This window comes from Dreissena polymorpha, chromosome 5 (assembly GCF_020536995.1).
Source record: "Dreissena polymorpha isolate Duluth1 chromosome 5, UMN_Dpol_1.0, whole genome shotgun sequence".
In the NCBI taxonomy this organism is placed as follows: domain Eukaryota; kingdom Metazoa; phylum Mollusca; class Bivalvia; order Myida; family Dreissenidae; genus Dreissena; species Dreissena polymorpha.
In genome coordinates this window covers 67,294,111-67,438,289 of record NC_068359.1, presented here as the reverse complement: position 1 = coordinate 67,438,289, position 144,179 = coordinate 67,294,111, and the positions used below count along the sequence as shown (strand labels likewise).

The window sequence follows — 144,179 nt, the reverse complement described above, 5'->3', positions numbered from 1 at the left end:
ACTATTTAAGTTTTTTAACATGAAACTTTATAGGTGTCTATATATATCAATGAGGAGAAGGGGGATATCAATTCAACGAATTTGCTTGTTGTTAAGGAATTACAAGTATGAAACTGGTGAAACCAATGTTGTAACGTTAGTTTGGCTAAAAAACCACACCAGTGCATTTGACCGTCAGTAAATTGTATGGTAAAACTTGAGATCCTTTGTTTAAAAAGTCAGCATGGGGATCCAGATTTGTTTGAATGAGGAGTCACTTTAAAGATATCACAGTAAGATTTAAGCATGCACTTTTACAACGGAAATACCTTGAATCAGAAAGATCGTGTGACGAAAGTAAAAACACTTGAGTAATGTAGTACTGGCAGAGAGCGAGACAAGGGCAGCAATTTGGAGTAGATTTTCGTATTCTTATCCGTTTATATGTGTAAATATTCTTTAAAGCTTGAATAATTTCTTTTCAAATAGATTAAATTGCATTTTCATGAAATGCATTTTAATGTCAAATATTGCTCATATGTATGATTTATAGGGAATCCTATGCGCATGTGACATGGCACAATTGTTATTGACAAAGGTTTTAAACTTGGAAAAATTATATGGCTTACATTTCTCACACGAGAACTAAAATTCAATGTATAACTAATGTGTCTAGCCACACAACAGAAATCACATAGACAAACATTTTAATGTTTGTCAAAAGTATTGACTATGGATCATTGAAGATACAGTTAAACCTGTCAGAATTTAGTTGCTCATATGATGTATAATTTTATTTTTCGAAAGCAAAAGTGTCCAGCCAATGAAAATATTTTACAATACCTATGCATAAAAATCATCATTTTACAATTTCTACAAGTATGTGAATATTGTTGGTAAAATTTTGAGGAGTTTGTGACTAAATTTCTCACAATTTTGAAATTTGTGGGATTTTTTTTCAAATAAATTGAGCGTCTTACTTTTACTTCACAAAAAAGGAAAGAGATCACTCTGTTGTCATGGTAATTCAAGAAATTCCCAGATGTTCAGTTCAGTAAAATGTGCCTCCTTAAATGTGTGATATAGGAGACGTTTGACAAACATATCATTTCTGCATTCGGCCCAGTGAAACCACATTTAAGTAGTACAATTTTCATATATAAGTTACCAAACCTGTTTACTTGGTATACATTTTGCATGATTAGCTTAATATTTTTATTTAATGTAATTTCCTCAAATAATCTTAATGAACCTGACAAAAGTTATTATAATTTAAGTGTGTTGTCGTCATGAAAACCCATGTATGTATTTTTTTGTGGAAAAAGGGCATATTATGTATAAACAATCATGTAAGATTTAAAATTATATATAGCTTACGTTGTTTGTTAAGGTAATAACCAACGGTTTGCTATTCTGATGCTTGTTATTAATTCCTATTCATCAGAACTCCAAACCGTTGGTGATTACCTCACGAAGACAATTATTAATTCGCTTCTAATTAACTCATGTCCATTTTGTCTGGGTAAATCAACAAAACATGCAAAGTTTAATACTTTCATGCCATCAAAGTCGGGACCTACAAGGATTTCATTACAGTTCGTGACACCGACAGCAAAGTAGAGCAAAGTTACAATACAGATCTAATAAAGCAAACTCCGATTTTCGGTTAAGGCCAAATAAAATATAAAAATAAAAAATGTTTATCTCGACAATATTTAAATCAAAGTAAAATTTGGGCCAATTGATATCAAAAACCTGGTCAACAGGTTAAAGGTTACGCTAAAGTTGTAACAACTGTAGAAGCTACCCTAATGACTAAATGTTGATCACATTTGGTAAGAATTTGTATCATCACAATATCACAACAAAGATGAAATCTAAGTAAAGTGTATTCAAAACTTAGGTTACCATGTCAAATATAAGAAAAAGCTTATGAACACTATAAATGCTTTGATTGTTTTAAATTAGTCAAATGAAATATAGCCTGAATGGTTTAGGGTCGCATGGGTTATTTAGATTTTATAAATATCAACATAATATTCAACATCAGCGCATTCAAAATGCAATGCCAATAGGTTTCATATTATATATATTGACTAACAATCTTGTTTATTATGATCCTGGAGTCTTTACATTCCGCACTCCAGGGACAACATCCTTTTAAACACATCGATAGACCAAAAACTACTTATAACTTATTATATTCTGAACCGCCTTGTCACTTAGGTTATGTAAATTGATGCCTATGTTGTAAATGCATAGTGATTCTCTACAGCAGTTGTTTAAATGTGAATGCAGTGGTAAAAGCTGGTCACAAAACGAGGTTCACATAATTTGTATAACAAAATTAAGAGATTTACCGAGACTTACCAAAGTTGAAGGTTGATCACAATTTTATCGACTGCATACTGTTAAATCTTCTGTGCTTTAGTATTTGCCTTGCATCTTTTATTTTGGTCCTCTACTGAGAGTTAGCTAACGTGGTTATTGGCTTCTCTTTGTGTTGTCTACAATCAGCTTTAAATCTCCACTTCAACCACTGGAAAGATTCGAACAAACCTTCACATAAATGATCAATGGGCGATCCTCTATCAAAGTTGTTCAAAACGTTCCAGTAAGATGCATGTATTGATCATCAGTAGTACGGTGGCATATAGGTGACATTCACTCCTTTTTGTTAATCACTCCTCTTGTTTTACATTGCACTCCTCTTTTTTCTATCTCGTTCCAACGACATATTTACTTGAGAGAACGACCTACTAACTCGAACTCGAGGGAACAGTCAGCTAAGTCGAGTGAACGATATAGAAAAAAACAGGAGTGCACAACTAAATGAAAGAGGCGTGCAATCAAAAAAAAGCGGTGCAGTAAATATATGAGGGGTGCATTAAACAAAAGAAGAGAGCATTTTAACTATCTCAAGGGAACGACTTACTAACTCGTAGGAACGAGTAAGCTATGTTGTGGGACAACTTACTAAGTAAAGGGAACGATCGAGATAGAAAAAAAGAGTGCAAAACTAAATAAAAGAGGAGTGCAACGAAACAAAGAGCGGTGCAGTAAAGTGTTTAATGCACTTCTCCTTTATTTAATGCACTGCTCTTTTTTCATTGCACTCTTCATTTATTTAGTTTTGCACTACTCTTTTTTGTATCTCGTTCTCTCGACTTAATAAATCATTCCCACGACATAGTTAACTCGTTCCCTCTAGTTAGTATGTCGTGGGAACGAAATAGAAAAAAGAGGAGTGCAGTTTATAAAAAAGAGGAGTAAATGTCATCTCTATGCCACTGTACATCTAAATATGAATGCAAACATGTCTGTATAAATTAAGTTTATTCTCAATCATTTAATATTAACTAGTTATATTTGTTTCAAAATACATTAAAGCATATTGATATATTTAACTTTGCTTTGAATAATTGTTTATTTCATTCTGCCTCTTCTAACCATGTTAAGGATGGCCCCCACCTTGCCCCTGTACTGACCTGTGGGTCATTTTTATTGTCATATGGGCTGGGATGGCCATGGAAGGAAGAAAGTGTAAGATTTTGAAGGGACTTGTTCACATATTTTGTGAGAAGGTTGACTGACATAAGTCAGTGATATAACTAAAAGAAATTAATACAGCAACAAATTTAAATTAAACAAAAACAGACATATACCGGTAACTACAAATTATACATATATATAGCAGTACATATTGCATGGTATAGTAATATGCTTTTACTGTTTTTTTAATCTATATATTATTTTAAGTAGGCATGTTTTAATAGACATGCGTATCTTTGTTTAATATTTATTTTATGTCATTTCATAAACTGTATTATTTCCGTTTTAAACCGAGACTGTACGATTTTGTCAAATATTTATGAATTTATATAAAACGTGTAAAAACTTATTAAACATATATTTCAATATAAATTAAAATAAAAGTTAAATAGGACATGTGTCGAAAAATGCGAAATAAGCCTGATATTTCATTCTGAAATTGACAATGTCTGTACAGTCGAATTCGCCAGCATGTATATCATGCATGTACGATGTGAATCTAAATTTTGTTTTACGGATCATTTTAATTTACTGCAACCATATCTATGTATACAACACACGAACACTAACTCCGAACCTAATAAAAAGATGAATGCTTCGGTTATTGTAGGAAAATATGTATGAAATATATTCGTCACAATCGGCTCGAGGCGCTGATTTGGCTTTGCTGCATTTTATGAAATTCGTCTTCAATGTATATTTTTTCTTGCCTATTTTGCGTTATTGTAACATATTTTAATCAATATATTACAATTTAACACATACAAAAATCGTATAGTCTCGCTTTAATAATATTTGTTAAAATAAATTGCGAACTTTTTAACCAATTTATGTAATATTGTTCCATCTTAATCTGTAAAGAAAATGACACTAACACAGGGCATCAACAAGAACGATCAAGAACGTGTCCTTTAAATATTGCTCAATCTGTGTCAGTTTGCAACATGTATGGGGTAAAAATTGTTGCCTTGTTTTACTGATAATGGATTTGATTACAGAACATGAATATATCTTCAAACATTTTCTATTAAATATGTGTTCGTCATTTTCAGTAAACAAATTGACTGAATAATGTTACATCAAATACTGCCAGGAGAAAAAAGTCAGTTGAGGAAGCCAAGAAATCACGCGAGAATTTCTAGCTGCTTACCTACTCTGGAATGTATGGGTTTAGTTTTAACCTACGCCTTATATATTTTAATTTGAGTAAAGATTTATGTTATTCAAATAAAATTTGGTTTGCTATATTCTCAAATCTTTTTTCTAAAAATAAGGGATGTAGCTGACACTTGTTCGTAATTTCATTTCATCGTTCCTCAAAAGGTTGTAACTCTGTTGCTCTGGTCTCTTCTCTACCATTGAGTAATTAAATGGTAATTAAAATGAATGCGTTTTGGTTTCCTTTTATTATTGTTTAATTTGAGTTGCAATGCTATGAGGTTAAATTTTATTCACACTTATATGTATCATGAATATTGCTGGGCCAAGTGTGAGGTTTACCGTTCCAAGGCGGTGACCCAAGCTTTATTCTTATATATGTTTCTGTTGTTTTGTATTGTGCTGTGTTGTACTATTTGGCAATTGGTCACTTGCCTTAAATTAATGACCAACTAATTGCATGTCACTAACATGCAATACTGCTCCAGCACCTGGAGTTTCACTTCTTTATTTTCAATGAAACATTTAAAGATATTATGTTATTCACTACAGTAAACATATAAGAACAATGATTAAAATATTCTATGTCTTCAGAATATCCACAAAACATGTGTTTATCATAAATCATTAGAAATAATTTTTTTTATAACGATGCGCACACTATGACAAGTTTTTTCCACCAGTTTATACTTTTAAACATAAAGATTGACGTTTTTAAACGCACATTCCAATGACGTCATACTGTGGATTCACTTATTTTAAGGAGGTCTCATTTTCGCACACCTACCATTTTTCCAATTTATGATCACTGGAATATTTACCAATTAGGTTTTCCGCATTCTTCACGTTAAAAGTGAAACGTCGAATCAGATCAGTCGTAACACCCTATGCCGTTATGTTTGAACATAAGACGTTCATTTGACGTTGATATGAACTCTTTGTAAAAATATAAGCACAACTTTGACATGTTAAACTTTTATTTGAAAATGAGTTAATAGATGCACAGCTTTTAAGATGCTTTTTCAAACTTTCAATGTGTAATGAACTGCTTGAATGCTGTAACCATAAAAGTATACATCTGCAATAAAGCCTGTCTATAGTGAACATATCAATGGCACTGAAGTCTAAAATTAATTACTGCAAAATCTAAAAAAGATAAGCATTAATTTCTTCCTGCCTTTCAAGTCCAAATTTGAAACATTTTAGTATTTTAATTATAATAGACATCTTTTTACACACAAATATAATACCTAAAAATCTTACCCTTTACTGTAAATGTAGTTTTCTTTGAAAACATCTTCTTTCTATAAGAAAGAACTTTTAATGAGAAAGGTGTTGAAACAATTATATTATTTTACCATCTTAGTGGGAGAACAGTGTCTTTTATCAACATAAACACCGATAAAGTCATATTTCTCCCTATCTAATTACCCATTAGCACAATAGTTTGTGTTTCCTGTTGATATAAACCAGATACAGTAATTCCTTACAAGGTAAGGGCTTCATATTTTATTTTTAACCTTGAATAAGGGGCACAACTGGCTTATTTTAAAATGATTTAAGTGCACTTAAATCCTTTTTGCACATGTATTACCTCTCAATATGTATGAAAACATATTGTGCCAAAAAGACTTAAGTGCTATTAAAGCTTTCTTGCAGTCATAAAAAGGATATAAAGCATTCTGGCATACAAGGGATTTGTCGATAAGCACTTAGTGCACCTTGGTTCTGTCGGATATACTATGTTGTATACAAGATATGATTCCAGGGAATAGTGCAAATTGAAGAGTATTGGAATAGCTTTCTAAACGTGCAAAAAAGTGATTTTTGATAAAAAGTGCACTTACCACGTTCTGGCTCTAACCCCTCGATATTATAACGAAAAATTAAATTTTATGAAAAAAAAAATCACTATCAAATATATATATAACAAGGTATGCAACTCAAAATCACCCCAAAACGGGGTGCATCGCTTTGAACAGCCATATCTTCATCAATTGTGCAGCGATTTTCACGATCTCGGTCTTATTCAACGCAGAAATGAATTTCCTTTCTGGAAATGTATATGTCTTGCAATTTTTACAAATGCTGTGTCAACTTTTAAGAAATAACACGATACACAACTCGCATGACCCAGTTGACAATGATCATGCAGTCTTTATGAATGAAATCTCCAGTTGTAAAGACACACCTCCGCATTGAACCAATGAAATCACTCGTGTGTTTAAAATGTCAGTTAGTTGAAATGTATGCATACAAAGGTTTCAAACGGCGCTGGACAGTTAGTCTTGTTGCATAATGTAACGACAAGAACGGTAATAATGTTTTTTTCATATATATATATATATATATATATATATATATATATTTATATATATATATATATATATATATATATATATATATATATATATATATATTTGATAGTGATTTTTTTTCATAAAAGTTAATTGTTCGTTATAATATGATTATTTATCATTCAAAATGATGTTTTCACTAATTAATATCATAGCAACACGCTAACCACCTGTGTTCTTAATCAATATTCAAATTTCTGTATTTAGAATACTTTTTCACATCGTAGTATTGTTTTGTTGATTGTGAAAAGTCTCCCTTTTCGTAATTATTTCAGTAAAATAACGGCGGTCGGTAAACATACTCTCGAGTTTCAATTGTTTTCAGTGTTTTACCAATATTTTAAATACTTATGCGAGTTATACATGTAGATACCGGCATGAGTTGACTCAATGTAATGGAAGACTGGCCTGAAAAGAAATAACTTCTAGGCATAACACCACAATTACGTTGCGTGGACTTAAAATCGAACTCGCGATTCTCGGATGTTGAGGCTAATCGGGGATGGGGTAGAAATCTGTTTAGAGAAAGAGGTCAAGTATTTCTTTAAATTTTCCAAAATAGTGTTTGTAAAGAGAAATAAAACACGAGAATGTTGAAAAGGCAATATTGATAATACAAAAGGCATTTAAAAGTACATTTGTATGCATATATGCCGACATACAATTACTCTATGCCTCTATAAAGCAAAGAAATTGCAACAAAATGGCTCGAAATAGGGGTTTTTTGTCACCAAAATAATTATAAAGTCACTGCTCAAATAAGGTTTCCTGGTATTCTCCATATGGTATCCATCTATCCCAACGTGGTCATTTAAACGCAAAATTCTCTATAAGAAATAGTTTTCTGGAGAGACCCTGCTAAGAGGTTATGGCAGACATGTGTAAGTTTGTATAAATCCTTTAATTATTGTAGTGGCTTGCAAATTAAAGTAGTTGTTCTCCCCTAAAAGCCTGAACATGGCCCATTTGCCCGATCTTCTAGTTCAGGTAGCCATATTTCGCTATTTTTTTAAGAAAAAGTGTCAGGATTTTGTCTACATGTAGGCCAATACCTTTGTTATCAATGTTAATACACAGTTGTTCAAATTGAACTTTGAAATTTTTAATTTTTCCAATTTACTTACCAAATATTAGTTCATGCTAAAATAACAAGCACTGCTCCAATGGTATTACACTGCTCACAATGTATCGGGTTTCCTGGGGTGCAAAGGGTGATGTAATCTTGTGAAGATCTAAACAACATTGACAATTGTTTTTAGAAAGATAAAAATACATTTAACAATTGTTGTATTTCAAATTTAAACACAATACACTTAAGTCATTAAGTTGTATAACTATCGGACAAAAACTTAAATCTGAAATTTATATAAATTGACTTGTCATTGGGATTTAACTAGCTTGCGCTTGAAATAGTGACATTAATTATCCTTGATAATATTGAAGTGATTTAAAAAAAAATGAAGCCAAATCGTGTCCTAAGATTTAATATGCAAGTTTCACGTGTATTTAAAATAAATGGAGTTTTAATCAAGTTCCTGATCATTTCGCGCGCGTATTTGTTTTTCAAATAATTTATATGCATGTTTGTTTTACTGTAACGTTTTTTGTGTTCAGATCGTCAATCATTACGATGCAGAACCTGTATCTGATTCAGAAAAATGTTGATTTTTCTCGTTTCAAGAAATCATTTTGACATTGTATAAGTTTAAATACGTGCCCATGGTCTTTATAACAGTCACTGACAAAGACTTTAAATTTTAACAAGCCTTTCAGAAGAACTATGCCATTTTGTGCTTAGAACAGTCAGATAAAGGTTGCTAATTCAAATTCATGTTGATATATGAAACACGTACATATCTCCGTGTAACTAAAAGGTAAATTCAAAGTATTCAAACTGTATAAATGCTTTTGAGATTATCATGCAAGGTCACTGAGCAAAGTCCACAAATCTGATTTGCAATTTCGTTTATAATTATACCCCATTTGCACTTGGAAAATCCAGACTAACGCTTTTGCGCAATATCTTAAGAGATGTATATCTACGACTTATTTTCAATGAATATGAATGTATGTCTTCGGAAATATGAATGTATGTCTTCGTGGCCATTGTATAAGATTCATTTTCACCATTTTGGGAATTGAGCCGGGTCCCTTTGATTGGGAAAATTTGCGGCGTTTTAACTAAAATTGGGAAATAAGTGTTGTTGCAATTTTGCTTTAAAAAAGCTTCAAGTTGAGAAAAGAAGTGTTTTCGGTATTATTTTACTAAGGTTGAAATTATATATGGCTGGATGGGAAATGAACAAAATATTGAAATATTTAAAAAAATATTACTTTTTTTTCGAAAACCTTCTATTGGAAATTTTCAGATCCCATTTGGAAAAAATAAATATATTTTCAATTGGGAATGGGATTGACTACCGAACCCGATTAAAAAAACAATGATTATACGGTCATTGGTCACGGGCCACAACTTACCTCCAACTTATAAAAAATAATGTCCTGTGTACTACTACTTTGAAGGTTTTGTGTTAGCTAATTGGTATACATTGACCAACCTTTATGAAAATCTGGATGTAGCAAGACTGCATGGAGACTCTGGATTTGGGATCTATCGAGTCACGGTCTTCGTTGGTAAATTAAAATAAATAAAATAAGGATGGCGATATCCTAATAAAGGTTTGTATAAAAGAAGCGTACATGCTGATCTAGAGTGGGATTGCATCTGGGCTCGGTGATGTGCAGGTCACTATTACTTAAATATAAAAATGAATCCCTTTAAATATATTTAGTTCGGATGATGTTTTTTGCGGTAATTTTAAAGCAGGTAGCATACATAAGACATAGCCGGGGATTGCATTTGAGATCTTTCGGATCAAGGTCACTGCTTCATAAAATAAAATAAAAATGTTTCCACTTAATTACACGACTTTGATATATGATGCGTTGCCATACATTTTGTTGTAGCTAGCATAAATGCAAACGTAGCCTGGAATTGCAATTTGGGCAAGTCACGTCAGAGAGAATATCACTGTAACAAAAACACAGTTTGCGCTCATAACGTATAGTTTTGATGTAGGTTTCACGTTGAAGTTTCCATGTACGTATCGTTAATGCAGACCGTGCTAGTGATTTCATTGTTATTTAAATAAAAATAAATGTATATGTAAAACGTTGAATATCTAGTTATGTGGCACATTCTGTAAAAATTACTGATTTTTGCCATTAACTATGTATTCATTCTTGAAGCTATCGTATCTCATATACAACACATGAAATGCTTATAGGTTTTATATTGCCATATAGACATTTTTAATTATTGGCGTTTGCAAAAATCAGTTTTGCAGCACAGACATTGTAATATTTTTAATGTAGTCGGGATACACAAGGTCGGTGTGCTATTAGAATTTTGAAAAATCGACCCTTAAAACCCGGATAAGCTTTCGACAATCGACCGTTAAATATTACGGAAAAGTATTGTCTTTAGACTTTTAATTTTAAAAACGCAATCTGTGTAAATGCGTGATTTGAGTATTCGGAATGATATGTGAAAAAAGGGCTCAATGATGCATTACCCTATATTTTGAACTATACGCATTGGAATGCAAACTAAAGGTTTTTCATTGATTTAGTTAAAACATATTAATTCTAGCTCGATTGCATCACGCTCTAAGCTTACTGAGACGCTCTCAAATCCGTTTCGTGGGTAGAACCAGTAATTGACGTCGTTTTAAGGCTATAAATATTGCTACCACCGGTTGGATCGAACGTGTAACCAGCACTTAAAGCTACCCGTATTTGTTTCAACAATGGTTTCGAGTCCGTTTTCGTGTGAGCCCCAAATCCCTTACATCATTGGAAGAGTTTTTATGACACACGGATTGAATGCTTACCATAGTAAGCCAGTCAAGCCAACTCAAGCTTAACGTATATTTCAAGATGTGAATGTTGAGCGTTTCATGTCCGTTCTTTATCCCTTGTGCAAGAACAAGGATTAATATGAACCTTGTCTGAACTGTTTATCAAATTGCGGCACTGTGCCGTCACGCAACCTCAGTTTCAATACCATTCTTAAATGACAAACGGATAACGACCAAAAATATAGCCTGCTTCGAATTGCCTTACATTTGAATCATTAATACTGCAATAAAACTCATAAAAAGCACAATATACCCAATATTTAGTATACAAAAGTTTAGACCGGTAATAATGTAGTTCATTGACTTCATTGTATGCAAATAAACTGAATATGATATGTTACGACGAAATACATTGACATGTACATTATTTTACAATAATTAACAAGAAAATAAATATGATAAAATCCTCTTTTGCCCATTAAGATTGTCCAGGAATAGTAATCTATGTGCATTGCATAACAAAATTACCTATAAACAGCTTAGATAGAAATTAGATCTAGCCATGCATTATATATTTATATAATAGGTATCCATTCTTTAATTCAGCTTACGCCAATATGTACTTATGCAAGATATAAACACGTGTGTCCGCCGATTTTCCTATTTTTACCCCCGTATAATTCGAGCACTCTAAATAGTAGATAAATATAATTGCGTTAAACAATTTGAAAAGAAAAAACGGCAAAAATGTATTAAAAAAAGGCTAAATAGCGTCAGTGGATCTATGGGTATCGAACCCACGTAAACTGTTTAGAAGACAGGTTTGTATTTCACGAAGTAACCACTCGACTACGCCAGCCCATAATCATTGGGGGAGAAAATAAGTTTATATTCAATCTGAGTAAACATTTATTAATAAATCGTGTATTGGTTAAATAAAGAACCGCGATATTGAAATATATGGCACGCCTGAACCACAAAAATGAGAAAAACTAAGTTTAAGTTACTTAAACTAGGTTTTTCTCTACTTAAATTCAATTTAAGTTACTTAATTCGAATTAACGCTGCTTAAAATGAATTTAAGTAGTTTTTGTGGTTCCCGCGGCGTTAACGCTAATTAAAACACCGAAAATGCATTAACGGTGCTTAATGGTAATTTTCTTACTTAAGTTGAATTAATTCAACTTAACAAGGATTTTCTCTATCAATTGTACTATTTTCAATTAAGTTGCGTTAAAATAGGTTTTTCTACTTAAAATATGTTTTTAGTTACACGAATTCAACTTTAGTAAGGAATTTTACTTAAGTTGTAAAGTCGAATTGTTTTGATTGGTCAGTTAATGATCCGGAAGACCTAAGCCAATCAGAAACGTCGTAACAAACGTAAACAGGAAAGGATTTTCTTCTACCGCCATTTACAATTTTGCAATGGATCGGTTACAACGCACGATTTTACCTACAGCTTAAAATTATTTTAAAAGACAATAGTGCACTCAGACTTAAAATATCACCTGGGTAATTTCTGATATGTGTACTTTTTGGGATTGTTTACTTATAAGTTCACTGCCAATACTGAGATACTGGAGACTGTTTTTTTTCCATTTAAATACTAAAATCAAAGCCAAAATTTACATGTATAGAATATAATTAAGTTGGATTCGGTGACACGATATAATCTTTAATTTCTACCTGGGACATATAATATAGTCCCAGTTTCTACATACAAGCTGGTATGACTACTCGTATACAAGACAAGTTATTACTACAGGTAAATGCGATATGACCCGGAAATATATAGACGGGCGGATCGTTTTTGATGTTTATTGCATAGTTACTGACTGTCAGCAAAATTTGATGATGAAAGGGTGTTTTGAATGTTATTCCAGACTAAAACAGATTTTAGCTGACTTAAGATTCTAATCCAAATTTTTTTGGATTTTTTGTATTTTTTGCTCGTACCACATGGCAATCTTTTTCTTCCGACCTCGGGCATGAATTTATTAACAAACCTGACAACCAATCAAAACGCTTGTTTCATATGCTTATTTTCGGACGCGAGTTTTGACTTAACGATAATTAATAATTCAACTTAAGTAAAAATTTTATAACTTAAGTAATAATTAAATACAATTAACGATGCGAAAGCACTTAAATTAATTTTAAGCAGCGTTAAATGCAATTTAAGTAACTTAACGGTAATAAAAATCAATTTTTGTTGTTCGGGCGCACTTAACGAGTTAAACTAAGTTTTTCTCTGCTTAATTCATTTTTCTCACATAAATAGAAAATAACTCTTCTTAACTACTTAATGCATTTAGTAGCGTTAATTCGAATTAAGTTACTTAAATTGAGTTTAAGTAGTGAAAAACTAAGTTTAAGTTACTTAAACTTAGTTTTTCTCTTTTTTGTGGTTCAGGCGTGCCATAGAAATAGCTCATGTGAGCCAACCTTTATTGTTGCGGTAAACAATGAAGTATATTTTTCGTTTTACCATAGACATGAAGGGTTATTCTTCATGTATGTTATGTGTTTGGATAATTTGCTTATTTTTTCAATGTTGTAAATTATAAACTTGGATATGCCTAGTAACTTTGTTTTTCAAGCGTCTGCTATATTTGCTATATTTGTTACTAACTGGGTTTCCCGTGTTTTAAAATAGACTTCTAAATATAGTTTAAGATAAGATCGACCCAACGCATGAATGTACTTATTATCGGTGTATGATTAAATAAAGTTGTTATACAGGTTTTGAAGGTGCGCATGTTCAATGATGCGGAAATCAAGATTTCCTCGTGCATAGATTTGTAGGTTTGTTCATTCGACAGGCAAGCAGGGTAGAGCGTTTACGTGCTTTAAATCGTTTTATTTTTCTTCTCAACCACATTTAATTGTGAAAGTTATTTTATTTTTGCACCATATTTGCATTGGCAATTTGTTAAATATGGACAGTCAAGACGAGAGGCGTGATAGCACAGTCGGCGAAGATAGAGCTGACAATGGAAATGGACACACGGAGCGACCACGTGGTAGCAGTCACGAAGGTAGGCCCTCGGGGGATAGGGAAGAATTGTTTGACGTGTTTGGTCTATTTAGAAGCTACTTTGATTCACAGTTGTCATCGTTAAAAAGGGATATTACAAGCCATAAAAATGTTGATAAAATTGATGTGCCTGCTTTCAAGAGTGCCTCGTGTAAACATCAATTCGTATTCAATACTGAAATCTGCTCTTTGCTTCAATGTATATTGGACAGCGATAGTCTTGGCTTTGCTAAAGAAAAGGCAAAAGAAGGTTTAAAAAAACTAACTTACAGAAATAAACTTGTCAGGTTAGCCGATTCTTCCCCCGGGGGCTGGGCCACTGTTGCTGAATATGAAAAACCAGTAATAGGGTCGGATAGTGATGATGAAAAGAAAATAAACAAAGCCGAGGCTAGAGCTGTAAAAAAAAAACTGAAATCAAATCCTTCTAATTCGTTGAATGTACGTTCTGTTTTCCAATCGTTTGGCTGATCGACCATCTGCTTCCGCTTCCCCGGCTCCACCAGCGCACGATCCTTTTGTTGGTCCTCTTTTCCCATCTCGTCCGATGGCTATTGAGATCGAGCGCCAACAGTTTTTTCGGCCCTATCCAGCCAGAGCCGGCGCCAACACCACGTGCTTCGCTTGTGGACGACAGGGCCATTTCCGGCGCGAGTGCGAGTGGGTTAACCGTTTCCAGGGAAACATCGTGCCTAGACGTGAGACCGGAAATCCAGATAGAAAACCTATCATATGATAAGTATATTGCTGGTTTAGACATTTCTGACATTGATGCGCATTGTGAAGAAAAGTATCAGTTATCACATTCTTCCAACTGTAAAAGGCAGTTTAAAGAGACATGTTCGTTTTTGGAAAAGCATCGGTGCCAGCCCTGATATAATTGACTGTATTGTAGGCGGTTACAAATTACCATTAATAGAATTACCTGAAAAATGTGCATCTGCAAATAACCAATCAGCTTTAAAGCATATAGATTTTGTAAACGAGTCCGTGCAGGGTATGTTAAATAATGGCTTTATTGTAGAATCAATTTAAAGCCCTCATGTTGTAAGTCCATTAAGTGTAGCCGTAAATGCAGCCGGCAAGAAAAGTTGATTTTAGATTTGCGATTTGTAAATAAATACATATGGAAAGAAAAAAATGACTTTCGAAGACTGGAAAACGGGGATTGAATATTTTGATCCGAATTGTTTTTGCTTCAAGTTTGATTTGTCAAAAGGTTATTATCATTTGGACATTTTCTGAACAACTGAAATATTTGGGATGTTTTTTAATGGTTAATACTATGTTTATACAGTGGTTCCTTTTGGTTTGTCGTGCGCACCTTTTTGTTTTGTTAAGTGCCTTAGGGAGATCATTAAATACTGGTGTTTTAATGGCATAAAAATTGTTATGTTTTTAGATGACGGTTGGGGTACTAATTCTTATATCGAAAATGCAACACAAGATGCAAATTTTGTTCGAAATACATTAAACGAAGCTGGACTTGTAATCAATAAGGAAAAGTCAATATAGATACCAGTTCAGAGGCTAGAATGGGTAGGATTAATCTGGGATAGCCAAATGTTTTTTATCGAAATTCCCGATAGAAGAACGCTTGATTTAAAAAATACTCTTAAAGGTATTTTCTTCCATGCCAATGGTTTCGGCTAGGGATTTAGCTAGATGTACGGGGAATTTTTTTTCTATGATGCCTGTTATAGGTAGTCTAGCAAGATTAATGATTAGATTTTTTTATTCCGTAATCCCCTCTAGACACTTATGGGATAGAGTTATAGCCCTTGATCCAGATAGCTTTTGTATTTCAGAATTAAGATTTTGGTTAGATCGCATAGATGGCATACAATCAAGACCTCTAAGTAAATGTACATGTGTCGAAGTTTTGAAAGTGTACAGTGATGCAAGTGGGTTTGCCTGCGGGGCTTACATTGTTGATAGGCCAGATTTCATTTTTCATGATATATGGTCTAATGATGATTGCAATAAAAGTTCTACTTATAAAGAAATTAAAGCAGTTTTTCTAGCTTTACGGGCTTACGGTAATTTTTTAAGGGGGAAAACTGTAAAGTGGTTTTCTGACTCTCAATCATGTGTACAAGTGTTGAAGGTAGGAAGTTCTAATCTCGAGTTACATGATCTAGCTCTGAGCATTTTTAGTATTTGTTTGAAGATGAACATAGGACTAGAAATACAATGGGTTCCTAGAGAATTAAACTCCGTTGCCGACAGTATTAGTAACATTAATAATACAGATGAATGGGAAGTTTCACGAGATTTTCTTTGAGTATTTGAATAGCATTTGGGGTCCATTTTCGATTGATCGCTTTGCTACTTTTAAAAATAAAAAGACTTTGAGATATAATTCAAAATTCTATGAATTTCAAACGGAAGCAGTTTATTGTTTTAACCAGTTTTGGGGTGCCGATTTGATTTGGTTGGTACCACCTATTTATCTGGTAGGAAAAACAATTATGCACCTTCTAGAATGCAACGCGCATGGCGTTTTGGTGGTATCCAGATGGCTTAGTGCAGCCTTTTGGCCGTTCTTATTTGAGGCCGGCAATGTACAAAAGCATTTTATAAAGGATATTATTGTGTTCGACAGAGGTCAGAATATTTTTGTGAACAACAATCACTCTGTATTTAGCTCAAGACGTTTTTCTAGTAAAGTACTTGCTATTCGAATATAACTACACTATATGTGCGTTGTTATGTGAATGTGATATGAATGTTTTCGACTGTTTTGCTATACTTATGGTATAGTTTGGATACGTCGTGTTTTTATTTGTATTTATGATTTAATGGATATTGTTTTGCATGTATGGCTATGAAGAATGTATAGAAACCATGTTTGGTGAATGTTTTGTTCGACTGGTACCGTTTGCACCTGGTGCTTACGAAGTCGTGTACAGTACACAAGGAATGGAATATTTGCAAAAAAGAAAGCAAATGATATGTTTTTAAAAGGATAATACTTGCAAAAAAGAAAGCAAGGGTTAAAATTAACACTTTTTAAATTATAATACTTGCAAAAAAGAGAGCAAGGGTAATGTAAAATTCAAATTGGAGATTACTTGCAAAAAAGAGAGCAAGGAAATTATTAAAGTAAGTAAATTTACAGTATTAATGTATGCTTTTATTGGAAATGATTTATACATTTGACAGATGCCTTTAAGATGGGTCGCTGGATCAGCAGAGAATGTCTTCCATCAGAATTGCAAAAGTCTCAAGAAATTCTGAAGGATTTGGTCAAAACATCAAAGTCAGATAACACCTACAAACAGTATAATACTTATTTTAAAGCATATAGTGCATGGTGTAAAAAGTACGACTTTAATCCTTTGCCATCGACGGATTATCATGTCAGTCTGTTCTTGGGTACCCTTAAAAATTCTTGTCCGTCTGCCTCAAAAATTAACGCGATTGTATATGGTATTTCATCGGCTCATAAAATTGCGGGATTTTGTGATCTTTGTGAGTCTGATCTGGTTACTTTTGCTAAAAATGGATTAATAAGGTCAAATTCAAAACCACCAGTTCAGAAATGCCCGATAACTGTAGAGGATATGATAAAGATTGTTAAACATTTTGGGACACTTTGATTCCTTATTAGATTTGAGATTCGTCACAATGTGTTTGGTATTTTTTTCAGGTTTTTTGAGATTTAGCGAATTGGTTTCTTTAAAAAGATGCGATGTATCATTTTTAGCTCATCTATTTTTTTTTAAATTATGAGCTATTGTCATCACCTTGGCGTCGGCGTCGGCTTCCGATTAATTTTTGCGTTTAGGTCCACTTTTCTCAGAAAGTATCAATGCTATTGCATTCAAACTTGGAACACTTACTTACTATCATGATGGGACTGGGCGGGCAAAGTTAGATAAATCTGGTGTGCATTTTGACAGAATTATGTGCCCTTTTGTGTTTAGGTCTATTTTATTCCTTTAGTATCAAAGCTATTGCTTTCATACTTGCAACATTTACTAACTATCATAAGGGGACTGTGCAGGCAAAGTTGTGTAACTCTGACTGGCATTTTGACAGAATTATGTGCTCTTTTTATACTTAGAAAATTGAAAATTTGGTTAAGTTTTGTGCTTAGGTCCACTTTATTCCTACAGTATCAAAGCTATTGCTTTCATACTTGCAACACTTATTAACTATCATAAGGGGACTGTGCAGGCAAATTTATGTAACTCTGACTGGCATTTAGACGGAATTATGGGCCCTTTATACTTAGAAAATTGAAAATTTGGTTACCAGTAAGTTTTGTGTTTTGGTCCACTTTAACCCTAAAGTATCATAGATATTGCTTTCATACTTGGAACACTCGCAAACTATCATAAGGGTACAGTAAAAGGACAAGTTGCATATCTCTGGTTGTCATTTTTACGGAATTATGGCCCTTTTTTTACTTAGTAACTTTGAATATATTGTTAAATTTTGTGTTTCGATCCACTTTACTTCTAAAGTATCAAGGCTATTGCTTTCAAACTTCAAATACTTTCATGCTATCATGAGGTTACTGTACCTGGAAAGTTGAATTTTACCTTGACCTTTGAATGACCTTGACTCTCGAGGTCAAATTATTAAATTTTGCTAAAATTGCCATAACATCTTTATTTGTGATTAGATTTGATTGATACTTTGACAAAACTACTCTTACCTGACATACCACAATAGACTCCACCCAAGCCATCCCCCGTGCCCTCCCCCTTCCCCCCCTCCCCCCTTCATTTTTTTTAAGATCATCTCACAAATGACCTCCACACCCTCACACTATACCCCCCACCCCACCCCCACCCCCCAATTTTTTTTTTGAAACGGTTAAAAACACAAATATTTATTTTTATTATTTTGAAATACCGTCCAACCATCGCACCCAAGAATCCCCTCCCCCCCCCCACCGCCCAAATTTTTTTTGCATTTTTTTTCCGCATTTTTGGAAGATAATGTAATAAATGTCCACACCCCACACTATACACCCCTCTTCACTCCACCCCTCCCTCCTTTGTGATTGAAATTGAGAGTCCCTTCACCTTTAAAAAGAAAATAGATGAGCGGTCTGCACCCGCAAGGCGGTGCTCTTGTTTGAGGATTGTGCTAAAATTAACATTTGTAAGAGTAAAACGGATCAATTGTGCAAGGGCGAACAGGTGACTATTTGTAAAACAAATTCAGATTTATGCCCTGTATATTACTTAAATAAATATATCTTTGAAGCAGCTATGCCAGATACTTCAAAAGATTTTTTGTTTATGTGAACATAAAACATTGTAAGAAAATGCATAAAGACGTGTTAGTTTGCTCAAAGCAGATGAGTACAGTAGAGCACGAGAAATCTTACACGACAAACTTAGTGCTATTGGACTTAATCCTAATGTTTACGGTTTGCATTCATTTCGGTCAGGGGGAGCAACTGCTGCTGCAAATAGCGGTGTGGCTGATAGATTGTTAAATCAAAGTACTGACAGTACTGGTGTGACGATGCTTTTGAAAAGGATTGATATAAAAGCATCAATTTAATTTTATCTACATCGCCACAATTGTATATGAAGGTACGAACTTTTTGGGTAGGAAAAAAATGGTTACGAACATTTTGGGTACACAAATTATGCACACAAAAAATGGGTGCGAAAAAAGATTTGGTTACGAAAAAAAAATTGGGTAGCAAAAAAAAATTGGGTAGGAAAACAAAATTGGGTACGACAAAAATTGGGTACGTGCAAAAATTGGGTACGAAAAATGTAGGGTACGAAAAAAAAAGGGGGGTACAGGGAAGTAGTATCCGTGGGGAACTTGATCCATTCAGTGAAACTGGGAGGCGGGTTACATTCTCGATCAAATATATAACAAGAAATATCTTTTAAGATATTCGACGTGTATTTTCTGTACCACTTATCTTAAAAAACGTTATGTTACAGTAAAATGTTTGTGGGTTATAACATAACGCTTCGGCATATAAATACAAAACTTGACATGCTCTTTAATTTCACCATGCTCTTTAATTTCACATGTTGATCATACCAAACTTTATATTTCGTTGTTTCCTTTCCTAAGTTAATGATGCTGTACGGACGTTATTTCACATGTCCATGTGCACGAACATATATTTTTTATCTTTTGATTATTTTGTTTCTTTAATTCAATAAGCTTAGACATGTTTGTTCGTTAAGTACAGCAATAATTTCATGATGATTCCGGAAAGTAGGTATGAGCACATAGTCGTAAGAGCACTTGAATACGTGAGTTCGCCTATGAACACATGGTAAGGTTAACTAAATCTCCGCGATATGACCTAATATGTGTTTAAAACAGCAAACAATATCCAACAAACGAATGAATAATCAAACGTAGTATGTGTACTGATGTGGCTCTGTAATTTCTGTTTGAAAAGTTTATTAAATATGCAAAATGAGAAAACACGCATAAGAGCGAGTTTCTCAGATGTCACATGGCTATTATGCTGTTTATACACCAAAGTCGCTACAACGTTTACAATTGGCAGGTTCGAAATAATTCGTTTTCTTTACACTCATGATCGCGTTGAAAGTTAATTATACACGTTTTATTTCGCAATTTATTTACTGAATCACGACAAATGTCAAATACAATACAGAAAATGCATAGTTGTTTCATTGATCTACAAACATATAATGATATGAATATAACTGATTAAAAATTAACGTTTTCAAACTATTATAAAATCTTTTTCCCAGAAGATGCTGTCCTATTTAAAGCTGAGCTTCCTATACCTTTATCAATGATAATAAGCGAGGTATGCCGATTAGAAAAATCGAGCTATCTCAATCTTGGTCTTTTACATAGGTCGCCATTGTGAAGAATTTAGTCATGGTATGATACCTTAGACGAGCTGCTTCGCAGCATCGTCAAAAAGCATGGGCGGTGGAAAACAGATAATGCTAAGGATCGATACGTGAGAGATTCGGAAGAAACACAAAAGATTGTTTCTTCTCATTTGGGTTTGTAAATATATATGGTACTTGATATTGGAAATTAAACATTTTACATCATATTTTTCCCCGTTCTTTTTCTGTCGATAATTTACTCTGCTTGTCATGACACCTAAACAAATGTGTTTATTTTTTATTATAAACAGTTAGATGATAAATAATTTATGTTTGGCATAAAATGAAATGGAATATAAAACATAAATGTATTTATTATCGGTGTATGATTGAATAAAGTTGTTATACAGGTTTTGAAGGTGCGCATGTTCAATGATGCGGAAATCAAGATTTCTTCGGGCATAGATTTGTAGGTTTATTCATTCGACAGGCAAGCAGGGTAGAGCGTTGACGTGCTTTAAATCGTTTTATTTTTATTTGTTAATGCTATGTTTTGTTTAAAGGCTAATATTATGCTTTATGTGTTTCAGTGAGTGTTAAGAGAGTAGAAGGATGACTTAAGATAGACAGGGGCATTGGTTCCGGACATTAACGAGTATACTTGTTATACTCCATTTTTCACAGTTCTATGTATAATGACACTTATTTGCCATTCATACTTTATGGCAATGTTGTTGTTTTTTGGAACCAGTGTTTGTGCGTGTGTTTTCAAGAAATAAATTACCCTGCTTGTCATGACACCTAAACAAATGTGTTTGTTTTTATTATAAATGGTTAGATGATAAATAATTTGTTTGGCATAAAACGAAATGGAATATAAAACATAAAGAAAAATAACTAGTCGGATTATTCGTCTCACAAGCTTCTTTCAAATAAAAATCCTAATTTATAAATTTATTATTTATGGGTCGAAATTAACCGACAACATTTTAATTTTATCTAGTAATTTAAAACAATCTTTCTTTTATCCATTAGACATAACCAGAAATATCTTTAAAAAACATTTAATTTCAAATATGAGAGTTCAAACTTTGCAACTTAAAATACACGGCCTTCAATCACGCGCGCCACCTTTTTTTTGAGGTACATTAATAAATGAGTCCATACTACTTCCAAGGTGGCGCTCAGGCCCGGATGTTTTGAAATTTAACGGATAATTTTGCAAGGTGATTACACTGATTAGGTTTTATGCGTTTTTTTTAGCATGATTTTTGCAAATCGGCCAAATTAGTGCGATACAGCGATTCTAAATTCATCCAGGAAGTGCAGAAACATACAATCACAACCCATTTGGAATGATGAGGCCCTTTATAAGTTGCGGCATGGTATATTTCGTAAAGCAAATCGATGTTTTTTACCTGTGTGACGAGAAAATTCCCAGTCAATTTAATCGCTCATTAATAAAACGATTGCTTTGAAACTGTAAAAGTTAATGCGTGCACAAAAACATCTGCTTCAAGCCGATCTAATTAATTCATTTGCATTTTTCAAAAAGAGATGGAGAAAATGCCAAGGAGGTGTCGCTCAGATTAGGAGTTGGCGCCAATGCACATTTACAGATTTTTTACAGTGAAATATTTTATGTTATGATTTCTATAATGTCTACAGGACATTATTTTTTGTAAGTTGACTACTTCAGCACATTTGAGTCGCGGGCGATTTTAATTAGAACAAAAAGTAGTTTTCTTATAATGTCTTGATGGATTTTAACGTTCGTCTTTGTAAGATAACAACATTTAACATGTATTATACAAAAAAGGAAAAAGAACGAGCTATCTTCATTTTTAGTGTTGAAAGTGGAAAAACAACATATATGACTCTAATTAAGATCCGTTGACCTTGGCCTTTTAGTAAATTAAGCATTTGCATTAAGGGACACAAATCATCATTCAAGAAGAAGTATTATCTTATATTTATTTCGTGAATTATCATACTGTATACACATATTGTTGTCGATGAATTATTTTGATAATGTTGAACATTACGTTATTGGTTTTATTGAGTATTACAAATCTTTGGAATTTATCGTACAGTATGTTTCATTCATGTTGGTGACTTCTTAATTGAGTTGATCACTTATATATTTAAAACACTACATCTTATTTATTATAGAAATGTTTATGTTCTGTAAAGGTTTGGGCCTTCGTATGTACTTTGAAAAATAAATTAAAAATAGAATAAAAATAGTATCAATTGTACTTCATGTGATAATGCCATTGCGATACGACTGTTAATTGATACATCCTGCATTGGCGCCACCTCCTAGCATTAGCGCCATCTCCTAAGCATTACCTCCATCTCTTTTGGAAAAATGCAATATTACCTACTACGTCGGCAAGAAGGTAATATTTTTGTGCATGGCAGCATCTAATTTATGTTGAACGCAATTGTTTGATACCATTAGCGATTAAATTGGGTGGACAATTTCTCGTCATACAGGAAACACTCATCGAAATGATTTTAAAAACTCCACCATTCCACAGCTTATAAAGGTTCTCACGTTTTTAAATAAGTTGAGAATGTATGTTTCTGTACATTGTTGAATTAATTAATCTTCCCTGAATTGCACTACATTGCCCGATTTTAAAGATTTTAAAAATAATGCGCTTTGTGTTGAAGAAAACATATAAAAATAATCCTCCTGTAAAATTATCCATGAAATTTCAAAACAACTGGGCCTGAGCGCTACCTCGGAAGTTGCATTGACTCGTTTATTAATGAATCTCAAAAACGAGGTGGAGCGTGTGATAAACGGCCGTGTATATAATTGCATGAAGTTTCATCATTTAGACTAAATAATGCTCAACTTACATTACGTAATTGTCTTTTATCCGTCGTTAATGACTTGTTTATTAAACTTTAAAAGTTTATTGCGTGCACTGTTAATAAAGTTTATACGATTCGGTATGGTATATCTCGGATGTGTTCACGTATATATTGAATAATATAATTTATGTACGTATACCGTCCCTTTGTGTATCTACTTAGTAAAGAAAATAGAAGAAGAGTATCAAACACAAATAAAATCAGTTGTAGAACTTAACAAAAATAGTCATCCAAAAACATTATGGGAGCTGATAAAAGGGACTGTGAGAAACGTTAGTGTAAAATTTTCATCTGTGACAAAAAAAAGAAACCAGGAGAAAGAACATCAAATTATCGAAAAATTAGAGACATTAGAAAAAAATTAAACAATAGCACTGCTGATGATGAAAACATTATAAAATCAATTAGAGAAACAAAATTATAATATGAACATATTATAGAAGAGAAAAATAAATGGCATGTTGAATCGAGCAAGGGCTATACACATTGAACAAAATGAAAAAAAATCTAAGTACTTTGCAAATTTAGAGAACGACATGAAAGTAAAACCATACATAAACTGAAAATAAACAACACAGAAACTTTATCAGAGACACAAAAACTATATTAGACGAACCGAGTAAATTTTACTCAAACCTTTACAGTAAAAAACACATTTAAAGTACAACAATAGTAATGCATCAACTTTTTTTGAAACACACATACAACAACTCACAGACGCTGAGAAACAATCATGTGAAGGCCGTATAAATTAATACGAGTGTCCTACTGCTTTAAAAGAAATGGGTAATATCAAAAGTCCTGGTTCAGATGGATTATCAGCAGAATTCTACAAAGTTTTTTGGGATAAAATATATTATCTGAATTATATTAACCACTCATATGTAACTGGAAACTTAACCCAACTTCAAAGACAAAGCATCCTCACACTCATTTTCATTCCAAAGCCAGGTAAAGATTTAGAGTCACTAAACAATTGGAGACTTTAAGCTTATTAAATACTGATTATAAAATAGCAACAAAAGCAATAGCTAACAGAACCTCAAAAGTTATATCGTCAATAATAGCGCCAAGACAAACTGGATTTATGAAAGGTCTTTATATAGGTGAAAACAAAAGGACCATTTTTGAAACAATTCATTTCTTTAATAATAAAAACAAGCCAGGCTTGCTCCTTTTTGCAGACTATGAAAAGCTTTTGGCAGTTTAGACCACGACTTTATGGTTCAATGTCTTGTAAAATATAACTTTGGGCCAGAGCTGATACAATGGATAAAGCTTTTCTACAACGACATAAATACAATTATAATCAATAATGGTCACTTTTCTGAGCCAATAGCCATACAACGAGGTGTAAAACAAGGTTGTCCTTTGTCAATCACGCTTTTTATTCTCGGCATCGTAATACTGTCAAATTATATCGAGAAAAATGAAAATATTAAAGGAATAAAAGTATACGACTTTGACATAAAACAAACCCTTTTTGCAGATGACACAACATACTTCATTGATGGAACAATTAACTCATTCACTGCTTTAATAAACGCAATACAAGACTTTAGTGATATATCCGGCTTAAAAACTAAATATCCCAAAATCAACCGTAATGCGTGTTGGTTCACTTAAACATTCACTAATCAAATTTAAAGAGTACAAAAACTTTATCTGGACCTCTAATGGGGCTAAAACGCTTGGTTTCTATTTCACAAATGACGAAAATCTCGACATGGCAAAATACATTCCACCCAAATTACAAGAATCTACAAAATGCTTAAAACAATGGGAACATTATCATTAATGGTAAAAATCACTGTTGTCAAAACATTTACGCTGCCCAAAATAATGTACTATCTGACCATGCTTCCCACCCCCAAAACGATACAATACAAACAAATATTTAACATATTTTCCAATTTATGTGGAATGGCAAACCTGAAAATAATCAAAAGAACAACATTAAACCTATTGAACAGGGTGGACTCAATTTAACAGATATACATGCTTTTATACATTCCAATAAGGCTAGTTGGGTCAAAAGATTGACAGACACAAATATTAAAGGCCAGTGAAAGATCTTTTACCAAAAAGAATTAAATAAATATGGTGGCGATCTGGTGTTTTAGTGTCCTTTAGAAGAAAAACATATTATCACCAATTTTAAAAACAAATTTCTTATAGATATTCTCTTATCATGGAACAAAGTAAAATCATATGATAAAGCAGGACACATCAATAAAACAATATAATGGAATAATTTAACAATAGAACAGAATAATCAGCATACATTTTTTCTACAGTAATTGGTATAACAGAGGCATGAAATTCTTAGAACACATATTTGACTTCAGGTCGAAAACCTTTTACAATTTTGACACATTTAAAAGTGTGTACGATATTCCTACAAATGATTACCTCAAATATTACACACTCATCAAAAGTATTCCAAAAAGCTACAAACAAAAACTAAGTGAAGAAGATTTTTTTAACTGTAACCATGACACATTTCTTAAAAAGGTGCTAGGTACAAAGAAAGCATGCAGATATTTATATAACCTACAACAAACCTTTGATGAAAATAAAACTAAACAGCAGCAAACATGGGAACGTATCATGATATCGTATAACTATAATATTGATTGGAAAAACACATATCAAATACCATTTAAAGCCACAATTGACAATAACTTCCGCAACTTTCAATACAAAATTCTCCAACGTGCATTACCTACTAATGCATACCTGTATACATTTAAATTAACACCTTCAAATCTATGCTCATTCATATTTTGTATGAATGTAATATTGTACAGCCAATGTGGAGAGATCTTGAATACTATTTAGCAAGTAAAGATATACACAATGACCTTAACGTGCTTGACATTGGGACAAAAAAGGTGGTGCAAATAATATGGTAATAAACTACATACTCATTCTTATGAAAGCATATGTATTCAGTGTTAAAAAAGACACGAATCTCTTAATATTGGGTTTTTCAAAAAAGATTTCACAATGAAAATAAAATTGGAAGAAACAATAGTGTTTGAAAGAAATAAAATACATTTACAGACAAACAAATGGCATAAATTTGTCACACTCTAACATGAGCTTGCCTATATCGTAGTATTCCTTTCCGTCTAACCTTTTCCATGTTTTTCCCTACTGAAACTCCTTAAGGAAATTTCTATCGTCCTTCTGTTTTTCTTTTTTTTTTAATAATATTTTAGCATTATCTCTAAAATTGACTTCAACTTTTATGCAGAAATTGCATATAATATGAACACACTTTAATAACAATAATTGATATGTTGATGTTGTCAATGTATAACCTTGTTTTTCATATGTATACGAGATGTATGTTTAAATTGAATTAAACAAAACGTAAATTACTTAAACGGAAAAAAAAGTAAAGAAAATATTCGTCACAAACTCGGAGAATCAGAAATGAATGTCACACGGTTTGATAATTCAACTATTTTCCTCTGATCATGAAACTATGATATGTCGGTAGTTTTTTTTCACAATGCAAATGAATGGCATTTACCGATACTTTCCCAGTCATTTATTTCCCTATAATTCGTATTTATTTAATATATTGAAAGCAATACTGTATTGTCATCATTATGCGTTTATCGATAGACCATTCTGTATTCAGCTGACGATTAACTAACCGAGCACTGACCCTGAAATTCTGAGATGTAATTGAATGCGTAATTGTAACTGGTCCAAAATGTGTGTCTGTGTGTCGTATGAACATGTAGAGAGTAGTCCGGACATGCAAAAGGACGCAGTGATGTGACCAATGTTGTGGGGGATTTCTCTCAAATCAGTTAATGAAATATTCGAATTTATATTCGCGAAATGTTCTCAACAGTTTATAAGCTGTTGATTAATGTCATTAAAAACTAGAAATGGCGCGGCAGAGGCCGGCGCGTATCCCCACGCCGCATGTTTGACCCAGGGGCGCCCCATGGTTGGTAATGGGGTCCATGCATAGTTTAGATTGACCGTATTGTCATAAGAGAAGTTCAGTATCAATTGGAAGTGAATCGGTGTAGAAATGAAGAAATTTTAGCAAAAGACAATTTTGGGTGGATGTGGCCTATTATGGGCGGGGCGCCCCAGGTTTGGTAAAGGGGTCATACATAGTTGAGATTGACCGTATTGTCATAAGAGATGTTCAATATCAATTTGAAGTAAATCGGTGTAGAAATGAAGAAATTATAGTAAAAGGCAATTTTGGGTGGGCGTGACCTATGTGGGCGGGGCGCCCCAGGGTTGGTAAAGGCGCCATGCATAGTTGACATTGACTGTATTGTCATAAAAGAGGTTCAGTATCAATTTGAAGTGAATCGGTGTAGAAATGAGGATATTATAGTAAAAGGCAATTTTGGGTGGGCGTGGCCTATGTGGGCGGGCGCCCCAGGGTTGGTAATGGGGCCATGCATAGTTGAGATATACTGTATTGTCATAAGAGAGGTGCAGTATCAATTTGAAGTGAATCGGTGTAGAAATGAAGAAATTATAGTAAAAGGCAATTTTGGCTGGGTGTTGCCTATTATGGGCGGGGCGCCCCAGGGTTGGTAATGGGGCCTTACATAGTTGAGATTGACCGTATTTTCATAAGAGATGCTCAGTATCAATTTGAAGTAAATCGGTGTAGAAATGAAGAAATTATAGTAAAGGCAATTTTGGGTAGGCGTGTCCTATGTGGGCGGGGTGCCCCAGGGTTGGTATTGGCGCCATGCATAGTTTAGATTGACCGTATTGTCATAAAAGAGGTTCAGTATCAATTTGAAGTGAATCGGTGTAGAAATGAAGAAATTATAGTAAAAGGCAATTTTGGGTGGGCGTGGCCTATGTGGGCGGGGCGCCCCAGGGTTGGTTATGGGGCCATGCATAGTTGAGATCAACTGTATTGTCATAAGAGAGGTTCAGTATCAATTTGAAGTGAATCGGTGTAGAAATGAAGAAATTATATTAAACGGCAATTTTTTGGTGGGCGTGGCCTATGTGGGCGGGGCGCCCCAGGGTTGGTAATGGGGCCATGCATAGCTGAGATTGACCGTATTGTCATAAGAGAGGTTCAGTATCAATTTGAAGTGAATCGGTGTAGAAATGAAGAAATTATAGTAAAAGGCAATTTTGGGTGGCCGTGGCCTATGTGGGCGGGTTGCCCTAGGTTGGTAATGGGGCCATGCATACCTGAGACTGACCGTATTGTCATAAGAGAGGTTGAGTATCGATTTGAAGTGAATCGGTGTAGAAATGAAGAAATTATAGTAAAAGGCAATTTTGGGTGGGCGTGGACTATGTGGCCGGGGCGCCCCAGGGTTGGTAATGGGGCCATGCATAGTTGAGATTGACCTTATTGTCATAAGAGAGGCTCAGTATCAATTTGAAGTAAATCGGTGCAGAAATGAAGAAGTTAATGTAAAATAACATAAAAAAAAATAAGTGAAAATCTCTGACCCGGCCCCGCCCCAACCCCCATAACTTTTGACCAAGGGGTCAGATCAAAATTCCGTCACTGTCACCGTCGCACATATGCTCATAGCTACCATGTATGTAAGTTTCAAGGTTCTAGTGCTAATAGTGTAGGAAGAGAAGGTGGCCAGGACGGACGGACGGACAGACGCACATCAATACAATATCCCCACTTTTTCTCCGAAAGACGTGGGGATAATTTACAGCTGGTTATAGGTCTACACGGAAAATGCACCGGAAATGTTGTAAGTACAAAGTCGCAGTCTTGATTCCATTGTGAAAATAAAATAATCTGTTATGTTGTTTTATGAAGTCCCATTCTTGATTTAATGGTGATAAAACAAAAATCTCTGTATTTTATGTATGCACAGTACTTTATGTATTGGATAAAAATAACAATATCATGTAAACAACTTAATCAATATTAAAATTTCTGTATAAATATACTTGTTTTACACATGTTTTTTTGTTTTGTTGATTTTGATTGTCGCCTTGTTCATATTTTTTTCAGTCACTTAACGGCGGTCAGAAAACATTATCACGCGTTCCGATTAGTCTATTTACCTATACTTGCGTCAGTTACAGATAACTGCATGAGTTGACTCAACGTAAGGGGAGACTTGCCTGAAAAGAAAAAAAAATCATGACCAATTCCAACACATAATGTGCATGGACTTTGAATCGTACTCGCGATTCTCGGATGTGTAGGCTAATCGGGAATGGAGTGGAAATATGTTTAGAAGACACATAAAGGTAATTCACTGGATATAATGGAAACTTAAGGATCATCGTGAATCTTTTCTAATTTTGTTTTATCTTATTACGACACTGTGCAGTCAGACCACCGCAATATCAAGGCCATTCTTACAGGAAAAACGGCGGTTAATTGTCTGCTTTGGACTTCATTTTACATTTGAATCAATTATGCATAAAACTCCTCAATTTTATATCGGTAATTAGGTGGTTGATTCAATGAAAATGAACTAAAGATGCTACACTGTGAAAATGTACATGTTTATTTTTTTCCAGTATAGTATAATAATACAATTAATAAAATACATCTCTCTTTTGTACATTATAACGTGCACAGAAATGGTCCTGTCGTGTGCATTACTCGTGTGCATTACATAACAACATTGCATAGAAATACCTGATTAGAAATAACCTGATATATAAATGCACATTATTACGTGAGTTGTATACTAGGAATCAATAAAAATAATAACGCTAATATGCCCGAAAAACAAGATAAGAATGCATGTGCCCGCCGATGTTTGAGTCCGCCTTTAAAATATAATACTTTTAGTGTTGCTCCTTACAATCCATTGAAAATATTTAGGAAAAATGAAGTCCGCAGACTCCAACAGGAGACAAACGCGTGACACCATTCGTTAGTCTTTTATAGAAAATAAGAGCATATTTTGTATATTGGGCAATACATGGCAATACAGGGCAATACAAACAACGAAACGTTACTCAACGTACACATGTGATTGCAAACAATTAAAAGTTCGACAACATTAAGGAAACCTTTTCAATTATAACAATTTAATACACAACTACCGGTATATTCTATGGAAATATGTTCAAAATCTGTTAAATTGTAGTCATAACATATTAAAATGTAAAATATGCGTCACAAACAAACGTCAGTTTTAATGTCTTTTTGACTTAATACTAACTTTTTTAACATTCCTAATTAAAATTGTTTTACTCTTTGTACAACCAATTATTACGCCCGTATAATGTGCACACTTTTTATAGTAATAGATATAAATATAAATGCGTTAGACATTTTGAAAACAAGGACAAAAGCGAACAAATCCAAAAAGAGCTGAATGGCGTCAGTGAATCTATGGGGATCGAACCCACGAGAACTTTTTTTTACTTTTATTTTAACAAACTTGTTTTCGAAGTAACCACTCGACTATGCCAGCCCAACTATGGTAAAGGCGTAAATACGATATTATTCAATCGGAGTAAATATTGGTTATATATAGCGCCGCAAGGCTGAGATATTTATAGATTTATGTGATAATGCCGTGTCGTGTTTATTTTAAGACTATATATGACAGCACTTCAGAAAATAAAAAGAGTTAAGTTATCTTTTAGTTCAATATTTTGCCAAAATATGAATATTAAACTATATTTTATTAATCCAACGTGTTAGGCTTGTTCAGAAAACTGTGTAGTCAGATTCTATGGGTTTTGGTGGTGGAGATAAACACCCAAGAGGATCCCTTTACATTTCCTTTGCATGGAGAAACCATATCCATGACACCAAAGTCACAACAGAATGATTCATTATCTTAACAAACAAGTTTTACCTTACAATAACAACAAACACTCAAAATCGGAATTATACAGGTGGAAACAACTGTTAACGTGTCTTCACAGTTAACTTAATTGAGTAAATATGTCAATTATGTGTAACAGTGAACTAATCTTTCGAAACATGAGGTTCACAAATGTATTTCCCTAGACATCTTTACAAAAAAAGCGTTCCTGTAAATTATGTATAGCACTTCTAATCAGATTTTTTTAATCGTTGTGCTGTACCTATGGTAATAGTGTACAACACGGTATTTGGTGTAAGCTTATTTGTTATAAACCGATATGCTTGTGTGTGTGTGTGTGTGTGTGTGTGTGTGTGTGTGTGTGTGTGTGTGTGTGTGTGTGTGTGTGTGTGTGTGTGTGTGTGTGTGTGTGTGTGTGTGTGTGTGTGTGTGTGTGTGCGTGCGTGCGTGCGTGCGTGCGTGCGTGCGTGCGTGCGTGCGTGCGTGCGTGCGTGCGTGCGTGCGTGTGTGTGTTTGCATATTTAAGTTAATTTGTTTTGCAGGATTTCGTTGTTTTGATTACTCTATGCTAGATGTAATTGAACATTTTGTTTGATGTATATAGCATGCTGAATTTTACAAGTGTTGCGTTGTTCATTTGTTACTATTGACGCAAAGAAACAGATTTATCCCTTCTTGAGTTTTGTACCAGCCCAAATTGTGAAGCCGTGCGATTTTGGTTAACAAAATAAGCGTAAATATGCTCTCGATCACGCACTAACACATAGCCTGTTCCCAAAGACTCTCCACACTATAAAACATGCACTACGTCTGGTTAATAACTTTTAAAATCAATTATCATTTAGGCATATAATCATACCCAATGCATAGTCGGTCTCTTTGTACAATATCGCTCTCACCTGGTTCCCTCTCGTTACTTACTGTAAAATTAACGACAAACACTGATTGCCGTGTAACCTTGGTAGGAAGTGACGTGCACTTTGATTGGCTATTGTTGATACTCTTCAACTCAAAAAGATCTGCGGGAAAAAATGAATACAGCTGGTTCGGTTTCAAAGGTTATTTTGGCGAATTATTTCATTTTTTATGAAAGAATTATACCTGAAAATATAAAAATATTTTATGACGTTCACATGACGTAGTCTAATGAGGTATAAGCATGTTTCATACCCCTTTTCTTATACCATGATGAATGTCATGACTTTCGGATATTCAACATTTCGGAAATTATGCTACAACAACATTATGTTTACAAGTAGAATTATCATTATGCATTAATACATTTCCTTCATCATCAACATCTAATCTGCACATAGAATAGGCAGTAAGTAGAGAGTAACTATTCTGGTTAAAAAATATTGTCACAGTTTCCCACGTTTGTTCATTAATTCTATACATCGTGTATTGGGGACATTGGATTTTTCTTAGTTCTGGCTACCATAACTTTAAAATGTCCCTTTTTATGATTATTGAATGGCGCGACTTTATAGTTATGGACCAAACCCATTAGAGAAAGTCAACCAGAAATTCCCGAAAAGTTGACAGTCAACAAAGACCGGTCCAAATCAGCTTTTAAATGCAGTTATTGGCCCAAATCAACTACTTGATCGGAAAGATTGAAATTTTTTACATTAAACTGATATTCTTTCACAAAATATTATCTTAAACATTTAAAATTTATCTATTCTCCTCCTACATCAGGGTTTTTTTTCACTAAGAAAGTGACGCCGATAATCGGCGTCTTCCCCTACCAGAATTTTTCCCCTAAAACTACCATTTCCCCTCCAAAAATATAATTTTTCACTAAAATATAATATTTTACCCTCAAAGAAATGTTTTTTTCTTTCTTTTGGGAAGTCGACACTTATCCTATTTGTACCATGTACAACGATCTCGCTCTCTCTCTCTCTCTCTCTCCCGACGAACACTCAAATCTGGGAATCCCAGTGATTCTATATATAGCTCTTAAATTACATCATGGAAACCGGGCAACTAATCGTATTAATCATGTGACTATTTTACTGGATTCCGGTCTTGCGCGAGAAGGGTGATTCGTCAATTAATTACCGGAAACCAGTCGAGTTTTCATCGGGGTTATGTGAAAGCCAAGATGGGTATAAACGTTAAAACAGAAAAAAGTCTCACAATTGGCGTTCATACACGAACAAAATAAAACGTTCAGACTCAGAAAATATTAATTGCGTTGACGCATTTTTTAAGAATGAATCATCAAAAACCGTTGAAACCCAGCAGGATTCGGAGGTACATGTAATCAACATCGATTAATACTGTCGGATTATTGTGAAAGTAGACAATCGGCAGCTGCCGCACCTTTCCCTTCCAATACTGTAGCAGATCTAGATCGTCAACCCATTCATCATGAAATTGAAATCACAATATTGAAATCGTTCCCCGGCCCCAGTTGAAAACATTTCCCATTATTAGATCTAACCCTGCAACTTTATTTAGGACTTTGACTTTAATACCATACTTGTTCATGTGTTTAAGAACAAAAAGGTCAGAGACATGCCTCTTTTTCTAAAAAAAACCCTGAAGTCTTTAGGCGAGTTATAGACATTGAAATGATCAGTTTTTATTTTTTCCCCAAATATGTCTCTTTCGCGCTCGATTTTCCCCTTTTACCCAGCGTCTTCCCCTTTTTCTAAAAAAAAACCCTGTACATATAAAAAAAAACAGCGATGTGACAGACTTTCTTGAAATGCGAATCTCCCGAGATTTCACGGTCATATGACGTTATTTATATTTTTAGTAACATACCATGTGCTCAAGTGTTTTCAAATTCAGAATGACATTTCCCAGTATTTTAGATTATTCTGGCTCATTTTTTAACAAATTGTAGTGTAAACACAAACTCAAAGTAAATATTATTTAAAACTACCTGATTCACACTGAAATCAGTCTTATAATCCACCAGACGTAAGTTGTTAATCACAAAATCATAGATTTCAGAAAATGAAAGTAATGTTTACAAATTTCAGCATAAAATGTCAAGGTTCATCTGAAAGTATCCAAATGAAAACTCGTCACGTGACAAAGCGACAATGGTGTCAAAATTGTGAATTTCAGACTTATTTTATCTATTGTAAGATGCATTTGAAACATTTGAACCTTAAAATATTCTCCGATGCAGTAATTTATATTCATTCACCAATATATGTAGAAATGTATCCAAGAAAATGAACTGTTTTTGATTTATAGCGTGACATAAATATGTTACGACTCTGGTTGACTTTCGATATGGGGTTGGCTTCAGCGTACAGGTATGTCAATACTATATAAACTGTACGCTGAAGTTTCTTAAGCTAGATTTTTCTCAGAAAATCCAATTGCACATTTACCATTAGATTGTCATCTCCTGCTTATTTATTTCCCTGTTTAGTTTTCGGGGTTGTATGCATTAATATTAAAAATGACATACATAATTTTCAGGGCTGCTTTGCATTTAAAGGCAAGAAAAAACAGGCAAATGTTGGTGAGTATAACAATAATTAATTTATACTACCAGTCTGCCCCAAAACATGTCCAAGCCCAAGGTTATACGATTTCCCATCAGACTATACATGCTTCCCCCTGGTCAAAGTCTATTTTGGTTAAACAATATTTTTCTCCCCATTAATTTCCAAGTCCACCATATAAAAACTTTACAATAAATGCCAGAAAGAAACCAAGAGAGCTATGCAGAAAGCTGAATGGACTCATATTAACAAAATAATAGAAGAGAGCCTCAAAAACAACAACTCAAAACCATTCCGGAACTACATAAAGTTTAGGAAAGCGGACAATATAGGAACAGTTCTCCTACTAGAGCACGGACATCTCTGACTAAGGGTATCACCTTTAAATGTTTAAACCGTCGCGTTTCGTGTTTTGGTCAAAAACGTTTACAAAAACTGTAAATGTTTAAACGACAGTCAATATCAATATAAATCAGTTTAGTTCATTACGTTACGACATTGCAAAGCTTGTTAACAGCTGCTGAAAAAGACTCGTATTAAAAACTATTTGTATCACGTGCACCACATGCCCCTTATTCACAATACCGTAAACATAACAATACACCATGTACGGACTAGATGTCTTGAATATTTAACGCGCGTCATCACGAAATTCCCGCCTTTTGTTGCATGAGCATGACCCAAATTGTCTTGACCATTCGACGCGCGTCGGCACGAAGTGCATGAGGAAATTTTTCCGACGTTTCTTCATCGGCATTCATTTCAAGATATATGGCGAACGATCTCCGTATAGGAATATTTTTACATAAATTGAAGTATGCATCTTTTGATGTACATCGTGTTAAGTAAAACATTGACAATTTTAAAACCGGTTTACTCTTATTTAAGGAATGTTTTTTCGATATTAATTCGTCTTTGTTACAAAATATTACGGCATGTAAGTAGATAAAGTGTAACCCAATGGTTCGACAACGACGAGAACAGTTGGTTTTAATATGACGTCATTGCGCGAAGGGGATATGCACTAAATATAACTTCCGGAAATAATTGCTACTTTCAGTTTGGAGATGCGATGGCACTGATGCTTTTAAAATGGACATAGGGATACTGTTTAAACGGTATATATACGGTAACGTTTCGTTTATTTAATTTCGTTTAAACGTTTAGAAAAATCTGTAAAAGTGAGACCCTTACCTCTGACATCACAGACAGCAAAGGCAAGGCAGAAATACTAGTAAATCAGTTCCAGTTCTGTTTTCACCAAGGACGACATAAACCAGCAAATTCTGCAACTAACAAGCAGGGTAAATGACAACATCCCTCCACTTCAAATAAGTGAGGATGCAGGGCTATAGATAACTTTTGGGGTATATTGGGTAATTCACCCCCTGTTTTTGACAACAATTGGGGTTTTGTAAATTCAATAGAGTTTTAGCAAAAAATTTCACCCCCTACTTTAAAGCTTAATTGGGTTTTTCAACCCCGTTTTTTTTAACTCAATTGGTTAATTTAGGGAATGACATATATCATGTATATAATATAAAAAAAATCTACTAAGGTTACTATATTATTTATACAAATGGAATTCAAAAAGGTACCTGTACATAACAAACAATTACTGAATTTCTGATCATGGAATTCAAAAAGGTACCTGTACATAACAAAAAACAATTACTGAATTTCTGATCAAAGTTCATTCATTTTTGCGTTGAATGAGACCGAGTTCGTGAAAATCGCTGCACAATTGATGAAGTTATGGCTGTTCAAAGCGATGCACCTCGTTTTCGGGTCATTTTGAGTTGAATACCTTGAAAATGAAAGTAGAAATCGGACGGATCTACGAATAATAACAATAATACCCCAAAGATTGATAACCGCTGGAAAGACTGCCTTCTTTTCTTCATTGGACGGCAAATAAACTATCCGATACATTTTTGTACCGAAAATAACCAGTCTAAAAAATACACCCGGTGTTTGTAAGAATTGCGTTTCGCGACGCAAGTTTTTTACTGGAATTACGTTATTAAATTTGTATTTGCGTTTTTGTACGCTTTATTTTGAATTTAATTACGTTTTTGGTTATTTTAATTGCGTTATAACGCAAGTACGCTTGTTATCTATCGCCCTGGAGGATGGTGTACACATGCTGCTGAATAACATCAAAGTCCGTAAAGCAGCTGGTTCTGATGAACTCCCTAACAGAGTACTGCAAGCCTGTTTTATGGCCATCTCCCAGAGGTCAATAGACACAGGCAAGCTTCCAAAGGATTGGAGAGACGCAAACATTGCCCCAGTCTTTAAAAATGGAGATCGCCACTCCCCAGAGAACAACAGACCAGTATCATTCACCTGTGTGCTCTCCAAGCTTCTAGAGCATAATTATCATCTGTCGCCATATACTAAACCATTTGGACAAGTACAATGTATTAACAAACCTTCATCATGGCTTCTGCTCAGGATAATCTTGTGAAACTCAACTTGTTGTCAAAGCCCATGACCTGCTCGGATACATGTACCATGACCGAAGCAAACAGGATGACACCATTATCCTCGATTTCAGTACGCCTACTGCTGAAGCTTTATAACTAGGGCATCCACAGTCCACTACTTAACTGGATATCACACTGCCTCACACAACATGAAATGTGCGTGGTGGTTGATGGTGAGAAATCCCGTCACATTGCTGTAGGATCACAAGGCACAGTGTTAGGGCCCCTGCTGCTTCTCTTTCATATTAATGATCTACCAGAAAGAGTGAAATTCCATATTCGGCTATTTGCAGATGACTGCCTACTGTATAGAGCCATCAACTCAATTAAAGACCACCAAATTCTGCAAGAAGACCTTGACAGTCTACAAAAATGGGCGCAGGATTGGGGAATGTGGTTTTACTCCAAGAAATGCTCCTCAGTTCAAAATTAAAAGCTCCCTTCTTCTACACCATTTACATCACAATTCTCAAAAAACGTCCAAGAGAATCCATATTTAGGTATTACTTTCTCCAATGACTTGAAATGGAAAACCCAGATCTCAAACATAACAAAACAGGCCAACTCTACACTAGGCTTCCTGAGACGTAACCTCAGATACTGCCCCCAAAGCTGCCAGCAAACCGCAATGCAAGCGCTGATCCATTCCAAACTGGAGTATGAGAGTGAAGTACCAGCAAGGCGACATAGACAAGCTAGAGCGAAGCCAGCAATCTGCGACACGCTTTATTACCAAGGATTACAAAACAGACAAGATGGATGTGTATCAGCCATGCTGGACCAACTAAGCATTGATTAAGACCAAAACACACTATTAGGGTTAAGAAGTTTAAAGACTACATCCATCAAAATATAGTGTTTAATTCAGTGATTAATAACCCTAAGTGCTTCCAGCCACTACACACTAACAGTGATAATTTTACATTTTTGGTCTTTCCGCTACCCATTCTTGACTGGAATTTACTCAGTGAAAGTGCTGTGAACTCAACATCTATTGAGTGTTTGAGTGCCGCAATATCGACAAAACTGGGACATTTGCCTAGCTCATATTAACTCCATGCACACTCCCCGTTAAATAAAAGCCAATCTTGATCGCTTCAACATATTCATTCAGATTCAGATCCTCAACACTTATTGCAGACCAAATGTTGCCTATGTAGTCTTCAAGCTACTTAACTTCTGCCACTTATTCTTTTTTGTTTTTGATAACTTTTGAAATATCTTGATATTAGAAATAAATTATAAGATTGAGAATTAAAGAGAAACTTTATATGCAGTTTATTCTGTACATAATCTACATAACTAGTCTTTTTATTACTTTTTTGATTACATATCTGTAACTTTGCCATAAATTGGTGGATTTTATAATATCAATTTACAAATGTAAACCATCATAAAGACTAGAAATGGCGCGGCAGAGGCCGACGCGTATCCCCACGCCGAATGTTTGACCTAGGTGTGCCCCAGGGTTGGTAATGGGGCCATGCATAGCTGAGATTGACCGTATTGTCATAAGAGAAGTTCATCATCAATTAGAAGTGAATTGGTGTAGAAATGAAGAAGTTATAGTAAAAGGCAATTTTGGGTGGGTGTGACATATGTGGGCAGGGCGCCCCAGGGTTGGTAATTGTGCCATGCATAGTTGAGATTGACCGTATTGTCATAAGAGAGGTTCAGTATCAATTTGAAGTGAATCGGTGTAGAAATGAAGAAATTATAGTAAAAGGCAATTTTGGGTGGGTGTGGTCTATGTGGGCGGGGCGCCCCAGGGTTGGTAATGGGGCCATGCATAGTTGAGATTGACTGTATTGTCATAAGAGAAGTTCAATATCAATTTGAAGTGAATCGGTGTAGAAATGAAGAAATTATAGTAAAGGCAATTTTGGGTGGGTGTGGTCTATGTGGGCGGGGCCCCAGGGTTGGTTATGGGGCCATGCATAGTTGAGATTGACCCTAATGTCATAAGAGAAGTTCAGTATCAATTTGAAGTGAATCCGTGTAGAAATGAAAAAATTATAGTAAATGGAATTTTTTGGTGGGTGTGGCCTATGTGGGCGGGCGCCCCAGGGTTGGGATTGGGGCCATGCATAGTTGAGATTGACCCTAATGTCATAACAAAAGTTCAGTATCAATTTGAAGTGAATCGGTGTAGAAATAAAGAAGTAAATGTAAAATAACCTAAAAAAATGAGTGATAATTTCTGACGCGGCCCCACCCCAACCCCTATAACTTTTGACCCAGGGGTCAGATCAAAATTCCAAATAGTGCAGGGTCGCACATATGCTCATAGCTACCATGTGTGTAAATTTCAAGGTTCTAGTGCTTTTAGTGTAGGAGGAGATAGTGGCCAGGACGGACGGACGGACGGACGGCGGAGATCACCACAATATCCCCACCTTTTTTTCAAAAAGCGTGGGGATAAAGACATATCACATGTAACATCTCGAGGATGTTTCAGGCCAATTTTGAAATCAAATGTAGAATTTGGGGTCATCTTTGTAGTATCAGCAGATGTCTTGTTTTCTTTACAAATGCATGCTTTCAGATTGGTTGTACAGATGAATGGAGATGAATGCAGCTCAAAAAAAGAAACTAAAAATAATTGTTATTTTTATAAACATGAATTTTGTGTTGTTTTGCAGATGAATATTTGCCAGACAGCAAAAATATTGCTGTAAAGAAATGTCATCAACGGTTCAACCAGATGTGGGAAGAGGTGTATACACAAGTACAGGTAGGTGAATGCACTCATGACCATAAATCACATAAAACCAGTCAAGCTTCTTTTGGTCATGTTTCTTCCAAGAATAATTAGATCCTCATGCTAGGCATAAAACTCAACTCAATTCTATCTTGGAACAATCTTTATCTAATGTTGCAGGAAACAATATAAACCTACATTGTATTATTATGCTCCCCGAAAATTTTCAGGGAGCATATAGTTGCCAGTTTGTCCTTCCTTCCTTCCTTACTTCCTTACTTTTCACACTTTTGTTACAGTTGCTCATAGCACCTTCAATACTTTAACGATCTCTTTCATATTTGGCATGTAGGTACCTTGCATGGACCTCTACCTTTTGATGAGGTTTGAGGTCAAGGGGTCAAGGTCACCGAAGCTAATAATAGATTTTTCCATCACACTTTTGTTACAGTTTCTCATACCACCTTCAATACTTTACCAATCTCTTTAATTTTTGGCATGTATGTACCTTGCATGGACCTCTACTTTTTGATGAGGTTTGAGGTCACAGGGGTCAAGGTCACAGAGGCTAATAAAAGATTTTTCCGTCACACTTTTGTTACAGTTTCTCATAGCACCTTCAATACTTTACTGATCTCTTTCATATTTGGCATGTAGGTACCTTGCATGGACCTCTACCTTTTGATGAGGTTTGGGGTCACTGGGGTCAAGGTCACTGAGGCTGAAAATAGATTTTTCCGTCACACTTTTGTTACAGTTTCTCATAGCATCTTTAATACTTTACCGATCTCTTTCATATTTTCAACTTCAATACTTAACTGATCTCTTTCATATTTGGCATGTAGTACCTTGCATGGACCTCTACCTTTTGATGAGGTTTGAGGTCACTGGGGTCAAGGTCAAGGTCACTGAAGCTAATAATAGATTTTACCATCACACTTTTGTTACAGTTTCTCATACCACCTTCAATACTTTACTAATCTCTTTCATTTTTGACATGTAGGTACCTTGCATGGACCTCTACATTTTGATGAGGTTTGAGGTCACTGGGGTCAAGGTCACTGAGGCTAATAATAGATATTTCCGTCACACTTTTGTTACAGTTTCTCATAGCACCTTCAATACTTTACTGATCTCTTTCATATTTGGCATGTAGGTACCTTGCATGGACCTCTACCTTTTGATGAGGTTTGAGGTCACTGGGGTCAAGGTCATCGAGGCTAATAATAGATTTTTCCGTCACACTTTTGTTACAGTTTCTCATAGCATCTTCAATACTTTACCGATCTCTTTCATATTTTTCATATTTGGCATGTAGGTACCTTGCATGGACCTCTTTATTTTGATGAGGTAACTGGGGTCAAGGTCAAGGTCACTGAGGCTAATAATAGATTTTTCCGTCATGCTTTTGTTACAGTTTCGCATAGCACCTTCAATACTTTACCGATCTCTTTCATATTTGGCATGTAGGTACCTTGCATGGACCTCTACCTTTTGATGAGGTTTGGGGTCACTGGGGTCAAGGTCACCGAGGCTAATAATAGATTTTCCGTCATGCTTTTTTACTTTACCGATCTCTTTCATATTAGGCATGTAGGTACCTTCCATGGACCTCTACCTTTTGATGAGGTTTGAGGTCACTGGGCTCAAGGTCACCAAGGCTAATAATAGATTTTCTGTCACACTTTTCTTACAGTTTCTCATAGGGCCTTCAATACTTTTCCGATCTTTTACATATTTGCCATGTAGGTACCTTGCATGGACCTCTTTTTTTTGATGAGGTTTGAGGTCACTGGGCTCAAGGTCACCGAGGCTATTAATATATTTTCCGTCAGGCTTTTGTAACAGTTTCTCATAGCACCTTCAATACTTTACCGATCTCTTTCATATTTGGCATGTAGGTACCTTGCATGGGCCTCTACCATTTGATGAGGTTTGAGGTCACTGGGGTCAAGGTCACCGAGGCTAATAAAAGATTTTTTTAAGGTGGTTATTAACACATAGATTGACAAAGTGCATCATCGGGGAGCATCCATCAGTTTCACTGATATTCTTGTTATTTTTGTCCCTATAAATCTACATATTTTTCTGATAGCAAAAAAATATTATATTTGTTAATCTGTTGCTTGAATGAATAGTAAAATTTAGAATAAAAAATAAATTCCCAAACTTTAATAACAATTCCATTTTTAAAGTTTTTGTGCTTTTACAGCAAATGTATTATGTTTCACGCCTCCATTATATTGCAGATTCTGCAGTCAGACTTCAACAGCAATATTTTTGATGAGCTGTTGAAATTTGCAGAGAATTCCCACACTGGGTTTAGTCTCGAAGGACGTGATACAAAAAAACTCCTGGTTGAAATACCAGCTGCGGCCTTAGTTACGGGTACCTTAGTTGTCCTATTTAAAAATCTGTGAAGATCTATTCTTTATTTCAAGAGGCCCTAAGTTTCATGTTTGTTATAGACAGCCGTACCAATACATGATTTTTATACAACAAAAGTTCAAATATCTAGCAGTTTAAAAAAAAAAAGAAAAATAAATGGTGTCAATGTGAAAATAGTTTAGTTAGGCCTAAACAAAAAAGTTAGTTTCCAATTACCAACTGACTATATTTTAACCTTTTATCTGAGTAATAGCCATGTTGCTAATTGTCCACTGTTGAATATACATATATTAGTAGATTTTTCTGTGTTCTTATGTGTCTTGGCTTTTGTCCTTCTTAGAAAATGGCAGTTTTTCACAAATTTGAGAAGTTTGCAACTAAAATTTTCACAATTTATAGAAATTTGCGACTCATTAAAAAAACAATTAACAGTTTGTGACTTGTTGTTTTTTTTAAAGAATATTAGGGGGACGAAGACCGCTTCTCCGTTTTAGCAGTTATAATTCTATGGTGTAAAATTTGCAATTTAATGACGCTTACTATCTCAATGAAACTTCTTCTTGTAAAATTGACAAAGTATTCAGGAAAAGTGCTGCTATTTTTTGTGTGTATTTTTGTTTTGACTTATTTAATTTATTTTTATGCCCCCACATCGAATGATCGGGGGCATATTGTTTTTGGCCTGTCTGTCTATCATTCTGTCCCAAAACTTTAACCTTGGTTAAAGTTTAATAACTTTTGCAATATTGTAGAAAGCAACTTTATATTTGGCATGCATGTGTATCTCATGGAGCTGCACATTTTGAGTGGTGAAAGGTCAAGGGTCAAATATCATTGTATTTTTCTTTCCTAAAACTTTAACCTTCGTTAAAGTTTGGTCATAACTTTTTGAATATTGATTATAGCAACTTGATATTTGGCATGCATGTGTATCTCATGAAGCTGCACATTTTGAGTGGTGAAAGGTCAAGGTCATCCTTCAAGGTCAAAAGTCAAAAAATACAATCCAAGGGAAGTAATAATCTTTAAAAGGGAGATAATTTCTAAACCTGCCAAATGATATATTGAAATTTTATTTCAAAGCTTAAGTAAAGCGGGCAATAGGGGGCATTGTGTTTCTGACAAACACATCTCTTGTTTAACTTGGAAGTTGTTTTCATAGAATTGAATTTTCAAATCATATTTAGTAATTGTTAAGCAGATTGTTGTATATGTATACATTTCACTCCATGAGCAGTGTTTAATTGCAGTATATCAAATGTTTTTTAGTATGGCATGTATCTTTTTCTTTTCAGGGGTGAATACCCCAGACCACAGCACTATGTTTGCAAACCTTGTGTCCATGCTGCGGGAAAGAGTTACTCCCCTTGTCACTATCCTGAAATCAAAGGACTGTCAGAATGTGAAGAGTATCCTCAGTAGAACTTTAACTCAGCTTATGGACAGCCATTGTGTTGTAAGTCATTAGTTGTAATTACATTCCCCCGGTCACTATCCTTGAACTCAAAGACTGTCAGAATATAAAGGGTAATAAGGGTATGGTCAGTAGAACTTTTTGTGAGCTTATGAACAGCAATTATTTAGTGTGTCCCTTTATTGTAGTTTTCTTCACTCTTGGAATGATCCTGAAATCAAAACGTGAACAAATCATTTGTACTTTAAATACTCTCATAAACAATCCTTGTTTGCAAAGATAATTAGTATTGTTATACTACTTAAAATCTGGATTGTATAGAACATAGTGTCATAATACTTAATAAAAAGTTAATGATGTTTTTGACAAATATTTTTTCTGAATTTCCATGTTGGAAGGTACATTGATTCATTTTGTCATTCTCCTCAAACTTGAGAGAAAGCCAGTGTTTAGGGATATTTCTCTAAAATTAACCAAATCAATGTAAGGATTTATAATTTGAGCATACTGGTGTGAAATGTATCCAACATTCAGGTCTTTTTAGCTCACCTGAGCATTGCTGTAGACATCACCCTGTATCTGGGTTGTGCAATGTTTGTCATGCCGTGTGTTTTGATAAGCTTATTGCCTCTCTAGTGTCCACATTTTCATGAATCTTGAAGAAACTTGGTCAGAATGTGTATCTGGACAATATCTGAGTTAGCATTGGGTCACATTCATTTAAAAAACTAGGCAGCCAGTTGAAATCTTAGAACAACTCTGTTACTTTTCTAGAGGTCGTGTATATGACTCAGTCTGGATAAAAAAAAAAAATAACTTTGTTTTTATTTAAGGTATGAAAAATATTCCAAGGTAAATTAAAAATTTGGCAAAAAATTGCGTAAGGGGCCTTTCTCTTAAGGGAATGGGCCTATAAAAAGGCCACTCCTAAAAAAAGGGAAAAAGCCCTGATATTGAGAACTTTCAAAGCCCGGGTAACAAGGCTGTGCTAAGAAATATGTTATCTGTATTTATTAACTGCTGTATTTGCATCTTTTTAGGCAGACTTTGACGATGAGGATGAAGATGGCACAGCTGTAAATACCGTTAATACCAAATCTCTACCCTTGACTCTGTCTTCACTTGCAAAATGGTATCGAAACAAATTCTTGGTAAGTAGTTTATAACACCCTGCCTTTCCATAGGCACAAACTTGTCCACTGGCTTACTCCTACTCCTTAAACTTTGTCACTATTGAGACAAATTCTTGTTTCAAACTATTATCAACATCATTTATTTCATGAATAATAACTGAATAGTTTAGAAATAGTAAAGTGCGTACAGTATAAGGCAATGTTAAGAGCAAAAATATTAAAGGTTTTAAGGGATATATTTTAGTACCATATTTTAAATGCTGGTTGATCAGTAGACTATATTTATGTTTTTGTGAGCCTCTATGTTAACATTGTTCATAACTGGTATTTATTATTGTTCTGTTCAAAGAAGTGGGAGGATAAAGCTTTGTACCTGTCCCTCTGTCAACTGGTCGGTCAATCAACCATTTGTTTCCATACGATAATCATAAAAATTAACTAGAGAATGCTTTGAAATTGTCTATTTAATTTGGGGTAAACATGTCAAATGTCAAAGTCACGGAGGCTAGCATAGTGTCATTAATACTTTTTTGTTTCCTCTCAATATTAAAATGACACATTTATATAGGATCTTTACTCGCCAATCGGTTTTGATGGTTACTTGGGATCACTGGAAAACACCTATCACTGTTGAGGTCAACAAGTCAATTATTTAGATCACAGGGGCTTATAACATGAAATTTAGACCTTTTCTTGTCTGCATCGTATCTAGGGAAATTTTTTAACAATGATCATGCAAATGGGTGTTATGGAAACTTGATTTTGAGGTCAAGAGGTAACAAGGTCTTGTCACAGACAATTACTTTCAACATTATGTGTAGAAACACCTTTTCCTTCCATAGTCTTAAATTTTCTGCTGGTAACTTGGGCGGAAACGAAAACAAACTATTGATTTTGGGGTCAAAAGGTCAAAGATACATATCATCAAGGCTTGTGACATAAAATACATTTCTGAATAATATACATTGTATAGATAAAGTTTACACTTACCATAACTTAAATAAGTTTGAAGTTACTTGAAATGGAACATGCTTATTGATTTTGAGGTTAACAGGTAAAAGGTCAAAGTCACAAGGACATACAATATTTAAACACTTCTTACCATTTGCACATACTTGATACTTAGCTGCACATAGGGGTATACATTTTTTTTAAACATCTTGTGTTGTTATCAAATTAAATGAAGATTCTTATTGGCTTATTTTCAATCAGATTAAAAACAGTAAACGACCAGATTGCCTCTGGAACTAAAGAGTATCAGGACTTCAAATATCTAAAATTCATTTGTTCATCCTACCTCAACCCAGATTTTTATTTTCTTTCTTGTTGCCTAGAGAAAGCATGCCTTTTCCATAAGCTGCTCTAGTTTGTATAAATAAATTATAAGATTCTGGTTCTTTTTATGTCCCCCACTATAGTAGTGGGGGACATATTGTTTTTGCCCTGTCTGTTGGTTGGTCTGTTGGTTGGTTGGTTGGTTGGTTTGCGCCAACTTTAACATTTGCAATAACTTTTTGCAATATTGAAGATAGCAACTTGATATTTGGCATGCATATCGATCTCATGGAGCTGCACATTTTGAGTGGTGAAAGGTCAAGGTCATCCTTCAAGGTCAAAGGTCAAATATATGGGTCAAAATCGCTCATTTAATGTACACTTTTGCAGTATTTCAATATTCAAGATAGCAACTTGATATTTGGCATGCATGTGTATCTCATGGAGCTGCACATTTTGAGTGGTGAAAGGTCAAGGTCATCCTTCAAGGTCAGAGGTCAAAATTATGTGGACAAAATCGCTCATTTTATGAGTACTTTTGCAATATTGAAGATAGCAACTTGATATTTGGCATGCATGTGTATCTCATGGAGCTGCACATTTTGAGTGGTGAAAGGTCAAGGTCATCCTTTAAGTTCAGAGGTCAAATATATGTGGCCCAAATCGCTTATTTTATGAATACTTTTGCAATATTGAAGATAGCAACTTGATATTTGGCATGCATGTGTATCTCATGGAGCTGCACATTTTGAGTGGTGAAAGGTCAAGGTCATCCTTCAAGGTCAAATTTATGCGTCAAAATTGCTCATGTAATGTCACTTCTGCAATATTGAAGCTAGCAATTCTGTATTTGAAATGCATGTGTATCTCATGGAGCTGCACATTTTGAGTGGTGAAGGGTCAAGATCAAGGTCATCCTTTAAGGTCAAACGTCATATAGGGGGACATTGTGTTTCTCAAACACATCTTGTTTAATTATATATTTTCGAGAAAACACACAGAATTCATATTAAATGTCAATCAAACTGGCAAATGTGAAAATACAGACCTAAGCAAGAGTAATGGCCTTGCATCAAAGCCAGATCAGCCAGTTCTTGATTTTGTAGGACCAGCCCTCATCTCCCAAAAAGCGCAAGTCTGTTGATGGGAAGTGTTTTGAACACAAAGCACTGCCTCCAGTTGTAATAGTGATGGAGGACTTTGAAAACTTCTTGCCCAAGGTCGTCCAGGACTTCCTGCTTATTTCAAGGTGAGATTCACACAGGGTATCTTCTAAATGTCAGAGTGAAGATAGGCTGAATTTCCTCCAGAGGTGAGAAATGTAATTATATACAATGTAGTACCAAATTTCAAAGTATTATTTACAAGATACCCTTCGGTATTCAAGGCATTGTTATTTATGTAATGTCAAATTTTTTATGTTACAAGAAAATGTACTTGTTTAAGGTGTAAATAAGCACTAAATTGCATCAATTTGAAGAAGTGACTTTTCAGGTAAAACATGTGATCACACTGAAAGCGAAATATCTGTTTTACAGTAACTACATATCTCACCTGCCCCTGGTGTTTATATTTGGCATCGCCACGTCTGTGTCAGCGATACACCGCCTCCTGCCCAATGAAGTATCCTCCCTGCTGTGCATGGAAAAGTTTCAGGCCCCTCCCTCCACTGAATACCTCACCCTAGTAATCAACCAGGTAGGTTACATACCAGTAATATTATAACAACCGTGAACAATTGATCTTTCAAAACAGCTCCACTGAATAACTCGACCTTTAGATCAAACAGCTGGATTGCATAGCAGTAATATTATATCAGAAATGAACAATTTAATTTTCAAAATAGTTCCATGGAATTCCATTTCGAGTCATAAAGAATATGGCTTACATACCATTAATTTTTTTAAATGTCTGTAAAAATAATATTCTCATCCTTAAAATTACTATCTAACTTTTAATGTAAATCTCAATTGATATTAGACCATTATTGCACAGCTGTTTGTCAACTGCGTAATGATTGTTTGCCATGTATACATAACTCATAGACGACACATGTCTTTCAGTTCACAAAACATATTAACTGACCATTTGCTGGCCCATAACTCTTAACTTGAATTTTAGCAAAATTATGCCACTGTTTGTAAATTCATATTAGTGTTTGCATGCACCAAATACATATTGACAGCTACAGTTGAAACTCTGCACAGGTATGTCTACAGGGTCATAATTTTAAGTCACTAATTCAGACTCTGTCTTGCAAATTAGCAGAATTACACCCATTTTTGTATGTAGAAAAAGTTTAAACTGAAAAATCAAGTATCAAATGGTTTTTAAGATTTATAAAGACAATTAAGACTAGTTCTTGGAAACTTGACTTATTGCATGTGTATAAAGTGTCATCCCAGATTAGCATGTGAAGTTTGCACAGGCTTGTAAGGTTTGACACTTTCCGTCTTAAGTGGATTTACCTTTAGAAGATATTTCCTGTCAATAATTAAATTCCATAAAAGTGGAAAGTGTTGTCGAGGATTAGCCTCTGCGGACTGCATTTTCCAGAATGCGGCCCAAATTATGCTTGTATCTGCCATGTGTGTTTGTTTTGTAGATTTTGATGACTGCGAGGTACCCTTTCAAGCTGGGGAGAGGGGTGTTCCAGCTGCTGCTGGACATATTTCTCTACTACGACTTCTCCGTGCTCAACTTCATTCAGGCCCTAAGAGTAGGCTGCATTCAATTTCAGTTTTTATCATGCTATTATGGCTTCGCAATTTCTTAAACAATTCAATGTTTTTTTCATCTTTGAAAAAAAGGGGCTTGACCTTATTCATAGGGAATGGGGTTGAATTTAGGCCAAAAATAGTCAATGACACTGAACAGACTAGCTATTTACAAGCTTTTTTTTCATTGTTTTGTTAAATATTGTATTTCAATTTATATATACAGTAGACTCTGCCAATACCGGACTCTCTGAATACAGGAACTCTCCCGATTCCGAATGGTCGGGCAAGTCCCTTATTTTCTCCTTCTATTTTTTTGTTAAAAAAATGTTCAATAAACCGAACTCTCTCAAAACCGGAAACCGAACGCGTGAATTTGGTCATGTTCAACGTAAAATACATTGAGTACACCGGACGGTCCAAATTCTCAAGATGCCTGAGGCGTGAAAATTACAATACCTAGTCAGCACAGCGCGTGCCGTGTAACATATTTTGCTCGCTCAATCATCGATAATCGGATTAAACATACCATAAAAGTGTCAAGTCATTACCGCGCTTAAGAAGTCCAATTAAATAATGTAAAACAAACTGTGAATGTCTATAATAGACGTGCGGTAACACAAAAAAGTGATTGACTCAATGGTTTTATTAAGCTTATGATAAACAATTTAATTACAAAATTAATGCATGCCGTTGCGACGATCACTTTCTTGTGATATTCTTAGGTAGTTTAAAAGATCTTATAGCCATGTTTTTAACGCTTAAATGGTTGTTTGTTTGTTTGTCAGATAAAACTGTGAGAAATATGACCGTTAAATATCCATTCATCTGTCTGCAAAGTCATTCATTGCCTTTTCTTAATTTCAAACGCATCTTCAGCATTAATAGTCTCAAATCTACAAGAATTCTCAAATCGTTATTCGTCAAAATTGTCTTTGAGGTTTAATTAATTCAGAGCTATTTATAGCGAACTCGAACACGACTCACTTGCCTTTATGACAAATGTCACGTATGTACATGTATAAATCACCACACTCACTTTGGGATTAATTAAAACAAGTCGGTATGGAATGTTTTTTGCTATTAATCGAATAAAAACACATTTTTTGAAGAATACTTTAAACATAAACCTTACATGAGTACAGTTATCACATGGTACATGTAAATTATATGGTTTGTTTTATTATTATATGATTTTGTACACAATGCATACAATGTATATTTTGGCAATATGCATACTCTTGGTAAACCGAAACTCTCTGAAAACCAGACGATCAGGCCGGTCCCCAGACTGTCCGGTTTACAGAGGGTCTACTGTATATATCTTGTGAAGATATGTTCTATATATCATGTTTAGCTTACATAAAACATGACCATTAATGATATTTTGTTATTATCATTGTTATATCTAATCTCCTTAGCCTATAATTACATTTTTTTTTTTAATAAAACTGTTGTACCGAAAACATCTTTTTTTTTAAATAAAGTGCCGTTTAGAGGTAGCATTGTATTTGCTAGTTAAGTACATTTTACCTATTTTAAAGATAAGGCCCGTGTCCATCAACTAACATACAAATTGCAATGAAATTGGTAAAATCATAATGATTTGGTTATTGTAAGTAGTATGATCTGTATGTGAGAGCTTATGTTTTCTCTGCAGCAAATCAAGTAAGTCCAAATACATTAGGTTGTACCAAGTGTCCAGTAAATATACTAATCTTTCACACACACACATTATTATTATATGTATTTCTTATAAACAAAATAGTTTTCAGTTAAATGAATATCATAGTCTTTCATTAACATGTATAAATGTTGCAATGAGTTATGTTTGTTTGACAGGTGCTTTACAAACTCCCTATCATTATTGTCCCCTACCTGTTTCACCGGAGGGGACTTACGGTTTTCGCTCTGTGTGTCTGTCTGTCTGTGAGTCTGTCACACATTTCTGGATCCTGGGATAACTATAAAAGTTCTTAATACTTTTTCATGAAACTTGAAACATAGATAGATGCCAATATGGACATTATGCACGTCATTTCATTTTGTTCCTACACCAAAAATTATGGTTGCTATGGCAACAAATAGACTAGAAATACTGCTGAGAATGGTGGTTTTCTGGATCCTGCGATAACTTTAAAAGCTCTTCATATTTTTTCATGAAACTTGAAACATGGATAGATGGCAATATGGACATTATGCACGCCATTTCATTTTGTTCCTACAACAAAAATTCTGGTTGCTATGGCAACAACAAAAAAATTCTGACAATGGTGGAGCCGGTAGGGGACATATATTGCTTGGCAATAGTCTTGTTATTTACTGGTGTTTAAAGTTTAAAGAACTGATAGTAAAACAATTACTCTCAGACCCCATGATTGTTTCAGTTTACAATGTTGGAGCACTACAGCAGTCAGCCCCTGAGTTACCTGTGCTGTAACCATGACGACGTGCAGGATGCCGTAAAGCAGACAGACGCTGATAGCTTGGAGAGATTACGTCAGTTGCCGTCATTCATGAGGTAAGTTTATTTCATGCTTTCCAATGGTTTATGGGGAAATATATGTACTGGGTAATTTTAAATGTGCTATTCCCTCAAAACCATGGAATATTACCTTGAAATTCATTATCGTTCCCAAAGCAAAAAATATCCTCCTTATCAACTCAGTCTAAGAATCATTTAATGAGAGGCCGTGGTTTTGAAATTTCAGTTTTAGTCTTGAAATGATCGCCCATGGGGTTCAAAGATATATACAAGTCCTTCTCATAGGTTGATATTTCAAATTGATATGATATCTGTCGTTTCACAGACACTAACTTTTGAAACACATACTATCTTACTTTTCAATGTACCATTTTTAGCTCGACTATTATATATGAAATATATATAGTGGAGCTATCCTACTCACCCCGGCGTCGGCGTTAGCGTGAGCGTGCAAATGTTAAAGTTTGCGTACCACCCCAAATATTTTCAATGTCCCTTGGCATATTGCTTTCATATTTTGCATACTTCTTTACCAACATGACCCCAATCTATAAACAAGAGCAGACAACTGTATGAAGCATTTTGACAGAATTATGAACCCTTTTATACTTAGATAATTGAACATTTGGTTAAGTTTTGTGTTTTGGTCCATTTGACTCCTAAAGTATCAAAGCTATTGCTTTCAGACTTGGAAAACTCGCTTACTATCGTATGGAGACTGTACAGGGCAAGTTGCATAACTCTGGTTGGCTTTTTAACGGAATTATAGCCCTTTTTGTCTTAGTAACTTTGAATATTTTCTTAAATTTTGTGTTTATATCCACTTTACTTCTAAAGTATCAAGGCTATTGCTTTCAAACTTCAAATACTTTCTTACTATCATGATGGTACTGTACCTGGCAAGTTGAATCTGACCTTGACCTTTGAATGGCCTTGACTTTCAAGGTCAAATTAATAAATTTTGCTTAAATTGCCATAACTTCTTTATTTATGATCAGATTTGATTCATACTTTGACAAAACAACACTTGCCTGACATACCACAATGGACTTCACCAAAACCATCCCCCCCCCCCGCCCCACCCCAGAATCCCTCCCCCCCCCCCCCCCCCCCCCCAAAAAAAAAAAAAAACTTTTGTTTTTTCCTTATTTTTGAAAGATCATCTAGTAAATGACCACACACCCACATTATACCCCCCTCTCCATGATGGCTTACGTTATACTGTCAAGCACTCGAATAGTCGAGCGCGCTGTCCTCTGACAGCTCTTGTCATATTTGGATGCAATATTTTGTATGAGATGTTTGGGCAAACAGGCAGTGGTGGCGGTGGTTTGAAACAGGTTGGTTCCAGTCAATAACTTTGCATGTATTTTAGGAAAATTAATGGTGCCGAAAATAATAAATTAATTTTAAAATAATTTTTAATGAACATAAATTAGTTTACATCACACATTATTCATATGATAAAAGTGTTCCTTTCTTTTTTTACCCTTTAGATATGTAGAAGGGTGTTCAACCAAGGAACAACCTGACTTGCTATTGAATGAAAAGTTCACTAAGGTAATATACGCTTAAATATTTCAAATTGTGTGCAACTGGTGTTGTCTGCCATTGCAAAATAATACTCCAACTTAAACATGGTACAAGTTCAGATATCTCTATTATCAAATACGATTAGTTCCTTTCATTTTTATGCCTCCCTTCGAAGAAGAGGGGGTATATTGCTTTGCACATGTCGGTCGGTTGGTCGGTCTGTCGGTCGGTCCGTCCACCAGGTGGTTTCCGGATGATAACTCAAGAACGCTTGGGGCTAATCATGAAACTTCATAGGTACATTGATCATGACTTGCAGATGACCCCTATTGATTTTAAGGTCACTAGGTCAAAGGTCAAGGTCACGGTGACCCGAAATAGTAAAATGGTTTCCAGATGATAACTCAAGAATGCATATGCCTAGGATCATGAAACTTCATGGGTAGATTGATCATGACTCTCAGATGACCCCTATTGATTTTGAGGTCACTAGGTCAAGGTCATGGTGACCCGAAATAGTAAAATGGTTTCCGGATGATAACTCAAGAACGCATACGCCTAGGATCATGAAACTTCATGGGTAGATTAATCATGACTGGCAGATGACCCCTATTGATTTTGAGGTCACTAGGTTAAAGGTCAAGGTCACGGTGACCCGAAATAGTAAAATGGTTTTGGGATGATAACTCAAGAACGCATACGCCTAGGATCATGAAATTTCATAGGTAGATTGATCATGACTCGCAGATGACCCCTATTGATTTTCAGGTCACTAGGTCAAAGGTCAAGGTCACAGTGACCAAAATCGTATTCACACAATGGCTCCACTACAACGGACAGCCCATATGGGGGGGCATGCATGTTTTACAAACAGCCCTTGTTTATATATATTAGACTTAGTACAAGTAATGTTTAACATTTATGTTTTGTATTTTACTTTAGTCAAATAGATTTCGCGCATTAGAAACTTATAATTAGGACCAGTTCTGTAAAATGGTATTAAATTAAATGTAATCATTATTGGTAGGAGCGTGTTGTCCGCCTGATAGAAGACATTAACGAGTACCACACCAACTTTTTCCCGATTCTCAGCTGCCTACATGTCCTGGTTGGCAAGCTGCCAGGATATCCCCTTGGCAAACAGGTTCGTAAAAAGCAGCTTGTTTTTATATCCCCACAAACACAGTTTGAATTGTAGTCACTCTTTTTGTTCAGTCAGCCCATATAAAATGTTACAAGTTTGTGTAGCAAACTTATTCAACATCGCTCAAGCAATTTAAGTTAAACTTTAGGTATGTCAGAAATGATTGTAGATGCTCAATACCTTTTAAAATGCCAAATGAACCAAACATTCCTAAATTATATGCCCATTAAAACAGCTAACAAAACAGTTTGAATGTGATAGTGATATTTGGAACAAAGATCTTGCAGTGGTTTCACTGGGTAAAAAAAAGTTGTCGACACTAAATTGTGTTGCTTGAAATAATTTTGAGCCGATGTTTTTCCATAATAATTTAATTACAAAAAGCAATAATTTTATATTAACACATTTAACACATTTCAATTGTCAAAATAAACATGTCAACATAAAGTAGCATAAACTTCATAATCATTATTAAAATGTAACATTATTTTTTACTTCAATCAAATTTGTTTGTGCCTAATCAAGCATGAAACAGATGCTGTTACATCTAGATTGTTGTTCACATCATGATACTCTAGTCTGCAACAAACGGCTTATTAGCTATCTGATCTTGACTAAATGTGTTCTAGTTTTGTACCAAATGAGATTCTTTGTAATACAGTTAAGCCAAGTCCACAATTATGTTTTCTGCGATAAAATAAGCCATTTTGAAAAAATGTCGCCATTTTTATGATTAGATTTTATTTAGATTTTATTTACATCATTTCCAGAAGGCCAATGGCCCATGTGGACACATTTTAGTACAAACAATATAATATTTACAGTAATAAACATATACACATAATTAATTCAAGCACATGAAATTATAATAATTTCATAAGTAGTGTCAATAAGTATTTTACAGCAAGAAATACATATTAACCGTAATAATAATGTTTAAGAGGAGTACTTATACTTATCAATACATATTGCATTAATGTTATCGAAGAAGAGGGGGTATATTGTTTTGCACATGTCGGTAGGTCGGTCCGTCCACCAGATGGTTTCCGGATGATAACTCAAGAACGCTTAGGCCTAGGATCATGAAACTTCATAGGTACATTGATCATGACTGGCAGATGACCCCTATTGATTTTCAGGTCACTAGGTCAAAGGTCAAGGTCACAGTGACTCGAAATAGTAAAATGGTTTCCGGATGATAACTCAAGAGTGCTTATGCTTAGGATCATGAAACTTCATAGGTACATTGATCATGACTCGCAGATGACCCCTATTGATTTTGAGGTCACTAGGTCAAAGGTCAAGGTCACGGTGACCCGAAATAATAAAATGATTTCCGGATGATAACTCAAGAACGCTTATGCCTAGGATCATGAAACTTCATAGGTACATTGATCATGACTAGCAGATGACCCCTATTGATTGTCAGGTCACTAGGTCAAAGGTCAAGGTCACAGTTACCCGACATATTAAAATGGTTTCCGGATGATAACTCAAGAACGCTTATGCTTAGGATCATGAAACTTTATAGGTACATTGATCATGACACGCAGATGACCCCTATTGATTTTCAGGTCACTAGGTCTAAGGTCAAGGTCACGGTGACCCGAAATAGTAAAATGGTTTTTGGATGATAACTCAAGAACGCTTATGCCTAGGATCATGAAACTTCATGGGTACATTGATCATGACTCGCAGATGACTTCTATTGATTTTCAGGTCACTAGGTCAAAGGTCAAGGTCACGGTGACTCAACTTAGAAAAATGGTGTCCGGATGATAACTCAAGAACGCTTACGCCTAGGATCATGAAACTTCATAGTTACATTGATCATGACTCGCAGATTACCCCTATTGACTTTCAGGTCACTAGGTCAAAGGTCAAGGTCACGGTGACTTGACACAGTAAAATGGTTTCCGGATGATAACTCAAGAAAGCTTACGCCTAGGATCATGAAACTTCATAGGTACATTTATCATGACTCGCAGATGACCGCTATTGATTTTCAGGTCACTAGGTCAAAGGTCAAGGTCACAGTGCCAAAAAACGTATTCACACAATGGCTGCCACTACAACTGACAGCCCATATGGGGGGCATGCATGTTTTACAAACAGCCCTTGTTGCAAATTTGTGGCATTTGGCTACAATTTCGAACAACATCTAAACACTTACTAGTTCAAACTAAACTGAATGCTCAATAAGAAGCTGTGTGATAAAAATTTAAATCCAATAAAACCCTTTGCTCCCATTATTTCTCGAAACTTCCATTTCTGTCTTGAGCATACATGGGGGCACTCATTAAGCTGATTGCATAATTGCTCTATTATAATCAATTAGAGACTAGCAATTGCTGGGACAATTAAGTGTGATGCAAATAAACGTGTGAAAAATAGCATGTGTTTATCTGTGTTTCACTCAATAATTCTGTTACTATTTATGTGCTAGCTATCTTTTGAGTTATTGATCTTTTTTCCATCTTTGATTTTCTTGGCTATGCAATCATTTTCACATGTATTGTGCTATTCCATTTTAAATGGGTATGGATCATTACTTACCTTTAATAATTTTTTTAAGTCACACCCACAGAAAGGTTTATGTCAGAAAAGTATACCTTTACATAAGAATGGTCATAATAATATTTAAAAGTACCTCACCCTAGTGATCGGTAAGATTTTATTTAGACAGTTATGGTAATTTTCTATATACTTTAATCCTTTACCACTTAGAAACGTATTTTTATGCATGTGAAAGTTAAATTTAATTAAATACCTTTCTTACTAGATTCAAGTTTTAATGGTTTCGTTTCCAACCCATAGATACTGATGAGCAACAACCAGCATAAAACCTGAACAGACTGCGAGTTACTTGCAGGCTGTTCTGGTTGTATGCTGTTCACTTTGCTTTTAAGTGGGAAGGGATTCATTAAGATGAGTTAGATATAATATAGTGCACACCCAGCATTCAATTGAAACAAGTTTGATTTAATTTAGAATAAATTATTTGTATGCCCTCTTTTGAAGAAAAAGGGGCATATAGTGATCAGACTGTCCGTCTGTGTGTCTGTCCGTCTTGTCTGTCTGTCCGTCTTTCCGTCACACTTTGTGTTTAGGTTTCAAAAAATGCTCATAACTTCTATGTCCCTTGAGATATAACCTTCATATTTGGTATGCATGTGTATATGGACAAGGCCTTTCCATACGCACACATTTTTTTACCCATGTGACCTTTACCTAGAAGTAAGGGTCCGCGTTTAGGTTTCGAAATCTGCATTTAGGTTTCGAAAAATGATCATAACTTCTATGTCCCTTGAGATAAAGCCTTCATATTTGGTATGCATGTGTTTATGGACAAGGCCTTCCAAACGCACAAAAATTTTGACCCCTGCGACCTTGACCTTGAACTTAGGGTCCACGTTTAGGTTTCAAAATCTGTGTTTAGGTTTCGAAAAATGCTCATAACTTCTATGTCCCTTGAGATGTAATCTTCATATTTGGTATGCATGTTTATATGGACAAAACCTTTCCAAACGCACAAAAATATTGACCCCTGTGACCTTGACCTTGAACTTAGGGTCCGCGTTTAGGTTTCGAAATCTGCGTTTAGGTTTCGAAAAATGCTATAACTTCTATCAAAGCGTTTATAGGGGGCATATGTCATCCTATGGTGACAGCTCTTGTTGATATTGTAATGAGGCACATTTAGCATGGAGTTGCTACCAATTTTGTTTATGCTTTCCGGTGGTTTATACTAGAGAAATATCAGTGAATTAAAACTGATAATTCACTGTTTCAAACTGTGAAATGACATCTTTTTCATGACATAACAACCATTATTTCAGCAAAAATAAAAAATAATCATTTGTAAGCATAAAATTAAAAGAAAATGTGTTGGATTTGGTGGAATTTCTATTTTAATTTTTCACTTGCGATCATAGAAAAAATATGTTTTCTATGATTACGTGTGAATTAAAATTGATATTCCTGCAAATCGAACAAAAAAAAATAATCCTAGATATATTAATGGTTAATTGTACTGAATCTGTTTCAGTTACGAGAGGTATACTCATTGTGTTTGGATGTAAATCTACAAGAGAATGAAGACTTTAAGCACGCCAGGGATCTCCTAAGGTATGATTGGCAAGAGCTGTTCACATTGTCAAAGCCTTATATTACATGTATGTGGATAAGTGTTGTTGTAGTTAAGCTCTTAAAATAATACTTTCAGAAACATGTTTTTGTAGCTAAAATCTTCAAACATTAAATGTTGGTAAGTTTGTTTTTTTTGTTTTTTCAGAACAATATTAAAACAATAAATTGTAGGTGATTTATATGATTTTTGGTTTAATCATTCATCGAATGATAATAAGATTTTGTATTATTTGTTATCTTAAAAGCTTTACCATGATATACGCCTTGAGTTCACAAGACGTTAGGCTTTTTTAATGGAAGCTAATGCACACCACCAAATAATTTATTTGTCCCTGGAAAAAATTCAAACTTAGGAGAATTTGCGACACCTGGATGTGAATTTAGTCTAAACATAATGAAAATTATGAAAATAAGCAGTGCTCTGTGAAAAGCTTGCTCAATGCCTGTTTGTAAAGACTGCATAGGCTAATCAGGGATGACACTTTCCGCTTTCAGTGAATTGTTCTTTTAAATGAAGTCACTTCTTAACGAAAAAACCAGTCCATGCGGAAAGTGTCGTCCCTGATTAGCTTGTGCCGACTGCGCAAACTGCACAGGCTAATCTGTGACGATACTTAAAGCACATGAGTTAAGCCTGGTTTTCCCATAGCGTGGCACAAATATATTTTAGGATGCTTTCAAAAGATGAGTGGAAGAACTTACTGGTGCAGTGTATTGAGAAGCTTCAAAATGAATCTCAGCTCAAAGATGTGATGACAGAGCTAGAAAAGTTTGTCAACAGAATAGACCATATTGATGGTAAGATTGCTGAAATTTATTCAGTTAGTTAGATGTAGGCATTAATTGCTGTGGTATTGATGTTTGTTAATTGCCTTTCAAAAAAAAAGGAAAAATACCTGGCTTTTTGATATATTTTTTAATGTAATGTTAAATTTTCTGAACTCCTAAGTTATGTTCGTAAGATTTTTAAGAAACATCACCTGATTTATCAGTGACTAGTCTGTTTAATTGTATTGTTACTTAAAGGAGATTGAAACGTGCTTACAGATTAATATTTGTACTAGTGACATAATGGCGGTATGCTCTCCAAACAGTCTTAAACATAGAAATCATGCAGCTTCATTTGAACAAAAAACAACAAACACATTTGATCTGCGCTCTGTGAAAAGAGCTTAAATGCATGTGTGTAAAGTGTTGTCCCAGATTAGCCTGTACATACAGCTTAGGCTCATCCAGGACAAAACTTTTTGCCTAAAGGGGGTATATAGTTTTAGCACTGTCAGTTGGTCAGTCCATCAGTCTGTCACACTTTTCTTTCCGCTCTCTAATTCAAATAGTTCAGGGTTCTCAATAACTTTTGAGCCAACAGGCGAAAATGTGAAACGAACAGGCCTTCTAGGGGGGTCTGGGGGCATGCTTCCCCGTAAAAAAATTAAATTGAGCACTTGATTTCCTGCATTTTGGGCCATTTTATGGCTATTTTAATGGTCAACCAGGCACTTAAATTTGAGCATTTTTGTGCATTTTATGAATTTTAGCTTTCGGATACATAATTGCACTCAATTTTTAGGGACAATTTTTACGATTTTGACGGTTTTTTTTCACAAGGATCCAATTGGGACATTTTATTCGGATAAAGAAAAAACTTTGATTATGGATTGGGAGTGGGGCCGAAATTCGGCCCTACAGGAATGGGCAGAAAAGGCCTGATCGTCCATCTACCTTGCACATTTTGCGTGACACTTCTAGTTTGAAACGTAACTGAATTAAAACAAACTTTCACATCAACAAAAACTTTGCATTAACACAAAAACACAAGCAATCAGGAACAAAAACTCACCATGTGATGAAAAGAACGTCAAAATATTTGACTGCTTTTTGACCAATTTCAATTTGTACCTTTTTAGTGTTGTTGTTGTTGTAATGCGTTAAGGGAGATAATCAAGCGACGTCTTTGCTTAATGGCAAAATGGAGCAAATTTCGAAAAGTCAATTGCCGATTTTCCGATTTTTAGCGATTTTCATTCGGCCATAATCTGATTTCAAACGGCCAATTTGGCGGGCGGCCGGCTCTTATTGAGAACCTTGTAGTTTTCATCCGATCTTTACCAAACTTGGTCAGAAGTTTTATCTAGACAATATCTAGGTCAAGTTCAAATATGGGTCATGCCGGTTCAAAAACTTGGTCACGGGGTCACTTAGTGCATTTCAAGCATTTGGCATGGTGTCCGCCCTCTATTTGAAGTAGTTTTCATCTGATCTTCACCAAATTTGGTCAGAAGTTGTAACTAGACAATATCTAGGTCAATTTTAAATATGGGTCATGCCGTGTCAAAAACTAGGTCAAGTGGTCACTTAGTGCATTTCAAGGATTTAGCATGGTGTCCGCTCTCTAATTGAAGAAGTTTTCATCCGATCTTCACCAAATTTAGTCAAAAGTTGTGTCTAAATGATATCTAGGTCAAGTTCAAATATGGGTCATGCTGGGTCAAAACTAGGTCAGGAGATGACTAAGTGCATTTCAAGTATTCAGCATGGTGTCCAAAACCTTCAAACAGGCGTATCTTGTGACAGTTTGGCACTCTTGTTGTGTTTTAGTTAGATTTTCAATGTTTACCAATACCCTCCCCCCACTTAATTTTTTAAAGGTTTCTAGGATACCTTACTTACATTTTCAGAAGGGTACAGAAAACCAGGCTTAATTTATATACGGAAAGTCTAAAACTAGCCTGTGAATTTAGTACAGGCTAAGCTGGGCCAATACTTTCCACCTTGGCTTTTTATGCTCCCTGAAAATTTCAGTTTGTAGTTCCTTCTTTACTTCCTTCCTTAATTCCTTCCTTCCGTCACACTTTTCTTACAGTTTCTCAATGGGCCTACAATATTTTACCGATCTCTTACATATTTGGCATGTAGGTACCTTCCATGGACCTATACCTTTTCATGAGGTTTGTGGTCGCTGGGGTCAAGGTCACCGAGGCTGATAATAGATTTTTCCGTCACACTTTTTTTACAGTTTCTCATAGCACCTTCAATATTTTTCCAATCTCTTACATATTTGGCATGTAGGTGCCTTGCATGGACCTCAACCTTTCGATGAGGTTTGAGGTCACTGGGGTCAAGGTCAAGGTCACCGAGGCTAATAATAGATTTTTCCGTCACAATTTTGTTACAGTTTCTCATAGCACCTTCAATATTTTTCAAATCTATTACGTATTTGGCATGTAGGTACCTTGCATGGACCTCTACCTTTCGATGAGGTTTGAGGTCACTGGGGTCAAGGTCACCGAGGCTAATAATAGATTTTTCCGTCACAATTTTGTTACAGTTTCTCATAGCACCTTCAATATTTTTCCGATCTCTTACATATTTGGCATGTAGGTACCTTGCATGGACCTCTACCTTTTAATGAGGTTTGAGGTCACTGGGGTCAAGGTCAACAATGCTAAAAATAGATTTTTCCGTCACAATTTTGTTACAGTTTCTCATAGCGCCTTCAATATTTTACAGTTCTCTTACATATTTGGCATGTAGGTACCTTGAATGGACCTCTTCCTTTTGATGAGGTTTGAGGTTACTGAGGTCAAGGTCATCGAGGCTAATAATAGATTTTTTTAAGGTGGTTATTAACACATAGATTGACAAAGCGCATCATTGTGGAGCATCCATCAGTTTCACTGATATTCTTGTTTTATTTAGAAGAGACTTCCTTTTGCATGGACCTCTACCTTTCGATGAGGTTTGAGGTCACTGGGGTCAAGGTCACCGAGGCTAATAATAGATTTTCCATCATGCTTTTGTTACTTTACCGATATCTTTCATATTTGGCATGTAGGTACCTTCCATGGACCTCTACCTTTAGATGAGGTTTGAGGTCACTGGGCTCAAGGTCACCAAGGCTAATAATAGATTTTCTGTCACGCTTTTCTTACAGTTTCTCATAGGGCCTTCAATACTTTACCAATCTTTTACATATTTGCCATGTAGGTACCTTGCATGGACCTCTTCTTTTTGATGAGGTTTGAGGTCACTGGGCTCAAGGTCACCGAGGCTATTAATATATTTTCCGTCAGGCTTTTGTAACAGTTTCTCATAGCACCTTCAATATTTTTCCGATGTCTTACATATTTGGCATGTAGGTACCTTGCATGGACCTCTACCTTTTGATGAGGTTTGAGGTCACTGGGGTCAAGGTCAAGGTTACAGAGGCTAATAATAGATTTTTCCGTAACACTTTTTTTACAGTTTCTCATTGCACCTTCAATATTTTTCAAATCTATTACGTATTTGGCATGTAGGTACCTTGCATGGACCTCTACCTTTCGATGAGGTTTGAGGTCACTGGGGTCAAGGTCACCGAGGCTAATAATAGATTTTTCCGTCACAATTTTGTTACAGTTTCTCATAGCACCTTCAATATTTTTCCGATCTCTTACATATTTGGCATGTAGGTACCTTGCATGGACCTCTACCTTTTAATGAGGTTTGAGGTCACTGGGGTCAAGGTCAACAATGCTTATAATAGATTTTTCCGTCACAATTTTGTTACAGTCTCTCATAGCGCCTTCAATATTTTACAGTTCTCTTACATATTTGGCATGTAGGTTCCTTGAATGGACCTCTTCCTTTTGATGAGGTTTGAGGTTACTGAGGTCAAGGTCATCGAGGCTAATAATAGATTTTTTTAAGGTGGTTAATTGCACATAGATTGACAAAGCGCATCATTGTGGAGCATCCATCAGTTTCACTGATATTCTTGTTTTATTTAGAAGAGACTTCCTTTTGCATGGACCTCTACCTTTCGATGAGGTTTGAGGTCACTGGGGTCAAGGTCACCGAGGCTAATAATAGATTTTCCATCATGCTTTTGTTACTTTACCGATATCTTTCATATTTGGCATGTAGGTACCTTCCATGGACCTCTACCTTTAGATGAGGTTTGAGGTCACTGGGCTCAAGGTCACCAAGGCTAATAATAGATTTTCTGTCACGCTTTTCTTACAGTTTCTCATAGGGCCTTCAATACTTTACCGATCTTTTACATATTTGCCATGTAGGTACCTTCCATGGACCTCTACCTTTAGATGAGGTTTGAGGTCACTGGGCTCAAGGTCACCAAGGCTAATAATAGATTTTCTGTCACGCTTTTTTTACAGTTTCTCATTGGGCCTTCAATACTTTACCGATCTTTTACATATTTGCCATGTAGGTACCTTGCATGGACCTCTTCTTTTTGATGAGGTTTGAGGTCACTGGGCTCAAGGTCACCGAGGCTATTAATATATTTTCCGTCAGGCTTTTGTAACAGTTTCTCATAGCACCTTCAATATTTTTCCGATGTCTTACATATTTGGCATGTAGGTACCTTGCATGGACCTCTACCTTTTGATGAGGTTTGAGGTCACTGGGGTCAAGGTCAAGGTTACAGAGGCTAATAATAGATTTTTCCGTAACACTTTTTTTACAGTTTCTCATTGCACCTTCAATATTTTTCAAATCTATTACGTATTTGGCATGTAGGTACCTTGCATGGACCTCTACCTTTCGATGAGGTTTGAGGTCACTGGGGTCAAGGTCACCGAGGCTAATAATAGATTTTTCCGTCACAATTTTGTTACAGTTTCTCATAGCACCTTCAATATTTTTCCGATCTCTTACATATTTGGCATGTAGGTACCTTGCATGGACCTCTACCTTTTAATGAGGTTTGAGGTCACTGGGGTCAAGGTCAACAATGCTAATAATAGATTTTTCCGTCACAATTTTGTTACAGTTTCTCATAGCGCCTTCAATATTTTACAGTTCTCTTACATATTTGGCATGTAGGTACCTTGAATGGACCTCTTTCTTTTGATGAGGTTTGAGGTCACTGAGGTCAAGGTCATCGAGGCTAATAATAGATTTTTTTAAGGTGGTTATTAACACATTATTATGTCATAGATTGACAAAGCGCATCATTGTGGAGCATCCATCAGTTTCACTGATATTCTTGTTTTATTTAGAAGAGACTTCCTTTAAACAAAAACTTCCATATAAGTGAAAAGTGTAATCCCTGATTAACCTGGACTGACTTCACCGGCCAATCTGGGATGATACTTAACTCTTTCAGTGCGGGAACCGAATTTTGAAGGCCTTTGCAAACAGTTTGGATCCAGATGAGACGCCACAGAACGTGGCGTCTCATCTGGATCCAAACTGTTTGCTATTCTGATAGTATTCTTTGAAAAAAAATTGAAGAAAATGCTAATTTTAGAAATTCAGCAGACGTCATTTTAGCAGACGACAAATATCCCAGCATGCAAAGGGTTAACGCACATGCATTAAGCCTGGTTTTTTGCTCATTTATGAATAAAGGAACATTTAGTCATTAGGTTTTGTTGTTCTTTAGAAGTGGTAGAGGAAGAGGAGGAATCAGAACAGCCTGCTAATGATGATGCTCTGCCCTATAGAACATCATTGCATCAGTTACGGCAGGTTAGTTGCACTTGTTTGTTTTTATTTTTTTTCCAGTTTAACAGTACTTAGGCAATTCCAAGGTGGTCAGTTAATCAGCAGTAGTGTCAAGCTTATCAGTTAAGCATTAAACTTAACTGCATATCTGTAAGGCTTAAACTGACACTGGTCCTATTTGAATAAGAGGTATGGGAAGAATGGACATATAATATAAATTCATGACCATTCCTCTTTCACTTGCTTGGCTAAGGAATGAACTTTGGCATGTATTGCAGTTATGCATTAAAATGATTTATATTAACTTTGGAACTAAATTGCTCCAGTAAAAAAGAAGAATAAAAGTCTGTGAAAGGTGAGGACTGAGCATTTAATGTGTTTCTTAGAAACTTCAAGACATGAGTAAGAAGCAGAAGAAATTGAGTCCATACGAAAAACTTCGTGATGAAATTGTGGGCTTCTATGATGACCTGTTTGCGTGAGTTCAGACATTTTACATCATAATTCATTGTGCATCACAGCAGAAGATGGCAAGTTTAGCTCTTTTTTTAAACTGCAAGTGCTAAATGTGAATTTATAGTGTTTAGCCAATTCTCTAACATTGTTTTAATGCATTTATCATCGTATGGCAATGAGTTCATTATGAACAGCAAACTAGTTTACAGCAAGCATAATTATGATAAGACATTTTAAGTGTTAAACTTTTTTCTAAACGGTTCACTCCGGCTCACGCAAAGAACAGTAAATAAGTGGGCCCTTTCTTCCTTTCATTTTTTTATCTCTTTATACATATGAAACTTTCATGAACTTTTTTTCATTGTGTGCAAATAAGCATAGTGAATGTTTAAATATAAAAACTAACTTATCCGTACAAAATCATTACTTTTGTTTAAAAAAATTTAATCCTTAACATGTTTCGGCCATTGCCTTCATCAGTGGTATGAATGAAAAAATGAAAAGGAAGTTTTTTTCTTGTTTTTTTTCATATTGAATGTTATCAATTTGTTCCTTTTTAGAGATATACAGTTTTCAGTTTGTACACATTAACAAATACCCTCCTAATTCCAGAAAGCATCTGGTATGCCCGACAAAGCTGCCACTGCACGAGATATTCTACTACAATGCCACCCGACACCTGAAGCAACGTCTGAATGCCTCCCCTCGCTCTGCCCTTCAGATGGCCCTTAGCAATCCCCACTACTATCTACAGGTATATGGATTGATTTAACTTGACTTATAGGGATTTATAGTGTAGTGCAACCTCTGCTTTATTTGCAGGGGTGCCTCAGTAGAAACATTTTGGTCACCCAAATTGGACTGTAAAATATCTTTGTTTGTCAGTTTTTATTTTTAGTTGTGAGCACTATCTTCTCTGAAGCTGCATGGACCAGAGGCTTATTATTTGTCATGTAATGTCTTATAGTGGTTCTCTTCTAAATTTGTTCTACTCATGCCACAAGAATAATCAAAGCGCTGAAGGCACTGAAGTTGTTCGCTATTGCATAATTTAAGACGCAATTCATTTTTCAAAATATATCGCAAGTTTGAAATGAACACACGCCATTCACATTTATGAAGAGTGTGTCATAAAGCACGGATCGAGCTTTGTGTGCACTTTTTATCATCCTATTTATTTCATAGAGATAACTTGGACAAAATAAAAACAACATGGCCTTTTAAAAAGTATGATGAAAATGGCAGTGAGAACTGAATATTAAGACAATTTGTGCATTCACTATCATATTAAATGAATATTGTTGGAATATAGAATACCTATCTCACTAAGAATATAATTTCATGATGAAAATTCACTTTACAAAACTTTTGACTTTTGACACCATATACAAATTCAAAATATACAAGAAGATCATTGATGAAAATAAATAAATAATAAATCTGCGAGCAATACTTTTTACTCACAAATTAGGTAGTCATCAAGACCCGCACATTGTTGTTTATGCATTACTTGTAACCATAGCAGTTCACACGGTGTCAACAACTCTTACCTTAACAAAGGTATAGAGCAATTATGCGCTTTTTCGGCGTAGCTGTTTTACTCAGCTTTTCATCTTAAGGGGTGTTGCTGCAGTTTTGCTGATTTTTTTCCACCAAATAAATTTTGTTCAAAATTTATATTCAAGTACTATATACAAATACTATATGAAAAATGAAATAAAAATATAGGGTCACCGGCCTTGTTTTGATTTTATTCACCATTTTTAGCTCATCTATTTTTGAAAAAAAAAAAAGAGCTATTGTCATCACCTTGGCGTCTGCGTCGGCGTCTGCGTCGGCGTCGGCGTCCGGTTAAGTTTTGCGTTTAGGTCCACTTTTCTCAGAAAGTATCAATGCTATTGCATTCAAACTTGGTACACTTACTTACTATCATGAGGGGACTGGGCAGGCAAAGTTAGATAACTCTGGCGTGCATTTTGACTGAATTATGTGCCCTTTTTATACTTAGAAAATTGAAAATGTTGGTGAAGTTTTGCGTTTAGGTCCACTTTTTTTAGAATGTATCAATGCTATTGCATTCAAACTTGGTACACTTACTAACTATCATAAGGAGACTGTGCAGGCAAAGTAATGTAACTCTGACTGGCATTTTGACAGAATTATGTGCCCTTTTTATACTTAGAAAATTGAAAATTTTGGTTAAGTTTTGTGTTTAGGTCCATTTTATTCCTAAGTATCAAAGCTATTGCTTTCATACTTGCAACACTTACTAACTATCATAAGGAGACTGTGCAGGCAAAGTAATGTAACTCTGACTGGCATTTTGACAGAATTATGTGCCCTTTTTATACTTAGAAAATTGAAAATTTGGTTAAGTTTTGTGTTTAGGTCCACTTTATTCCTACAGTATCAAAGCTATTGCTTTCATACTTGCAACACTTATTAACTATCATAAGGGGACTGTGCAGGCAAAGTTATGTAACTCTGACTGGCATTTGGACGGAATTATGGGCCCTTTATACTTAAAAAATTTGGTTAAGTTTTGTGTTTTGGTCCACTTTACCCCTAAATTATCATAGATATTGCTTTCATACTTGGAACACTCGCAAACTATCATAAGGGTACAGTAAAAGGACAAGTTGCATAACTCTGGATGTCATTTTTATGGAATTATGGCCCTTTTTTGACTTAGTAACTTTGAATATATGGTTAAATTTTGTGTTTCGATCCACTTTACTTCTTAAGTATCAAGGCTATTGCTTTCAAACTTCAAATACTTTCATGCTATCATGAGGTTACTGTACCTGGCAAGTTGAATTTTACCTTGACCTTTGAATGACCTTGACTCTCAAGGTCAAATTATTAAATTTTGCTAAAATTGCCATAACTTCTTTATTTATGATTAGATTTGATTGATACTTTGACACAACTACTCTTACCTGACATACCACAATAGACTCCACCCAAACCATCCCCCGTGCCCCCCCCCCCCCCCGAATCCCCCCCCCCCCCCCCTATTTTTTTTTTTTTTTTTTTTTAAGATCATCAGATCATCTCACAAATGACCACCACACCCTCACACTATACCCCCCCCCACCCCCCCCCATTTTTTTTTTTTTTAAACGGTTAAAAAACAACTATTTATTTTTATTATTTTATGCTTGAAATACCCTACAACCATCGCATCCAAGAATCCCCCCACCCCCCTATCCCCATCCGAATCCCCCCCCCTGAATCCCCCCCCCTAATTTTTTTTTTTTAAGATCATCTCACAAATTAACACCACACCCTCACACTATACCCCCCCCCCAACTCCCCCCCCCCCCCCAATTTTTTTTTTTTTAAGATCATCTCACAAATTACCACCACACCCTCACACTATACTCCCCCACCTCCCCTCCCCCCCGCCCCAATTTTTTTTTTTTTAAGATCATCTCGCAAATTACCACCACACCCTCACACTATACCCCCCCACTTCCCCTCCCCCCCCCCCCCCCCCCCCCCCAATTTTTTTTTTTTAAACGGTTAAAAACCACATATTTATTTTTATTAGTTTATGTTTGAAATACCGTCCAACCATCGCACCAAAGAATCCCCCCCCCCCCCCCAGAATTTTTTTTTTTGCATTTTTTTTGCATTTTGAAAATAATGTAATAAATGTCCACACCCCCCACACTATACACCCCTCTTCACTCCACCCCTTCCTCCTTTGTGATTGAAAATGAGAGTCCCTTCACCTTTAAAAAGAAAATAGATGAGCGGTCTGCACCCGCAAGGCGGTGCTCTTGTATAACATGTACTTTTGCATTTAAACTGGAAAATCTCTAATTGCCTCAAACCGATTTATAACCTATGAAATAGACAACATATAGATATTATATTAGCTGAGATACATAAAATACCATTAAATTAAACAACACAATGCCAATAAATGGAGAACACAAGTAAAATTTAAAAAAAATATTTATTTTTTTATTTTTATGTCACCCCAAAAAACATCAATCTTTTACTATTTTTAACACCAAAATGTCAAATAGAATTCTGCAAAACTGCTCAAATATGTTCATCTACGTGTTGTTATCATAAAACACAAATAAAAAAAGGGGGTCACCGCACTTTTAACCAAGATTTTTTGTTTTAACTATCCCTACCGTCTAGGTCAAATTTTATAAAAATACATCAATAGGCAAAACCCAAGTACGGGTACATTGATTGTAAGAAATATGCATAAACATTAGAAATTGTTTACAATCTTAACTGGGATCACAACAGCTTACCAAAAGACATTAATAAACATCAATATTTAAAAACAAACATAATACCATACAGTATCAACCTGGACCTTAATCATTAATAACTTACATGTACTTGTTCACAGATTTCGGCTTGTTTTGGAGTTTGTGATTAATTGCTTTAAATGGATAAATTTAAACGACATGACTAAAAAGCTCCAGTATAAAGTACAAGACTGAAATTAAAGAAATAAAAAAAAAGTAAAAAAAATAAGTTAACCCCATCTGGGATCGAACCACTGACAATTGAATTATGAACCAACTCAGTCATTTCTGATGATACTGATAACAAAAATATTGAGTTGTGATAATAGCATCATGGGTGTTGCTATAAATATATTCTCGGTTAAATAAACTGCCTTAATGACTTTTACACAACGCCAGCAGACACGCATGAATATTTTCGAATATTTCATAGGCTGATTCGAGATAAAACCTCTGAAATTTGACTACATCACTGTGTCTGTGCTCAGCGCAAAGGATGTAGCACTGTTCAGTGTAAGGAATTCCGGACTACTCTCTGAATGTTCAAACGACACAAATTGTGGCCCAGTTACAATTACGTGTTAAAATCTATTTTGCAGAATTTCAGTTTTGCTTTCAAGATGAGAAAACAATCATTACCAAAATAGTATAATGTCACAACAAGAAGAAAATTGCTTAATTATCCAACCACAATGTTTGCCGTACTCCTTCAGCACGTCTGGAAATCGTTCCTGAACCTTATTTACAAGTTTGCTATTTTGAATTCAATTTTGTATCGAAAAGTATTGTGATAAAATGTGCCATTTACAATTCGTAATTAGATTTTTAATGACCCTCGTCATGCAAAAGTGGGTTTTATTCCATCATATATATATCATCTCTCAGTCTGGTCAGAAGATACATAATGAGACCATAACATATTGAGTGATTTAATTGCGAACAGCATAGCCTCTGACCAGACTGCGCAAATGCACATGTTGAGTTTAACAAACGCTGGTCGAATTGCATAAGACCCATTTTCACATGACGCAACTATGAAAGTGTGATTTAAATGTGTCGAAAGAAAACTGCGTTTAAATCAAACATTAACATACGATATATTTCTATAGTGAAGAAATATACTTGTAATAAGGCATGTGAAGACACATATTATGTGCACTCCCGTAGTATATTTTTTATCTTCTTACACTTATGTGTGGTTTGACACTGACAACACACATTTCATGTGGTGAATATGCAACTTATAAGTGAAAAAAAACACACAATAGTTAAACTTTTGTTTTCATTTTATTTATTTATTTAGAAAAGTCAATTGCAAACTTTATTTCAAAGTCAGCGTTTATGCCGACTACATTTTTAGCTCACCTGATTGCTCAGGTGAGCTTTTGTGACCGGTCTTTGTCCGTCGTCTGTCCATCCACGTTTGTTCGTAAACACTTTAGAGGCCACATTTATTGTCCGATCTTCATGAAACTTGGTCAGAAGATTTGTCACAATGATAGCTCGATCGAGTTCGAAACTGGGTCATGCTGGGTCAAAAACTAGGTCACTAGGTCAAAAAAAAGAAAAACCTTGTAAACACTGTAGAAGTCACATTTCATGCCCAATCTTCATGTAAATGTGTCAAAATTTTTGCCTTAATGGTTTGTCGAGTTTAAAAGTGGTTTCGGTCTGTTGAAAAACATGGCCGACAGTGGGCGGGGCAGTTTTCCTGATTTGGCTATAGAGAAACCTTGTAAACACTCTAGAAGTCACAATTTTTTGTCCAATCATCATGAAAGTTGGTCAAAACATTGGTTTTATTGATATCTCAGACTAGTTCAAAATTGGTCCAGATCGGTGAAAAAACATGGCCTCCAGTGGACGGGCTTTTTTCTCTATATGTATATAGTGAAAACATGTGAACACTCTAGAAGTCACATTTTTGGCCCAATTTTAATGAAATTAGGTCAAAATGTTTGCCTTAATGATATGTTGGTTGAGTTCAAAAGTGGTTTCGGTCCGATGAAAACATGGCCGCCAGTGGGCGGGGCAGTTTACCTTATTTGGCTATAGAGAAACCTTGTAAACGCTCTAGAAGTCACAATTTTTCCCAATCATAATGAAAGTAGGTCAAAACATTGGTTTTATTGATATCTCGAATGAGTTTGAAAATGGTCCAGATAGGTGAAAAAACATGGCCGCCAGTGGGCGGGGCATTTTTCTCTATATGTATATAGTGAAAACATGTAAAAACTCTAGAAGTCACATTTTTGGCCCAATTTTCATGAAATTTGGTCAGAACATTTGTTTTGTTGATACAAGAGTTGAGTTCGAAAATGGTTCCGGTCAGTTGTATAACATGGCTGCCGGGGGGGTGGCAGTTTTCTTATATTTATATAGTAAAAATAGCTTATGAACACTCTAGAACTCACATTATTTGCCCAATGAAACTCATCATGAAACTTGGTGAAAAGATTGGTTTTATATTTATCTCTGATGAGTTCGCAAATGGTCATGATCGGTAAAAAAACATGGCCACCAGGGGGGTGGGGCAGTTTTCCTTATGTGACTTGAGAGAAACCTTGTGAACGCACACTTTAGAAGTCACATTTTTTGCCAAATCATCGTGAAACTTATTCAATACATTGGTTTTATTGATTTCTCTGACAAGTTTGAAAATGACTCAGATAGGTGAAACACACTTTTTGGCTCACCTGATTGCTGAGGTGAGGTTTTAGGATTGGTCTTTGTCTGCCGTCCGTAAACACTCTAGCATTCACATTTCTCAAGCATTCTTTATCAAAGTTGATAAAAGATCTCTGTCAAGTTTGATAGAAAATCAATGCCATAATTATTGCCCTTAGATTGTTCAAATTTTCATTATATTATACAAAATCCTTATAAACACACTAGAGGTCACAATTTTGTTTCAGATTATATGAATCTTGGTCATAATATTTATTTTTGTAAGCAAATTTTGATGTTCGTTAAGGGGGTCAACTCAAAATATAGGTAAACAGGTCAAATCTTACAAAAATAAAAACACTCCATACGCCAGTGTTTTGGTTCAATAATGATGAAACTTGACCAGGATGTATGTCAAGACAATATCTAAGTTTGACATTTGGTAAAGATTGAATAAACCGACTCCTCTCAGGTGAGCGAACTAGGGCCATCTTGGCCCTCTTGTAAAAAGACATTTCTTGTTCTATTTAGTTGTTTTCGGTTTTAGCGATTATAAAGCATTTTTGAGGTTGTCTATAGTATACCTGTAGTAATTGGTGAACTCATGTCCAACGTTTTATAAATTGAGAACTGTGAATATAAACAAGCTTAACCTTATACTATTGCGTTGTAAGCACCCGTAAATACAAAAGATCGCCGCTATCTGTTGAGAACAAAAGAACGTTTCCCAGAAATCCCCGCTGTAGAAGCATGAACAAGTACAAAACAGATAATTCGTGTTATATTTAATTGTTTGTTATTTTCGGTTTTAGCGATTATGAAGAATTTTTGTTGTTGTCTATTGTATCCCTGATATTATTGTTGAGCTCATGTTCAATGTTTTATAAATCGAGAATATAAACAAGCGTAATCTTATACAATTGCGTTGTTTTCCCGAATCTATTAATAGCCTCAGATTAACAAGCGTAACCTTATACTATTACGTTGTTATCACCCATTCAATTGGACTCTCCCTTGCTTATCAGCAGTCGCATCTATTAATAGCCTCAGATTATGAATGGGCTGAGCAAAAGTACTACGTCATGAAGACGTAGCAGATAATGGACTATTTTAATCATTCATAAACAATCTTAATCATTCATAAACAATCTCTTCCGCGACATGTATAATACAATCATTGTTTATTGATTATTTTCTATATAAGCTCCGTTCAAAACTTTTACATTTAGCACAATATTCATATAATGTTTCCATTTGTGAATGAATATAGTTGGAGAACTCAAAGCTATTGCATAAATTATAAAACTCTTTCTCGCACGGATGTGGCAGGTAGTAGGCTCTCAGTAGACAAGCCGAACCGACTTGAAATTTTGAGTAACAACATTAGCTGGTTGCGTAAAATTTGACCGGCCCCAGGGCACAAATTATTTGCATAGACTTGTTTAGTAAAAACTGATTAACTAGTAAACTCTAGTGCATGTTTGTTAAGAGTTCAGCCTGTGCAGTCTGCATGGGCTATTAAGGACAACACTTAACATACATGCATTAACCCCAGGTTTTCCCAAAAGACTGCATTACTATTTTCAGTGCCAGTGTTGTTCTCTTGAGAAGAGTGCCCTGTCAGGTACCATGCCAGACACCTGCATTGTCTACAAGCTGCACCTGGAGTGTGGCCAGCTCATCAACCTGTATGACTGGATGCAGGTATTTATCAAGCTGTATGACTGGATGCAGGTATTTATCAACCTGTATGACTGGATGCAGGTATTTATCAAGCTGTATGACTGGATGCAGGTATTTATCAACCTGTATTACTGGATGCAGGTATTTATCAAGCTGTATGACTGGATGCAGGTATTTATCAAGCTGTATGACTGGATGCAGGTATTTATCAAGCTGTATGACTGGATGCAGGTATTTATCAAGCTGTATGACTGGATGCAGGTATTTATCAACCTGAATGACTGGATGCAGGTATTTATCAACCTGTATGACTGGATGCAGGTATTTATCAACCTGTATGACTGGATGCAGGTATTTATCAACCTGTATGACTGGATGCAGGTATTTATCAACTTGTATGACTGGATGCAGGTATTTATCAACCTGTATGACTGGATGCAGGTATTTATCAACCTGTATGACTGGATGCAGGTATTTATCAACCTGTATGACTGGATGCAGGTATTTATCAACCTGTATGACTGGATGCAGGTATTTATCAACTTGTATGACTGGATGCAGGTATTTATCAACCTGTATGACTGGATGCAGGTATTTATCAACTTGTATGACTGGATGCAGGTATTTATAAACCTGTACGACTGGATGCAGGTATTTATAAACCTGTACGACTGGATGCAGGTATTTATCAACCTGTACGACTGGAGGCAGGTATTTATCAACCTGTTCGACTGGAGGCAGGTATTTATCACTGTGTATTACTGGATGCAGGTATTTGTAAACTTGTATGACTGAATGCAGGTATTTATAAACCTGTACGACTGGATGCAGGTATGTACGATATGTATGTATTGTATGTATGCAGATTTTTATCAACCGGTATGACTGGATGCAGGTATCTATCAACCTATTTGACTGGATGCATTTATTGTCCCCTACCAGTGAAACCGGAGGGGACTTATGGATTGCACTCCGTCTGTCAGTCTGTCTGTGTCAGTCAGTCAGTCCGTCATGAAACTTAAAACATAGATATATGGCAATATGTAGATTATGCACGTCATTTCATCTTGTGCCTAAGTCAAAATTTCTGGTTGCTATGGCAACAACAACAAAAAATATACTCACAATGGTGGAGTTTCACCAGTAGGGGACCATATTGCTTGGCAATCTCTTGTTAATCAACCTGTGTTATTGGATGCAGGTATTAATCAATCTGTAAGACTGGATGCAGGTAATTACCAGCTTGTATGATTGAATGCAGGTAAATATGATTTTATCCTATTACCAGATGAAAATCGATATTAAAACAATGATCGTATAAACTTGTATGACTTGATGCAGGTATTTATGAATATGTATGGACGGACGCAGATTTGTATCAATCTGTATGACTTGATGCAGGTATTTATCAACCTTTATGACTGATTGATGGTACCTGTTCACAAAGAGGGTATTCACAAAACATTCAAAAAGAATTGTTGTAATTAGCTTCACTCTGGGAAAACTGGGCTTAATGCACGTGCGGAAGTGGGCACAGGCTTATCAGATACAATACTTTCTGCCTACACTGAATTTTCGTTTAGAGGAGACTCTTTATACGAAAAACTACTGTGAAAGGAGAAAGTGTGGTCCCTATGCAGACTGCACAGGCTGATCTGGGACAACTCTTTGCATATACACTAAGCCCAGTTTTCCCGCAATGAGGCTCTTATTATTTTCACTTATGTGTATAGATTGTAATATGTTGTGTTTATTTGCTTGTTTTTCTTATTTTTCTGTGTGTGATATTAAGCAATAAATATGTAACATTTAAGGGATTTCAAAATATTGTTTTGTTTTTAAATGCTAAGTAGTAATTTCTGAAATTCAAAATATTGATAGTACATGTATTCATAATACAGTTTTTTGTCAATCAAATGTGTGCATGTACAGTTTAATTGGTTGATAGTTAATATTATTGTTTTTTCATCATAGATGTAGCTATTTTACTAACGCATTTAATCAAGTTATGCCAAACCTTTGCCTTTATACAGTTTCGATTTACTCACATGCAAAAATTTTCCTTATATGACTTTTGATTGAGTAATCATTGTTTGCAGGCCTTTCTCACAGTTGTTCAACCAGAGGAGCAGGTGGATGTAAAAGAGCCCAACCACAAAATGCAGTATCCTTGACTTCCTCTCGGAAAAGATTTTTATGCTTTCACGAAATCAAGCTTTCATGGTTGCTATAGTCTTAAACCACTATTACCGTGGTGCACATATCTAGTCAATGTGGCTCTTATATTTACTAGTTTGGCTCAAATGTACAGTAGCTTTGATTGAATGAGGTAATGTTGCCTGACTATAGAATAAACATGTGTGTATAAGCTCATTTAATATCACATAGTTTTTTGTTTCTACATAATCACATTCATATCCTCACAAAAGACCCAACAATTTAAATTATAAAATAGATTATACAATTATATAAGTATTATGAAATATATTATTTGTTTACATATATTTATTATAAATGACTTCAAGGTTGAAAGATGTTTGTGTACAGCTTCATTCAATCTGCATTTGAAAACTCAACTATTATGCTTAAACAGTTACTACATCTAAACCAATGGTTGAACAATTCTTGATTCTTTGCAAAGCATTGAACTAGTCTTTACTATTGATAAACCTATGTTTTGACAATCATTGTCTCTTAATAACCTATGGTTGGGTAATTCTTTACTCTTAACACATGTATGGGCATTCTTTACTCCTAACCAATGCTTTGAGAGTTCTTTACCTGCCCTTTCATAATTCTATTTTTTTAACATTGCATTGACAAGTCTATACATTTTACCTTTGCTTTTACAGTTCTTTGCTCCTAAACTATGCTTTTACAATTCTCTACTCTTTACCTATGCTTGAAAAATTCTTGACTCTGCAGTCTTAAACTGTACTTGGACAAGTCTTTACTATTAGCCTATGCTTTGTCAATTCTTGTCTCCAAACCTATCCATAAACACTTCTTGACTATTTACTAATTGATGGACAATGCTTGAGTCTTAATATATGCAAGGACAATATTGCTATTTACAAATATTTAGACAATTCTTTACTCTACCTGTGCTTAGACTCCAAATCTATGCTTGCATAAGGCTTGACTGGTAACAGTTAGATACTCTTAACCTTTGCTTCAACGGTTAGATACTCTTGAACTTTACTACGACAGTTATTTGCCCTTAAACAATTCTCAGAGCTCGGTTCATTCAAGCAGTATCACAGCTTCAGTTTCTTGGTTTTGTGAAACCAACCAAGCGGAAAACTGACCATGTAGCAAGACTGACGTGGGGGGGTTGCTAGGACTGTTGAACTGTTGCTAAGGAGGGATGGGGATGCTAGAGAAAGAATGAAATATTGACACCAGCTGACAAGAATTTGACCTTATAACAAGGCTTAAGCTTAGATGGTTGCTTAAAATATTGGGGTTGCTAGAGACATTGAACAAAACAGAAATCAGCAAACAGAACTTAGACTGTATACACAAAGAAGCTATTAAATGGTTGCTGTGAATGATTGAGCTAGCCTGCTAGAGAAAATTAGGTTCAGCTAAAGTTGGTAACAATATCCCATTGGAAAACAGATCAGAGAACAATCCTGTTAGATATGGATAAGAATAGTGCTTATTTTGCCATGTGCTTGCAATTAATCTGATTTTCCTTAGTATGACAGTGTTTAATGCATTTTGCTAAACTTGTATAATTAAACTTTGTGAACCTGACTTAATTATAGACATTAATTTATTGTTTAAAAAAAGCTTCATTACAAACAATACCTAATATGCACTTTTGTTAAATGAATTTACCTGTAAATAGACAATATGAAAAATTAATGTTTTAATCATCACTATCAAGTTGTTTTGTACATATTTACAAATATGTTTTGACTGCAGAAAGTACAATTAGGTACTGGTAATGGGTATTTTATTAAAGAAACAAATAAAATAAAAAGTTTTATTTATGCAAATGGATTTATTTGTAAACAATTCTTATGGTTTAAACTGGAAATCAATTGATGGCCAGTAATCATTTCAAAATACAAGGAGAAAATAATCAGCATAAAAACTGTGTCAACGTTTAAATAACATCATAATTATCTAGCTTCATAAAGTACAGGCAGGTGGGACAGTGTAAATAGATAAGTTCAAGAGCACTAGATATTGAAAAGTATTTGCTATTTGAACTTATATCACCATAGTAACAACTAATGATATCAGCTGTGCTGTTAGTTGTATCATGTGTTCCAAATTCTTCACAAAATGAAACTGACTTCGAACAAAAATGTGTAAAATATGTACAAATAAACTTCAAAAAAGTTTTATTCAAGATAATAAATAAATCACAGAAAATAATTGTCAGAAAGTCTGTTTTCAGTGTTCTGAGTCTGAATTCTGGATGATCCTGCTAATAATAACGCTTTCAAATCCACACAATGAATTGTGAATACTCTTTCTACATGTGTATATCTTACTACATCTATTTTCAGTCTTAGAAGAGTGCACAAATTTCTTAGCATCTTTCAGAAGTTAAACACTCATTATTCTCTATTGTGACTTTCTTAGAAACACTCATTTTGTTCAGTATAAATGTTCCAAGTTTGTTCAAAATACATCTATGTTGTGAAAAAAACTTGTATGACTAAATTAAGAGGTATGAAGTTGCTGAAATGCATAGTTATTATTTCAATAAAACGTGCAACATTGATACTTCTAATCAAGCTTGTATTTTCACTGCTCATGTTTCCATGTCAGTCTGTCTGTCGGTCGGTCGGTCTGTCTGTCTGTCGCTCGGTTGGTTGGTCGGTCTGTCTGTCGGTCTGTCTGATCACAATCTTAGATAAGTTCCAGATAATCGTGCACTTTTTCTTCCTTTGTTTCCAGCCCCTCTTTTTTAGGGGTCTCACTTGACACTGATAGGGTACGCAAAGGCGTACAAGTATCCACGGGAGGTCTCGGGGGTGGTATTGGGGGTACCTCTGTGTAGACTGGGTCCAACATCTCGCTGCTCCATAGGGGCTGTGCGGACTGGTTCGAATTTTGTCTGTAAGCCTTCTGGACAAAGTACAATTCGTCTTTGTTTCGACGTAGTTTGTTAAGTGTTTTGCGCCATGAATAAAAGAAAAAGGTTGTGAAAACACTAATTATGCCCATAAGCCCAAACAATAGGAAGCTCAGTTTATTAACCTCAAAGTCATTGTTAGATTGTTGTGTTAGATGCTCTTGTGCTTTTATTTCTTGTTCTTCTTGGTGGTAATTTGTTGGTGTTGGCATTGGTGTCGAAAGACTTGATGTGGATGTCCTTTCAATGTTCATTGGAAAACCGTCATCTTGTTTTGGATGGGTCCATTTTATTGTTGGTTGAAACTGTGTGGACGCACTTTTGATTGCTTCTGTGTGTTGTTGTGTTAAAACTGGAGTAGGGCTTGACTCTACAGTCTTTGGTATTGTGGTTGTCTTCAATGTGGAAACTGTTGTCAGTTTTGTAGGAGTTGTTGTTGTTGACAATCGTGTTGTTGCTGTAAATGGTGTGGCTACTGGGGTAGAGGTCATAAAGAGCATTTAATGTAAGGTTATACATGTATCATCTTTAACGTGTTAAAATAACAACATCTGGGAAAATCGCAATTAATGCATGTGCACAAAGTATCCTCCCAGGTTAGTCTGGTGTTTTTTGTTTATCTTCAACCCATATTTTAATCACTTATATAAATGTCAAGTATGCAATACCAAAGCAATTCAAAGATAATATTTGAATGTTAATCTACTGTTGACTCTAATCATGTGATGTAAACAAAGCAGCTGCTACCCGAGTGTTTATATCTGTCTGAAAGAATGCAGGTTTTTTCAGACTAGTGATTTTCTTCCTTATAACTAGCTTTATCTTTACCACTGATTCCTGCTTAATGGGAGGAAGTGGGAGTTCTTTCATTACAACAATTATAAAACCTCCCCATTTCCACAGTTGAACAGATAAACCCAACCCACTGAAGAGGCGGTAGGTCCTACCACACAATCATGTTTACAGTTGGTCAATTCTAAATAAAAATCTAGTTGAGGCTGAAAGTGGTGACCCAGACTAATCTGGGACAATACTTAACTCTTTCAGTGCTGGAACCGAATTTTGAAGGCCTATTCATACAGTTTGGATCCAGATGAGACGCCACAAAATGTGGCGTCTCATCAGGATCCAAACTGTTTGCTATTCTGATAGTATTCTTTGAAAAAAATCGAAGAAAATGCTAATTTTAGAAATTCAGCAGACGACATTTTAGCAGACGACAAATTTCCCAGCATGCAAAGGGTAAACTCACAAGTCCGATTACCAGAGGCAGAGCGCGACTTAAATAGAATAGAGGTGCACATTACTCTAATAGTCTATTATAACAAAACTTGAACCTTGTGTGTCGACGGATTGCTTTTGTGTTGTACAGGCGCACTTGACAGCCATCTGTTCATAGTGTGTTTCACAGTTGGGCGGGCATTGACCATAGTTGAAGCCTCCGTTGTATAGATCTGGATATGAAGGAACTTGGAATGTAACTTCGTATCTACTACAAGATCATAAGTTTTTTTATCGCAATGTGATATGTTGATATGGTTTTGAATGAGAATGATTGTATGTGGTTGCAGACATACACGTTATAAATAAGGATGGGAATGAATACTGAAATGACATAAGAATATATTTGTATGCCCCCGAATGAGGGCATTATAGTGATCGAACTGTCCGTCTGTATTTCCGTCACACTTTGCGTTTATGTTTCAAAAAATGCTCATAACTTCTATGTCGCTTCAGATGTAACCTTCATATTTTGTATGCATGTGTATATGGGCAAGGCCTTTCCATACAAACACAAATTTTGGCCCCTTTGGCCTTGAACTAAAGGTTCGCGTTTAGGTTTCGAAGTCTGCGTTTAGGTTTCGGAAATGCTCATAACTTCGATGTCGCTTTAAAAATAAATCGTTATGAACATTGAAAAGGACTTTGCGTATGTCTATTATTATGTGTGTCAAAGACTTTGTCACAATACGATATCATTCTCACTAAAGTGATACTTAACTTTCCCTAAAACGCAACTAAAAACATGTCGGGTATTAACAATAGCTCTTAAATCCTTGCCTACGATATCAGGGAAACACACAAAAAGAAACATTTACTTTAGGGGTTCTACCTATAAATATGTCAATAAACAACGCAACACTGAAAACATTTCGTTATTTTACAATCTTACTAGACATGGGTGGTATCATATTTGGCGCCATATTTCCCCCTGTTCCCCCTACTGCTGCAGGCGTGCACGAGGGGTTGCAGATGTAACATCCGGGCGTTTTGTCGTCAGGCACGAGGCAAGCGCTCTGGCAAGGGGTATACGGGCAGTTCGGTTTCATCATATTCTGGTTCATGATCGCGAGGTCTACAGCACTTCCGCTTGCTGAAGTTATTATAAAATACTGTTCATCTGACAAGCGCTGTCTGTAGTTTTCTTATGGAAATTATTTTTTGCCGATGTTTATAACAAAAACGTTGCATGCAATTCTGGAAATATCCGCGGTTATAAGTACAAAATAATTGTTCATTCCTCACTGAAACCGCATGCTATAAACATTTAATTTACTAATTTAGTTATAACGCTGCGCATCCACATAGACAGTCGTCATAATTATTTGAGTCGCGTTCTGAGAAAACTGGGCATAATGCATGTGCGTAAAGTGTCGTCCCAGATGAGCCTGTGCAGTCCGCACAGGCTAATCAAGGACGACACTTTCCGCTTAAATTGGATTTTTGCCAATAAGATACTTCATTTAAACGAAAAATGTCATAAAAGCGGAAAGTGTCGTCCCTGATTAGCCTGTGCGGACTGCAGAGGCTAATCTGGGACGACACTTTACGCACATGCATTATGCCCAGTTTTCTCAGAACACGACACATTTATAAGAATTACGTCGTATATTGTCTGTTCCAGTGACGTTTTATTTTGTATTGTTATTTTCGCTTATTATTATTCTTCATATTTTCATTACATAATACGATAGTGGAGAAAATTGTAGGCTAATTAGTAAGTTGTGTAGCCTTACCCTTAGATCCCTCGGGGACATACAATCAAATTAATTGCATTCCATTATTTTGACCTTTTTCATTTTTAAATGATGATTAAATTCATAGGAGCCTTAATAAGCGTATTTCTTTTGCACAGATGAGTGGTTATACATTTTACACTTTACATAAAAACACAAATATGCATGCAATTAATTATGAAAATGCAGTAGGCCCTTAATCTCTACTCACGACCACTCTGACAACATCCTTCCGAAACTAATCCGAACAATATCCAGAGTAGGCCTAACACCATTTCAAAATATATGTTATTCTATAATTCGTGCATATATTGCGCTAGTGTCAAATCATGATTTCATTTCCAAAGCAACATAAATTTTCTTGCACTTTTTGAACTATTCGCTACTCGGTTCTTATGCGCGTGCCACTAAGAACGGGAACTCTACGGCGTAGCAAAAATTGTCTGTGTATATTGGGGTTGAGTACAACTACGGTGCAAACCAGGACCCGATTGTTAAATTCTGGGTTTAATGTGACCTTGGTTTTAAAGTTGCTTAAATTTAATCATAGGTTGAAGAAGTGGATTTATGATGTTGCTATATTTTTGTTTACGTAACCCAGCACACATCCACATTAATTAAAACCCGGTCAGATTTTTTGTAGAGTCACTGCATAAAGCTTTCCAGGCTGCATATCATTTTATTTTACCAACTGATTTATTCCGTCTGATTACCGGTAGTTATCCAACGTGGATAATTTTAAACTGTGGTTATTTTTATCTAATGAGTTAACCTTACCCGGGCTTTTAATGGTCCGTATTTAACGAACTGTTCTTCGAAATAAAGAATATAAGTAGACATCCCCAAAGATAAAATAATAGTTTGCAAATAAGCTTTATACCGTGATACTAACGATACCAAAAATAATACGTTATAAATATAAAAGAGTAGCGCACTAAAACAACACGGACTTAATGCATGTGCGAAAAGCACGGCCCCATTTTACCATTAGCATCAACAACAAATATATATGTATAGCGGAAAGTGTCGCCCCTGATTTTCATGTGCGGATAGCATAGATTGATCTGGGACGACACTTTATGAACACGCTTTAAGTTCGGTTATACCAAAACATTGCTAATGTAAAAATTTGCCATAGTTTAAGATTTCCATGAAGGAATCGAAATTACAGTGTTTCTTCGAATAAACCGGGTGTCAGGGTGTTTGTTATTCCCTGTCGAAAGTGCGTTTGTTGGTTGAGTAAGCTTTTGACAGTCAAATGTTATGATTGAAGACTGCTAAACTATGAAGTCCATTGAAAACCAAACAGATCGCATGGTTAAAACTGACACTTGTATCTAATAGATTAATGTTGTCTTTGCTAACAAAGCATCCCTGTACATCTTTCGTGTGAGGACAGTTCAATTTTACAGAATGTCCACTGTTGAATCATATATTGCAACGGCCGCACATCGTATTATTATTTTTTTTTAACTGAAATTGGCTACGCGCTGTACAACCCATTCTGATGATAATTCCAAATTTTGACCACTTTTGACCACCGATACTGAGTTGTTTGAACTAACATTGTTACTTCGCCGCTGATAATGAATTGATATTATTTAGAAAAACAATTGGGTATCTCTTGAGCGGTCGACTTGATGTTTTTGGTCCGGTATCTATTTCGTGTCGTCGTTATGTCTGCCTATCGCGTGCCGGTATTACTGTTATATCCCAATAGGGTCCACTTGATCTCTGGCCCTTTTGTCTTTATGGAAGACTCATTTTAGTAGAAGAAAGTACGAACTTTGAGGGAGATATCGAGCGCGTGTGTTAGCTTTGTTGTGATTCAACTTTCTGCCTGCGAGCGCATGGCTGACAATCCGGGGAATGTGAAGTCGATAACCACCCTGCCACTTAAAATGTGCAGGGATTTGTCATGAAATTGATAATTTATACGTCCATTCCGACCTAAGCTCTGTTTAAAGTTTCAATATGGCGGCTGTCATTTACTGAAATGAGTAAGTACGCGTGCACTAAGTGCTGGCAAAGTTTAACGGCTTATTTCATTCACTTTGTTCAGAAAGTGAGTGAGCAGCTAATCTTACGACAGACTTAAGACTACTGCAGTAGAGGTAAAATATTACCAATAACATGCCATGAACGTTCTGGTTCTGGGGCATCCGAGTTCAGCATGACGTAATAAGCTCAGTTAATTGATTACGTACTTGTCGATTTACACTGATATTTTTAACGATAAAAGTTTGATCGAGCAGTTTGATCAATATTATTTGATCAATATTATTTGATTTCAATGTCGCGTAATAAATTCTTAAGCTTTCTTGAAACTCAGTAAGGCCTGTGAAAATTTATTTCCGTCCAACCATGCATGCTTCAAACGCTTAACTGTTAACTGTCTATATAAACATATTATTGTTTTGCATTATGCTTGATTGGTCTATTGGTGTCTTAAACAACGATATATAACATATCGGGAAGTGGTTTCGAGACTCACTCAATGATCAACAGAGTATCAAAGACACGGTAGTGCAAATGGAGAACTGGTTGAAAGATGTGGACAAGTGTGGTCTACCAGGAAAATTCAAGGCCTGGATTTACCAACATGGCATCCTACCACGCCTATTGTGGCCGCTGCTGGTGTACAGTGTACCGTCATCAACAGTGTAAGCAATGGAGAGGACATAAATTCATTCCTCAGAAGGTGGATGGGGGTGCCAAAGAGTTTCACCAGCCTCGGTTTGTACTGCACAGGCAGCAAGCTGCAGATACCTCTCAGATCACTGACGAAAGGAATACAAGGTCACAAAGGCTCGGAAAGTCATTATGCTACGAGACAGTAGTGACGAGAAGGTTAGAGAAGCAGGAGTGCAGGTCAACACCGGGAGAAAGTGGAGGGCTGACAGGGCAGTTGATGAGGCTGAGGCTCGTCTTCGGCACAGCGACATTGTCGGTAATGTCGCACACGGGCGACTAGGCTTCGGATGCGTCACCCGTTCGCAGTGGAGCAAAGCCAGTGCAAAAGACCGACGCACCCAAGTGCAGGAAGAGATTCGCCGAATGGAGGAAGAATCCAGGCTCACCAGAGCTTTTACCCTACGGAAACAGGGAAAATGGCTGAACTGGGAGGGAGTACCCCAGAGAAAGCTTACATGGAATGCGATCTGGACCATGGAAAGCGACACACTAAGTTTCTTGCTCAAGTCTGTCTACGACGTGCTGCCAAGTCCAACAAACCTAGTGACTTGGGGTCTTGCCGAAAAGCCAGATTGCAAGCTCTGTGGAAGACCAGCGAATCTGGAACATGTCCTGAGCTCATGCAGGACAGCCCTGTCTGATGGTCGATACAGATGGCGTCACGACAGGGTTCTTGCTTCAATCGCCGATCATCTAGATCAAGCACGAAAAGCGCAGAAGACGACCAACAAAGGTCCCTCATTCATTTCCTTTGTCAGAGCCGGAGAAGAAGGGGCAAAGGCCAAACGCGCATGTGGGATTCTTGGAACGGCAACAGATTGGAGAATGGAAGCGGACTTGAAGAAACAGCTCAAGTTTCCACAGGAGATCACCGTGACAAACCAGAGACCCGACATAGTACTGTGGTCAGCTGCATCAAAACAGGTTGTGATGGTGGAGCTCACAGTACCATGGGAGGAGCGGATTGAAGAGAGCTTCGAACGGAAGCGCGAAAAGTACCAGGCCCTCACAGATACCTGCACAGAGAAAGGCTGGAAGGCATGGTGTTTTCCAGTGAAGGTGGGCTGCAGATGTTTCCCAGCGCAAGCACTGTGGCGCACTTTCAGCAGACTGAGAGTTACAGGACAGGTCCAGAAACGGGCCATATCGGTTGTTGCACGTGAAACGGAGTCTGCTTCCTTGTGGCTATGGCGGAAGAGAGAGGAGAAGCGATAGGGGGACACAGGGCTGTCGACTAGAGACTGGCCACCGAGACCTGGCAGATGAGGAAGTGTAGCGAAGGCTTACTATCTCCTGGTCGGAAATTGATCACTTCCGGTCGGCATACCAAAGGAGGACGTAGTGGGACAGTGCCGAAACGTCCGATGAATATGGACCCACCTGATGAAGGAGATAGTAGCAGCATCACGGCTGTATCTGACAACTAATATTGTTTCTCTGAACAAATCGAGACAATGTTGAAACTAGTTTTTCATTTTTAAAATGTCCCATTTAAATGCCCGTGGTTCATTTTAAATGCACGTGGTTCTTCCAGGCGCGAATTAATGAGTAGGAATTAGCCTACATTAAAACACTAAGGCTTGGTTTTTGTGGATGTCCATTTTGTTCAATCAGAATCTTCGTTTCTGTAACTACAACCCTATCGAAGCGACGGATGCGAAGTTAAATATTTATTTCACTAACTGTCCAGTTATAAGAATATATTATCGACTGACAGTTTCTTTTACTAAAGGTAATTTTACTTTTGACACGGGAACAATGTTATCATTAAGTAAATTTAGTTGAAATCGTTTTTTCATCCACGTTTTATCCATTTTCGCCACCTCACCCCACCCGCCATCTTGAATTTGTCAGTGGGTGGAGTGTGGAAAACAAAGTTTGATGTAAATGCATTGTTTTTGGAATAGCAAGCTTGTTTATATCTTGCATATGGATAGATATTTGTCAAAATTATGCTATGTTTTATAATTAGACCGTCAAAGGATGATTTCACGTTTTTTCGCATATTTGGAATTCTCCACTTGATCGTCACGAATACCCATTGTCACTAGGTTGGTCCAACTTCCCCCAAAATTATAGAATAAAACATTTTGCAGGGTAACCAAGCTTTCACCATAAATGACCTTAATTTACAGCTTTCAAAATGTTTAGGAGAAATCACTGAATTATGAATGAATCTTAATATGTAATTGACTGATCTGACTGTAAGTCCATATAAACGTACTCCCAGAGCCTTTGATAATTTTTGCTATAGCAGCTCTGGGAGTACATATGCAACTGTTCATGAACACAATCGCAGTTTTGCTCACAGATTATGTGAGCATCACTAAACAGACGTTTAAAATTCACCTGGATGACAGCCTACGGACGTTATCCTTTGCATGAACCCTAAAAAACACGACCATATTTTAGTACACTTTTCTTTCTGGCATTTTCATTTTGAAATTTCAAACAGTGTATACAAATAACGACTGTTTGACATCGTTGTCAACTGAGGGCTAATCAAATATCACAATGTGCACAGGGCTTGCACTAAGCGGCGTACGGCCGTATATTACGCCCGATAATTGTTTCCATACGCCGATAAAAAAAAACATGACGTCCACTTTACTTCCTTAAAATTGTTCATACGCCGAAAATAGCAACCCGTGACATAAGCTGTCGATTAAAATAACACTTCAATCAACACTGCTTTCTGCCGACTCGATGTGTTTTGCACACGTCTCGATCAGTCTAAACTCCGCCTCCTTATATTTGCAACCGCCCGCAGGTGATTAGCAAGTTAATTGTGTGTTGTTTATCTAATGGTTACACAATTTACCCCCCGCGCGGATCGCAAATTGACCGTGACAAAGCAGTCGCTTAAAATTGGTTGCTTTTACAACACACTCGTGCCTCTGCGCGTGACATATGCTGTCTAATGATTAGGAGATAATTGCTGGTTTGGGGCAGACGGCACGGTAAAAGAAAGACGGCAAAAATAATTAAAGAAAAACAAAATTGATCAAAGTTTAATTAATTACGTAGATTCACTACCGTATTAGGCCCCGCGAGTTTTCTCAGCTTGTTAATCCACCGATAATTACGAGTAATAACCATCTTATATAATCTGGAATCAAAGTTCATTTTCTATACTAACAAGTCATTTAACTAGTCAGAAACATTCAGAAAACACATTTCCTGGATTAGCTATAAATTATCAGAGTAGAATTAAATTGCTACGTCATGACCTTCGACATTGCAAATGGCTGACCTATTGTAACATTCAACCCGCGTTCAGTTCAAAGCTGGCTATTCAAATTACAAGTAATGTTGGTTCAATAATGGAGAAAACATTAAATGAATTTAACAAATATTTGATAAGGTTTGTTAAACCAAATAACAACAAGGAAAGTTTGGATTATTAAAGTTAAACTGGTATTATAAAGGCATTTATTAAGTGTACATATTTCGGACATATATAGTATTCGGATAAACAGGAATTGATATACTAGATGCTCCATCATGACCATTCATTAAGATTGTGTTTTGTTGCAAATGCAGTCATAGGGATGAGGATAATAAAATGACAATAAATATGTGATGAAAATGTTTTAATGAGAATTTATTGTTTTTACAAATGAACATAGTAAAATGATAGAAATAATATAAGTTTTGAAATTAACATGTTTTGTTTTTTAAGTCGATATTGTTTGCACAAACTTATACCCTGATTTTCCAAACTTCTCCCTATTTTTAAAGCCTAGGGTAGTCTCCGCCTTGTTGTAAGATATATCTAGTTACTTTCACAGATGTACAATGACCCAAAATGGATGGGAAGAGTTTGTGATCATTTACGGAGTTGACATTCCCTAAACATCAACATTAAAGTTGTTTGGACTTCCAACATTTTTGAGTGGGACTTCCATAAGTAAAGGGCAGGAAGTCAGGACTTCCAAAATTTATTTCTTAGTGCAAGCCCTGTATGCAAAAGATTGCTGTACTGCAACCTTTTTGTCAGCATCAGAACAACAGTTCCCAATAAGGTTGATAAAGCGTACGAAAGAATAACAAAGCAGGGTTTTTTCCAGCCATTTTTGGAAAAGGAGTCTGTTTAAATTGGATTTTTTAAAAGTGGCAGTTTTGGGAATTTTTATTGACAAAAAGGACCATTGTGGGATTAAAAAAAAATAATTTATCAACAAAAATTGACACAACAGGTGTTTTCTTGGCCATTTTGGATAAAAACAGGGCTATGGATAACAAGCGTACTTGCGTTATTACGCAATTAAAATAACCAAAAACGTAATTAAATTCAAAATAAAGCGTACAAAAACGCAAACACAAATTTAATAACGTAATTCCCGTAAAAAACCTTGCATCACGAAACGCAATTCTGAAATCCACCGGGCGAATTTTTAGACTGGTTATTTTCCGTACAAAAGTGTACCACATAGTTATCACGCGGAGGGATATTGTTTTGGCGTTGTCCGTCCGTCTGTCTTTCTGTCCGTCCGGCACTTTTGTGTCCGGAGCCATATCTTTGAAGTGCTTGGCGGATTTCAATGAAACTTGGTATGAGTATATAATATATGGATAGGAGGATGATGCATGCCTAATGGCATTGTACACCATCTGTTAATTACAGAGTTGTGGCCTTTTATAGACAAATGCTTTTTTGTGTCTGGAGCCATATCTTTGAAGTGCTTTGGCGGATTTCAATGAAACTTGGTATGAGTATATATATATGTATAAGAGGATGATGCATGCCTAATGGCATTGTACTTTATCTGTTAATAACAGCGTTATGGCCTTATGTATCTTGGAAAAATGCTTTTTTGTGTCCGGAGCCATATCTTGGAAGTGCTTTGGCGGATTTCATTGAAACTTGGTATGAGTATATATATGGATAAGAGGATGATGCATGCCAAATGGCATTGTACACCATTGGATAATAAAGGAGTTATGGCCCTTTGTATCTTGAAAAAATGCTTTTTTGAGTGTCAAATGTAACGCTTTTGTGTCCAGAAGCATATTGGCGGGGGATATCAATTCAACGAATTTGCTTGTTTATATGCCGTCCTATGAAGAAAAGAAGGCATTCTTTCCAGCGGTTATGAATCTTTGGGGTAGTATTGCAATTATTCGTAGACCTGTCCGATTTCTAATTTCATTTGCAAGGTATTCAACTCAAAATGACCCGAAAACGGGGTGCATCGCTTTGAACAGCCATAACTTCATCAATTGTGCAGCGATTTTCACGAACTCGGTCTTATTCAACGCAAAAATGAATGAGTTTTGATCAGAAATTCAGTTATTGTTTGTTGTAATGTACAGGTATCTTTTTGAATTCCATTTGTATAAATAATATAGTGACCTTAGTAGATTTTTATTATGTTAAATATGTCATTCCCTGGACTAAATTACCCAATTGAGTATGAAAAGTGTGGGTGAAAAACCCAATTAAGCTCAAAAGTAGGGGGTGACAATTTTTGCTAAAACTATTGAATTTACAAAAACCCTATCGTTGTCAAAAACAGGGGGTGAATTACTCAATATACCCCAAAAGTTATCTATAGCCCAGTAAAAATCATATAACTAACAATATATTTTGTAGGCTGTTTTTACAAAATAACATTGAGATAAAGAGTCTAAAAATCAAAAGTGATAAGGCACTTCTTAAAATAAATTGAACTTGGGATTTTTTTTATAATTTCGGTTCGGGATCGGGTGCGTTTGCTTTGGGATCGGGTCCGTTGTACAGCTTTTTTTACATAGCAGAAAAAAAACTGCATAGTAAATAAAAAGGCAATTATTTCTTGCTTTAATGGTTCCATTTGCATGAGTTTGTGCTTAAAACAGGTAAACGTTGATAAGTTTTTGCGGTAGCACTAGCAGTGTTCTTTAGCCTTTGCAGTGGTGATACAATTTTGCACCTTTGGACAATAGACAGTGCATTGCAACTCTCAGAAACCCTTTGGGCTGAGAGTTGAATTATTGCAACTAATCTGACTTTCTGAGAGAAATTCTCAAGAAATTAGCCGCATCACTGCATCCATTTGAATAAGTATAAAATTTAACTTTTTTTTCAGTAAAGAAAAGTCCCGACTAATGTCTGTTTTTTTCTACCACACATAAACACAAATTTTGACCCAGTTACAATTACTTATTTAATTCCATCGCACAGAATTTTAGGGTCAGCGAGTTGCCAGGGGAAGACAGAATGGACTGTGGATAAACTCCATATGATGATAACACAGTATTCAAGATATAAATAAAACCAACTTAGAGAAAGAATTGAATAAAAATCTGGCGCCAAAAACCACTGTGGATTGTGAGAAAAAACTTCCAAAATGGCATTGTCTTTAAGTCACATAAATACTCAAAATCAACCTACAAATGTATTAATGAAAACAGTGTGGTGCTTCCGACGCTGCCCGAAGTTAATCTTGCGTTCTCTCGTAAATGTTTGGATAGTATCGTCGGAAATGCACGTGTTATATATTGTCAGTGCTCCAGCTAGGATTTGAAAAGGGCAGGGGGGCTTTTTTTGTCAAAAGGGCACTTTCAACGCGCAGTATTTTGTCAAAAGGGCACTTTCGACGCGCAGTATTTTGTGAAAAGTGCAAGTTCGAGCGCGCTGGTGTTTCTGGAATGCTTCCTATTGCATGTTAATTTATATGTTATAAATAATTGTATTATTCCCATTATTATTAAACCATTCAAATATAATGTCTACAATGAGGATTAAACTAATTACAATGTAATAAGAGATTTATGAATTATCATATGTAAAAGAAAAAAATCGATTTAGGCCTAGCTGGAGCACTGTATTGTCACACATGAACAAAAATAAAAACCAGTATTTTGTATTGCGTTAAATCTATGTTACCAGACTACATGTACATTCAGCGTTGAAATTTTAGCTATTGCTATAAGGAACACTGATGTTTAACATGTATATGTAAACTTTATTTTTCAAAATATTGTACAAAATATTTGTTTAATTGATTTTGAGTGTTTATGGGCTTTTAAGATAAATCATTTTATTATCTTAACCACACTTGATTGACTTTCATTTCCAATGGCACAAGTGCATGACAAATATTTTCTTTATGTAGTAGATAAAGACAGGGATGGTAAACATTAAAGATAAACACGTAATGCGCGTTGATCCAGTTTTTGTTATAAATTTAACTATTTGCAATTATATAAAATTGTCTATTTTGAACTCTCATGTTTGCAATTAAAAAAGAATAACTTTTTAAAGATATTTGTTGTTACACATGAATTGAAATTCCATTTGTTTTAACCCTTTCAGTGCGGGAACCGAATTTTAAAGGCCTTTGCAAACAGTTTGGATCCAGATGAGACGCCACAGAACGTGGCGTCTCATCAGGATCCAAACTGTTTGCAATTCTGATAGTATTCTTTGAAAAAAAATTGAAGAAAATGCTAATTTTAGAAATTCAGCAGACGACATAATAGCAGACGACAAATTTCCCAGCATGCAAAGGGTTAATGGGTTTGATACTTTAATCACATTTGTTGTTTATAACTGTCATCTGTTGTTGTTTAACTAATCAATCATGGTTTATTTGAGTGAGTGTTGTTTGTGTTCTAGGTATGGAGGTAGACGGGGTGGAAGGGGTGTCGGTCTTGGGTGAAGTGAACATGCAGCAGTTACGGCTAGTCACAGGTCACATTTATGGAAACACAATTCAGGTGATGTTTATTTTAGTTTAGTTTATAATGGGTAAATTTATTATGCTAAAAAAAGTAAATATCATAATTTAAAGTCCTATGATTACAGGACAATTTTTTAAAAATTCACCTGATATAGACAATGAATGAATTATATATTGACATTTAGAATCGACACAGTTATGGGCATGTTTTTTCCATGCACTGTCCAGATTGTGATAAGGGAGGAAACCATGACAGTCATCAAAATAAAAAGAACTTTTGCAAACAAGCCCAAATTTTACTGTTATTATTTTAAAATGTAGTAAGCCTGTCTTCATAAATCTTAACCCTTTCAGTGCGGGAACCGAATTTTTAAAGGCCTTTGCAAACAGTCTACACAGTCATGGGAATCCAGACTGTTGTTCAGGTTAATATCACTGGACACATCTTGTACGTTTAATGTTTGCAATTGTGTGTGTTATAAAATAGTTAAAATTTTTGTTGATTGCAGTTATTCAACATCAAAAATGTAAGAACTGTAAAATGATATTTCTCTTATAGTTTTTTTCTTTTTTGTTTTATTGCTTATTTTTAACCAGGTTTTCCGAAGGAAAAAACTGGTTATTAGATTGGCGAATGCGGGCGGGCTGGCTGGCTGGCTGGCGGGCTGGCTGGCGGGCTGGGGGAACAAGCTTGTCCAGGCCATGACTATGTCGTTCATTGTCAGATTTTAAAATCATTTGGCACATTTGTTCACCATCATTGGACGGTGTGTCGCGCGAAATAATTACGTCGATATCTCCAAGGTCAAGGTCACACTGAGTTCAAAGGTCAAAAATGGCCATAAATGAGCTTGTCCTGGCCATAACTATGTCATTCATTGTGAGATTTTAAAATCATTTGGCACATTTGTTCACCATCATGGTACGGTGTGTCGCACGAAAGAATCACGTCAATATCTCCAATGTCAAGGTTGCCACGACTAAAAATAGATTTTTTTTTTTTTAAACAAACTTACAAAGGGGGTTAATTTTGTTTGTTCATTTCAAAAGTTCAGTTTGAGTTTTCTCCCTATACAGATTTTTTTTTCACAATGAAAACCTGGTTTTGTGACAATTTTGTCCCTTGTTCTCTGTTGTTTTTTGAAATTTATTGTTGTGTTTGTAGATTTCATGCGTGTTTTTTGCAGCGTTCCTAGATTTTTGTATTGTGTTGCAAAGTGTAAGGCCTTTTTTAGCTTTATCTGTTAATGATCATTAATTACTAAAAAAATAAGGTATATTTTGAAAGTGTCGAGATCTATTAAACATCTACACAATTTATAGATACTTTTAAGGCCTGTACTGGATTCTGGTTTTCATTCCCTGTTATGAGCATTACCAGGATTCTTCCGATAGCAACCCTATACTGGTTCTTCACACAAACATCAATGTCTCTGATACACACCACATTTTTATAAAATATGGTCAAAAAGGGATTTAACTAAGCAAGTGTTGTTTTTTTAACATTTCAGACAAGTGACGGAAGCAGTATCATCTCCATAGACCCATCTCATACCGCGTACAGCACCCCTATTGCCATGGAACAGGTCATCATAGATGCCTCCTCTCTGTCCCACAACCACGTGATCATCACTCGAAACTCGGGCATCCAGAGCACGGACGATGATTCGGACACCGACGTTAATGATAAGATTGCTGCCGGGATGTACAGCTATCATGAAATTAAAACGGAGGAGCTCTCAGAAGATCTGGTACCGGATCGGTTGGATCGATTGAGTCAGAGCATTTCACATCACGATTATATATCATCTTCTGTTCCAATTTTATCGAGAGCCAGGCCCCTGGAGCTTGGTGTATCTAAGAACAACTATGTCCCAGTGGAGAATGGAATACACACTGAGGGTGCAAGTGATGGCGGACTGGTTATTGAAGAAGCTGTGGAACAAGAAGTCTTAACGACTTCCACTAGTTTGGAGGACGAAGAAATTGTGAGGAGCAAGCCTTTGACTGCCATGTACTTACAAAGCAAAATTCCAGTAAGTGATTCATTGTACGGGTCTGTTGATCGAGACAGACTGATAAGCACGCCAACAAAATCTCCCGGCAGTTCTAGGTTTACTCTAAAGCCATCTTCGAGAACAATTGGCATGGAATATGATGATCTTCGGTTGTACCCTGTGGATGACTTGTACAGGATGAAGCACGGATATGGAGACCAGGTGAGTGTGTATCATCCCAACACTGGGGAAATAACGTTCAGGAGTGTAGAGACTGATTATGAGTTGGACAAAAAGTCACCCAGCGCTAAAAGATCTGTTGAAGCCATTCTAGCAGCGTCTGAAACCATCAAGAATCAAGACATTGCATCTGAAATAGAAATAGGCACCTGTGAAGTGGAGGTGAGTCCCTCAGGGAGACGCGGACGGAAACCAAAATATCGGACAGACGGTATTGAGGAAGACATAGAGCAGATAAAGAAAGCTTCAAAGGATGTAGGTTACACTTTGAAAGGTAAAGGTTTAAAGCAAAGAAAAGATGGCAAAAAGCGCAAGAAGCCAAGAATCAGGTTGACATTAACTAAAGCTAAGCATCGCCAATTGGCCAGTAGGGTCTATCTGGATGACGCTGAGGATGATGATGACGATGACAATAAGGAAGAATACGAGCCTATTTCTGTAACGAAATCAAAACGAGGGCGAAAACGCAAAGACGCTGTAGAGAGCACAAACATTATTTATCAATGTGAATACTGCGAAAAGCAGTTTAAAACAAGAGACAAGGTGAGGGCTCACACGAAGATTCACACGGAAGAACGTGCGTTTGGTTGTGACATCTGTGGTTCAAGTTACAGACGACGTGAGCATCTCATTCGCCATTACCGTCGTCACACGAATGATCGGCCGTACGAATGCATGGAGTGTGGAAAGAGTTACATGAGAGCTGAACACTTGAAGAGACACAGTTACGATCACACAGGAGAAAAGCCATTTGAGTGTCCCATCTGTCCGAAAAAGTTCACTCGGCATGATAGACTCATTAAACATTCCTTAGTTCATGATAAGTAGACATAGGCTTTGTTGTGTAATGCCCCTCATCAAAGATGGTATGGTATAGTGTGTTGCTAATGTCTATCAGAAAGTAGGTAACTTAACTTTCTTCCCACTCTCATAACACTTCATAAAAAATATTGGCCTGACATATCAGTGTTGTTTTTCACCTTTTTGGGAATGGGGCTGGGTAACTTTGGATTGGGAAACATTGCTGCGTTTTACCTAAATTTGGGATATCACTTGTTAGTATTGTTTTTGTTTTGCTAACAAATACTTGAAAATTGAGAATAAATGGTGTTTTCAATATAATATTTTCTTAGATTCAACTTATAAAGCTGGACGGGAGATGAACTAAATTTTAAGATCTTATTATTTTTTTGGAAACCTTCAATTGGAAATTTACAGGTCCAATTTGTGATATATATTTTCCATTGGTCCATATACCGTCCCCTAATTTGAAAGAACAAAAAACACTGCATATATCTAAGTCACTTTCAATTATAAGCCAAAACCATTCATGGAACTGTGAAGCATTGCCTTTGAACAATCAAAAACTCGTTTAGTGCACATTTCTGCTCTCCTTTTTTCATCAGATTTTTACCAGTGTTCGTGTTGTAAGTCGTAAAATTAAATCAAAGCAAAGTGCAATTTATATTCATATTGTCAACGAAAAGGTAGAAATGCGGTTCTTGATTTTCAATAATGGGTATTTTAAGCTGGTTATGATCTTTATTTAAGAAGTTTTAATCAATACTACACCAGACTTTATGAAAATTAGCGGTCATTTATCCTCAGTAGGCAAGTTCAGTTATCAGATAAATGGACCCAGGAAATGCAAAATTATAGCCTTTGATTTATAAGAAATTACCTGAATAGCAGTGCAATGTTCATTTTATTTTCAATTGATCCTAACTATATGTGGTTATAAAGAGTGCTTTTGGCATTGAAAGGGCAATCAATTTCAATATTTCGATTTTAAGTAATATGATGATAATATAATGTTTAAAAATTCCTTGAACTTAGCAATTAAAGCTTTTTTGGTCTGTCAGAAACACATACGAATTTGAAAGGATCAATAGATATGTTACTTCAAACACGCACATTATATTCTCTTCAACAGTAAGCTGAAATCAGGGTCTATGATATATGTCGTGTAACTCTTGTTTACTGTTGCTTCTGTTGATGTGGATATTCTTGAAACAGATCTAACACTTATGTACAACATTTAAGTAGATATTTAATGATTGTAATATAATATTCCAGTTTGATGATGATCTTTCATTGAACTTATATTTTGTTTTTAGCTCACTTAAGCACTATGTGCTCATGCTGAGCTTTTGTGATCCCCTTTTGTCTGTCGTGCTGCATCAACATTTGCCTTGTTAAAACTCTAGAAGCCACAGTTATTGTCCAATCTTAATGAAATTTGGTCAGAAGATTTGTGCCAATGTTATCTTGTATGAGTTCGAAAATGGTTTAGGTTGGTTGAAAAACATTGCCACCAGGGTCGGGGCATTTTGCCTTATATGGCTATAATAAACCCTTGTGGACGCTCTAGAGGCCACATTTATTGCCCAATCTTCATGAAACTTGGTCAAAAGATCAGTGTGCGAATTTCACTTATGAAACCACTAGTCCGTTCGGGCTACCAGATGGAATTGTTCACTAGCCGGAACCAAAGTTTACTAGCCCGAACTGTTTATCACAAGTTTTTAAAGGAAGTTTATATTTTTGACAGTTCTGGATAGTTTTTATTGCAGGCATGGTGTAATTGATAAGGATTACAAATAACAGTTCATCCCAATTAACTGGAAATGTTATTATAATATTTAAATTACACAATAGGTTTATAATATTTATGTATGGAGGAACTCATCAATCAATACCTAACATGCAGTCAAGATGCAAAGGTTTATATCCAGTCTGTGAATTAGTTTTGGTGTCAATTGTCCCAAATTAAATTCCGAAAAAATAAGCCAAGAGTCTGATGCTGTATGATAAAGCGAATAGAGGGTACCCTCCCCCTTGCTAATTGTTCTTTTTTATAGTCTTTCTAGGTCCAATTCTGGTGAGTACTATGTGAAAAATTATCAACCCCACCATCCGTAACACCGCATGTGTATTCATCATTCTATGTATTTTTTTTATCAAGAACGTCGAAAATGAATTAAAATCGACAGATAATACCGTGTCCGGAAACGACTGCCCGAAAATATATCAAGATACGTCTTTTGCACGTGCAATAAAATAGGCTTTTTGTTTGAACCCCGGTTTTCTGAAAGTACAGCATATTGAACAACCTGGGTAGATACGCATTTTAAACGCATGGTATCAAAAAAGTAGTCAAACTCTCGCCATGTCAACATACTCGGGAAGGTGAGGAAGCGCGATATGACGCTAAATAAACGCTAGATATGGTTCTAACAATGGATGAAAGTAATCATGATAATATTTTTAAGAATATTACATTTTCAAAAGTTGGAAAAATCACTAGCCCAATCGGGCTAGTACCTAGGGAAATTCAGTAGCCCAAAACGAGATCAACTAGCCCCGAGCTATCGGGCTAGTGCGAATTTCGAACACTGGAAGATTGTTTATGTCCCCCACCACTATTGTGGGGGACATATTGTTTACGCCCTGTCAGTTGGTCTGTCTGTTTGTTCCAACTTTAACATTTGCAATAACTTTTTCAATATTCAAGATAGCTACTTGATATTTGGCATGCATGAGTATCTCATGGAGTTGCACATTTTGAGTGGTGAAAGGTCATCCTTCAAGGTCAGAGGTCAAATATATGTGGCCAAAATCGCTCATTTTATGAATACTTTTGCAGTATTGAAGATAGCAACTTGATATTTGGCATGCATGTGTATCTCATGAAGCTGCACATTTTGAGCGGTGAAAGGTCAAGGTCATCCTTCAAGGTCATACATCATATATCGTCGCTGTCGTTCTCAAACCTCGTAGCTACAAAATGCCAACTTTTCAGGAGAGAGAAAAAACCGTCTCATTTTTTTATAACGATGTTTTAGAAATTGAAATTCTGTAAAAATACCAAACAAATGAAGCTGCAAAATACGGTATAAGCCATAGACGCGTATGCCGTACTGATAAGTCATACTGACAGTCAGACATGGTAGCTCTGATATTTTGTCACCACAGTTTTGTCATTTTTATGAGGTACGACAATTCGTCCTGATAGGAAACCTCGTAGTTGCAAATAAAAACTTTTATAAAACCGTTTTTGTCAAATTTGTCCAAACGAAACGACGTACCTACAGGTGAAATGGCGTTGCTACGACTTTTCGCCGGGAAAAAAGCCAACAATCATTCTACAACATTTTGTCACGTGGCTTTTTCAAGGGCTCTGATTGGCGTAAAGCTACGAGATATAGCACAAAACACGCACCAGACTTAATATATTCGGAAAAGACGAAAAAATATTTTGAAAATTTTGGAGCTACGAGGTTTGAGAACGACAGCGACGATATGGGGACATAGTGTTTCACAAACACATCGCTTGTTTGCAATTATATCTTGGACTAGTTTGAAAATGGTTCCCTCTTAGTCTAGTTGAAAAACATGGTCGCCAGGAGGCGGGGCATTTTTCCTTATATGGTTGTAGTAAAAACTTGTTTCCACTCTAAAGGTCACATTTATTATCCAATATTCATGAAACTTGGTCAGAACATTTGTTTTCATGAATTTTTGGATGAGTTTGAAAATGGTTTAGGTCTGTTGAAAAACATGGCCGCCAGGGGGCAGGGAATTTATCCTTATATGGCTTTACTATAGTAAAACCTTGTTAGCAATCTTAAAATAGATATATAAAAAGATACATGTACAGCTCACACTACATGAATCTTTGTCAGTTCTTATGATTTCTTGGGCTGCACAGTACAGTTCAGTCCATTTGTATCTCAGGTGAGAGACTTTGGACCTGAAAAAGGCCCTCTTATTGGTTAAATAGCTCACTGCCATTGCTTTGTGTATTACGTTGTACATGTATGTGTAAAACAAATTTCATGTTGCCTATTACACAGTTAAACATATGCATTCCCACCTCATAGAAGATTTCTGAGATGTCTCAGCACCTTGTTCAGTTTGTCTATTCTCACATGTTGTAATGATTTTGTTAGACTTATAGTCTTACAGCAGATAACAGTGTTCTTTAAACCTCAATATGCACGTTTATGCAGAATAGGTGTGAGTCGTTTGAACTCTTTATTTTGAAGATTGGATACCCTCATTGTGATCTGTTAAAAAATCACGAGTCGAACATGCAATTGTTTTTTGTTTTGTTGGTGGATTATTATGTCTCGTATGTCGTTATTTAAGTTATTTGAATTGTAAATAGAAGTTTATTCCCATCGTGGATGTTAGTCTGAATAAATTATTTGATTAAACATTTTAATCAAGAGTGATGTCTTACTTTTATTGTTTTGTAAGAACCTTATATTAAAAGGGCTGCTGTAAAACCTGAATTTGTGTAAACAAGGCAACATACTATGCCAATATCATTGATGTCTATTAATATATTGTGGGGGATATTTAGCTTATTTGAGGATTTAATTCACAAATCTTGTCAAGTTGTGCATTACTGTATCTAGATTGCACATTATTGGCGTGAAAGATATATTGATATACATGTATATATGTAAGCTCACCTGAGCATGAAGTCTTCAAGGTGAGCTATAGGGGTCATATGGACCTACACAACTAGGACAAGCCCAGATAATCTGTAGGTAGAAACAACTTATTTTACCCATCAATGAACAGGCCAATAAGAGCGGATATAGTATGAAAGGATTGTAAATGTGATGGCCTGTTCAAACTTAAGTGTTTTTTTCCAACGTCTGGCACGTTCTGGAGTACATTGTGTAAGTCTTGTGTGATCAGTCTATGTGATGTCTAGCTAGTTCAATGTCTTTTAAGCTTGTAAACAGAAAATGCATTTTTCGTTCAATCTTGATGAAACTTGGTATGAATACTCATCCTGACAAAACTTGACATTTATCAAAGTTTGAATCTTGGTCATATGTGTCCATAAACTTTATTACCATTTAAAATCTGGACAAAAACGTTACCATTCTAGCCACATTCATGCCTTAATTATGACAATTTATCAAGGAATGGCCCTTGCTACACTTTGGGGGATTGTGGCCGGGGTCCTTAAAGGGGGAAATTTTGCGTCGTTTTGGGCAAAAAGGGGAATTTTAGAAGATCTTTTCACCAACCATTCAGCACTTAAAATTGCTATATTTTAATGTGATTTACATAAATATACATAAAATCAAAGGTTAATAGCACAATACCAGCTGGCAACTAAGGTATAAAAGTAAAAGAAAAAAACTTTCTTTCTTTTTTTTGAGGGGGGGATTTTTAGCTGAAATAGGGGGAAAAAGTATTCTATTTTAAGGGGGGAATGGGCCCCCAAAATGGCCAAATGAGGGCCCTGCAAGGTCAAGTTCGAATCAGGGTAAATTGGTTTCCAAAAATAGTGTTATCAGACAAAATCTTAGAAAAACTATTACATGCTAGAAGCCATATTTATGACTAAATTTTTTATTAGACATGGTCAGAATATAATATTTATTTTGACCATATCAAGGCCATGTATACAAGTATGTCCGGGTAAGGAGGGGACAAAAACAAGGTCATCTGGTGGAGTCTTCAACAATTAGTTGCACAATGAACCAAGGTGACAGCTGGTTTTATACAAAACACAATAATATACTAATATTTTTTTATTTTCTGAGAATAATAACATCAAAGTGTAGTCGATACAATTGTTTTACCAACAAGTATTTTCACAAGTCCGGAAATATCGACTTGTCCCATATTATCTTTTATTATGTCAATATTCAGTCCCATCAGCTAAAGGGTTTCCTGGTGTATACCAATCAGGCCTCCCTCTTGGACAACATGAATTTAATGCATGTACGTGAAGTGTTGTCCAAGTAATGCATGTACGTGAAGTGTTGTCCAAGATTACAACAAATAATCAGAACCATCAACCAGTTTATTCAAATCTACACATGTAGCACTGGGAAAAACGGGGCTAAATGCAGTCCGCAGAGGCTAATCAGTTGAAATACTTTCCGCTATTAAGGTATTTTTCGTTTTAAGGAAGTTTAATCTTAACTTAACAAAAGTTCAGTTTAGGCAGAAAGTGTCGTCATTGAATACCCTAAGCAAGGTTCAAATAACGGGTAATGATTGTTCTGATTTTTGTTGTAATAACAAATATTAACTTCAATGTTTTTTTTTCTTGCTTTAGGTATACAATAAACACAAGTTTTGATGTTTGATATTAGAGCAAGTGATATTCGTTATTTGCTTAACACATTTTGTATTACATTGCTCACAATATGACATATTTGAACATTCATATTATTATGGGGATCCCTTCTCGAAAAAGTGCACTAAATGCGCATTTAATGCGTATGTTATTGGCACCGTATTTTTTGCTTAACAAGTGCATTTTAATCTGTTAAAAAAAACACTTTACTAGTGTGTTTATACATTTAAGTGTATTTTTTTTCCACGAAATAATACACTTAAGTGCGTTTATTATGATAATAAGTGCGCTTAAGTTTATTTTTAAGTGCATTTATACACTTGAGTGTATTTAAAGACATACAAATAATACACTTCATGGTCAAAGTAATTTTTTTAAAGCGCATTAATACACTTGAGTGCATTTCCAGTCATTCAAATAATACACATTACAGAATTAAAAGCAAATTATTTAAGCGCATTAATACACTTGAGTGCATTTCCAGTCATACAAATAATACACTTATCAGTAACTTAAGTAATCTTTCAAGTGCATCAATACACTTGAGTGTATTTTAACTCATACAAATAATACACTTCATGGAGTATTCAAAGTGAATTTTTTAAGCGCATTAATACACTTGAGTGCATTTCCAGACTTACAAATAAAACACTTCATTGAGTATTCAAAGTGAATTTTTGTAAGCGCATTAATACACTTGAGTGCATTTCCACTGATACAAATAATACACCTTACAAAATTGAAAGTGAATTTTTTAAGCGCATTAATACACTTGAGTGCATTCCCGGTCATACAAATAATACACCTTACAATATTAAAAGTGAATTTTTAAGCGCATTAATACACTTGAGTGCATTTTCAGTCCTACAAATGATACACTTTTTGAAGTGTTGGAAGTGAATTTTTTAAGCGCATTATATGCTCAAGTGTACTTTTTATCACTTCAAATTAATATGCTTAAAAATTAACCAAATTAAAAAAAAATCCCAGCATTTTGAAGTCAGCATTCATTCTTTAAATGAAAGGTTAGTGTAAACACATACATAAAAAACAAAAAGTACAATTCAATAGAAAATACACACTTTTATTTGAATGTTAAACCTTAAAAAACAAAAACAAATGTTACATATCTACATAAAAGAGAGGATTCAAACGGGCTATTGCCTATCTGGAATTAACAATTGAAAATATCAAGCTCATACGAGTGATTTTTCTCCCCTCTGATTACCGGTAACTGATTAACCGCCAAATACAGGTGGTTTCCACTTCAAAAATATTAAAGTTTTCCCCTCCTTAAGCTGAAATTTTTTCCCTTTCATTTACTAGATTTTTATATATTACATTACTTCTAAATCCCTTTTTAATATGGACAAAAGCAGCACATTTAATTCAATCATATTCTCGATCCTAATACATGTATATGATAAATAAACAGTATTCATTAAATTTATATAAATCTATACCTTATTTTTAAGATCTTCCTTTTTTTGTTCATTATTGCGCTAAAACATGCCCTTCTGAGAGCCAGTACGTACAGGTTATATAAATTACAGACACATGAAATTGATTTTTATGCCCCTCTTCGAAGAAGAGGGGGTATATTGCTTTGCACATGTCCGTCTGTCGGTCGGTCTGTCTGTCCGTCCACCAGGTGGTTTCCGGATGATAACTCAAGAACGCTTGGGCCTAGGATCATGAAACTTCATAGGTACATTGATCATGACTCGCAGATGACCCCTATTGATTGTCAGGTCACTAGGTCAAAGGTCAAGGTGACCTGAAATAGTAAAATGGTTTCCGGATGATAACTCAAAAACGCTTATGCCTAGGATCATGAAACTTGATAGGTAGATTGATCATGACTCGCAGATGACCCCTTTTGATTTTAAGATCACTAGGTCAAAGGTCAAGGTCACGGTGACCCGAAATAGTAAAATGGTTTCCGGATGATAACTCAAGAACGCTTAGGCCTAGGATCATGAAACTTCATAGGTACATTGATCATGACTCGCAGATGACCCCTATTGATTGTCAGGTCACTAGGTCAAAGGTCAAGGTGACCTGAAATAGTAAAATGGTTTCCGGATGATAACTCAAAAACGCTTATGCCTAGGATCATGAAACTTGATAGGTAGATTGATCATGACTCGCAGTTGACCCCTATTGATTTTCAGGTCATTATATCAAAGGTCAAGGTCACGGTGACCTGAAATAGTAAAATGGTTTCCGGATGATAACTCAAGAACGCTAATGGCTACGATCATGAAACTTCATAGGTACATTGATCATGACTCGCAGATGACCCCTATGACTTTTGAGGTCACTAGGACAAAGGTCAAGGTCATGGTGACCCAAAATAGTAAAATGGTTTCCGGATGATAACTCAAGAACGCTTATGCCTAGGATCATGAAACTTCATAGGTACATTGATCATGACTCGCAGATGACCCCTATCGATTTTGAGGTCACTAGGTCAAAGGTCAAGTTCACGGTGACCCGAAATATTAGAATGGTTTCCGGATGATAACTGAAGAACGCTTATTCCTAGGATCATGAAACTTGATAGGTAGATTTATCATGACTCGCAAATGACCCCTATTGATTTTCAGGTCACTAGGTCAAAGGTCAAGGTCACAGTGACAAAAAACATATTCACACAATGGCTGTCACTACAATGGAGAGCCCATATGGGGGGCATGCATGTTTTATTTATATTTTCATTAAGTGTTTTATTCAGTGACAAGAAACTTCCACGCAATGGTATTGAGTTATTTCTCTGATCATAGGATGTTATTAGTGCCCTGCACTGACTGCTACTCCTGGTGTTTGTACATAATTATAGATTACCGCATTACTGAGAAGGACTGTGGAGTTAAGCGTTTTCTCTTTTTAATTTCTATCTCTGAAAAGGAAAAAAAACAAAAACATTTGTGTTCGCATGCACAATTACATAGCAGCAATATTTCCCTGTGTCAACAATTAATGCACTAGTGATATGAATTCTGTATTTAGAGTATAAAAGTAATGAACCATACAAGACTAAATATTACTGCAATATTAAAATGTTTACCTTTAACAGGCGATTGTGTGTCCAATATATTGTCCAACTCTTTGTGGTGCCAGAGCAACAATCCTTTTAAACAAGATAGCACAGTTTAAACATTCCTACCCTGCAATTGACTTTTTATTATGCCCCCGGTAGGGTGGCATATAGCAGTTGAACTGTCTGTCAGTATGTCAGTCTGTCCGTCTGTCCGAAAACTTAAATGGCCATAACTTTTTCAATATTGAAGATAGCAACTTGATATTTGGCATGCATGTGCATCTCACGGAGCTGCACATTTTGAGTGGTGAAAGGTGAAGGTCATTCTTTAAGGTCAAATGTCTAATATATGGCATCTGTCCGTCCGTCCAAAAATTTAACATTGGCCATAACGTTTTCACTATTGAAGATAGCAACTTTATATTTGGCATGCATGTGTATCTCAAGGAGCTGAACATTTTGAGTGGTGAAAGGTGAAGGTCAAAGTCATCCTTCACGGTCAAATGTCAAATATATGGCGTCTGTCCGTCCGAAAACTTTAACATTGGCCATAACTTTTTCAATATTGAAGATAGCAACTTGATATTTGGCATGCATGTGTATCTCGTAAAGCTGCACATTTTGAGCGGTGGAAGTTCAAGGTCAAGGTAAAAAAAAATCAAAGCGGCGTTATCATGAAGCTGCACATTTTGAGTGATGGAAGTTCAAGGTCAAGGTCATCCTTGAAGGTAAAAAAAACACAAGAAACCGTCGGAGACGGGTGATGCTCCCCAAAGTTGTTTTTTTGTCACAATATTGCACTATATATTTAGATAAAAGGAAACGTCTTGAGGGGCATAACTTTGGGCAAAATAATACGATGGATGGTTAAGCAACTAAAAAAATTTCAAAGGGCCATAACTCTCTAAATAAATCATCTAACCAGACCCCACTAATAACATGTGCATCTCCTCAAGGTAGTTAAGCTTCCCATAAAGCTTCATTGAAGTCCAGTCAGAAGTTGGGGAGAAAAAGCCCGGACAAGAATTGCACTATATGTTCAGTTTATAGAAAATTTCAAAGGCCATAACTCTGTGAAAAATCATCCGAACATAACCGGCTGGTATGCTCATCTCCTGTTGGTAGTGAAGCTTCCCATAAAGTTTCATTGAATTCCTGTTATAAGTTGCTGAGAAATAACTCAGACAAGAATTGCACTATATGTACAATGGAAAATTTTAAAGGGCCATAACTCTGTGAAAAATCATCCGACCAGAACCGTCTGATAATATGCACATCTCCACTTGGTAGTGAAGCTTCCCATAAAGTTTAATTGAATTCCGGTCATTAGTTGCTGAGAAATAGCCCGGACAATAATTGCACTATATGTACAGTTAATGGAAAATTTCAAAGGGCCATAACTTTGTGAAAAATCTTCTAACCAGAACCGGCTGATAATATGCACATCTCCTTTTGGTAGTGAAGCTTCCCATAAGTTTAATTGAATTCCGGTCATTAGTTGCTGAGAAATAGCCCGGTCAAAAATTGTGCACGGACGAACGGACAGACGAAGCGGCGACTATATGCTCCCCCCAAAAAATGGAAAATTTCAAAGGGCCATAACTCTGTGAAAAATCATCCGACCAGAACCGGCTGATAATATGCACATCTCCACTTGGAAGTGAAGCTTCTCATAAAGTTTAATTGAATTCCGTTCATTAGTTGCTGAGAAATAGCGCGGACAAGAATTGCACTATATGTACAGTTAATGGAAAATTTCAAAGGGCCATAACTCTGTGAAAAATCATCCGACCAGAACCCGCTGATAATATGCACATCTCTTGGTAGTGAAGCTTCCCATAAAGTTTAATTGAATTCCGGTCATTAGTTGCTGAGAAATAGCCCAGACAAGAATTGCACAACATGTACAGTTAATGGAAAATTTCAAAAGGGTATAACTCTGTGAAAAATCATCCGACCAGAACCGCCTGATAATATGCACATCTCCTCTTGGTAGTGAAGCTTCCCATAAAGTTTAATTGAATTCCGGTCATTAGTTGCTGAGAAAAATTGTGCACAGACGGACGGACACACAGACGGACGGACAGACGAAGCGGCGACTATATGCTCCCCCCCCCCCCAAACAATTTTTGGGGGAGCATAAAAAATTTCAAAGCGGCGTTCTCATGAAGCTGCACATTTTGAGTGGTGGAAGTTCAAGGTCAAGGTCATTCTTCAAGGTCAAAGGTCAAAAAAAAAATATATTCAAAGCGGTGCAATAGGGGGCATTGTGTTTCTGACTAACACGTCTCTTGTTGAGATCAAATTTGAGAGTACATTTCACCATGGCTTCGGACAAAGCATTTATTTTATTATTATTCTGCTTCACAAATTTAGACTTTGCTAGCAAGGTAAGTTGGAAGAGCCTGGACTACAAATCTGAGAATGATATGTAGACATTGCTTATGAAGTAAATTGTATCTGCCTCTTGTTCAAGTAAGGCTATTGCCAGTAACCTATACATAAGTGGTAAACCAGCTTATTTAGAAAACTTAAAAGTAAGTACCGGTATTTACTGAATAAAGGGAGGATGACAGAATAATTAATAAAAATGGGAAAATATTAAATATACAAACAAACAAAAAGATTGGTGTTAATAGTTCAGGGTAGAGTTGCTCAAAACTTAACAGCCAAATACTTGCTGTTTTGATTCCTATATTCCGATAAATTGTCTAAACCGGTAGTTAAAATCAACCCCTGTATTTTTAAACAGCTTATTTATTTTTATTCCGAAAAATCTTGTGCCAAATTTGGTGTGTTGCGCATCTCAAAACTTCTGTGAACAACTTTTCGAGAATTTCTACGCTTAAATATTATTGCTTTCTTTGCTTGTATCAAACAAAGATTTTGTGTTTGGTCATAGAATGTTCTGTATATCTCAGTTGACAATTCATAAAAGTGAACGTATTCAACACATATTTTCTGAACTTAAATACAAGCTGAACAAGTAAATATGACAAAATATATAAGTATTTGTGGTGTAACATTTTTAGAGATTGCCTTAACTACTGACATTTTAGTACTCTGCTTGTGTAACATGTGGGGACTTTGGTGTACCCCGGGTCAGTTTGTTTGAATCTTAATTACTCAAAAAGTGACATTGATGAAACGCAGTATGTTGAAATAGGGCCATATTGGTAAAATGCACAATATTTCAGTTTTTCGTCAGACAAAAATTGTTGCAGCTATGGTTACATAATAAATTGGAAACAAGATGTGTTTGTGAAACACAATGTCCCCCTATATGACGTTTGACCTTGAAGGATGACCTTGACCTTTCACCACTCAAAATGTGCAGCTCCATGAGATACACATGCATGCCAAATATCAAGTTGCTATCTTCAATATTGCAAAAGTATTCATAAAATAAGCGATTTGGGCCACATATATTTGACCTTGAAGGATGACCTTGACCTTTCACCACTCAAAATGTGCAGCTCCATGAGATACACATGCATACCAAATATCAAGTTGCTATCTTCAATATTGCAAAAGTATTCATAAAATAAGCGTTTGGGCCACATATATTTGACCACTGACCTTGAAGGATGACCTTTACCTTAACCTTTCACCACTCAAAATGTGCAGCTCCATGAGATACACATGCATGCCAAATATCAAGTTGCTATCTTCAATATTGCAAAAGTATTCATAAAATAAGCGATTTGGGCCACATATATTTGACCTCTCACCTTGAAGGATGACCTTGACCATGACCTTTCACCACTCAATATGTGCAGCTCCACGAGATACACATGCATGCCAAATATCAAGTTGCTATCTTCAATATTGCAAAAGTATTCATAAAATGAGCGATTTTGGCCAAATATATTTGACCTCTGACCTTAAAGGATGACCTTGAACTTCACCTTTCACCTCTCAAAATGTGCAGCTCCATGAGATACACATGCATGCCAAATATCAAGTTGCTATATTCAATATAGCAAAAGTTATTGCAAAATGTTAAAGTTGGCGCAAACAGACCAACCAACCGTTACAGACCAACCAACCAACCAACAGATAGGGCAAAAACAATATGTCCCCCACTACTATAGTGGGGGACACGGCAAAAACAATATGTCCCCCACTACTATAGTGGGGGACATAAAAAAAGAATCTGGATCCTGCAATACCTAAAATGTACTTGAGTTGGTATGATGGAAGTCAGTGTCAGTGGATAGATGGTTATAAGGTGAAAATTGAAGCTATTTTTTGCCCATGTTTGTCTGAAAAATCTGAACCCTGTAAAAACTCAAAAAGTACTTAAGCTAAGTTGATGAAACTCTGTATGTGGAAAGATTACCATATGCGGAATACAAATGTTATCTTAGTTTGTTGTTTTTTTTTTTCAGAACAAAATTTGGATGTTATGGTTACAGAAATGATTGAAAACTATATTCTGCATCCTGCCATGGAGTACTTAAACCAAGTGAATGTTACTGTTCTTATTCCAACATAAAGGACTGCTGTTTTGTCTGTGACAAAAATCTTGTTTGTACAAGTTTTTCAAAACTCTATATGTATTTTCTATGGAACTTTAGTATTAGCATATCTACATGTCATTCACAATAATACCAATGTAGCTGTTACGATTAATTTAAATATATGTTCCTTGTTATAACTGGTATATTTATGTGATAAAAGAACAGCTTGTTAATTAAGCTGGCTATTACAATTTTGAACAACTTTTCATATCCAGTACATATTATATTTAGTGCAGACATACCATGGTTCTGCCTTGAGAGCACATTACTCCAGCATGCAAGCAACTGTGCCGCAGGTCGGCTGATTCCCTTCACACAGTCTGCAGCCTTGGCCAGGTTCTGGTTGTATTTAACTTCCTGCAGCTCATATGACCCTATAAAATACACGCATGAATACGGTACACATTGTATGCATGAACTTCGGTTCATAAACATGCTTCGACTTTTTATAAAAGCATATTATAATTGTATGAAATGGATAGTATCATCATACAAATAGTCACGAACATTTCATGTAGTATACAATTGAACAAATTCTAACATCCGGTATCAAAGTTTCTTGTATTGTATATAATGGGAATGTTATGTCCCTATTTTTAACCCTTTCAGTGCGGGAACCGAATTTTAAAGGCCTTTGCAAACAGTTTGGATCCAGATGAGACGCCACAGAACGTGGCGTCTCATCAGGATCCAAACTGTTTGCTATTCTGATAGTATTCTTTGAAAAAAATCGAAGAAAATGCTAATTTTAGAAATTCTGCAGACGACATTTTAGCAGACGACAAATTTCCCAGCATGCAAAGGGTTAAGATGATGATATCCAATTCCAAGATGCACTGCCTCAGAAAGTATGTCTGCACACTTTCTGCTACTAGCTACATACAAGAACATGATACTGTTTTAATTGTTAACCGTCCCTCATCTCATCGGTACCACCCATTTCCATTATGTATTTTTTTCATAATTAAGAGTGTTGCAGTTCGGCAGTGAAAAGTAGTAGAATAGCCTGGAACATTACATGATTAAGGATGACTGGCAGTGAGTTAAGTGTCGTCCCAGATTTTATAAGAATGATTGCTTTTGCGTAAAGTGTCGTCCCAAATTAGCCTTGCAGTCCGCACATGGACGACACTTAACGCACATGAGAACTTATACCCGAATCTGGTTCCGGATAGACGACGTCTGTGCCTGGCAAGCATTGAAGGGCGTTGTTCCTCTGCATGAGACACATTGGCATGATGTGGGCGATAAAGTCGTCCTGCCAACGCCGGTCGGTCGCCAGGGCCTGGCGCACGCGACGCCGTTCATCCAGGCTTCCTAGAACCAGACAGCGCGGTGATAATTCACGTATCCTCTGCTTAGTTCAATAGCTTATTAAATGCTTGTATTGTATAGTGTTGTTAATTGGAATTAATGGACGATATCTGTCACATATACATGTGAAAATGCATTTTCTTTCATCACAAACGACCAGACACGGACATTAAACTTTGGGCGACACTCATATGAATAGATCGCCGTTTTGAAACTGCTTTTCATTTAAACAATCTTGTAACAAATCACACATTCCTACGTTACAGTGCACAAGTTTGTAATTACAAACACAAGCAGTTTAAAAAGTGTGGACACATGGCGCTGCATACCACTACTTTTGTACTTAATAACGATTATATACGTACGTGTGCATGGTTTATTTTACCATATTCCCAAATATGAACGATGTCGTTGATCCCGTCCCCTAGTTCCGTGGTCCAAAATCCAACCATTTTAGAATAAAAGGTTCGCACCGGCATCGACTGTTTAGCCATCTCGAGGAAACGTTTTCACGGTGTGCACATGCATTCGGTAGTGACGTTTCTCGTAGATCTTGCTCGTTTGCGTTGATGCATGGCACCGCGTCGTGACAAAACAGTTCTGTACGGTACATATGACGTTTATTGAAATAAAGAAATTGTATTATGAAGATTTAAGGAACTCAAGTATTAAATGTAAGGAACTCAAGTATTAAATGTACCATCTGTACATGACATTTCCCGCAAAAAAGTGAATTTTAAGTTAACTTTGTATAAACACGACCTACTTTACAACCCTGCAATGACTGAAGTGAAGCCACTAATTCAGTGATGATATTTGAGCCTCGTTTTTGGAAAACTGGGCTTAATGCAATTGCGTAGTGTCGTCCGAGATAAGCCTTTGCGGACCACACTTTCTGCATTTACGGAATTTTTCGTTTAAATGAAGTCTCTTCTAAACGAAAATTTTGTGTCGTCCTTGATTAGCTTGTCTGGACTGCACAGGCTTATCTGCAATGACACTTTACGCAGTCTGCATTAAACCTAGTTTTCCCCGAACCAGGCTTATAAATGAACGGCGTAACATGTAGAACCTGTGACCTAGCTCATTTAGCGCTATTTAATGCTTGTGAACGAATAACTAGCAGACAGTAATAAACAAAACAAAAAAGATACGCATTGGGCTCTATTTCGATTATGCCCGTAATCTTTGTGCTTAAAATTCTTGAAATTTCTTTTGAAAAATACAGTTTTAAAACCATCAGTTTAACGTGTGCATTGGCACAACACAATACTGTATGTATGTTTATACATAGGCCAAATCATACAGCACAGCTAAATCGCTGATGCGGAACCATGCCTCTCAACCTTGTATGTTCACAGTATTAAACTTAAACTTCGTCTGATTAGAAGGCTGTATAACCTTTACGTTGTGTCAATTAAATTGTATAACCAACGCCATCTCTGTAATATTACTCTTTTTTAGTTTATCTCAGTTAAGTCATTTTTAACATCTTTTATGTTTGCTATTATTTAACGTAACCTGCATACCCGAGGATGCCGAAGAAGCAGTGCTAAATCTCTTACCCTGACCTTGGTAAACATGTCGATTTAATATTGATAATATAAATAAGTGAGTAGAAGTGATAATCCGCAGTGTTTTATCAATGTTACGTCTTTGGCCAATGCTCACATTTTCTGTCAAGTTTATTTCAGATGGGAAGAACACCGATCGACTTGCTGAATATATCTGGGACAAAAATGCAAGGATATGTTTTCTGACGCTCAACGTATACGCTGTGTTGTAATGACTGTACCGTTGTGGCTGTATTTACCGTGTAAGACATGCGCATGGCTTTACTTTGATATTAGTCCAACTTGTTGACGCTCTCAAATATTAAGCTACTTTTATATTGGTAATATTTGGAGAGAATTTTCAAAATTTCCAAAGAATTTAGCCCATATAAAAAGTATCTCTAAATTCTTTGCTCGTCTTCTAAATAAGACTGACTTTGGTATATTTGCGTACATTATTGTGATTTAACGGAGTTGCTTGTTTAAAATACTGCTATAAATGTAAATCTTAATTACCGAGATCTCTTGTCTAATGACAGCGATTGCTGCGATTCGTCTATCAAGTCTTATAGGTAGCGTCACGTGGAAGGGCGGACTTCACATGCTATCTAGGAGGACACTTTACGCACATGCATTAACACCCGTTTTCTGAGTTCGAGGCTCAATTGTATCAGTGAATGGCATATGCTACATGTATGGTCTTTATATTTATTATGTGAAACATGTTATATATCCCGTAAAAACACGTAACGGTAATGTGGCATTTTTTTCTTGCTCGTTTACCAGCAAGAATTTATCATACATGATACTCGTTATATTTAACAATAATAGCTTACAGTTTGTCAACCAGTTCCGGATAATCAGCAGTTCCGATTAATTTGTATTTAATTTTCCATAACGCCCCAATAAAAACAAAATGATAAGTGTCCTCGGTAAACATTAGGTAAAGGAATAAATTAACACAGTTTTATCAAGAAAGCTTTTGTATTGTGCTTACAGGGGGCATAAATGCAGCAAAAAGTTAACCGGAACTGATTGAGTTACGTTTTGAAATGTGCATATGGATAAAGAAGGCTTTATTATTTTCAAATAAACTTTTTTCCGATGGAAAACAAATGCCATGACAATGTTTTGAAACACTTATTCTGTATGTTGAATGATTTTTAATAATTTTCCGAAGGGTGAACTTTAATTGGCTATTTTTGACAGAAAACTGCATAAGCCGTCGACTGGCCTAACCTGTTATACAGAATAAGTTTTACCCTTTATTTTTACATCTTTGCACATTGACACTAAACCGCGAAAGAAATTATTGTGGTCAATAGAATTAACGTTTTTGCAGGGTTATTCTAAACTGGTTGACTGACGGTATATGGTTCGTATGTCAGATTATTTCATTTGATTTGTCGTTGTTAGTTTTCTTTTCACTGGCTGCACTGGCTCTATGTCGTCTCAATGCGATTTAATGTCATATTTCTTTGAGCTTTATTCCATGAGGTTGACGCCTGTATTCCCACAAACATAGATAACGTTTCATAAGCTTTAACTCGATGTCTCTTATTTTGAATTTCGATCATTCCGCGTTAAAAATGTTGTTGTTTGCTTCAATATTTTTGTATGTAATTAATGAAATAGCATATAGATAATGATGAAAATAACCAAATATTATTTAAGCTTGCCAATTTATTTGAACTTCAAGAAAATGTTTTCACCGTTAATTTTTGCTCTTTAACATATTATTGTTATGCATGTCAAGTGAGATATTTTTGTGCATAAAAGTTTAGAGTGAACATTTATACAGTCTCCTTCAAGATGTAAATTTTCTTTCATCATGTATCATCTTCACACAATCGTATGTAATTGTTATCGAACTTTTCTTACACATAATAGTATATACCAGCGCATACATATATCTTTCAAACGTCAATCGTATACTGCCGATATATAGTTAGGAAAGCCAAGCACAGTTCTAAATCACAGGTGGTTAGCGTGTGGCTATGATATTAATTAGTAAAAACATCATTTTGAATGAAAAAATAATCAAATTATAACGAAAAATCAACTTATCTGGGGAAAAAATCAAAACTCAAAGGTCAAATTTTAAGAAATAACACGATACACAACTCGCATTACCTACTCGTTTACGATCTGATCCGATTCAAGTATGAAATCTTCAGTTAGTGATAATGTTTGATTGCAAATGATGTTTTAACCAATTAATATCATAGCCACACGCTTACCACCTGTGTTCTTGATTGGTCAGGTGAAATGGAATTCTTAATAAGTCAGCTGAAATGGAATTTTTAATCCGTCAGTTGAAACGGAGTTCTAAATTGGTCAGCTGCAATGGAGTTCCAAATTGGTTAGCTGCAACTGTAGCCCTAAATTGGTCAGCTGAAATGTAGCCCTAAATTGGTCAGCTGAAATGTAGCCCTAAATTGGTCAGCTGAAATGTAGCCCTAAATTGGTCAGCTGAAATGTAGCCCTAAATTGGTCAGCTGAAATGTAGTTGATAATAGGTCTGCTGATGTGGAGTTCTTTATTGGTCTGCTGAAGTGGTTACATGATGACTAGAGAGTACATTTAATAGGGATTAGCAAGACTATGGAATATTTGAATGAACAGACAATTACGCAATATGATTGAAAGATAGTTTTATTGATTTAAAAAAAAACACTTAAATAAAAAGTATAAAGGAAGTTGGATTTCAATAGTAACTTTGCTCATATCTGGTGTATGTTCTTCCAGCCGGTTTAGATAGAATCCAGAACGTCACATACTGCATTGAAGCGGACGAGGATGTCAATAAGCTCCTGGGCCTTGTTCTGAAATGACAAGGACATGGGATGTGAGAATGTGTTGTTTCATTGAGTGAAATAAAATGAGCTTGGGGAGAAATGTGCGTTACTGCGGCGCAGACTTGAGTCTTACAAATCAATAAAACTAGTTGATTAAGCGTTTTGTAAATTGTGTTCGGTGTCAAAGTGTATGACAAGTATCAGTTTAAAATAAGAAACTAATATCCATGTATCACGTAAATATCACTTTGCTGTTGTTTGTCAGCGCAATTCCACTGGAAGGGAATGCAACTTAAGGTAGAGCCACTGTAATGGACACCTTTCCAAACATAATCTAATGTATTATTTTCTTAATCAGCATCATTTCACTGAACTAAATGCACATTTTAGGTAGGCTTTCCATGCTTTTTAAAAACATATACTGATTTTTTCAAAACCACCCCCACGCTCGGCATTTGTCTAGATTATTTGTGCCCCTTGGGGTATATGAAAGTTCCATAATTCATCCAGATTTTCAATATATGGGCATGCAGTTGGTTTGTACATATGCAGTAAAGGTGTTTTAAGTTTAAACAAGATGAAATAAGTATTCGTTTACAGACATTAATTTTTTTATATATCTTGTTATCTATGGAAGTGCGCCATAAAATGTAAGTGGTTTCAGCCAAGAAGAAATTGGGTTGGTTAAAACAAAGTGTCCTAAAATTCAAAATAGTATCATTTAAGTAATATTTTAAACTTATACTGCAAAAATACTAAGAAAATTACAGATTTACCGTTTACTTTTTGATATTTTCGCGAGCGCATGGCGCTAGTGAAACTATGAAAATTTTGTACTTCGATGCAAAGCTTGATATATACAGGTAGTTATTGCAATTGTTGTGTTATTGCTGGAAAACCAGACTACTATTTAACAATAAACATAGCTTATGTGCTATAATAAATCAAATTACAAACATATTGACTTGACCACTGGGCAACGACAACTTCACATTAGTATCTACTTAAATTAGATATCCATAAGTAAAGAGGTAACAAGGGCAGTTGGTAAAACATGCATGCCCCCATATGGGCTCTCCGTTGTAGTGACAGCCATTGTGTGAATATGTTTTTTTGTCTCTGTGACCTTGTTCTTTGACCTAGTGACCTGAACATCAATAGGGGTCATCTGCCAGTCATTATCAATGTACCTTTGAAGTTTCATGATCCTAGCCATAAGCGTTCTTGAGTTATCATCCGGAGACCATTTTACTATTTCGTGTCACCGTGACCTTGACCTTTGACCTAGTGACCTCAAAATCAATAGGGGTTATCTGCGAGTCATGATCAATCTACCTATCAAGTTTCATGATCCTAGGCATAAACGATCTTCAGTTATCATCCGGAAACCATTTTACTATTTCGGGTCACCGTGACCTTGACCTTTGACCTAGTGGCCTGAAAATCAATAGGGGTCATCTGCCAGCCATTATCAATCTACCTACGAAGTTTCATGATCCTTGGCATAAGCGTTCTTGAGTTATCATCCGGAAACCATTTTACTTTTTCGGGTCACTGTGACCTTGACCTTTGACCTAGTGACCTGAAAATCAATAGGGGTCATCTGCGAGTCATGATCAATCTACCTATCAAGTTTCATGATCCTAGGCCTAAGCATTCTTGAGTTATCATCCGGAAACCATTTTACTATTTCGTGTCACCGTGACCTTGACCTTTGACCTAGTGACCTCAAAATCAATAGGGGTCATCTGCGAGTCATGATCAATGTACCTATGAAGTTTCATGATCCTAGGCCCAAGCGTTCTTGAGTTATCATCCGGAAACCACCTGGTGGACGGACCGACCGACTGACCGACCGACAGACCGACATGTGCAAAGCAATATACCCCCTCTTCTTCGAAGGGGGGCATAAAATGGCTCTTCGATCTTCGAAGAAATCGCGGGAAATCATTAAGTGGCTCTACCTCAATTCACGCATCTGCTTATGGTAAATTGTTTGATTATCAAGGATGATCTCATGTTACAAAAAAAGCATAATTATGCGAATCAGGGACGCACTTTCCACTTAAGAGTGGGTGTTCGTTGAAGCGAGACTATACGTTTTTTATATTTTTTAAATTGTAATATATTGATAAAAAATATGTTACACAAAATAGGCAAGAAAAATTATACATTGAAGACGAATTTCATAAAATACAGCGAATACTAATTAGCGCCCCGAGCCGATTGTGACGAAGATATTTCGTACATATTTTCCTACAATAACCGAAGCATTCGTCTTTTTATTAGGATCTGAGATAGTGTTCGTGTGTCGTATGAATAGATTTAGTTGCAGAAAATTAAAATGATCCGTAAAACTAAAGAAGAGAATTTGTTTAAACAAAGAATTCCATAAAAGCGGACTGCACAGGCAAATCTGGAACGACAATACGCATATGCATGAATCTGGAACGACAATACGCATATGCATGAATCTGGAACGACAATACGCATATGCATGAATCTGGAACGACAATACGCATATGCATGAATCTCCCTTTTTACAGAGCAAGGCTCAATTATTGTGTATTAAACATCAGCCGCACTTACCCCATCGTCAAGCGGGATTCTTTCAACCTGGTCGCATGTGCGGCGGAATATGCTAGCAGCGCTTGGCGGGCCAGGGCGGCTACCGCTTGGCGGGCTAGGGCGGCTACCGCTTTGCGGGGTAGGGCGGCTACCGCTTGACGGGCCAGGGCGGCTACCCCTTGGCGTACGGCGCTCGCGCTGAAAACACGAAAAAATATTGCTTTATTTTTCTTGTTCTTGCTGAAAGAAATTACTGTTTTTGTTCATGTTTTTGTTTCCATGGTTGTTATTGTACACATAAAGATTTAGAGTTTATTTCAGATTATGTTTGGCTTAAAACCAACGTTTACATATATAGTGCATATACCCTATATATGTATAAGTGGTTTTAAATTTGTACTGATATTAATCAAACTATAAAATAGATCTTACCAAGGGTTCGTTAGCAGCAAAGAAGTCAAGCAGATCATCGCAAACTGGGTCAATAGAAGCGAAGACTGCGTCAAAAGTAGCGTTGGCGTTGACAATGGTACCTATTGCAAGCCCCCGACAGAAGTTTTTGGCGGCGGAAAGTCCACTTGATGTACGGCCCTGACCCCTGTTTTCATCCTCGGGTGGCGGGCCATTTCCCCTGTTCCCAGTTGTCGGAGGCTACCACGTTATTAATAGGAACATAAGAGGTGTGTTCTTAGAAAACAATATATTGTTAATTTAATAACACCATGTAGATTTTGAATAAAGGTACTGACAAGAGCTGCTAGCACCGTACGATTTCAGTATTCTATGCACACAATAATTATACTTTTTACGATGGAAATACATTTATAATACTTTTACGATAGAAATCATATTTTATACGAAGGACATGCATGGACATGGATTGTTTAATATTTTTACATGATTATGACATATAGTTTTACATGAATGAGCGTTACAGGTTTGATCAACACAATATATATATATACACTTTGATAGGTTCGACGTGCAGTAAATCAATTAAAATTAAAATTTAATAGTTAAATATCAACAATTATATGTGTGCAAGTAGAATACCCTACATACCGGTGAGGAGGAAATATGAACATACATAAGCTAAAGTCCCGGAAATATCGCCAAGCAAATAATAAGTGCATCGCTGTTAGTACAGAGCCGCGTCATGCGGAAATGAACATCTGCCACCAGCTTATCTCCAGATCACACTGCACATTCGCCCAGTCCGGTCAGGAATTACCATGTCCGCTAATGTGGCCACGAAACCTTGCTAGACTTAAAGCGGACATAGTAGCCATTGAGCAGACAACGCGACTGGAGCTACGCTGACCGCATATAGCATAAGAACCATTTTCACATGACGCAGCTCGAATAACGATATTATTATTTGTACTAACTCCTCTAGCCTCTGCAGCCAAGATTATACAGGCGAACACTGCAACCAGCCACTTCATCTGTAAAGAAAAATCCACGTGTAATCACTAAAATTCCTCAAATATTTATTATAATATTTGTATGGTGACTTCAACTGGTATGACAACACGTTTCAGTAACACATGATAATGCTGCTGCTGTCAAAGGGACTGTCAACCGCAATTGACGAAAAATGAAAAGTTTTAAAATACCGTATATTTTTACAATGATTAGTTTATATTTATTAAAATATCACGACTGGTATATTACATTACTAGAAAAAAGTTCATATTTTCAGTATATTCGGTAATAAAATTTCGCGATTTGAAATCGAAATTACATCGCGAAAATAGGTGACATAGCGATATACACACTATAAATAACGCAAGTAGATTTATCATTATATATATATATATAATATATACAATTCACTACGCTTTCACAATTTGCATTCCTGGGTTTACCACGTGACGATGATGATCAATCTACTTGCGTTATTTATAGTTAACTGGTAGTTACCTGGTAGACATACCCAGTAAAAAAAATTACCGAATATACTGAAAATATGAACTTTTTTCAAGTAATGAAATATACCAGTCGTGATATTTTAATCAATATAAACCAATACTTGTAAAAAATACGGTATTTTAGAACTTTTATTTTTTCGTCATTCGCTGTTGATAGCACAGGTGGTTAGCGTGTGGCTATGATATTTATTAGTGAAAACATCATTTCGAATGATAAATAATCATATTATAACGAAAAATTAACTTTTCAGAAAAAAAAATAACTATCAAATATATATATATTTGATAGTGAATTTTTTTTCCAGAAAAGTAAATTTTTCGTTATAATATGATTATTTATCATTCAAAATGATGTTTTCACTAATTAATATCATAGCCACACGCTAACCACCTGTGGTTGACAGTACAAAAATAGCTCTACACTTCCATAAAAATTCTGTCACAAAACAAAGAATACTAAGTAGAATGAACTGCTATCATTAGCTTAAGTCAACTAAACAAAACCCATAAGGGCATATACATTTGTATGCAAGGTTATTTTGTATCGTTATTTTACTTTGTTGTTTTGATACTCATCACTTTAACCCATTTATGCCTAACGTCTAGAAAAAAGGCCTTTGCAAACAGCGTAGACCCAGATGAGACGCCGCATGATGCGGCGTCTCATCAGGGTCTGTGCTGTTTGCTTAAAGAAATTTCTGTAAGAAATATTCTAAATATAGAAATGAATATACTAGACATCCCTAATTTTGGAAATAAATTGATACAATTTTGAAGGATGAGAGAGTCCACTAGGCATAAATGGGTTAAATATATGTGTTGAAAACCGAAGCTCTTTACACTCTTTTCTTACTGTTAGTCGTCTGAATTAAAACATCTGATCTGATATATAATTATACAATGCTAAATAAATATATATCTTAAAAAGTGATGTTATGCATTGTCCATTTAAAATCAATCATATAACAAGTTCGACCTGCACCGCAGAAATCTATGATATGGCTTAACATAATGTTTATAGCAAACTCACCTCTGTTTATACGTTTGTACCGACGTCTTTCAGAGAAATGCACAAAGGGTGTCCAAAGGAGCTTTATAAAGCCGCCCCGCGCCATCCAGTGGAAACCCCTTGGGCGGATCGTGACCGGGCGATGTACCAAAGTAAAAACGAGGCTACCCACGCGTTCAGCAAATAGATGGCAGATAACATTCTTTTCGTAAATAGGTACAGGTGTTAATGTTTTTTTTCTTTCTTATGTCAACTAACAGTTAAAAACAACAACATTTTTATTGTTTGGGCGTGATGGAATAGTAGATTTATTTTCTGCTTCATTGTCCGCATCTTCCGTTTGACCAAAAACAAGCGACCAGTGTATTGTCATGGTTGTGGGTTTATTGCGAAAAGGAAATTGGGCAAAACGTTTGATATGTGCTTTGTCAGGGTATAAGTCGTGGGTTAAAATACGTCAACGATATTTTAAAGGGACCATTTTCGCGTTTTGGCAAATTGACAAAATTATTAAAAATATTGTAAATTCGCAAATGTTCGTTGTTGTTATGATATTTATAAGGAAACAGTTATACTGAATTAACCATACGCTTAAATGTCCATTAAGTGCATCTTCGATTTAAAAACCTGAAAAGTATAAAGCGTTGAAACGCGAAACGATTGAATAATTGTGAGAGTTCTGTTGTTCTCGCTATATTTTGTGACACTACGAGGATTGCTTATATAAGGTATAAAAAGCATCGTTCATTGTATTAGCACAGATGGCCGGGTAGTCTAAGCATTCGACTTTTACTCCAAACGTCCATGGGTCAATGGTTCGAGCCCAGATGAGGGTTTATTTTTTTTCTTAATTTAATTTTATTCTTGTTTTTGTACTGGAGCTTTTTAGATTCAGTGTTTACATTTATCAATATAAAGAATTTAATGACAAAATTCAATACATGCCAAAATATGTGAAAAGGTACCTTAAACATAGGAGGCACCTATGTTTCTAACCGCTTGTATGTGAGAGCATTTGATTATCCGTAGATGTTTTAGAATGTGTGTGCTTTGGTTTACATTTTGATAACGCCATTTTTTATCAACGGTATTTTAACTATAACAAAATATCAAATGGAAAAGGAATACGAAAAAGAATAAAGAGGCGCAAGGAAAGTGTTATTTTTAGTTGGTAGCTTTGCGACCAGCTTATGTCGTTGCTCAAAATGTGTGTGTGTGTGTGTGTGTGTGTGTGTGTGTGCGTGCGTGCGTGCGTGCGTGCGTGCGTGCGTGTGTGTGTGTGTGTGTGTGTGTATCAGAGTTTATTTACAGGTCCTACTGGCCTTTTCACGAGGTGTTTGTAGCCCGACCTGCCCCTGTGACCTTTCAGGGGATAAAGGTTAATTTTGAGCCAGAGTAGGTCAAATTTACCCCGTCCGCCCGGGTATTCGTCAAATGATTTTTATTTTTAAGAGAGTTCAGTGCACGCTGGCCAATGAGACCTTAATGTTCCCTCTACCGTATGGTGATGATGAGGTGTGGATCCCGCGGAGCGTCCCGCACACTACTAATGTACAAGACACTCAACACGACCCACATCCCATCATCACCCGGAGAGTAAGACCCAGAACACACACATATAACACTCACACACACACCACTCATGTGTGTTCCGGGTCCCGTGATGGTGATCTGTAGATTGTTGTGTATAGTCTGTGGTATGTGATTGTTGTGCATTTGTCTGGAGCGGAAGAGGAGGAGTTTGTCGGTTATTTACGTCCGTCGGTCAGTCGTGAAGGGCTGTATCTCGTTGCAGTTCCCAGAGCGCAGAACCCCGCGCCCGCATACGGCCCCGGCCCGACCCCTCGAGACAAGCACCACCCTCTTGATGCGCGCGACAACAGATCAGCCAAGAACCGACCAAGGAGTTTCACAAAGCCCCACCCGGAGTCACCATCGTTCTTTCCCACCCGCCTGCCAAACATCCAGACCATGTATCAAGCTGGGCTGTATTTATTTTATATTTACGTTATATTTTCTATTATAATTGGATAGGTAAAGTTATAATAAATGATATAAGATTGCCGTTGTTATATCATATGTTTTATGCTTTTACTTATGTTTGATATTATGTTGTTAAACACATAATATTATAGTGTATGGCCTTGCTTTTAGTTTTCATTTACCCATGTGTGGTTGTTGTGCTCTCCGCCCCAAGAGAGGTGTTAGTGGGGTTTTGAGCAGGATACAGGAAACGCCCCGATTTCAGAGGCGCCCCTGGTTCTTTTAAGTGCCCGGTGTATAGCACCGATACACTGCACCCCCGTTTAACGTCCCTCGCGAAAGACATATTAGTACATAGTGTTAGTATTGGTACATATATAATTCTGCTGCCTTGTGTCATATCTTGTGGTGACGTGGGCTCTCTCTGTTGCTTTTTGGTATATTGTTTGAATGGTGTTGCGAAGGACAGGCTAGATTTTGAAAGATCATGTATTTGATGATAGATGAGAGGGACTATGTGTGTTTGATTGGGCCGATATGACTATTTCGTTGGTGGCATAGACAATTTCTATATATATTCTTTCTTTTTGTTGCGTTAAATGTCTTATGGTACTGTGGTGTTGTAAGGGTCAGACTTGTTTTGATAGATCATTTATTTGATGAAAGAAGAGAGGGGCTGAGTTTGAGGTAATAGTGTACTAGTATTTGGTATTAGGGAGGGCGCGCACGTTAATGTTTCTGGTTATAATGTATATATGGAGACAAAGGCAGTAGTCCTATGTGTTATTATATTATGACCGGTTATTATCGTGGCCTCAGCACTGGCCTGGTCTGGAACATGTCGAGCTATGGGCTCGATCCTGCTACACAGAAAATTACAATGGTAAGTATACAAAATGGACTACAATCAGTGATTCTCATCACTGCAATTCAAAGAAAAATAACATACAATAAATACCTTCATCTTTCTTTTTTTGGTAATCTTGGGTGGGTCGCTTTTCTTTTTCTTATATATATATATATATATATATATATATATATATATATATATATATATATATATATATATATATATATATATATATATATATATATATATATATATATATATATATTATATGTAGCTGACCAAAGCGGACTTATACTGTGATGATTACTTCCATTTGTGTAAAGATCACCATGAACGACCATATGGAACAATTTGATTGGCTAACTAACTCGTGGCCACGAGTTAGCTAAGTCGGGATCTCGAGCTAGCTAAAATTATATCCTCTTTTGTTGATAATTACTTCCATTTGTATAAAGATCACCATGGACGACCATGTGGAACAATTTGATTGGCTGACTAACTCGTGGCCACGAGTTAGCTAAGTCGGGATCTCAAGATAGCTAAAATTCTCTCCTCTTTTGTTAATGCACCCTTCCTTTATTTACTGAACCGCTATTTTTTTTAATTGCGCTCCTCTTTTATTTAGTTTTGCACTGCTCTTTTTCTAACTCGCGGCCACGAGATAGTAAGTCGTGGCCACGAGATAGAAAAAAAGAGGTGTGCAATTTAAAAAAAAATAAAGAATGTATTGTGAACATATTGGTGGTAAATAAAGCCTTGACTTTATGCTAGTTTCGATTAACTTAAATTGATTTTGACGCCGTACGTGTTTGCAAAATGTTAATACCCACCGGGAGATAGCTTTGAAGTGTATGTGTTCTTTAATAAACGTATTAAACATTGTAAAATTTGGAATGCACGCTTATGGAACAATATGTCATTTTTGAGAAAAGACCATACATTGAATGTATATGCTTTTTATCGAATGCATAGAGATTTAACTTGATTGTTTTTACTTGAAAAATTGCATATTTCACGTGGGATTTCGGCTGTGTTCCGGGAAATATGTTGCATTTTACACGAAACCTTATAATTTCACATTCGAATTATTGAGCATTTACTTCATATGGTTCAGTTGGGCTGCATTCGTCGAAACGTGCCGCTTATGTCTAACTGATTTACGGCTGTAATATTCCCTTTAAAGGTTACTTGAGAGGAAAGGTAGATGCCCATTGATTTCATATCAACATTTCACAGATTTAGATCACGGACTGCATGTTAGTTTCTGCACCGTCCTTAAAAACTACAAATAAGGAGCTGCGTTTGTTAAACAAACAGGTCGCGACTGGCGGCTAAAATTTGGTGCTGGCCTGCGCATTTCAGTTCTCATCCGGCGGAGGTCCAAGCAAGACTGTCCGTAGCATGGATTGAGAATGATTAAAAGAACAAGTATAAATATCAAATTGCTGTATAAGTCGAAGCTTCTTGACAACATTGTAAAATCTTGATAACTAAGAAAACGCTCTAGTTCTACGTGTAAAATGGAGCTTTGTTACACACATGACAAATACGCATGCATAAATAAACATTCTTTACCAGTTAGCTAAGATCAAACGAAGTCGGCAGTCACATTCCCCCATATGTGCACCTTAAAAGATCAGTATATAACGAACATTTCTTATTATTCACCTAATTAAACGGATTATCTGGAAATAAAGCATGACAACTCCAGTTACCTGCAATAAATATGTAGTTGTCAGTAGTGGGCACCAATTAGGATTCTAGATTAAACAAAATATTACTACTTTCCAAATAATAACTTACTATCGGTATATCTGTGAACACTTCAGAAACTTTCGTACATAACTAAGTGGACATGTGTTTGACAAAAATGTGCAACCATAGTTAATTCAAAACAAAATTCGATATGATCTCATCATCGCATATTGCGTGATTTGTTTGAAACGAAAGTTGTTTGTTTTTCATCTTTAATGTTGTCACAAATTGTTTGATGTCTGTCGTTGTTTTCAACTTCTTTGCAGAATTGATCACGCGCGAAGATTGGAATTGCTTTGAGCGTAACGCTTTTTTCAAAGTTTTCTGAATACGTCAAAGTGTACTTTTCCTCTTCGATAAGCGTCCATGATTGGCTAATGCTCTACCCTTCTCGTAGTAGGAAGGCGATTTTTTTTTAAGTAAACAGATTTTAAGGTTTCAATGTCTTTTAAATTTCTCCATTGACGAAGATAAATTGGAACTGTTTTAAGAGCGATATTTGGTAATGTAGTTATTTGTTCTATATGAATCCGATTTTATTTTAAGTCCTCTAATCCAAATTAATTTCGGCGTTAATAATGTTTTCTGAAACCATGCTGTGATGTTTTGGTAACACCATATTGTCCAATATATTTCTATTTATATGACCTTTTCACTACATGATAAACAGGGTGCAGGCTCATGTAACTTTTGGGGTTCCATCTTTTTATATTTTTTGGATTTATACACGGTGCCTTTACCACGTGACTTTTTCGGATCTGTGTTGGAAGAATAAGGCGCGACCCAGTTTACATTTTTATGGATCTCTTTTGAAATATTTCATCATTTATAATGGGATGAAGTGGAGAGCCCGCTCATTCGTAAGAATCACGATCTTTTAAAACAAATAAGTATTTTTTCAGTAAAGTGCAACCGCGCGTTTGAACGGTAAAAAAATGTCGGATCAGTGTGGGGACTTCACATCACAAACGCGCGGTAGTACTTTACTGAAAAAATACTTATACACCGGGGATGAACATCTTTTGTCACGTGACCACACAAGTCAACGCAGGTTGTTGAAATGCATCAGGAATCCCGCTCCGTCAGTTAATTTTCATCTGTTTATATGTAAATATGTAAAAAAATACAAAGCCTATGACATGCTTCATACCTTTTCGCATATTAAGACGTATTGCAATTGTTCGAAGCTTTGCAGTTTTTAAGAACACTTCGACACAAAATTTAGATTTTCAATGCAAACGCAGTTTGATTTTATATATTTTTTACTTTCGATTCACGGATAAATCAAATTGTTTGAAAAATGAGAGCACACGATGCTTAATTTTTGTTTATTTATTGTATTTGAGATAAAAAATGGCGTTTTTATATTTTATTTGGTCAGTTCTTGCTATTTCAAAAATATACAAACGCGGGTTGGTTGAGCAAACACAGTTTGCTTAAGCTGGATTATGACAAACGCAGGTTGGTTGAGATAGTGGCATACGCAAAAAATCTGCAGATAAATGGTTTTATTGCTGCAATGAATATCGCGTATCGCAATAAGACACGTAATAATCAGATCGACGGCCAAGATTCTAAAAGAAACGATTGGCTTATGCGCAAAACATAAAACTGGCCTATGTGCAACTTGATAAGGCATTACAGATTTAAATGTAATTGTTAACTATTCGTACAATGATTCAAATGAGACAAAGATGCATCACCGCAAATATATTTCAAGCATATTGATTCGCATTAGATAAACAAAAATCACAGATTACAAATGTATATTCCAACTGATTGGGTGAGATAAAAAAAATCGTCACAGATAATTAACATAAATAACAATGATTTTGATAAGATCAACACTAATCTCAGATAATCAATATAAATCACAATTAATAGGTTGAGATCAACAGTTATCACAGATTACAATAATGAACACAATTATTCGTATGAGATCAACCATTATCATACTGACTTTAAATCAGAATAATAAATATATCAACAATAATCATATAAAAAAAACAGGAATACCAAACAAAACAACACAAGATAAACGATATGAAAACAGTGTTTCGGATGCAAAATCATGCGTAATATTATATTTTATTGTTTTACAGTCTGTATTATCACTAATAAAGAAAATAATCACGGCACATTGGTAAGACATATGCCAGGAAAAGGGTTAAAAATAATTCTTGGTCATACAATCGTCATACAACAGATGACTAGGCCCCTTGCTTTGCAGATCTGTGCTTTGATAGACTACTGGGGTGCCTGTACCTCTTTTTACACATATCACATACACAGTTTTCTCTCCATTGGCGGGCCTGAAAGTCAATTTTCTCTCCATTGTGGGTGTCAAGATGGGCCTGAAGGTCAATTTTCTCTCGGAGTGTTGCATTGCAAATTAAACAGGTAAATTGCTTTGCAGCTACCTCCCTCCGGACGTGACGATTCAGGTAATCTTTCGTTGAAATCCTTTTGTCGCATTTTTCACAGGGGATCGACTTTTCAACACCACGAATGCGGCATCTAATTTTAAAAATGGAACTGTTAAATTACTATTAAATACAGAACAAAACACAGAATAGTATCCATAATAATATGGAACTAAACAAAATGATGGTCGTCAGAAGCGCTCCAGATATGGCGCGTAAACGCGTATTTACGAATTACACAATCCAATATACGCATTAAAACATATTTGTAAGGGTCCAATTACGTATACTGGATTTATGCCGTGTAATTTCCATTCTTTTTCAGTGAAAATTTGCATTGACATTTTATCTGGGCTATTATTGTCGTTAAACACCATACACTATAATGAACACACTAATATGCGCGAAACTAGTTACTAAATGTTATTTTTAAGCCGTCTCATTTCGAAAACACTATACAAAACAGTTCAAATAGTGCTTTGTAACTAGGTTATCAAAAACATACTTTCGCTAAGAATGCAGTGAGAATGTTGAATTGCATTTTAATTTTTAAACCGACATAACCTAGCGTTGTATATGAAAAATATACACCTGTGTCTGTTGAACGCCTGTGTTGTGCAAAATATTTTTTCACTACAGACGAATCGTTCAGTCCCTCTTTGGCGCTAACCATGAAGCTTTAACCCCCACTCCGATTTAAATGTCTGCCCAAAAATTTCACATACAAGCGTCATGTTTCTGTAATTAAAGAATTACCATTTGTTAAAATATATTTCTGAAAGGTTTTAAAAGTTTTCATGACTACACCAAAAGGCATAAGAAACGCATATGATTGGATGTGACACAATATTTGTAAAAATAAATCCATTAGTATTTTGACGGACAATAATCAACTTGGAAAGAAAATGATGTTTTGTGGAAAACGAAATTGAAGAATTCCGCCAATTTTTCGTTAGAATTTCATTTATCACAGATAAAAAGCAATTGAGCGTATAATAACTCCTAAAAATGTCGATTACAGACTTGTTAAATAAATGGATTCTTGTGTATAAAGTCGACAGTAATGACGCTTTGTTGTGGCAGAGCTTTGCATCCAATGCTTATATAGGCAGCAACGAGTACGCACTATTGCTACTTTGAGACTACGCATAAGATTATAATGAGGTCTAAAATGCGGACAATCGTTAACTGCTTGCTGTTAAGATGTATCGCCTACAATACTTCTTTGGTGACAGGCAAACTAAAACAAAAAATCCAATGAGGAATGGTTTTTAGTTAAGTGATTATGTTGAAATCATGCTTCTCAAAAATGGGTTGATTAGCATATTCCCGCTCTGTTCAAATGTCGTCAATTGAAGTTCCGTAGTCACATACTGTATTGTATAGTTAATGTTTTCGTATTAGTAAACATCATTTTGAAGACTTCCAAACATGTGTACAGTGTGCGTTTCATTATCCTTTGAATGTTCTCGCAACCTGAGTTTGCCATTACCAATAGCACACGAAATACCATCCTGCGTTTGCAAAACAAAACAACATAAAATAATAAGATATTTTTCAAATTTCACCGCTATTTTTGTCATGAATGTGATTAAATATATTAAATTGAAGAGTAAAATCAATCTAATTCAGTCGTTTAAGCAACCTTTTTTAAGAAAATTATCAAAACCACATACACAAACAGCGTTTGCATTGCATATCAGAATTTTGTGTCGAAGTGCTTTCGGAAAGTGGAAACAGTAAAGGCAATCTAATCATATCAAATTAAAGATTATTTAGTATACTGTGTCATAGGCTATCGCTTTTTTAAAGTGAAATTTTAATCATATGAAAAGACAACAAAACTTACCTTAATGTGCAACATCACAGACTGTTTCTTCAACCGGCTTTGACTTTTGCGGTCACGTGATAAAAGTTGTTCACCCCCGGTGTTATTTGTTTAAAAAAAAAAGATCATGATAAAAAGTCACATGGAATAGGCACCGTAAATAACTTTTTTAAACAACTTTTCTTAAGAATTTCAACTAGTGCACAAAAGATAGATTTTAATGCTGCTTATGGCAATGCGAAATACATCAGAATTACTCTATTTAATAAGAATGTGTTCTTATCCAAAAATCCCATTTTTACTTCATTCATTGCACACGTAAAGTGTCACGACTCGTGAAATTTTGTCACCGATTTCAGACGTATTCAATGATTTATTCTTATATCTAAAGATATCGGCACTAACTGCAAGAAAAACATTTAATGAATGCACTATAGATTTTTGCAAATGTATTTCAATAACTTTGAAATGTCTGCAAAAATAAAGTTCTTAACGGTTTGATTACGTTCTTTCGAGCCCGTGTGTAAATCCCTGAATGTACGGACTCGAGAGCGTTTATATAAGCCTTAGGCTTTCGATGCAATCGAGCTAAAATAAATAGGTTTTAACTAAATACCTGAAAACCCCGTTGATTATGCACCCTAGTAAAGATCGAAGACCCGTGTCTCAATTACGAAGTTCAATACCTATATTCGATATGTCAATATAACTGAGACCTTTTCATCACTTGTCCACATGAACTGTTGAACTTTGTACAATAAATTTTATTTTTTAATTAAAATATAAAGATGTATAAGGTTGGCGTACTTCATGATGTTACTATGATTGTTTGCCGTTTTCAAAATTACATGCATTTCACTCATAATACAGAGAACAGTTAACCCATTTGTTCATAGCGTCTAGAAAAAATGCCTTGGCAAACAGCGTAGACCCAGATGAGACGCCGCATAATGTGGCGTCTCATCAGGGTCTGCGCTGTTTGATTAGAAGAATTTCTGTACGAAATATTCTAAATATAGAAATAAATATACTAGACATTCATAATTTTGGAAATAAATTCATCCAATTTAGAAGGATGGGAGAGTCCACTAGGCATAAATGGGTTAACCTATCGGTCCTCACACTATTCCTAGTGTAGCTGGACAACAAGTTTCAAGTGAACATGCTTACGGCAGCAGCTAATAGATGACCTTAAATCCGAGGTAAGTACATAATGGTGGATTTTTTTAAGATAAATACTCACAAACGCAATATGGTCGGATTAGTAATGTAACCTAGCTTTTTCTCGGAATTATAATTCCAACGATCTTCTTACGCGGCTAGACGACCCGATTTTGGATTGCTTTCACGATGTTTTTCCATGCACGGTATATGTTAGAAACACTGGACTGTAAGTACCGAAAATTTATATCAATGTTTCAGTTTCACTGAATTTAGTCATGGGGTTATAAACATGTTACATAATGCGTTCTAAATTTATTACCGAGATTTAATTCGCATAGTTAGATACAGGATATTCTCACGCACAAGTAAGTTGATAGGGCAATCGACGTGTAATGGTTAACGTTAGCGCATTTTTTTTATTTAAAAAGACCTTTTTTTTGTTGTTATTGCGGAATTCTTTTGGCACATCGTTTTAGGAATTTATACTATTAACGGGCCACGTGATAAACTTTGGTAAAAGTAATTTTTTGATACCCGAGCAGTCCCGGTATGAAGTACATTGAGCATAAGATAAATGTAAATTTACCAATAAAACATAAAAGGAGAATATAATCGTAATAGTAGTACATCGTTTGGCAAATATAGTGTGTGATCGTCAGGTAAGACAACCCTATGCTGCCATACACTTTCTATTTATTTGGGTCAAAGTTAAGGATTTAGACCGTATGGTTAGCCTTATGCAATCCGTTCATTGTCCTTTATATTGCAAACTGCCCATAGGCAGTCAACAATGAATGACGCACTAGTATTTGCGGTCATGATCTTTTAAATAATACGTGTGTGAAGTTAGCCTATTTAGCCTATTTAGCCTATTTAGCCTATTTAGTACATAGGTTTAAACATACATCCTATTTAGCCTATTTGGCCTATTTAACAGCCTTTTCAGCCTATTTAGCCTATTTAGTACATAGGTTGAAACAAACATCCTATTTAGCCTATTTAGACTATTTAACAGCCTTTTAAGCCTATTTAGCCTATTTAGAAAGTTTACTACATAGGTTGAAACATACATTCGTTTTAGCCTATTAAGCCTATTTAACAGCATTGTCAGCATATTTGGCCTATTTAGAAAGTTAAGTACATACAGTTACATCCTATTTAGCCTATTTAACAGCATTTTAAGCCTATTTAGCCCATGTAGTACATAGGTTGAAACAAACATCCTATTAAGCCTATTTAGCCTATTCAGCCGATTTAGCCTATTCAGAAAGTTTACTTCATATGTTGAAACAAACATCCTATTTAGCCTATTTAGCCTATATAACAGCCTTTTCAGCCTATTTAGCCTATCTAGAAAATGTAGTACATAAAGTTTAGTACATAGGTTGAAACTTACATCCTATTTAGCCTATTTAGCCTATTTAACAGCCTTTTCAGCCTATTAAGCCTATTAAGAAAATTTAGTACATATGTTGAAACATTCATCCTTGTTAGCCTATTTGACAACCTTTTCAGGCTATTTAGCCCATTTGGCAAGTTTAATGCATCCCTATTTAGCCTATTTAACAGCCTTTTCAGCCTATTTAGCCTATTTAGAAAGTTTAGTACAAAAGTTGAAACATACATCCTATTTAGCCTATTTTACAGCCTTTTCAGCCTATTTAGCCTATTTAGAAAGTCTAGTGCATAGGTTGAAACATACATCATATTTAGCCTATTTAGCCTTTTTTAGCATATTTAGCCTATTTAGAAAGTTTAGTACATAAAGTTTAGAACGTATGTTGAAACATATATCCTATTTAGCCTATTTAGCCTATTTAACAGCCTTTTCAGTCTATTTAGCATATTAAAAAAGTTTAGTACATATGTTGAAACATACATCCTAGTAAGTCTTTTTTGCAACCTTTTCAGGCTATTTAGCCAATTTAGCAATTTTAATGCATTCCTTTTTAGCCTATTTAACAGCCTGTTCAGCCTTTTTAGCCTTTTTAGAAAGTTTAGTGCATTGGTTGAAACATACATCATATTTAGCCTATTTAGCCTATTTAACAGCCTTTTAAGCCTATTTAGCATATTTAGAAATTTAGTACATAGGTTGAAACATACATCCTAGTTAGCCTATTTAACAACCTTTTTAGGCTATTTAGCCCATTAACCAAGTTTAATACTTTCCTATTTAGCCTTTTTAACAGCCTATTTAGCTTATTTAGCCTGTTAAGAAAGTTAAGTACATACGTTGAAACATACATCCTATTTAGTCTATTTAACAGTCTTTTCAGCCTATTTAAAATATTTAGAAAGTTTAGTACATATGTTACAACATATATCATAGTTAGCCTATTTAACAACCTTTTCATGCTATTTAGCCTAGTTAGCAAGTTTAATGCATTTCTATTTAGCCTATTTAACAGCCTATTTAGCCTATTTAGAAAATTCAGTACATAGGTTAAAACATACATCCTATTTAGACTATTTAGCTTATTTAACAACCGTTTCAGCTTATTTAGCTTATTTCGAAAGTTTAGAACATAGGTTGGAACAAAGCATCCTATTTAGCCTATTTAGCCTATTTAACAGCCTTTTAAGCCTATTTAGCATATTTAGGAAGTTAAGTATATAAGTTGAAACATACATCCTCGTTAGCCTATTTTACAACCTTTTCAGGCTATTTAGCCCATTTAGCAAGTTTAATGCATATCTATTTAGCCTATTGATCAGTCTTTTCAGCCTATTTAGAAAGTTTAGTACATAGGTTGAAACATACTTCCTATTTAGCCTATTTAATAACCTTTTCAGCCTGTTAAGCATAGTTAAAAAGTTTAGTACATAATTATGTTGAAATCTGCGTCTAAGTTAGCCTATTTAACAACCTTTTCAGGCTATTTAGCCCATTTAGCAAGTTTAATGCATTCCTATATAGCCCATTTAACAGCCTTTTCAGCCTATTTAGCCTATTTAGAAAGTTTAGTACATAGGTTGAAACATTCATCCTTGTTAGCCTATTAGGCCTATTTAACAGCCTGTTCAGCCTGTTTAGCATATTAAGAAGTACATAGGTTGAAACATACATCCTAGTTAGCCTATTAAACAACCATTTCAGGCTGTTTAGCCCATTTAGCAAGTTTAATACAATCCGTTTTAGCCTATTTAACAGCCTTTTCAGCCTATTTAGCAAGTTTAGTAAGTAGGTTGAAATATACATGATATTAAACCAGTATTAGCCTATTAAGCATCCATTTGAACCCCTTTAGCCTATTTAATAAAAATATTAAATGGTCAGAAATATACGTGCCATTTAGCATTTTTAGCAAGTATATCAAAAGAAACCTGAAACAAATATCCCAGTGAGCATATTTAGTAGCATATTCAATCTGTTCAGCCTACTTTATTAAATAGGATGAAACATTTTCCAGTGGGTGAGTATGCACCTTTAAGGGCCCCTTTCGGACAAACAATGGTTATCCACCGAAAGCGACCTAGTGCACGCTGACCTGACGTCGACTGTCTGTCGGGCTGACCTAGTTTCAGCCGGGACTTTTAATTAGGGTCGGACTCAGGTACAGCCCATTAAGCGTATCACGCGTAATTTTGATTGTGAGTGAGTATGCCCCTTTAAGGGCCCCTTTCGGACGAACACGATTTATCCCCCCAAAGGGTACGCTGACCAGCCGTTGACTGCCTGTCGGGCTGAACTAGTTTCGGCCGGGACTTTTTAATTAGGGTCGGTCGTGCATGCAGCCTATTAAGCCTGTTTCTCGTATGCGTCATTTCCCAGGTAGCGGGTATGCCACTTTAAGGGTCCCTTTCGGACAATCATGAGTTATCCCCCCGAAGTGACCGAGTGCACGCTGACTTGCCGTCGACTGCCTGTCGGGCTGACCTAGTTTCGGCCGGGACTTTTAATAAGGGTCGGACTCGGGTGCAGCCTATTTAGCGTATTACGCGTCATTTTTCCTGTGAGCGGGTTTTCCCCCCTTAAGGTCCCTTTTCGGACGATAAAGAGCTATCCTCCGGAAACGACCTAGTGCACGCTGAATAGCTGTTGACTGCTTATCGGGCTGAATTAATTTCGGCCGGGACTTTAAACTAGGGTCGGTCGTGCATGCAACGTTTTTAGCCTATTTCTCGCATTCGTCATTTTCCAGTGAGCGGGTATGCCACTGTAAGGGCCCCTTTCGGCCAAACAAAGGTTATCCCCTGAAAGCGACCTAGAACACGCTTGCATCCCGTCGTCTGCCTGTCGGGCTCACCAAGCTTCTGTCGGGACTTTTATTAGGTTCGGAGTCACATACAGCCTATTAAGGGTATTACTGGTATACGTCATTTTCCATTGAGTGGGTATGCACATTTAAAGCAACCTTTCGGATAAACAAGTGCCATCCCCCGGAAGCGAACTAGTGCACGCTGATCTTCCTCGGCTAACTGTCCGGCTGACCTTCTGTCGGCCCGGGCGTTTAATTAGGGTCGGCGTCAGGATAATGCGTATTTAAGTATTTTGTTAATTAGTTTGAAACGTACAGCTTATTTTGCATATTTGACCTTTTCAGCAGATAAATAAGCAAGTTAAAATATAAAATAAAATATACAGCTTTTTTTGTAGTTCGCTTATGTTTGATAGTAAGCATCATTAAATTTAACATAAGAAAGTGTATTTATGCCTAGAAAAAGACGTAATCAAAACTGTACACGTAAAAACGTTAACTCGGTCTTGAATATTACGAATGGTCGGTTTCATATTGCTTTAGAGACACATATTTTATTAACTAATATGTATAAGTTGACATCTTTTTTGTTCGAAAAAAGGTTAATTAATATAAGAAATGTGTTGCACGTGTCATGAACGCATGTGTATTGGAATACACGCTGAAAACGCGTGATATAACCAGGGATATATTTGTTTGTATAGGTCCCTGATATAACGCATGACAGAGCGCGGCGGGTGAGATAACACAAGACCTCCCGCAGTTTTCCCTCGATGTTACCATTCTTTTATGCGCATACATAGATCTTTGGGGACATCACTATCTGCGGCCACTGGGGCCATATCTGCGGCGCTAAATGCGGTCGTTCTGCGGGCAAAATAGGGTGCGGTATCATTAATTTATTTATTGATCAGATGATAAGATCTACCCCTAATAACGATATACACCGTCCCTGCTACCACTTTCCATGCTACCACATACTGTTTTTGTTTTATAGTTATTTTTTTCTTCTATATTTTATATTTGCTGTATCAACTAACAATGTATACGGTTTTGTTATTTCTTATACGGTAATACGGATAAGTGAGGAGTGTAGAATTTTGCAAACGTAAAGCGCTTTATACATATTCTATGTATACATAATTTATAAAAAGAAATACATATAATGATACATGTGATGTTTATAATTGTGTTACTTGCGCGCGCCATTGAACGATGAGTTAAGCGAGAGTTGCGAATTAAATAACATGCAATTAACAACTGATACTATTCTGTCAGCTTGATTTATAAATCATGTTCCATCGCGCCTATGTATTCATTATTTCATTAAATTGTGTATACAAGCAAAACGATTGAAATTATGCCAGAAACCCAGATTTCACATTAAATTACCTTTATGATAACTCCAGCAGACCCGAATGAATACATTTTATTTATTCCAATCAGGTAAATAACAATTACAATAATAAAACAGGGGAAGTGTACTCTGTGTAATAGCAACCTGCTTTGGTTATCCCTCTCGTATCAGCTCTATACACTGGAACATGGCTACTGTACTGGAAAAAATGGATTTACGCCAAAATTACTGATTTCATTTACTGCCAAATTGTTGTGTACATTTAAAATTAACAGCAAGAATTTATCCACATCACCGTTGTATATTTTTATTAAATTCACAGTTGTTTAAATAGCGATAGCATAATTAAAGTCGGCGCTACTAAAGTGTGGATGTTGATATTAAGAAATAAGATTCATTTTAGCATGACACTGGCAATATAGCATGTAGTCTTATATAAATAAGACACATTTAAGACATGGATAAAATATAAATAGGACACATTTGAATATTTCATTTCTTTAAAAAAAAAATATGCACGTAGTCACATATAAACAAGATAAATTAAAGACACAGAAAAAAGACACATGTGCATCTTTCATTTCTTAAAAAAAGCATGTGAATCTGAAGAAATACATTTATTACTGACACATTATGCAAAAAGTCGAATGGGAACATAAGTTCAAAGAGGGAACCACAATTAAATGAGATCCATCTTCGCATGATACTGATTATATAGCAAGTAGTCAGTTGGCCGCTTATTTATGAAAAAAAATGAGTCGCGAATTCTCCATAATTGCGAACTTTCAATAATTGTGGGGAAAAAACGAGGCGTGAAGTTTGCCAATTGTGAAATTTATTTTTTTATGATTAAAAGTATTAAATGCAAGTTTATAAAATTAATTTAATTTAACAATGCTTGAAATTTCCATAACATTTATATTTACCAAATGATTTATTATTATTTATAAGTACCGGTAAATATTTCGTTTCATTCAAATCTAAACCTAATTTGTGTATTTTCCGAACCGATCAAAATTGATTATTCAACCCGTAAAATTGAACTGAACCTTTCCATGAATCTTAAAGCAATGTTATTGATATTTATATGATTGGCCGACTCATGTATAAGACCCGCCTTTTTCCTGCCGTAATCAAGAAATTTAGCTAATTGAGATTTATTGCACTAAAATTATGACTCACCTTCATCGCACATGACAAAAGAGGCGTTTGCATTTTATGTTACAGTGCCATGATCAGCAAAACTCGTTTAGTTATTATTTCATATGATTCGTAAAAGCGCAATATAAATCAATTTAGCTCATAGGGCCTACATGTCGAACACACACTAGAAATCAGAACACATGTAAAATAATTATTCGTATTATGTATGTCTTTAATAATCTCTATTTTTTTTTTTTTTAACTTCTTTTATCCGGAAATTTAAATAGCACCTTCCATTAAACTGAAATAATGTCCATTTGATTATTGTGTCAATGTACTTAGCATAAGAATTTTTTGTGTGAATGCATCTCCTCTTGAAATTTTAATGGATTTTCATTCAAACCCATGGTCATTCTTCGTGGCGACATGCAGTTGTAAATTATATATTGCCTTTTATTTAGGAAGTTATGGCCCTTGGAATATTTGCCTCTGTTAACCCCAATGTATTTGTGCGCGCTTCGTTCATTTAATGTATTTGTGTTATGGTTATTTCCCTTTTATTTGAATCAATAAGCAAAATACTTGTGGTTTAGTTTCAACGCACCGGAACTCCAAACCGTTGGTTATTACCGCAATAACCAACGCTTACACGTCGATTATTTCTTAATTACCGTCAAATACATAATGGATATTAAAAATAAATTTTTCATTTAAGAATGCATATACATGTATATTTTTCCTTATTAATAAAGAACACAATAATTAATATGTTGAATAAGGTTGAGAATGTAATTTTGATCGGGGCAATTTAAAAACACGCGTGTAAGTGATAATTTTATTCTATTATATCAAAAAAATATCCATGTAAATGTTCGGCAAAAATGATGATCTTTTAAACAACTCTAGATTATCAGAATCAGAACAATACTACGGAATTTCTATAACATGTTGTTTTTAGAAAGATCGATTTTGTATATTTGTAAATATAGGATCTGGCACGAGTTGTCATATCATACCATATTTTATTAAACGAGTTCAGGAATTTTGTAAGTAAGCGAGCCTTTGGCGAGGAAGCTATTATATAACAATCGGACCTCCGAAAAGTGTTTTCAAAATGGCCGCCAAGATGGCCGCCAAAACCTATTCATGATCCTAACTATATTAATATCCACTCAAATTTGATTATTTTGGTGTCTATATACCCAGGTTTTGGGGGTCAAAGAACACTTTAAGATCATCAGACTTAGTGTTAGTTTATTATTTTACACACAAATCCAACATGGCGTCTAAACAATAGCCACCGACACATTTAGAAGAACCAGAGACGTCTCTGGAAGAACCACAAGTCCTTACCGTTTGACTCAAAGGTGATTATTTGTTTGCCAAAAACCATAGTTTTGGAGACAAGGAATACTTTGATTGAATTGTTGACATCACTAAGCAGTTGAATAATCTTGAATTCAATTTATGACATTCAGTTGTCTACTATCACCTGATACCAATTGTCTCAGAGCGTTAAACTAGCAGTGTCGTCCTCCTCCATCAATGCAGAGTGGACTCTCCCATCCTTCTAAATTGGATCAATTTATTTCCAAAATTAGGGATGTCTAGTATATTTTTTTTCTATATTTAGAATATTTCTTACAGAAATTCCTTTAAGCAAACAGCGCAGACTCTGATGAGTCGCCACATCATGCGGCGTCTCATTTGGGTCTACGCTGTTTGCCAGGGCCTTTTTTGGACGCTAAGGATAAATGGGTTAAGTACAGACCTGTGAATTCTTTGGATTGTCACAGTTTTCAGTTTGTCAAGGGTCACATACAGCAGTGCAGGGGATTCCATAACGTCTGCAGCTCCATCGATAGGATTTTCATATTCAAAACAATTACACTGAATGGGTCAAGTTCCACCCGGGTACTCTTTCCCCGTTACACCGGGTACTTTGAAGTATACTTCACTGTACACCGATTTTCAAATGATACTGTTGGGTACCCCGGTATACTTACAGGTACCCCATCTTTCCTAATAAAAAACTTTGTACCCAAAATTTTGTTCGTACCAACAATTTTCATACTCACATTTTTTCCATAGTAGTAGTACCCGGTTGGAACTTGACCCATTCAGCAACAGTTACAATGGATGATTTTCAAAAGTTCTTTAAGTGCAGCATGGTTCTGGGTCATGATTTGAATTTATTGGTCGTTTTCCTGTTTCGATCCCCATTCAGTGGATTTAATTGTATTTGCTATCCCCATTCATACCATAATGACATGGTTGGATAGTATACGCGTTGGCTATGACATACTGTTGCATGTGATTTTGGGGGTTGTCGCTCAGGAGTGACGAGCGAATGTTTCGGTAGTGGCCACTTTCTTTGTTAAAATCTTATGGCGCAGTGATTCAACGTAATCATCGCACTTGCCACCAACCAGATCGACCATCAAGTTAATATTTGATATCTCCTCTTTAGACTTGTTTGGAAGGAGGAATGAAATGGCACATGACTTTATGATAGGAACAGGTTTTATTCATTTCCGAAAGCCTGACTTTTAACCGATTCCGAAAATCCTTTAAGTTGAATCTCAGCCTCTGTTAGCATGAACAAAGAGCAACTTATTGCACATTTCGTCTCCTAAAAGTTATAACAAAAGGTTTATATTATATGTATATTCTTTGTGTTCCTTTCACTGTTTACATCAGAGCGTAAGTAGATGGTATTATTGTCACTTTCGTAGTAATGCAGGAGCAAGTTCAGTAAATTTGTATCCGCGCCGATTAATGTTGTGGTGCTATGACGAGGTCGTTCCATTGTTGCTTTCAAATTACAATATCAACGTCTGCATCTCCGGTGACACAACTTACCCTTTATTCAGAGCTGTGCAGATCAGAGCAATCATGCCTGTCTTGTTTTTGCCGCAAGACAAAAAGTCCTCCCTTTTGCATAAGCATTCCGTTTCTTTGGTAAACTCACAATAGGGTTCACGTTTTTTCCTCGTCTCTGGTGTGTGTTGTCTTTGATAGAAGGACCGTTTTCGCAACCATTTTCACCACTGTCACTTGCCCATAAAACCTTACAGTGAAACCTGCATAAGACTCGCCATTTTTCCTTGTAAACGATTAAGCAAAGGGCCACCATCAGGCACGTAACAATCTTTTTCAGGAATACAGTTCATTACAGCCTAACTCTATGCGTTTTTAGCATCATCTTGAATTGCCTGAATGATCTGAGGCTTGTCTGCTTTACGAAGTATGTTCTTGGCATTTAAAGAGGGAAGGGACAATATGTCTTCAAGGAAAAGATCTCCTGATTGAGACATTGCCTGGAAACGCTAGAACAGAAGGGCATGCACGATTAATAGCACGGTCTTTAGCAATTGTAACCGCGGAGCTATTCCGAAGAGTTTTGGCTGCTCTGTCTTTTCTCTTTAGTTTATTAGCCAATACCGACTTTTCTATGCTACCACTAAGTTCCTGTTCTCAATCTCCTGAAATGCATGCACGTTCACCTCTGACCAAGCCACTATCCCACTGACAATGTTTCTTAGAGTAGGATCAGTTGTGTAGGGTGAGCAGTTTGTGAACTGTGTTTGCATTTTCTCGGGATCGGAAGTATCTCTTTTGATGCGCGCCTCAGATGAGTCTTTGTGTTTTGGGCTAAATCATGAAAGTGGTGTGTGAAATCATGCATCGCACAGTTGTGCTCGAATGTTACAGGTGAAAGTAAGGTCCAGCCGAGCACTGTGCGCCTAAGAAAAATGTTCGATAAACGTCTGGGCTGCTCATAAGCTTAAGATAGTGATAAACAGATCGCAGGTAATTGAAGTGCTCAACCGCAGCAAAAACGGATAGACCACCGGATACTGCCTACAAATGCATCAGCCAACACCCATTAAGATCCGCTTTGATCAACATACTTGTAATGCTGATAGTTCAGCCATAATTGGCTTGTCTTTGATGTTTTGGCAAGTTCATATTTTTTCTTCTCTGTAGCCGTCTCGAGTTTGACAAAAAAATCTCAAAGCATCAGCTAGCGTCGTCTCTCCTCTAAGGAAGGAAGACTACAACTCCTCTGCCTGATCCAGCAGTATCTGAAAATCGGGATCTGTAATTTCGGCTATATGCTGTCTGTGTAATCACTTTTCAACATGAAAATGGCCCCGCAAAGACTTCTGGACAGCTTTCCCTGTCATAATGTGCAAAATTGCCTTTTCCCCATAGACCGGTTCCTTCCACAAGGGATCCACTGCCCCCCCCCCTGCAAGTTCACGATTATATGAAAATAACCCGACATCAGAATAATGTTGTTCAGGCAACTACTTTATGGCGCATCAATGATGATTTCGACAGCCTCAAAATACGCCGATTGGTAAAACGTTACAATGTTGGGAAGGTTGTGCATCATGGCAAGGTTCCAAGCAAAGCCTTATGTTGACAGAGTGCACGATTTTCCTGCCAATGCGGTGTTGCCTGTCTGAAGCTGAAGGAAACTTTCAAAAAAAATTCAACCCTCCTGTCATAATCTAGAAATCTCGACAGGTCCTCGAATGCTACCTCATACAAACATGCCTTGCAAACCGGTTCTTAAAGATAGAAAATTGTGTCTTATTCACCAGGGCTTCCGAAGGAAAAAACTGGTTATTAGATTGGTGAATGTCGTCTGTCGGGCGGAAAGAGCTTGTCTGGACAATATATATGTCGTTCATTGTGAGATTTTAAATCATTTGGCACATTTGTTCCACATGTTTGGACGGTGTGTCATGCGAAAGAATTACGTCGATATCTGCAATCTGTATAGATTTTGACCTATTATAACCATTATTAGTATTGCTTTCATCATCATCATTAACTCCAGCATCATATTAATCACCAACATCAACATAACCATCAATATCATCATTGCCATTATTATCACCACTATTAGTATTATCATTATTATAATTATTACCATTTTTGATTTTTTTGTCTATAGTTTGTTTACTAAATTGGCGAGGGACGACCGATGGACTGCCGACGGTTAGACGAGGGACGACCGATGGACGTCCGACGGCTAGAAGAGGGCCGACATATGGACGGCCGTCGGATATCCATCGGTCGGCCCTCGCCCAACAGTCGGTCGTCCATCGGTTGTCCATAGGTCGTCCATCGGTCGTCAATCGGTCGTCCCTCGTCCAACCGTCGTTCGTCAATATGTCGTCCCTCGCCCAACCGTCGGTCGTCCATCGGTCGTCCCTCGTCGATCGGTCGTCCATCGGACGTTCCTCGTCCAACTGTTGCCCGTACATCAGTCGTCCATTTTCTGCCCTTGTCCGTCCGTTGATTTTCTTTCGGTCGTCCCTTATCCGTCTGTCGGTCGTCCATCGTTCATCACTCGTCCAACAGTCGTTCGTCCATATGTCGTCCCTCGCCCAACCTTCGGTCGTCCATCGATCGTCCCTCGTCGGTCGGTCGTCTATCGGTCGTCCATCGTTCAACTGTTGGCCGTCCATCGGTCGTCCATTGTCTGCCAATGTCCGTCCGTCGGTCGTCCATCGGTCGTCCCTTATCCATCTGCCGGTTGTCCATCGGTTATCACTCTCCCGTCCGTCGGTCATCGGTTGGTCGTCCATCGGTCAGCTCGACATTTAAAAATTATTGTACAATACTATATGCGAATGCCGAACTGAATGTCGAGCTGGAATGCCGAGCCAGCTCGACATTCGAAAATATGCATACTACACTATATGCGAATGTCGAACTGAATGTCGAGCTGGACGGTCGAGCCAGCTCGTCATTCAAAAATTATTGTAAAACACTATCTCCGAATGTCGAACTGAATGTCGAGCTGGAATGCCGAGCCAGCTCGTCATTCAAAAATTATTGTACAACACCCTTGTCCGTCCGTCGATTTTCCATCGGTCGTCCCTTATCCGTCTGTCGGTCGTCCATCGTTTATCACTCGTCCAACAGTCGTTCGTCCATTTGTCGTCCCTCGCCCAACCTTCGGTCGTCCATCGGTCATCCATCGATCGTCCCTCGTCGGTCGGTCGTCTATCGGTCGTCCATCGTTCAACTGTTGGCCGTCCATCGGTCGTCCATTGTCTGCCAATGTCCGTCCGTCGGTCGTCCATCGGTCGTCCCTTATCCATCTGCCGGTTGTCCATCGGTTATCCCTCTCCCGTCCGTCGGTCATCGGTTGGTCGTCCATCGGTCAGCTCGGCATTTAAAAATTATTGTACAATACTATATGCGAATGCCGAACTGAATGTCGAGCTGGAATGCCGAGCCAGCTCGACATTCGAAAATATGCATACTACACTATATGCGAATGCCGAACTGAATGTCGAGCTGGAATGCCGAGCCAGCTCGTCATTCAAAAATTAGTGTAAAACACTATCTCCGAATGTCGAACTGAATGTCGAGCTGGAATGCCGAGCCAGCTCGTCATTCAAAAATTATTGTACAACACTATATGCGAATGTCGAACTGAATGTCGAGCTTGAATGCCGAGCCAGCTCGTCATTCAAAAATTATTGTACAACACTATATGCGAATGTCGAACTGAATGTCGAGCTGGAATGCCGAGCCAGCTCGACATTTGAAAATAAGCATACAACACTATATGCGAATGCCGAACTGAATGTCGAGCTGGAATGCCGAGCCAGCTCGACATTCGAAAATAAGCATACAACACTATTTGCGAATGCCGAACTGAATGTCGAGCTGGAATGCCGAGCCAGCTCGACATTCAAAATAGTACAACACTATATGTGAATGTCGAACTGAATGTCGAGCTGGAATTCCGAACCAGCTCGTCATTAAAAAAGTATTGTTCAACACTATCTCCGAATGTCGAACTGAATGTCGAGCTGGAATGCCGAGCCAGCTCGACATTCGAAAATAAGCATACAACACTATCTCCGAATGTCGAACTGAATGTCGAGCTGGAATGCCGAGCCAGCTCGTCATTCAAAAATTATTGTACAACACTATATACGAATGTCGAACTGAATGTCGAGCTGGAATGCCGAGCCAGTTCGTCATTCAAAAATTATTGTACAACACTATCTCCGAAT

At 36.0% G+C, this 144,179-nt stretch overlaps 6 protein-coding genes across 10 annotated transcripts; 3 read left to right on the top strand and 3 right to left on the bottom strand.

The window, feature by feature from the left end:
* The first annotated feature begins 32,408 nt into the window (after positions 1 to 32,408).
* LOC127880954 (origin recognition complex subunit 3-like) lies at positions 32,409 to 78,600 on the top strand. 2 transcript variants are annotated; one of them, XM_052428469.1, is made up of 24 exons: positions 32,409 to 32,480; positions 34,873 to 34,915; positions 40,030 to 40,121; positions 42,338 to 42,476; positions 43,772 to 43,932; positions 44,931 to 45,041; positions 47,405 to 47,547; positions 47,837 to 47,996; positions 48,904 to 49,017; positions 51,403 to 51,536; positions 52,997 to 53,060; positions 54,061 to 54,177; positions 58,226 to 58,305; positions 58,997 to 59,124; positions 64,715 to 64,800; positions 65,163 to 65,254; positions 65,845 to 65,986; positions 73,764 to 73,910; positions 74,001 to 74,090; positions 74,151 to 74,240; positions 74,271 to 74,390; positions 74,421 to 74,450; positions 75,959 to 76,023; positions 77,095 to 78,600. In XM_052428469.1, the coding sequence occupies exons 1-24, from the start codon at positions 32,454 to 32,456 to the stop codon at positions 77,198 to 77,200; spliced, it is 2,481 nt and encodes an 826-aa protein (XP_052284429.1). In that variant the 5' UTR covers positions 32,409 to 32,453; the 3' UTR covers positions 77,201 to 78,600. The 2 variants fall into 2 exon arrangements, with proteins under 2 accessions (XP_052284429.1, XP_052284430.1); XM_052428470.1 differs by lacking the exons at positions 74,001 to 74,090; positions 74,151 to 74,240; positions 74,271 to 74,390; positions 74,421 to 74,450 and having other exon boundaries at positions 73,764 to 73,880.
* Positions 78,198 to 82,396, bottom strand: LOC127880957 (uncharacterized). Of its 2 annotated transcripts, none has more exons than XM_052428474.1 (4): positions 82,183 to 82,396; positions 81,128 to 81,328; positions 80,292 to 80,408; positions 78,198 to 79,429 (listed from the first exon to the last, which is right to left on the bottom strand). In XM_052428474.1, the coding sequence occupies exons 1-4, from the start codon at positions 82,244 to 82,246 to the stop codon at positions 78,729 to 78,731; spliced, it is 1,083 nt and encodes a 360-aa protein (XP_052284434.1). In that variant the 5' UTR covers positions 82,247 to 82,396; the 3' UTR covers positions 78,198 to 78,728. The 2 variants fall into 2 exon arrangements, with proteins under 2 accessions (XP_052284434.1, XP_052284435.1); XM_052428475.1 differs by having other exon boundaries at positions 78,198 to 79,426.
* Positions 82,397 to 84,794: 2,398 nt separating this feature from the next.
* Positions 84,795 to 85,880, top strand: LOC127831301 (uncharacterized). The gene has a single exon (XM_052356272.1). The coding sequence runs from the start codon at positions 84,795 to 84,797 to the stop codon at positions 85,878 to 85,880; it is 1,086 nt and encodes a 361-aa protein (XP_052212232.1).
* Positions 85,881 to 86,127: 247 nt separating this feature from the next.
* On the top strand, positions 86,128 to 99,802 carry LOC127880956 (zinc finger and SCAN domain-containing protein 26-like). 3 transcript variants are annotated; one of them, XM_052428471.1, is made up of 4 exons: positions 86,128 to 86,397; positions 92,269 to 92,369; positions 92,842 to 92,859; positions 93,844 to 99,802. In XM_052428471.1, the coding sequence occupies exons 1-4, from the start codon at positions 86,259 to 86,261 to the stop codon at positions 95,395 to 95,397; spliced, it is 1,812 nt and encodes a 603-aa protein (XP_052284431.1). In that variant the 5' UTR covers positions 86,128 to 86,258; the 3' UTR covers positions 95,398 to 99,802. The 3 variants fall into 3 exon arrangements, with proteins under 3 accessions (XP_052284431.1, XP_052284432.1, XP_052284433.1); XM_052428472.1 differs by lacking the exon at positions 92,842 to 92,859 and having other exon boundaries at positions 86,238 to 86,397; XM_052428473.1 differs by lacking the exons at positions 86,128 to 86,397; positions 92,269 to 92,369; positions 92,842 to 92,859 and adding an exon at positions 92,672 to 92,757.
* A 3,047-nt stretch (positions 99,803 to 102,849) lies between these two features.
* Positions 102,850 to 110,561, bottom strand: LOC127880958 (uncharacterized). The gene is made up of 4 exons (XM_052428476.1): positions 110,405 to 110,561; positions 109,492 to 109,623; positions 104,754 to 104,816; positions 102,850 to 104,585 (listed from the first exon to the last, which is right to left on the bottom strand). Exons 1-4 carry the CDS (start codon positions 110,484 to 110,486, stop codon positions 104,527 to 104,529), a joined length of 336 nt encoding a protein of 111 aa, XP_052284436.1. The 5' UTR covers positions 110,487 to 110,561; the 3' UTR covers positions 102,850 to 104,526.
* A 4,194-nt stretch (positions 110,562 to 114,755) lies between these two features.
* On the bottom strand, positions 114,756 to 119,345 carry LOC127832013 (uncharacterized). Its single transcript, XM_052357145.1, has 5 exons — positions 119,322 to 119,345; positions 118,871 to 118,927; positions 117,915 to 118,133; positions 117,504 to 117,680; positions 114,756 to 114,941 (listed from the first exon to the last, which is right to left on the bottom strand). The coding sequence occupies exons 2-5, from the start codon at positions 118,925 to 118,927 to the stop codon at positions 114,870 to 114,872; spliced, it is 525 nt and encodes a 174-aa protein (XP_052213105.1). The 5' UTR covers positions 119,322 to 119,345; the 3' UTR covers positions 114,756 to 114,869.
* Between the last annotated feature and the right edge of the window lie 24,834 nt (positions 119,346 to 144,179).

Bases quoted from the DNA above. Each gene is read 5' to 3' on its own strand.
- LOC127880954 (XM_052428469.1), top strand. From the start codon at position 32,454: ATGAATACAGCTGGTTCGGTTTCAAAG. The intron at 45,042-47,404 runs GTAAGTAGTTTA...TTGATTTTGTAG, and splicing joins GGTATCGAAACAAATTCTTG to GACCAGCCCTCATCTCCCAA. The intron at 74,241-74,270 runs GTATTTATCAAC...GACTGGATGCAG, and splicing joins ACCTGTATGACTGGATGCAG to GTATTTATCAACCTGTATGA.
- LOC127880957 (XM_052428474.1), bottom strand. From the start codon at position 82,246: ATGGTGTTAGGCCTACTCTGGATATTGTTCGGATTAGTTTCGGAAGGA. The intron at 80,409-81,127 runs GTAAGATTGTAA...CTTCATATCCAG, and splicing joins TATGATACCACCCATGTCTA to ATCTATACAACGGAGGCTTC. The intron at 79,430-80,291 runs GTTCAAGTTTTG...CCTCTACCCCAG, and splicing joins GCAATCCGTCGACACACAAG to TAGCCACACCATTTACAGCA.
- LOC127831301 (XM_052356272.1), top strand. From the start codon at position 84,795: ATGCTACGAGACAGTAGTGACGAGAAGGTTAGAGAAGCAGGAGTGCAG.
- LOC127880956 (XM_052428471.1), top strand. From the start codon at position 86,259: ATGTCCATTTTGTTCAATCAGAATCTTCGTTTCTGTAACTACAACCCT. The intron at 86,398-92,268 runs GTAATTTTACTT...TTTGTGTTCTAG, and splicing joins GACAGTTTCTTTTACTAAAG to GTATGGAGGTAGACGGGGTG.
- LOC127880958 (XM_052428476.1), bottom strand. From the start codon at position 110,486: ATGCCAATGTGTCTCATGCAGAGGAACAACGCCCTTCAATGCTTGCCA. The intron at 104,817-109,491 runs GTATGTCTGCAC...CTTGTTTAAAAG, and splicing joins GCTCTCAAGGCAGAACCATG to GATTGTTGCTCTGGCACCAC. The intron at 104,586-104,753 runs GTAAACATTTTA...TTTCCTTTTCAG, and splicing joins CACACAATCGCCTGTTAAAG to AGATAGAAATTAAAAAGAGA.
- LOC127832013 (XM_052357145.1), bottom strand. From the start codon at position 118,927: ATGAAGTGGCTGGTTGCAGTGTTCGCCTGTATAATCTTGGCTGCAGAG. The intron at 117,681-117,914 runs GTAAGATCTATT...TCGTGTTTTCAG, and splicing joins TTGCTGCTAACGAACCCTTG to CGCGAGCGCCGTACGCCAAG. The intron at 114,942-117,503 runs GTAAGTGCGGCT...TTGTCATTTCAG, and splicing joins GAATCCCGCTTGACGATGGG to AACAAGGCCCAGGAGCTTAT.